At 42.6% G+C, this 122763-nt stretch overlaps 3 protein-coding genes, 1 non-coding gene and 2 pseudogenes across 4 annotated transcripts; 3 read left to right on the forward strand and 3 right to left on the reverse strand.

Moving 5' to 3' along the window:
- Positions 1–24453: 24453 nt before the first annotated feature.
- On the reverse strand, positions 24454–24576 carry LOC124972767 (U6atac minor spliceosomal RNA). The gene has a single exon (XR_007106543.1). It is a non-coding gene; the product is annotated as a U6atac minor spliceosomal RNA (small nuclear RNA).
- A 6725-nt stretch (positions 24577–31301) lies between these two features.
- LOC124971703 (enolase-phosphatase E1-like) lies at positions 31302–35926 on the reverse strand (annotated as a pseudogene).
- A 10484-nt stretch (positions 35927–46410) lies between these two features.
- On the forward strand, positions 46411–60461 carry LOC124972210 (medium-wave-sensitive opsin 1-like). The gene is made up of 6 exons (XM_047536468.1): positions 46411–46530; positions 50626–50922; positions 53811–53979; positions 55084–55249; positions 56981–57220; positions 60346–60461. The coding sequence occupies exons 1-6, from the start codon at positions 46419–46421 to the stop codon at positions 60454–60456; spliced, it is 1095 nt and encodes a 364-aa protein (XP_047392424.1). The 5' UTR covers positions 46411–46418; the 3' UTR covers positions 60457–60461.
- Positions 60462–60876: 415 nt separating this feature from the next.
- Positions 60877–82338, reverse strand: Tex28 (testis expressed 28). The gene is made up of 4 exons (XM_047536083.1): positions 82245–82338; positions 79039–79769; positions 61889–62024; positions 60877–61233 (listed from the first exon to the last, which is right to left on the reverse strand). The coding sequence occupies exons 1-4, from the start codon at positions 82254–82256 to the stop codon at positions 60877–60879; spliced, it is 1236 nt and encodes a 411-aa protein (XP_047392039.1). The 5' UTR covers positions 82257–82338.
- Tktl1 (transketolase like 1) lies at positions 67997–117244 on the forward strand. The gene is made up of 13 exons (XM_047536082.1): positions 67997–68205; positions 93113–93230; positions 95293–95390; positions 97038–97229; positions 97309–97436; positions 98610–98803; positions 104334–104498; positions 109052–109208; positions 111163–111293; positions 113473–113556; positions 115276–115372; positions 115664–115783; positions 116439–117244. The coding sequence occupies exons 2-13, from the start codon at positions 93147–93149 to the stop codon at positions 116609–116611; spliced, it is 1623 nt and encodes a 540-aa protein (XP_047392038.1). The 5' UTR covers positions 67997–68205; positions 93113–93146; the 3' UTR covers positions 116612–117244.
- Positions 75491–76067, forward strand: LOC124972208 (coiled-coil domain-containing protein 90B, mitochondrial-like; annotated as a pseudogene).
- Positions 117245–122763: the final 5519 nt, after the last annotated feature.

Below are 122763 nucleotides of genomic sequence, written 5' to 3' on the forward strand. Positions count from 1 at the left end.
ACCTAAGGAGGCAAACACAGTGCCAACTATGAAAACAAATCAGAGACTTTAAGTTGTCACATCCCAAGCTCAGGTTTACAAACCTCGGAGTTGTTGTCAAGTGAGGTTTGCGGGCGTGTGTGTGTGTGTGTGTGTGTGTGTGTGGAACTGAAGGCACACCAGTGATCAGTCACCTAGCTGCCATGCCACGAATGGGTGATCTAAAGCAATTTACTGTAATCAACTGAACTTCTACTGAATTGTGCTCTTTAAGGTTCTAACATATCCAGGTAAGAAAATAAAACCAAGTATTTCCTAGACTTTCTGACTGGGATTTGCAGTAGAAACCCTGAAAAGCCCACATATGAGCCTATTTCCCTAAATCCCTGTTGGAAATTCCCAAAAGAACCAAATAATACAGACCCTGTCTTTTTATAGGGACTAGCATATTTCAAAAGCCCCAAGAGGTCAGCTTAATCTTGTTATTAACTGAAATTGCTGAGACAGAGATGAAAATTCCAGCCACAAAACCCAAAATTCTCCCCTAGAGTAATAATTGCCAATTAGTGCACTTTTACTACCCAGACTAGAAAAATGCTTCATTTTTACAGCAAAACAAAAATACCTAAAACTTGTGAGAGTCCTACAACATCTAAGCCACTTAACATCACACACCAATAGGTTTGGTACCATGATCACCAACCACCCCCTGATTTTGATCCTATCATCTCACAGTTTGGGGTAATGATCCCGAACACTGGAGACACAACCTGCGGATGGCTTGGCCCAGCCCATTTGTGTTCCTGGAAAAATAACCAGAGGCACACATCTGCCTGACCATGAGTCAGGAATATCAATTTTGTGGTGGAGCCCATTTCTGCTGTGACCAACCCATACCCGAACACATTCACAACAGAAGCAACCGCTACAGAGATATTTCCAGCAAGCGTTTCCCCCTGGGGGGTCCATATTTAGCAATGCCATAAAGGGTCTCCCCTGCGAAAGCAATCTTTTTAGACTCTTTACAATGACCTTAAGTCTTCAGTACAAAACCACAGAAAATATTGCCACTGCCACATAAGTCACCTGAATTTCGGTTTGGGTGACTCAGTCATAACCAAACTAAAAAGAGAATAAACTTTCAGAGACAATCGACAGGAGTCACAGAGATGCAATGAACTTGCCCCATCTGGTACTGGTGATCCTGAGCACTCCAGGGCGACAGAACCCGTTGCATACTATGTCCCACTCCACTTATGTAACTGGAAGATCGCTGGCGAAGGGGGGGTGGAGATGGGAGGGCGCTCATACTCCGAAGCCACAGCACCCCCCAAAGAACCTCTAAGCACCCCGGGGCATGCTCTCACCGAAAAGCCTTAGGTGCTGCCGGACGCACAGTCCCCTACCCACGGTTCTTGATGGGAACTATAACCACCTCTTTATGATGAGTTGTGAGATCCTGGAACACAATGTCTAGTCCTTTTTGGGGGTGGACAATAATTCCCCACCTACTTATTCCTGTTAGATGGGGAAAGGAGCTGGTGGACCGATTCGCTCGCAGTGGGGGCAGAAAGTCATAGAACGGGCGAGAAGGAGGGGGAGGCAAAGCCTGGAGATGGGGGTGAGAGCGCAGGAGCCCTTGTGGCGCACTCTCCCGACGGGAGGTGGACTGCGCACGCGCGCCGATGGGGGGGCCGAGTAACGGGAGAGGGGGCGCGCGAGGGAGGGAGAGGGGAGAGCGCGATCCAGGGAGAGGCCGGGGCCGCGGGCGCGCGACGGCGCCGCGGCCCGAAGCCCCAAGAAGGGCAGGAGCGCGCGCAGCCCCGACAGGCAAAGCCCGAGCGACAGGGGCGCCCGCGACGCCGGGGGCCAGGATGCACGCAGAGGGTGGAGGAAGGGGGCCCTAGGCGAAGGTGGCTCCGGGGAGACCGCGACGAGGACGGTCACCCGTGAGCACGGGTGATGGGCCGAGGAGAGAGCCGCCACCGGCGGGAGGGGGAGGGTAGAGAGGAGGGACGCCATCCGCCAGCCATGTCGCCCGACCCCTCGGGCCCCTCCCGCGCCACGTCCCGCCCCTACCCCCCGCCCCCCGGCAAGGGTCCCCGCCCGCGGCCGCGGCGGTCCCACTCACAGTCTCTCCTCCTCGCCTCCTCCTCCTCCTCCGCTCGGCGCGGCGGCGGCGGCGGCGGCCATTTTCCGGACGGCTTTTACCACAGCCCTCTCTCCGAGAGGAGGGAGCGCGCGCGCCGCCGACGCCGGGACCCCGCACGGACGACGTCGCGCCCCGCCCTCCCGGCCGGCCTGCGCGCTGCTGCACCTGCGCGCTCACGCCCCGCCTCTGGCAGCGCCGCAAGCCTGCCCTCTATTGGCTGGGGTGGCTAATCTGGGGCGGGGTCTCAGCGGCGACGCCCTCAATTGGCGGGAATTCTTGTCCGTTTCGGCCAGGGAAAAGGGGGCGGAACCCTGTCCAGGTGCTGATTGGTTGCCTTCGGCCGTCATTTGGAGAAAAGTGGCGGCTTGGGCTCGGAGGGGCTGGTTTAGTGGGCGGAATTTAAATGTTATGGATTAATGGGCCCTTGCGGATGCTGGGGCAAACGAAGGCCTAGGCTCGCGACGCCTGTTTGCGTTGCCCTACCGAGCTGTTGACTGTGTCCACAAAACGCACCGAGTACGTTGCAATAAGCATTTTACTGCGCCGACATTTTCTTAAAATGATCTTCAATAAACCAGCAAAGTTGCCTGCCCTCGAGCCCGGCGTTGTTCCAAGCAGAGGGACACGGTTTAAGAGGCCTACCCATTGCATTATTTCACTTTAGCCTGCCAGGTGCCAAACTCTCTTAGGGGCGGGGAGTAAATCGACAACAAATCACAGTCCTGGCCTTCGCGGAACTCTGGCGTGGGAAGAGGGTGCATGCCAAGCCCGCGTGAGACTTGTCATTGTTGGATCAGATGTTTTGGTGGAGGTGTGTAGAAAGGGTAGTGGGAGCACAGAGGAAGCAGCGCTTAACTCTGCCTGGAAAATGTAATTTGGGAGCGAGATTCAGTCGTTCATCTTCTTAGAAGAAGTGACTTGCAGTTGACATCCAGGAATTGTTTTAGGACAATATTTTAAAGTATGAGGAAAGTTGTAGCTAATGGGATATTTAGAGCAGGAGTGTTTGTTAAGGCGACCTTACCCTGATACCAATCATCAACCAATCCATCCAATACTTCTGGTGCTAGTTTTATACTTAAGAAGGAACCTTTGGATTCTGATTTGGCCCCAATCCCCCATTTATTTATTTAATACCTGCTATGTGCCAGGCACTGTTCCAGACTCTGAATGCACAGTACTGAACAAGACAGTGAAGTAGACTAAGCATTCAAATATGTAAAATTTTACATAGACAAAAGGGCTTTGAGATAGATAAATGGTGAAAGGAGTACTATTTGGCTATCCACCAGCTTTTGCCTTCATTTCATTCCCCCATATGGATATATGGAGAAAGAATAGTCCAGTCAAGTTCAAAGGCCTAACCTGGCATATTGGGAATATGGGGACCAATGTGGTTGGAGAGTGCCATGAGAACTGGGAGTTTATTCTGAGATGAGAATTCCTTGATATGATTTTGAGTCAGGAGCTGACAACATCAGACCTGTGTTGTAGGTGGAGAGTGGAGAACTGATCATGGTGGGACAAAACTAGGAGCAAGAGGTTGATCAGGACACCTTAGGAACAGTCTAGGGGAGAGAAAGGATGGTGGCTTTAACTACATTGGTAGCAGTAGTGTTCTGAGATTCAAGATATAATTTTGAGGTTGAGCAGAGAGGATTGGATGTAGGGTATAGAGAAAGAGAAAAACAAGGATGATGCCTGAGTTTTGGTCTGGAGCACCTGAGTAAATAGCTTTCATCAAGATGGGGGAAAATACATGAAAAACACAAGTTCAGAAGTCTCTTTTGGTCCTATTAAGCTTAAGGTGCCCCAGCTCTAATGGTGTGAAAGTAGAGATGTCGGAGTAGGTTGTTGGGTGTGTGAGGCTGGACTCTGAAGCTGCAGCTGAAGCAGCCAACACATCAACAAGCTGATCATCCAACTCAAAAAGCTGTAAAAGTATCAGCAGAGGAAAACTGAAGAAAGTTGATGAAAGAAAAATAAAGACAAGCAGAAATTAATGAAACAGAAACAAACGAGAGGATTGAGGAAATCAAAAGCTGGTTCTTTGAGAAGTTGAACAACAAAAGCCAACCCTCCAACAAAATGTATAAAAAGAAAAGAAGCAAGTATATTATATTGGAAATGCAAAGGGGATATAACCATAGAATGGTTATATAACCATAGAATGATAGAGATTTTCTTAAAGTTATTACAGTTATTCTGAATAACTGTATGTCAGTAAATTTGAAAAAAAAAAAAAAAGCAAAATGAGTAAATTCCTACAAAAGTACAGGTTACCAAAACTGACTCAAAAAACAGAATACCCAAATGGACTCCTATGACCTCAAAGAAATTGACTATATATTGAAAAAACCTACCACCTCATGCACAAATACAAGCCCAGAGAACTATACAGATGAGTTCTATCAAATCTTCACTTCCAATCTTGGAAAAGAAAATTTTTTTCCACATTTATTTTTTAGAATAATGTAACTACTATAATGAACCAAGGAAAGTATGACACAGGAAGTGGAAATAAATTTGAAAATTCTAGACAAATAAACTGAATCCAGCAGTATATGATAAAATATCATAACCGAAGTGGGTTTCATTCTAAGAATTCAAGGATGGTTTCGAACTAGAAAATCAAACTACACATGGTGGTGCACGCCTGAAATCCCAGTGACTCCAGAGCCTGAGACAGGAGATTGCAAGCTTGAGGCTAGCCTCAGCAACTTAGCAAAACCCTAGTCAATTTAGAGATTTGAGACCCTCTCTCAAAATAAAAAATAAAAAGAGCTGGGTATGTGACTCAGTGGAAAAGTGCCCCCAGGTTCAATCACCAGTAACATGCCCACACACACAGGCACACACACACATACCCCAAATGCCAAAACCTATCTAAATATTAGACTTTACTGAAATAGATACAAGACCTGGAAAAAAACAGAAGCTACCATATTCCTGGAAGGGAAGAGTCAACACAATAAATCTGTTAATTCTAAAAAGAAAAGAAAAACAAATTTTAAAATTCAAAAATGAAAATGTCATTCTTCATAAATTAATCTGGAAATGGTTTTCCCGATTAAAATCCAAGAGTTTTGTGGATTATAACAAGTTAATTCTAGATTGGGAAAAGTCATATACAAAACTAAAAGCTAGGGCTGGGAATGTAGCTCAGTTGGTAGAGTGCTTGCCTTGCATGCACAAGGCCCTGGGTTCAATCCCCAGCACCAAAAAAGGGGAAAAAAAAACTAGAAGTCAAAAAACTTTTGAAAAGCAATGAAGAAGTGATTCAATCCCTTAGGTTGAATAAAAGGGACTTAATACAGTTTCATGCTTAACATTGAAAATTAGAAAAATATACTATTATTCAAATTATTTACCTGTAGAATTAAAAATGGGCCATTTTAATGGGATTAACATTTTAAAATAGATATCCTTAAAATGGTACTATTGAAGGTAAAAACTAAGGGAAATATAGCATAGATGACAATAAAACAAAAAAAGGATTTTATCAATATGGCAGATAAACCACTAATATCTATTCCATTATCTAAAAATCCCTTACACTGTTGGAAAAAAATGTTTTAGAAGAGTACACCCAAAATGACAAAGGAAAATGAGAACGGTAAAATAGTGCAAAATTTTGGAAGTAATGTCCCAGATGATACCACAAAAAACAGAAATGAAAATTTGCTTCAACCACTTACGGACACAGGTGTGGTGTTGCATGTGTGTAATCGCAGCTACTTAGAAGGCAGAGGCAGGAAGATTACCAGTTCACAGCCAACCTGGTCAACATAGCAAGACCCCATCTTAAAAAAAAAAAAGAATCCAACACTGTGGAACATCTCTAAAGTTGCTTGGGCATTAGGCCCACCCAAAACCAATCTCAGTAATTTCCAAAATATGGAAATCATGTAGATCAGAGTCTCTGTAAACAATGGAATGAAATTAAGAATTAGAAACAAAAGGATGGAAAAAGGAAAACAAGACAAAAACCAATTTCCACTTGGAAGTTTTGAAACAGGTTTCAAAATAACTGGTTAAAGAGGAAACAAAAACTAAAATGATAGATTCTTCAGAAATAACCAATAATGAAATTTCCTACATATCAAAACCTAGGAAATGTGGCCAAAGTGGTCATCTAGAAAATGACCAGTTTAAGTACATTTACAATAGGAAAAAGATAAGTCATGAATTGATTCTGATATATCACACTCACACTCATGAGTGCATACACACATGCAGAGTTTTATTTCTTTGCTCTTAGAAGCTCACTAAAAGAAAAGTGTCAAGGAACAGAAAGGATTAAACCCATTAGAGTGAAGAGACTGATGAGGATGTGAGGTTTTCATCCAGGGACAGATTTCAACAGTTTTTTAGAATGCAGATGGAAATTAGTCAATGAATAAAGTAGGCTTGAAAAATCCAGTTGAAAATATTTGACAAAGGAGCTACAGGGGAGGTAGAGGCCATTCTGCCAGATATAACACCAGAGAGTTAGACTTAGCAGGCATGTGGTAGAAGACAATGAAATTAAACAGAACTACTCATGTGGGGATTAAGTGAAGGTCCCAAGACAGGATGATGGTTCCAGTTAGAACCTCCTGTCCCCCATCAGATAGGTGAACTGGGAGCTGGTACAGGCCTACAGGGAAAACACCTGAAGAAACTGTGGAGAGCTAGGGTTTCCAGCATGGAAGTTGACGACCTCTGAACCATTTCTTTCTCATTCTATCCTGTAGGGGATATGATCTCTGCTCCTCAGCTCCCTGACAGTCATGGCAGGAAAACAGACCTATTTGCCCCATAGCACATTAAATCTACAATAGTTTTCCAGTTCTTTTTTATTAAAAATAAACCCATCACTAAGTAGCATCAGAAACTGGAAGAATGCCTTCAACACAAAAAAAAGAGAATAGATAAACTGAAAAAAAAATGAATTTGGAATCCCAGAAAATGCAGTGTATCTATGAAAAAACCCACATTTTAATTTAGCATATTCAAAAACTTAAGAGACAGCATTGTATCCATAAAACGAAAATACTACTATGTAAAAATAGCAATTGGAGAACAAAAAGAATTCTTGGAAATTAAAATATGATTGTTGTTTGGGGTTCAGTGGTATATCACTTGCCTAGCATGTGCAAAGCCCTAGGTTGGACCCTCCAGTACTGCAAAAAATTAATTATCAAAGTCCAAATTTCAATAGGAATATTGAAATGTAAAACTGAAGAAGTCTCCCAGAAAATAGAGCAAAACAGCAGATACAAACATATGAGAGAAAATACAAAGACTTTGAGGCGTAATCTAGGAAGTCTAGCAAGCAACTAACAGTATTCATGAAAAATATAACCAAAAGCCAAATATACCTGTAATGTCATCTATTCTGGAGGCTGAGGCAGAAGGATCCCAAGTTCCAGGGCAGCCTCAGAAATTTAGTGAGACCCTGTCACAAAATTTTTTAAAAATCGTAAGTGCTATGGATGCAGCTCAGTGATCAAGTGCCCCTGAGTCCAATCCCCAGAGTGGCAAAAAATAAAGATAATGTAAATAAATAGATAAAGCAGAGAAAAAAAAGGAACAGGCATCAGAATAGTACCAGATTTCATAACACTGAATGATGAGAAATAATAGGGCAGCAAGAAACAAACAGAATAATGTTTTCTAAATTCCAATAGAAAATGATTTGCAATATAGATTCCTACACCAGCCAAAATACTCATCAAGTGTGATAATGGAATAAAAATGGTTTTAGATATGTAAGAGCTAAAAAAATTTACCACTCAAATATACTTTCTTAGCAAGCTACTTGAGGATGTTCTGCAGCAAAACAAGAGTGTAAGCCAAGAAGAAGGAAGCTGTGGGATCCACAAGACAATGGATCAAAGCCAGAAGGACAGTGACAGGAAATACCAGGGACGCCAACTGGGCAGAAGGCCTGGTTGGCAATCAGTCCTGGTTGGAGGAGGAGAATAGGAGAGAGGAGTCCAAGTGTCAAAAACAAAACAAGTATATGTGACCTCAACGTGTCAGATGGTGTGTTTGGGAGTTTGAATAAGTCAGATATGATGATGATAAATAGCAGAAGAAAAGAAGGAAAAACAATTAGAAAAATCAGGGGAAAGAACTGTACACAAAAGTTACCATCAAAATAAGAAGCAATGTAAAATATATCATAATATCCCCAATTGATGGTGGGTAAGAAATGAGAATTCATTGGGACCTTGATGGTAGGAAAGTTCTGGGTGAATAAATTAGACTTAAGAGAGGAAGTATAATTTTAGCATTGCTTCTCTTGACCTGGCATTGACAAATATTTGTGTAGACATCATGTGAAGTTTTGGTTTTGCTTTTCAACCATTAGAGTCAACCTATGCACAAAACAGAGCCATAGGTTTATATCGTGGAATAGAGTTAACTGAGCAGGCCTGAGTGTTCTGGACTGCGGTCTTGGGAATCCCTGACACACCTTATGTAGTATTTATACTGTTATCTTTAGTTCTTACATTTAAACAGTGCACTTAAAAGTGTTGTGCCATAAACTTTCAATTTTTTGTTTTCCCTCCCTTCCTTCTGTCCTTCCTTCCTTTTCCTTCTTTCTTTCCTTCTATCTTTCCCTCCTTCCTTCCCTCCCTCTCTCCTTCCTTCTCCCCTCCCCTCTCCTCTCCTCCCCTCCCCTCCCCTCCCCTCTCCTCTCCTCCCCTCCCCTCCCCTCTCCTCTCCTCTCCTCTCCTCTCCTCTTTCTGGTGCTGGGGATTGAACCCAAAGACCCACACATGCTACACAAGCACCTACCATTCAACTGCACACCAAGCCCCTTTTTGTTTTTTGTTTTGAGACAGGGAGGGTCTGGCCTCCAGGCTGACCTCCAGTTTATAATCCTCCTGCCTCAGCCTCCCTAGTAGCTGGGAACACAGGTGCTAACTTTCCATAGTAATGTTATCTTCGATCATTTTGTATCAGTTACACTTTGATTTTACATTGTCAGGATCGATATTTACTTCCCATTCTGATAAAGATGAAAAGGTAATCACCAAGGGAGAGGTAAGGGAGAGTAGAATAAAGGGAACAAAGGCATCATGGAGCTTGAAAGGTCCCCAAATATGCTATCCATTTCCCCTACATAAGTGTGGTGAAACTTGACAATATGATTCTAAGCTTCACAAGCACACATACCAGATCAGCCAAGACATGCTGACAAGGACAAACTTTGCTTTAACTAGATATCACAAAACACTATGAAATGGCTGTGATGAAAAGATTGCAACTTTGGTGCCAAAACAGACAAATGATCAATGGAACCTAATGGAGCCTCAAGGAAAACCAAATACACTGGGGACAGTTCTCCCTCCTGCCTTGTTGGGGAGTGAAGTTATTGTATTCCATCCCCACTTGTTTCCCTGTGAGATTCAGAAAAATCCCAATGTGAATTGGGTGGCTCATGATCTCATTCCACCAGGGGTTTCTGGGAAGCTACAAACATTTGTTCTTCCTGGACAGGGTTAGGTCTGAAGGTGACAGTGAATGGTGGCAGTAGCTCAATCAGCCATCAAGGGTCTCTTTATGAAAATTTTTCTATGGTTAATATCCCCCAGGTGTTTCCTTGTTCACAAGTTATGATTGACAGGGCTTCTGGCCACTTCTGTGAGGTCTAGGGCGATTAAAGAATTCATCAATATCTGTATATCCCAGTTCGTGTTTTTAATTTTGTTTTCTTTTTCCCTTGCTTGAGTTTACTACTGTTTTATCTTTTAGTCTCAAAGAAGTAATTTTGGAATTGATTTATTGTTTTCTCTGTATGCTGACTTGGTACTTTCCTTGTTCTTATCATGACTATTTTCTAGATATTTTGATATTTTGCAACTTTTTGACCTTTTTGACTGGAGTTTTTTAAAATGAGTTCTAAATTGTGAAGGTAGACTTTTACTTGTTTTCTCTTCCATTTTGTCATTAATTTTCTATTCCAAAAATATGTTCTCTATTGTTTCTTTTCTTTCCTTTGAAATTTGTTTGTAACATTTTCTGACTTAATATTTGGTCAGTGGAGCCCAATGTGGTGACACACACCTGTAATCCCAGTGACTTGAGAGGCCGAGGCAGGAGGATCACAAGTTCAAAGCCACCCTCAGCAATTTAACTGGGGATATAACTCAGTGGTAAAGTGCCCCTGGCTTCAATCCCAGGTATCAAAAAGATTTTTTTTGGATCAGTGGCTCTTCCACTGTTCCCTCTTCCATGATGCTAAGCATGATCTGCTCCTTAGGGTGGGTTCCAAATGGTAATCAATTAGACCACCCTGCTGGGTAAAGGAGAGGTGAGAAATGAATTTCTTAAGACTATTTTTAAGGATTTTAAAAAGTCTTTGTTTTTGAGCAGCATTTGGTTCACAGGGAAATTGAAAGGAGGGTACAGAGAATACCCATATACCCAGTGTTCCCCCTGATCTATTTGCCTCCCCCATTATCAATATCTCCTACCAGAGTGGTCCATTTGATATACTTGATGAACCTACATTGACACACTATTATCACCCAGAGTCCATAGTTTTCATTAGGTATCACTTTTAGTGTTGAGCATTCTATGGGTTTAGGCAAATGTATGATACAGAACTATGATTACAGTGCACACAGAATAGTCTTACTGTCTTAAAAGTCCTCTGTGCTCTGCGCATTCATCCCTCACTCCCTTCTAGCCCCTGGAAACCACTGAATTTTAAATTGTCAATGTAGTTTTGACTTTTGCAGAATGTCATACAGTTGAAATCACATAGGCTTTAGTCTTTTTGGACTAAAAAGTGATATGCATTTAAACATCCTCAATGTCATTTCATGGCTTGATAGCTCATTTCTTTTTAGTGCTGAGGAAAATTCCATCAACTGGATATACCACAGTTTATCCACACTCTTGCTTGCTTTAAGTTTTGGCAATTATGGGTAGAGCTACCATGAAAGTCTGTGTAGGTTTCTGTGTGGATGTAAGTTTTCAACTCCTTTGGGTAAATACCAAGGAGTGTAATTGCTAGATGTATAAGAGCATGTTTAGTTTTGTAAGAAATCAACAAACTGTCTTTCAGAGTGGCTGTTCCATTTTGCCTTTTAGTGTTGTCAGTGCTCTGGAGTTGCATCATTCCATTAGGTCCACAGTGTATCATATTGTTTTAATTTACATCTCCTCGACAACACATGACATGGAGCATCTCTTCATATATGTATTTGCCACTTCTATATCTTCTTTGGTTAAATATCTATTAGGATCTTTGGCCCACTCTGTAATTAGGTTGTTTGCTTCTTATTGTTCTGAGTGGTCTTAGTGTATCCTGGAAAGTCTTTTATCAGATACACCTGCTTTTGCACATATTTTCTCCCAGTCCGTGGCTTCTCTTTTCACTCTCTTGACTGCAACTTTCACAGAGCAGACATTTTTTATTTTAGTGAAATTCAGCTTATCAATTCTTTCTTTCATGGATCATACTTTGGTGTTACATCTAAGTCATTGCCAAACATAAGATCATCTAGATTTTTTCCTGTGTTATCTCTTAGAATTTTATAGTTTTATATTTGACACTTAGGTCTGTGAACTCTTTTGAGTTATGGTCCTTGTCTAGATTCATTTTTCTGCATGCAAATGTCCACTTGTTGAAAAGACTTTTTTTCTCCATTGTATTGCTTTTGCTCCTTTGTCAAAGATCAGTAGACTACTTATGTGGGTCTATTTCCAGGTTATTGTGTTCTATGATTTTTTTCGATTTTCTTTTGCCAGCACCACACTGTCTTAGTTACTATAGCTTTATAGTAATTATTGAAATTGGGTAGTATCATTCTTCAACTTTTTCCTTATCCTTCAATATAGTGTTGGCCATTCCTGATTTTTTGTCTTCCCACGTAAACTTCAGAATCTGTCAACAAAATAACTTGCTGCAATTTGGGTTAGGATAGCATTGAATCTATAGAAAAAGTTGGGAAGAACTCTCATCTTAGTAATATTGAGTCTTCCTATCCATGAACATGGAATTTCTCTCCATTTCTTTAGTTCTTCTTTGATTTATTTCATCAGAGTTTTGTAGTTTTCCTCATATAGGTCTTACATACATTTTGTTACATTTATACCTAAATAAGTCTATTTCATGGGGCAGGGCATGCTAACGTAAATGGTACTATGTTTTTTAGTTTTAAATTTCACTTGTTCATTGCTGCTACATGAAAAAGAGATTGATTTTTATAATAACCCTGTATTCTGCAACCTTGCTATAATCACTCATTAGTACCACAAGAGTTTTGTTAATTCTTTTGGATTTTCAATATAATGATCATATCTTCTGTGAACAAAGACAGATTCTTTCTTTCTTTTTTCAGTAAATTATTTCATTTTCTCATCTTATTTCATTAGCGAGGTTTTCCAGTACAATGTTGAAAGTGAGCCATGAGCGAGATCTTCCTTGCCATTGTTCCTGATCTTAGTGGAAAAACTTCTAATTTTCCACCATTAAATATAATATTACTTGTAGGGTTTTGTAGATATCCTTTATTAGTTGAGAAAGTTCCACTCCTATTTCTCATTTATTGAGTTTTTTTTAAATCATGAATGGGTGTTGAATTTTGGTAAATGCATTTTCTGCATATATAGATACTGTGGTTCTTATTTAGAATATTGATTTGATCAGTTTCATTAATTTTCAAATGTTGAATCAGCCTTATATATTTGGGATAAACTCCACTTGGTCACACTGTACATTTATTTTTGTATATTGTTGGATTTTATTTGCTAATATTTTATTGAGGATTTTTGCTTCTACATCATGAGAGATACTGGTTTCCATTTTTCTTTTCTTGTAATGTCTTTATCAGTTTTTTACTTGAAGGTGATGCTGACCTCATAGAATTAGTTAGGAAGTATTTCTTCTGTTTCTATTTTCTGAAAGAAACTATTGAGAATTGGTATAATTTTTTTCCTTAAATGTTGGGTAGAATTCACCAATGGACCTGGTACTTTCTCTTTTGGAAGGTTATTAATTATTGATTCAACTTATTAATAGATATAGGGTCATTCAGGTTGTTTATTTCTTCTTCTGTAAGTTTTAGCATATTGTGTTTCTCAAGGAATGGATCCATTTAATCTAGGTTATCAAATTTGTGGGCATACAGTTGTTCATAGTATTCTTTTATTATCCTTTTAATGTCTACAAGAACTATTGGGATGTCCTCTCATTTCTGATGTTAGTAATTTGTGTCCTCTCTTTTTCCCTTATTTACCTAGAGGCTTACTAGTTTTGTTTATTTTTCCAAAGAATCAACTTTTTGTTTTTATTTTTTCTTTTGATTTCCTACTTTCAATTTCATTGATTTTTTCTTCAATTTTATTGTTTCTTTTCACCTGCTTACTTTGGATTTAATTTGCTCTTCTTTTTCTAGTTTTCCATGGTGGAAGTGTATTCATTTTTAGATATTTTTCCCAAAAGTATGTATTCAATGCTATAAATTTCCCTCTAAGCATTGCTTTCACAAATTAGCAAAAAAAAAGTTGTATTTTTTTTCCTTTGGTACCGGGGATTAAACTCAGGGGCACTCAATCACTGACCCACATCCCCAGCCCTCTTTTGTATTTTATTTAGAGACAGGATCTCACTGAGTTGCTTAATGCCTCTCTTTTGCTTAGGCTGGCTTTGAACTTGTGATCCTCCTGTCTCAGCCTCCTGAGCTGCTAGGATTACAGGCGTGTGCCACTGCAACCGGTCTAAGTTATATTTTCATCTTCATTGAGTCAAAATATTTTTAAACTTCTCTCAAGATTCTTTTGTGGTCCATGTGTTATTCAGAAGAATGTTGTTCAATCTCCAAGTATTTTGAGATTTTCCAGTTATCTTTGTTATTGATTTGTAGTCTAATTCTTTTGTGATCTGAGAGAAGATGCTGTATGAACATATTCTTTTAAAATTGTTAAGGTGTGTTTTATAATCCAGAATATGGTATATCCTGATGAATGTTTCATGTGAGCTTGAGAAGAATTGTATTCTGCTGTCATTAGAGGCAGTAGTGTATAGATGTCAATTATATCCAGTTGATTGATAGTCAACTATCTCCTTTCTGATTTTCTACCTGTTAGATCTGTACATTTCTGATGGAGGGATGTTGAAATCTCCAATTATGACAGTGGGTTCATCTATCTCTCCCTGAAGTTCCATCAGTTTTTGCTGCACATACTTTAACATTCTGTTGTTTGCTTCTGTTAGCCAGCTTTCTGTTGCTGTGATAAAATACCCGAGAAAATCAACTTAGAGAAGGAAAGATTTATTTTGTCTCATGGTTTCAGAGGTTTCAGTTCATGGTTGCTTGGCTCCATTGCTTCTGGACCTGTAGAAAGGCAGAACATCATGGTGAGAAGGGTGTGGTAGATCAAAGCTGCTTACCTCATGGCAGCCAAGAAGCAGAGAGAGTAAGAGAGCAAGTAAGGGGCTGGGACAAAATATACCCTTCAAAATCATCCGCCCAGTGTCCTACTTCCTCCAACTAGGCCCCACCTCCTAAAGTTTCTACTACCTCCCCAAAGCACCACCAGCTGGGGATCAAGCCTTCAACACGTGAACCTTTGGGGGACAGCACAGATCCAAACTATAACAGTGCTTATACATTAAGGATCATTATTTCTTCCCAGAAAATTGTCCTCTTTATCTTTATGTAATGTTCATCTTTATTCCTGATAATTTGTTCTTTGCTTTGAATTCTGCTTTGTTTAAAATTAATGTGGCTACTCCTGCTTTCTTTTGATTATTATTAGCTTGGTGTATCTTTCTCTATCCATTTACTTTATTTTTAAAATTTTAAAAAATATCTTTATTTGTTTATTTATATGTGGTGTTGAGAATTGAACCCATCGCCTCACACATGCCAGGCAAGCACTCCATCACTGAGCTATAACTCCAGAACCTATTTACTTATTTTTGACTGGTACTTTCCACATATACATAAATGTGGGAAGCCGTCCTTATTTAGCAGAATCAGACTAGGTTAAGCCATGGAATGCAGAGGCCTGGCTTCTCGGAACTGCCAGGAAGCATGTGGTGCTGTGTGGGAGTGGTTCCCTGACTCCTTCTGGAATTTTCCCCCTAAGAGAATGGGTCCCTTAACTCACCCTATCCTGTTCATCACAGAAGTTGCTCCTCCTGGTCCTTGCCCCTTTACCTGTACATTATTAAAAAAAGAGAGTTGGGCCAGTTGTTGATGTAAGAAGCCAGAGCTGCTATGGCCAGACCCATCATGCTCCCTCTCATTTAAAAAGAGTATTGACTCTTGTGTGTTTATTGAGTAGATAAGTTTTTTTTGAGTAATAGAAAAACTGCCACCATCCTCCTCCAGCAGTTAACCCTTTCTTCCTCCATGTGGGACGCGACAGAGAGGACCCCGACACATAAAGGTGAAATTCCCTGTGGCATATATATATAACATGACTTTGTCAAATGCATTCCACATTTTCTCCCCTTTCTCATCCCTCCTCCCTCCCTCAGTTATACTTTTTAAGATTTATTTTATTTTTTGAAATACTGGGAATGGAACCCCGGAATGCTTTACCACTAGCTATATCCTCTGCCCTTTTTATTTTGAGATAGGGTCTCACTAAGTTGCCATGTCTGCCCTGGAACTTGTGATCCTCCTGTATGAGTCTCCTGAGCCCCTGGGATTACAGATATGTACCACCATGCCTGTCTTATATATATATATATATATATTTTGGCACTGGGGATTGAAACCCAGGGGCACTTAACCACTGAGGCACATCCCAACCTTTTTATTTATTTTTTTTAATTTAGAGATAGGGTCTCACTAAATTGCTTAGGGCCTTGCTAAATTGCTGTGGCTGGCCTTGAACTTGAGATCCTCCTGCCTCAGCCACCTGAGCTGCTGGGATTAGAGGTGTGCACTGCCTTCCTTATCTGGCTTATACTTCTTTTTTTAAAATTTTAGTAGTTGCCCTGAAGTTTGCATTATACATTTATAATTAATGTAAGCCCACTTTCAAATAACATCATACCGCTTCAAAGGTAGTATACCTTACAATAACAAAACAATCCCAATTCCTTCTTGTTATCCCTTGTATTATTGCTGTTATTCATTTCACTTAAGTATAAGTATGCATAATCAAATACATTGTTACTATTATTATTTTGAACAACTTATCCGCTAGATCAGTTCAAAACAAAATCAAAGTTTTCATTTTACCATCATTTATTTCTTCTTCAATGCTCTTCATTTCTTTTTGTATTTCTAAGTTTTTAACCTATGTCATTTTCATTCTCTCTGAGAACTTCTCTTGACATTTTGTGCTAGGAAGGTCTACTGGCAACAAACTCCCTCAATGTTTGTCTGAGAAAGTCTATCTCTTCTTCACTCTTGAATGATAATTTCATAGGAGTAAAGAATTCTAGGTTGGTGGGGTTTTTCTCTGAACATTTTAATACTTCAGTCCACTCTCTTCTTGCTTATGCTGTTTTTGAGAAGTTGGGTGCAATTATTTCAAAATGGTTCATTCTTCCCTTTCCCTGCCAGAAGAACAAGATGACTTTTCTCTGATATTTAATGTGAGATCCTGGTTGAGCTCCTGGAGGTAAAACTCACAAAAGTGTAAGGGCCCTCATGACTGGCCACACCCTGAAGTTTTTAACTTGTTTCACACCAGTCTTAGATTTGTCTACACTGAGCCTTCAGCAATATACCATATAGACTTCAGGTTCTTTTCTTTTGGCATTGGTTCCCATGGAGATTCTTTTCTGATAAGTTACAATTCTCTTCATCCATCTGTCTTTCCAATTTTGGGACAGTGATTTGCCCCGTGACCTCACTTCTCTATGGGTCTTATGTTCAGATTTTTACTTGTTGCTAGGATGGAGCAGACACTTCCAATGGTCCCTTCCATGTGGAGCTGGACATGAGGAGTGGATCTGAGGACAACCAGGCCCAGAACTGGCCCATCACCAAACTTTCTCTGTAAAGGAAAAAATTAGCATGTTCATCCTTGCCATCTCCCCTCCTCCCCAGCCCTTTCTCCTTTAGCTTTTTGTTCTTAGAATTACTTTCACATCTTACAGAATGTTTTTGGTTTTGGTTTTTGTACTGAGGATTGAACCCAGGGTCTTGTGCATGCTAAGCATGTGCTGTACTACTGATCTATACCCCCAGTGCTAATGGTTTTATTTATACCTCTAAATAGTAATTCAAACCTTTAATACTTGACTGATCAATACCAGGTAATCTGTCTTGATAAAGTCAGGTTACTGAAAGATAAGGAAATCAGCCCACTTAAAATTTCTCCCACTTTTCTCTATCTCTGATTTTATTATAATTGTCCTTTTTGTCTTCACAGTTTCTGACTTTTATGTTCCATTTTGGAATAGCAACTCCTCAGATGGTTGGTTTTCTCATGGTTTTCTATCTACATGCACTTAAGGTTCACTGTCATTGTTTGGACTGCTATCACTCTGGGTGCCTGGGTTTGCTAGACTTTGTCATCAAGTATTTTGACATAGAATCTTTGACTTAGGTCTAGAATGTTCCCTTTCAGATAATCACTTGATTTAGAAATAAAAATGATTCCATGTGAGCCAGTTACTGAAGACACACCTTCAGCCTGCCTACATACCTCATGGACCTGCCATTCCAAGCAAAGGATCATTGGTTTGTCCCTCAGGTGTGGCAGTTAATTAATAACCATCTGAACTCTTCAGAGACCTGTGTGCTCTCAGTGGCTTCCTTTGGTTTGGGTGAACAACATGTAAATTAGCCAAAAAGTAATTTTAGTGTCTCACAAAGTACATTAAATGATATAAAAAGTAAAATTTGACATTCATAAAGAGACCATTTTACCATAAAGAGCTAACTGTAGTGAATCTTTATGAACAGAACAGCATTTCATTCAAGTATGGAAAACACAGTTTACTAGAAAATATATGAAGAAGAGATGGGCAGAAACATAACAGAATCTTATTCTTGGGGCAAAATCAGAGAAGAAAACAAGTTTGCTAAAATTACAACCAAGGCTTTGGCTTTCTAACAATGTGTCACAGTGTATACAATAGGGAATGCATGATTTATAGATCCAATGAAGAATTTACAAAAGTGATAATATCTTACTTTGCAAAGGAAGTTGGAATCAATTCCGCAATTGTCTCAGCCTCAGAGAAACATTCCTGACCTATCGCACCTAAAATGGCAGCTGCCACCACTGCCCCAGTTGCCACCTCTGCTCTGCACCTTGGCTTTGCCTCTCTTTCAGGCACACGAGAAATATGATGAATAGAAAAATTTTCTAAACTTGCAACCCTCCTACTGCCAGTCATTCTAAACTCTGGAACCAGAACAGTCAAAATCTGACAAAGATATTATTTCCTTCACGACACTGGTATCAAAGGTGACAAATGTGCAAGTGTGTTATGGAAATTCAGTCAAGTAACATGAGTGCCAACATCAGGCCAGGCACTTCCAAACACTGGATAGAGCAAGGAACAACATACAGCCATGTTCTTGTGGACCTTCACCTTTTAGTAGAGGAGTCAAAAGCTAACACGCTTCTAGAAATTGTGATATTTGGTAGTGAGAGGTGCTGAAAGAGGCAAAGTCAAGGTGTAGAGCAGTGGTGGCAACTGGGGCAGTGGTGGCAGCTGCCATTTTAGGTGTGATAGGTCAGGAATGCTTCTCTGAGGCTGAGACAATTGAGGAATTGATTCCAGCTTCCTTTGCAAATAATATATTACTGGGAGTTTCCTTCTGGGGAAAACAGTAGGCAATGTCATGAGTGGGTCCTGGGAAGCATGGGTCCCAGCTGCCCATCTAACAAGACTGAGATGAGGACCAAGGGTGCACATATCTGTCTCTCCTATCATACTTTTCTGATACAGCCTGGCTGCTGGCAAGCCTAGGACCTGCAGGCAAACCAGATCCTTCTCCTTGGATCTCCTTTACCTCTCTGCTTTGCTGGAGCTGGGACCTTTAGAACCTTTGTCCTCATCTTTCTAGTTTACCCTTGAGTTTGGCATATTCTCCAGCACCTCCCTGAGAAAGAGTGAGCAGGAGCTAAATTTGGGGGAACTTGCATGTTGACCATGTTTCTATTCTGCCTTTTGATGCCACTGACAATTTGGCTACATATAGAATTGGAAATGATTTTGCTCCAACAAACAGAAGGAATTGCTCCATTAGCTCCTTGTTTAAGTGTTGCCATTGCAGGATGTGTGTGTGTGTGTGTGTGTGTGTGTGTGTGTGTGTGTGTGTATGTGTATGTGTGAGAGAGTTGGTATGTGTCTTCTCAGTACATTACGATGTTTGGTAATCCTAAAGAAAACCTGAGGGCTGGGGTTGTGGTTCAGTGTGGAGCACTTACCTAGCATGTGTAGGCACTGGGTTTGATCCTCAGCACTGCATAAAAATAAATAAATTAAATAAACATATTGTGTCCATATACAAGTAAAAAAATATTTTACAAAATGAAAAGAAAACCTGAAAAAAAAAAACCTGAAAGCAAAAGCAAACCTTTCTGGCTGGGGTGGTCAATTCCTGGAGCTGCTGAGAGACTAATAGAGCTAGCCTTTTACATGTAATCAAGTAGTCCAGGGCCTTACCTCCTCTTTTTGGTCTATGCACCCTAGGACTCAATATCCCTTTGCCTTAGGCATGCCATGACCAGGTGCCAGGCAACTTGGAATCAACCCCAAAGCCATAAACTACCCAAAATTATCCAAACTAGCCAATCCTAAACCCTTTTCCTGCCTGCCCTGCCTTTCCTGTGGAAATCCCAGGAAATGCAGGACCTTTCTCTTGTTCTTCCTGTCTTGTTTCCTGACCACCCTGCTGCTGTTCCTCATGGCTCTGCTGTGGCATACCTCTTGTCTCTAGGATCTAGGAAGATAATCAACTTTGCTCCCCACCAAGTCTCTCCTGTTTCTCATCTTGTTCCACACCTGACTGATGTCTCATAAAGAAATGCTCACTGACTGTGGAGTACACTGTATTCTCTGAAAGCTGTTGAATCTTCCTTTTGTCCTCAGTGCTCTAAAGATCATAATAATGTATGTGCAGAAGATCTGTCTTCCTCATGTGTGACTGTGGGTGGGCTTTTTAATATTGTTGCAGTTCTGGGTCTCAAGCCCAGGACCTCACATATACTAGGCAAGTGCTTTTACCACCTAAATGGGCGGGCTTCCCCCCCATTACTGTGGATTGAACCCAGGGGTGCTCTACCTCTAGCTATGCCACCAACTCTTTTAGTTTTTGAGACAGGGTCTTGCTCAGGTGCCCAGGCTGGCCTCCAACTTGGGATCTTTCTGCCTCAGTCTCCCGAGGAGCCGGGATTATAGGCACGTGCCACTGCTCCTGGCTGTGGTGGGCCTTTGTAACCTGGCAACTCCTGTCCTTCAGTCTGGGGAACTAGTGGGCTCCACTGAGGGAGACCTGGTCAGCTGCGTGCCTGGGGAGTCCACAGTGGTTAATGCCCTGTGGACACTGTCACGCCCACCTGAAGGGCAGGGATGGCTGCAGCGTCCCAGGGCTGAGCAGAGGCAGGGATCCCTGCTTCTGCTCATGCAGGCCACACATGTTCCCAGAGTCACCCTGTTCCAGGTAGATTTCCGTTTGTTTGTTCTTTCCACAATCCCACAGTGCTGGGGATTCGAACCCGGGCCTCCAGCATGAGAGGCAGGCACTCTACAAGGTGCGCTGTGGGCCTGCACTGTCCAGGTAGATTTTCACACCCTCCAGTCGGACCTGGTGCCACACAGTTCGTACATATACCGGTGCCTTGTTTTGCCTTCTCCAGAGAATAGAGTTCCTGGTTTTCGCCAGAATGGAGGCGGCGAGTGGCCCAGAGACACAGGCAGGGAGATCTGCCTGGGACTGAGGGGTTTCAGAGGCCATGGAACGGGCAGTGCCGCTAGTGACGGGAGCGCAGGTCGCCCTGGTACCCAGCACTCCCAGAGCTTAGTGATCAGCTTTCACTCAGTTCTCTACACCTGAGCGCCCCCTCACCCAGCTCCCCTTCTGGGCCCTCAGCGCCCCCTCTGCCAGCTCTGACTTTCTGGGCGCCATTTGCCCACCTCCCAAAACGTGGCTGCTGCTGCCTCCTCCCCTGCCGTCCCCTCTCATGTCCTTTTCCTCCCCAGACTTGCTTTGCCCGGGTGTGGAATTAGAGGCGATGTTCAGTCTGCCATCTCAACCTGGGGTTCACGTCTTGTGCGTTTTCAATCCACGGCAGTTTTATCTCCACCTGAAACCCAAATGTCCTTCCAAGGGTGAATGATAAAGTGTGGCACATCCACGCAAAGGAATTACTACTCCGCAGCAGAAGGGGAGGCACAGCCACACAGCAACGTCCTGGAACAATCCCAAAATAATTGTGCTGACTGAAATAGGCCAGATAGAAAAAGAGTGTCTACTGCATCATTCCATTTATGTGGAAGTCTAGAAATGCAAACTATCTGTGGTGACAGAAAGCAGATCGGGGGTGGCCCAGAGACGGGCCTGTGGAAGCACAATTCTAAAGGCAAGCGTCCATGTAGCCGCTGCTTCGTCTTAGTAATGGAGATACTCTCAAGTGCCTTGTAAAACATTTATAGCTTCGTCCTTCATTTTTAGATTTCTAATCTATGTGAGATTAAGTTTTGCATGTGTACACGTATTGTTTCTTCTCTTTTAAACAGTTGCTTTTTTTTTTTTTGTACTAGAGATTGAACCCAGGGGTGCTCAACCACTGAGCCACATCCCCAGTCCTTTTTACTTCTTATTTATAAACAGTGTTTTAGTCAGCTTTTTCACCACTGTGACTAAAAGAGCTGACCAGAACAAGTTTAGGGGAGGACGAGTTTACGTGGGGCTCATGGTTTCAGAGGGCTCCGTCCATAGACAGCTGGCTCCATTCCTTAGGACTGGAGATGAGTCTGAACATCATGGTGGAAGAGTGTGGTGGAGGGAGCAGCTCACATGATGGTGATCAGAAAGCAGAGAGAGACTCCACTGGCCAGATACAAATATATACCCCAGAGCCAGGACCCCAGCGAACCCCCTCCAGCCACACCCTACCCCACCTTCACTTACCACTCAGTTCATCCCATCAGGGATCAATGCACTGATTGGGTTAGGGCCTCACGGCTCTCACAACACAGTCATTTCTTCTCTGAATCTTTTTTGCATTGTCTCATACATGAGCTTTTGAGGGACACATCCAAACCATAACAGGGTCTCACTGAGTTATTCAGGGCATCTCTGTTTCTGAGGATGGTTTCGATTCGTGACTCTCCTGCCTCCGTCTCCTGAGACACTGGGATTGTAGGCATGTACCATAGCACCTAGTGTAACAGTTGCATTTTTATCTCCATGTGAATGCAGTTGGCCCTGGCACAATTTATTAAAAGGTTCATCCTTTTCATACTTCTTTAAGTGCCACTTCTATCATATATCAAGTGTCCACATAAGCAAGGGACTGTTTCTGGGTTCTCAGTGCAGTCACATTGAGATCTATTTGTCCATATTTGTTCCCAAACCTCACTGTACTAACAACTCCATACCTGGGAAAGCAGTTCTCCCCATTGTTCATAATTTTTTATTCTTGGAGTTATGCATTTCCATATACATTTTAGAATCAGTTTATTACATTATGATTTTGATACATATTTCATTGACTATGTGAATGAATTTGGAAAGTTGACATCTTTACAATATTGAGTCTTAAAATCTGTGGATATGTATATTTCACTTATTTAGGTCTTCCTTGAGAAACATTTTCTGGAGTGTGGGGGTGTTGCTCAGTAATAGAGCTTGTACTTAGCATGTGTGAGATCCCTTGTTCTGTGTTCAATTCCCCAGCACCAAAAAAAAATAAAGAATGAAATAAACAAAGAAAGGAAGAAAGATTTCATTTATAACTTTTCCTTCCTAAAGGACTTACAGATCTTTGTAAATACATTCTTAAGTATTTATGCTTTTAAAATTGCTATTGTAATAGCTAGGGCATAGTGGCAAACACCTATAATCCCAGCAGCTTGGGAGGCTGAGACAGGAGGATCACAAGTTCAAAGCCAGCCTCAGCAAGATAAGTTAAGCACCCCTGGTTCAATTCCTGGTACCAAAAAATAAATAAATAAAACAAAGTTGCTATTGTAGCCAGGTACTGTGGTGCACACCTGTAATCCCAGCTCAGGAGGCTGAGGCAGGAGGATCGAAAGTTGAGCCCAGGGTTGGGGATATAGCTCAGTTGGTAGAGTGCTTGCCTCACAAGCACAAGGCCCTGGGTTCAAATCCCCAGCACCGCAAAAAAAAAAAAAAAAAGTTTGAGGCCAGCCTCAGCAACTTAGAGAGGCCCTAAGCTAAGTTGCAAGACCATGTCTCAAAATTTAAAAATAAAAAGTAAGTTCAAAGCCATCCTCAGCAACTTAGCAGAGCCCTCAGCAACTTAGCAAGTCCCTTTGTCAAAATTTAAAAGAAAAAAAGGGTTGGGGATGTGACTCAGTGGTTAAGAAACCCTGGGTTCAATTCTTTGTTAAAAAATTGCTATTGTTAATTTTTAAAATTTCATTTTGGACTGTTTGTTGTTAGTAGAAATAGAAATTATTTTATATACTGATTTTCTATCCAGCAACTTTGCTAAACTCTCGTGGTAACTGTAGTAATTTGTGTTTAGGTTCTGGCATTTTATAATAGCTATTGAATTGCCTGTGAATAATGACAGTTTTTTTTCCTTTAAAAATTTTCTTTTATTTCTTTTTCTTTCCTTTTAAAAATTTCTTGGGCTGGGGATATAGCTCAGTTGGTAGAGTGCTTTCCCTTGCAAGCATAAGGTCCCCAGCACCACACACAAAAAATTCTTTCTCCCCCTGCCCCCAAGGGCACTGGCCAAGACCAACAGGATGATGTTGAATAAAAGAGGTAATGATAGTGGGCCAAGTTTTCATACTCATGAATGGATGTTGAATTGTAGCCAATGATTTTTGTATACCTATTGTGGTGGTCCACATATTTTTCTTCTTTAATCTATAATGTGGTTAATTGCAGTAAATGATTTTCTGTTGTTAAATGAATTTCACACTCCATATATATGGTTTGATCACCATGTATTATCATTTATATATATTGTTAATATTCTGCTTGGAATTTTGCATCTATACTCATGAGTAAGCTTGGTCTATAATCTTCTTTCTCATTATGTCCTTGGCAGGTGTCGGTTTCAGGTTACATTTGCCTTCTATGAAGAGTGTATCCTCTTTGTGTGTGTGCATGTGGTGATATTGATTGACCCCAAGTCCTTGTATAATGCTAAGCAAGTGCTATACCACTGAGCTACACCCTCAACTTCCCCCAAAAAAGCAATGGTTAGATACTATAAAGTGGTTGGTGATGTCTTAACAATATCCATGTGGTCAGGCTCAGGGTCTCTTCCATTCTTGACAAAATAGAATAACCTTCTCTTCTTTCATACACCCCTTTTTTAATTTTCAGAAAGAGTGTGCATTAAATTGGAACTATTTTTCTTGAATATTTGGTAGATCTTGCTGACGAAGTCATCTAGGTCTAGAGTTTGCTTTGGGGGAATTTATCTGACTACTGATAATAAATATTTTGTGATTATATGACTATTTAGGGTCTCTCTGCTTTTTCTTGAGTCATACTGGTGATTTCTAGGAATTTGTTCATTTCAAGTGCATTTTCAAATGTATTGACATACAGTTTATTTACAATATCCATTATTTTTAAATCTTTACAGCCATTTTCCATTCTGTGCCATTTTCCATTCATAATATGGTTTATCTGCACCTTTTCTCTTGCTTCCCTTGATGAGGTTTGTAAAAGGAATTAGTCCTTCCAGGAAAGCTCCTGACTCCGACAGGGAGTACTACTCTGTCCCCTGCCCTATGCAGCCATCTGCATGAAGGTTTTCCGTTTCTCATCAACCATATCACCATCCTTCTGGCAGCAGTACAGTTTGAAATGAGAATGACAAAAAGATCCTGTCCACAAGAATAGGCAAACTTCATTCCAAACTGAAGAAAAACTTTGAACATAAGTAGAGATTTGTCATGAGAAAAATTGGACTTTCTTGAACTGTGATTTTGATTGAAGCTTACAACCATGTTGCCTCATTATTTCTAATTAAGATTCCCATATCTGGTATTTCCTTTTCTATCTGGGTCAACATGACCCAGGTTTACCCACGCAACTCATAAACACAGCAGATTTTTAGCCCTTGGGAAACTAATGTGCTTTATACCTATTAAAGAAACCATCTACAAGCTGGGCACAGTGACACACACCTGTCATCCCAGGGACTCAGGGGACTGCGGCAGGAGGATCACAAATTTGAGACCAGCCTCAGCAACTTAGCAAACCCTCCCTCAAAAAAGAGCCAAAAAGGACTGGGGATGTAGCTCAGTGGTAAAGAGCCCCTGAGTTCATCTCCAGTAGAAAGAAAGGAAGGAAGAAGAAGGAAGGAAGGAAGGAAGGAATGGAAGGAAGGAAGGACGGAAGGTAGGGAGGGAGGGAGGTGAGTGTGAGGAAGGAAAGGAAACAAACAACGTTTACTTACTCTTCTTTCTTTAAAGTCTGTCCCTGAAAACTTCACCTTAGTCAGCTTTGTCTTTTGTTGGCTGCCTCGCTTGCACTTAGGCACGTGCTCATCATCTCCTTGACTGAGACTGCAACTTCCACAGGTTTGTGGTTTCCCCCCAAGGTCACTGACTTCAGGCTAGCTGCTTTCAGAGGGAGTGCTGGTCTGGGAGTCCCAGAAGTGCACTGTGAGGGTCAAGTCCCCCACCCCCTGTCCCAGAAGGGCTGCTTACTAATGAAGACGTTGGACATTAGTTGTAGCTATAGAGTGGTCTCTTAGTTCTATCTGTCAAAGACTGACAGTCACAATGGTTTCTGGTCCTTTGCTATGTTTGGGTTAGTTCTTCTTGTCTTTCAAGGTCAGAGATTGAAAGTCCTGTTTCTGGGATCATGGCTGTATTCCAATATGCAATCTGACAAGATGCCTTAGCATTTGTCTTCCACTTTAAAACGGGAAGAGTACTGAGGTTGTCGTCTCCCAGATTGAAGTCTTAGAAAAACCTAATTGTGACACTACTGCTTATCTTCTCTGTGTTGCCATCCTGAGGCCAGAATGACTATGCCCAAGGGCCAGTGCTTTCTGCTTGGCCTGCTGAGTAGCCCTTCCCTGTGGACCTTTTGGCTGCAGCTGGAGACTGGCTCTTTGTGCACACTATGGTGTCACCACATAGGGGGACCAGGTTTGTTGATGACTGTGTCCTATAGAACAGATCCACGCAAGCATTTGGGGAAATGGAACAGGATTGCAAGAGAGCCAACCCCAGAACAAAACTCCTAGGGAAGAGTTGGGCTCCTGGAGGGGTGTCTGGGGCACCCGCTACATCTGGAGCTTAGCTGCAGGGGAATAAATCTTGTCCTAGGAGAGAAGCAGTGAGTCATGGGCAGCTCAGCCTATTTAGAGTCTCTAGGAGCCCTGGTCCTAACTACTTTGTCTTTCCTTCTCCCCTTGGAAGAAGGGAGAATCCCAGGAAAACCCACAAATTGGGCTAAGCCCTCAGGATAGCAGAAAAGCTGTGGGTGCCAGCAAAAGGTAGTACCACACACACTGGGGAGCACCCCTCCATCTGTCAGTGTCCCCACCCAAGGGTTCCCAAGCTGATCAATCCCACCAGTGGACATCCATCCAAGACCCCCCAGTCTGGCACAGTCCAGGGGAGGGATTTATGTCCTCAGGGAAAGCCATCTCCGCAACCTCCACCAAGGCAAAGCATTTGGTAAGATTCTTCTTCTGGGTGAGGCTGAGGCTTTTTTTTTTTCTTGGCACACATGTTGGTGCAACTCTAACAATATTAGATGAGTTCCTTTGCAAGATGCTGTTGCCCCACTTCTGAGGAAACGATCAAATGAGGAAACCACAGCCCTCAGAGCCAGCTGAACTGCTACCTTGATTGGTTCCAGGAGGGAAAACATCTTAGAATGTAAGTCCAAACCTCTGATGCTATAAAAGTACTGGCTCCTAAAGAGACATTCACAACTTCAGGAAAAAGAAGTCACAGCTGGGTAGGAAGCCAGGCAGGTTTCCCCAGTGAAGCTTTCACTGCCTGTATTGGGAGCAGGTGGCCACCCCAGTCAGGCACCAGAGGCCCAGGTCACCTGCATAATCTGGTGGGTGGTCCTCCCAGGGCTGGTGGACTTCATCAAGTAGCCTGATTGCTCCGTGACTTCCAGGAATGGGAACCACATGAGAGGCTGCTGCACTCCCTTCTTGGTTGTGGTGGAGTGGGGGAGGCTGGAACCAGTCTTTGAGGTCATTAGGATGGCCTAGAATGGACCAGAAGCAGGGTCAGCGATGGGCCTGCCTAGGCATGCCAACTGTCACATGGCAGCCCCCCAGAGGGATTCAGGCAGAGTGCTGGGCAGGTTGATCAGCCACACCACAGGTCACACCCAAAGACCTGGTCCTGCAGTAGGAGCTCTTCTTGACTGAGAAACTGCGAGATGAAGTTCCTGAGGCAGCTTTACTGATAAGGCTCATGAAACGGAAGAAGAGTGTGCTAAAACACCAACGATAAAACATTTCAATCAACCAGGGTGGAAGAAAGATTACCTTATCTTTCTGTTCCCTCCAAAGAAAATTAATGTTACAAATCATTGTCATAGGAAGATGTGAACAACAAGTACACAGTCGAAGTATAGTGGAAAAAAGACAGTAGAGGTAGGTCAGTAGAAAAGAGAATAACAACAACAACAACAATAGTATTTTGTTGACTTTTGTTATTTTTGTGCCACTTGTCAATTTTTAACACTTGCAGTTTTTTATTTCTTTTCTTTTTCTAATACACAAGTTTGTAACTAATTCTGTATTTTTCTTCTTAAAGATTGACCCCTAACTATATGCGATGTAGATCTGCCCTCATGTATACATAGTAACCTGCTTAAATATTTTAAATAAGTTGAAGAAATTGATTTTGTGGGTACAAAACTATCATGTTTTTTTCTTTTTTTAAATTTTTTTATTCTTTTTAGTTATACATGGCAGTGGAATATATTTGGCAAATTATACAGACATAAAGCATAACTTACTCTATTTAGGATCCCATTCTTGTGGTTGTACATGATGTGGAGTTACCCTGGTGGTGTTTTCATATATGAACATAGGAAGTTATATCCAATTCATTCCACTGTCCTTCCTATTCCCCTCCCCTCCCTTCCCTTTGTTCCCCTTTGTCTAAGGCCAGTGGATTTCTGTTCTTTCCCCTCCCCAAACTCCTTTGTTTAGGTTAGCATCCACATATCAGAGAGAACATTCAATCTTTGGTTTTGGGAGATTGGCTTATTTCACTTCACAGAATATTCTCCAGTTCCATCCATTTACTGGTAAATGCCATTATTTCATTCTTCTAAGTAATATTCCATTGTATATATCTACCACATTTTCTTTATTCATTCATCCATTGAAGGACACTGAGGTTGATTCCACAGCTTGGCTATTATGAGTTGAACTGCTATAAACATTGATGTGGCTGCATCACTGTAATATGCTGTTTTTGTGTGTGTGAATAAAGTTTTATTGGCACACAGTCACATTCATTTGTATATGTATTATCTTTGGGGGTTTTTTTGTTCTAATTAATTGTACATGACAGCAGAATGCATTTAAATTCATTGTAGTATGCTGTTTTTACGTCCTTTGGTTATAGACTGAGGAGTGGGATAGCTGGGTCAAATGGTGGTTCCATTCCAAGTTTTCTAAGGAATCTCCATACTGATTTCCAGAGTGGTTGCACCAATTTTCAGTCCCACCAACAATGTATGACAGTACCTTTCTCTCCACATCCTTGCCAAAATTTATTATTGCTTGTATTCTTGATAATTGCCATTCTGACTGGAGTGAGATGGAATCTCAGTGTAGTTTTAATTTGCATTTCTCTAATTGCAAGAGATATTGAACATTTTTCATATATCTGTTAACCATTCATATTTCTTCTTCTGTGAAGTACTTGTTCAGTTCCTTTACCCATTTATTGATTGGGTTACTTATTTTCTGGTGTTAAGTTTTTTAAGTTCTTTGAATATCCTGGAGATTAATGCTCTATTAGAGGTACAGATGGTAAAGATTGTCTCCCATCTGTAGAATCTTGTTCACATTCTTGATTATTTCTTTTGCTGTGAAAAAGCTTTTTAAGTTTGATACCATCCAATTTCTTGATTCTTGATTTTAAGAAGTCTTATTTAGGAAGTTGGTTCCTAAGCCAACCATGATTGGACAGTTGGGCCTACTTTTTCTCTAGTAAGTGCAGGGTTTCTGGTCTAATGCCTATAGGTCCTTGATCCACGTTGAGTTGAGTTTTGTACAGAACGAGAGATAGGGGTTCAATTTAATTCAATTACATATGGATTTCCAGTTTTTCAGCACCATTTGTTGAAGAGGCTATCTTTTCTTCAATGTACATTCATGGTGCCTTTGTCTAGGAAGACATATTTATGTGACTGTGTCTCTGTGCCTTCTATTCTGTTCCATTGGTCTTCATGTCTGTTTTGGTGCAAATACCATGCTGTTATTTATTTATTTATTTACATGTGGTGCTGAGTTTTGAACCAGGCCTCACACATGCCAGGCAAAATGCTCTACCACTGAGCCACAACTCCAGCCCCACCATGCTGGTTTTGTTACTACAGTTCTGTAGTATAATTTAATGTCTGGTATTGTGATGCTTCCTACTTCACTTTTATTGCTAAAGATTGCTTTGGCTATTCTGGGTCTCTTATTTTTCCAAATGAATTTCATGATTGCGTTTTTTATGTTAAGTAATTTTTAATTTTTTTTATTTTTACAGACTGCATTTTGATCCATTGTACACAAATGGGGTACAACTTTTCATTTCTATGGTTATACACAATGCAGATTCACACTATCATGTAATCATACATATACATAGGGTAATACTGTTTCATTCTACTATCTTTCCTTCCCCAACCCCATCCAGCCCCATTCCTCTACAACCATCCAAAGTTCCTTCATTCTTCTCTCCCCCCCACCCCCTTGTTATGTATCGTCATCCACTTATCAAGAAAACATTCGGCCTTTGGTTTTTTGGGATAGGCCTATTTCACTTAGCATGATATTTTCCAACCTCATCCATTTACCAGCAAATGCCATAATTTTATTCTTCTTTATGGCTGAGTATTATTCCATTGCATATATATACCACAGTTTATTTTTTTTTGAAGAGAATGCTTTTATTAATCACAACATAAAACTGACATGGAATCCTATTAGAATGGAACCAGGATGAATAATACTGTTATAAAATTTACATTTCTTATATTCAGGGGGAAAATATTATATATTAGGGACTCTTGTTGGTGTTATGAACTAATTTCAGCAAAACTTTATTTTAAAAAAATACTAAATAGCAATTAATATACATTCTTAAACTGTGCTAAGATAAAGTTAGAAAGACAACTGGTAACAATGAGCAGAATTAGAATATGTCTTGTTAAACATTAAGAACCATATTTTATATCAGCATACCTTTTTATTGATAAGCAAGTTCTGGCTGTGGGAGACATTGATAAGTTTCTTCTTAATTAACAAATATTTGACTGATCAAGAACTCAAGTGAGTTTTCTTTCCTAATTTTGCTCTTTTGGAGAAGAAACAAATACCTTATCTTTTGTACCAAAGGAGGCAAATATGAAATACAGCTGTTGTAAAGCTTCTAACTCACCATTAAACAAGGGTAATGAATTATTAGAAGTATTTCCAGTATTTAAAATAATAGGCCTCTGAATAATTTTCAAAATTAAGTTTAAAATAATAGGCCTCTGAATAATTTTCAAAAGTAAGTTCTTATTTTGGTATAGGATTTGATAATCATAACACAATTTGATCTGTATTTTCTTCTATCAACTACACTTTGCCCTCAATAAGGGTTAGTGTTATGATCTCAAACTATTTCTAAGTATAAAGCATCTTTAAATTAGTTTTGTTTTCCTGAAGACTTTTCTCACTTATGTGCCTATGAAAATTACGAGCATACACATACATATACTTGCATACATACATATGTATATATAAGTAAGTTACTTTACCATTAGAATAAAACTAGACACAAGGGAGACAACTCTGAGGAACAGTTGGTCTTCTATGTAGAAATCTTCCTTTATGCTGAGGAAGGCAGGTATAGTTCACTGAAGGATGCGATGAGGCTGTAGTAAATTTTCTCATTGTCTATTAATCCTACATTGCCAGGTCTCACCACCACAGCTACCATCACATCTGATTACTCACTGCATTGGCCTCTAAAGTAACATCTGTTAGAAACAAGATGTTGTTGGTTAAGCATTCAATGCTGTTTGCAATCTTTCTATAACTCTCACTCTCCACTTTGTGTCCAATCTTGGTATCAATCTTGGTATTAATAAAAACTCAAGAATATTTTCCTCTGAAGAATGCCCAATAATAGTTTCTGAGCCTCTACACTTCCAGAATAGATATATACCTTCAGCCCAGCTTCTCTCCACTTCCTGACTGCTAGAACTGACATCTTTAAGAACTCTGCTTTCATGTGCCCATCTGTGAATGCTGCCCTCCACATGTGACCCTGCACTTGTTTGAACTCTGTGGTCTTTGGGTCCAGACATCTGCCAGCACACATTATCTACTGTGGGTCGTCTATCCCCTTCCCAGATGCTGCAGGATTTGGAACAACCCCATCCAGGTGGGCATCTTCTTCAACCTGTTTCCTCAAGATTGACATCCTGCTGGTACTCCTCCTCTTCCCAATGTGTCTGCAGATACTCTAACATTTCTTTGATGTAAGGAAATAAAATGTCCTTCAATATCTAACAAGATCACAGGGACTTCAGTATACCACAGTTTCTTTATCTGTTCATCAATTGAAGGGCATCTCGATTGGTTCCACAATCTAGCTATTGTGAATTGAACAGCTATGAACATTGATGTGGTTGCATCACTGTAACAATGCTGATTTTAAGCCCTTTGGGTATAATCCGAGGAGTGGGATAGCTGGGTCAAACGGTGGGTCCATTCCAAGTTTTCTGAGGAATCTCCATAATGCTTTCCAGAGTGGCTGCACCAATTTGCAACTCCAACAGCAATGTATGAGTGTGCCTTTTCCCCCACATCCACGCCAACACTTATTATTGCTTGTGTTCTTGATAGTAGCCATTCTAATTGGAGTTAGATGAAATCTTAGGGTGACTTTAATTTTCATTTCTCTAATTACTAGGGACGATAAGCACTTTTTCATATATTTTTGATCACTTGTATCCATGATTGCTTTTTCTATTTCTACAAAGAACATCATTAGGATCTTAATAGGCATTGCATTAAATCTGGGTAGCACTTTTGGTAGTATGGCCATTTGGACAATATTAAGAACATATATCCAAGATCATGGGTGATCTTTCCATCTTCTAAAGTCTTCTTCAATTTCTTTCTTTAGTGTTCTGTAGTTTTCATTATAGAGGTCTTTCACCTCTTTTGTTAGACTGAATTCCAAATGTTTTATTTTTTTGAGGCAATTATAAAGAAGATAGTTTTCCTGATTTCTCTATCATTGGTGTATAGAAATGCAATTGATTTATTGGTGTTGATTTTATACCCTGCTGTTTTCCTGAATTTGTTTATGAGTTCTAGGAGCTTTCTAGTAGAATTTTTTAAGTCTTCTAAATATAAAATTCTGTTATCAGCAAATAGGGATAGTTTGGCTTCTTCTTTTCCTATTCATATCCCTTTAATTTCTTTGGTCTGGTTGGGGTTTCAAGGACAATGTTAAATAGAAGTGGTAAAAGAGGGCATCCCTGCCTTGTTCCAGGTTTTAGAGGGAATGCTTTCAATTTTTCTCCATTTAGAATGATGTTGGCCTTGGATTTAACATGTATAGCTTTTACAACATGGGGGTATGTTCCTACTATCCTTAGTTTTTCTAGTGTTTTGAGCATGAACGAATGCTGAATTTTGTCAAATGCTTTTTCTGCATCTATTGAGATAATCATGTGATTCTTTAAGTCTATTGATGTGGTGAATTACATATATTGATTTCCATATGTTGAACTAAACTTGCATCCATGAGATGAACCCCACTTTATCATGGTGTGCTATCTTTTTGATATGATTTTGTATTCATTTTGCCAGTATTTTGAGAATTTTTGTGTCAATATTCATCAGGGATATTGGTCTGAAGTCATATTTTTTTCAGTGCACAAAAGTAATTTCTTTCTTTCTTTCTTTTTTTTTTTGTGGTGCTGGGAATCGAACTCAGGGACTTGTGCTTGCAACACAAGCAATCTACCAATTGAGCTATCTCCCCAGCCCCACAAAAGTAATTTCTAAAATAATGTAATTTCTAAATCTTTAAAAGGGAAAATAAAAAATATTCAATAAAATCATAGAATTTTGGTTATCACAATCTAATAAGTAAAAGTAAAATATTTGTAAACAACCATCTAAAACCAACTAGGCTATTAATAAAAGTCTAAATGGTGGTTCTTTCTTCTAAATACATCCTTTCTCTAAACAAATGGAAACATTGGATTTTTTTTCTTCCATTGCCAAAATGTGCCTGCTTGCTAAGTCACAGGATAAGACACAGTTGGAAATGTATGTTGTTATCAGCCCAAATTAAACTGTTATAAAGAAGCTTCAGGAATCTCTAGTATGTCAAAGCTTCTCACAAATATTTAAAGAGTTTTAGCAACACAGCAGAGACAAATGTGGAAGTGGCATGCAAACAGGAAATCCCCTAGGATCACCCGGCCCCTTCCACCTCACTGGGGCCAATAGATGAGCGTGAACAGTTGGGGGATTCCATGATTTCCCATGAGTCACATTAAGCTCCAAAATGGGTGGCTTTGGGTTGCAAAGGTCTTGCTCATTGTATTCATGTTGGAATGACACAACCCCTCACTTTTTGTGATCCAAATTTTTGGGCCCTACTTATCAAGTTGTGGCACTGGTTGGACTTCACTTGGTAAAATAAAGCCAAAAAAATAATCTAAAACTCCAAGTTCCTTCATTACTTTTTTGGGTGTGGTGCTGGCAATAGAACCCAGGACCTGCACATGCTAGGCAAGTGATCTACTACTGAGCTGCACCCCGAGGCCCCCTGTTTTACTTTTCATGTAAAAGATAGTTCTACATCTTCTCCCCAATTATAAGTCACAGTACTATATATAATGCAGAGTACATTTTGGTTTTTGCAAGATTTGAGATATATTATTAATTTCTTACAAGAAACTTTAAAAAATGGAACTTCCTAAACAAGATTCTTATAGTTCATGTATGTTACCATTTTTACACTAAATAGTTAAGGTCACAAGTTGAACTAAATCAAGTTATGATAATTAATGTCTTTATTTGAAAAGTCCAACCTTTTCAACTTCCAACAATAGCAGTGATTTCTGTAGCCCTACAAAGTTATTCCCCTTTGTTAAGTGAGCAAAATTTTAAAGTATCATATTTCTCTGTCAAATCTTGATTCATCAACTGTGTGATGCAATTGTTCTTCATTGCCAACCTACTATAATTTGAATAATAAACTGAGGTAATTAGTGAGAACTATTTACTTGGTTAATCTCTAAAAGAATGAAAATCCTTAGAGCCAGAACATGCAAAAGTATGGTTACTTTTCCCTTATGTATTCTTATCTATGTATACACACATGGATCCTTATTAACCCTCAATTAAAATCCAGAAAATCCCACGTTCTTTCAGTGAACCTCCCCTCCTTCTCTCCAGGGCCTATTGTGAGTCAGCATAGAATGAATTGAACACAAGTTTGCCATGTTCATATATGAACACATGACCAGTGTAACTCCACATCATTTACAACCACAAGAATGGGAAGTTATATTCCATGTATGTATGATATGTCAAAATACATTCTACTGTCATGCAGAACTAAAAGAACAAATAAAAAATTTTGAAAATCACTGTACATAAACATTGTGCTATGCCTGATTTTTAAAATTTACTTTAAAACCTGAAGTCTTAAAGAATTAAATAATAGCACTATCCAAACATCTTTTAATATGACTGTATATAAGTATATATTTACATCAATACACATAAAGTTGTATTAAGTCAATAAATGTTTAAAAATTTTGGATATAATAGGCCTGGGTGCACATAAGGAGTTTAAGTCACCAATATCTTTTTTGATATCAGGGGATTGAACACAGGGGCACTTAACCACTGAGGCACATCCCCAGCCTTTTTTTAAATATTTTATTTTGAGACAGAATCTTGCTGGGTTGCTTAGGACCTTGCTAAGTTGCTGAGACTGGCTTTGAACTCATCATCCTCCTGCCTCAGCCTCTCAGTTGCTGGGATTTCAGGTGTGCACCACCACGCCTGGCTACCAATACCTTTTTAACACCAGGTATTCAACACAGAGCTAGAGGTTTTTTCTCACCCTGTCAGGAACTCACAATCTCCAATTCTGTTAGTGGAGGTACTTTCAGCTGTCTCCAGGTTGGTTATTTTACAGCTGTGGCCAGTAACAAGACAATGAGCAATTAAACAAAACAGAGCAAAGTTTCTCTGTGGAGGAGCTAAAATTCCTCCTGGTTATCATGCTACTCTCCCCCTGTGGGTTGTTAGTAAATATTGTGACTCTGATTACACTGTCAAAGCCATGGATGTTTCTTTCTCTAGAGCACCTGGCACCTGTGCAACTGACCAGTCTTCTTTGGCAACTCTTTGATACTGGCCTTCTCCAAGATTGGTCCTCAAATGATTAACAATGCTGACAAAGGTGTTCATGCTACCATTTTTGGTGGACAGCTGCTTGGGAGCACCAAGGTCTGCTCCTTCACCCTGGTTTGGGCAACCCACTGGATGGTGCAATGAATAAAGGGGATGTCAGGAACAATGGTCAGAATGCTCCATAGATATTAAAAATGACTCAGGGGGGCCAAAGCTGGCCTGTACATTTATTAAAATATCCTTAATATGGATATATTTTGATTAAAAAGGAACAAAGTACTGATATATACTAGAATTGGGTAAATGTCAAAAACATTATACCATATGTGAAAGAAGCCAGACACAAATTCAAATTCACAAAGTCAATATTGTATGATTTCTTTTCTATGAAGTTTCCAAAAAGGGTAAATTCACAGATACAAGAAGCAGAGTAGGACTTTCCAGGAACTGGAGGGAGTAGGAATGGGGGGCCATTGTTCTATTTGGGATAATGAAAATGTTCTGGAACTAAACAATGCTGATGGTTGCACAATATTGTAAAGATACTAAATGCCACAGAATTGTACATTTTAAGATAGCTAATTTTATGTCATGTGAATTTCACTTCAATAAAAACATTTACAATATGTTTCGGTAATTACATAACTTCTTGGGATGAATTTTTAAATGCTTACATTTTTATGCAAGAGCTAGCACAAGCACTCTCAGCACAATGACTTTTTTTTAATCTTCTGAACGACTTTATACAGTATACCAACATTTAAATCTCCTTGTCTGCAAATATCTTTAGTGACACCACAAAATGGACAGATCATCATGCCCAAGGTAGCTGGAAACAAATGGTCCAACAGGACAGGGTCATGGCCTGGTCACAGCCTGGCCACTGCATTCATACCAAAGTTTATCAAGTGGTGTGAACATGAACACCTACACTTGAGAAGTGGCAGTGCCACTATCACAGACCCACACTTTTACTCTATCAGAGACCCCAGTGCCAACTGTGTGACACCTTCTTTCTGTGCTGTGAGTTTTCTCTTAGACATGAAGATGGACAAAGCATTTCTCACCCGATGGAGTAGACTGTCTCCAAACGTGGCTCCCACAATTGCTCCCATTTGACATGTCTTTTTGCAATATGACTTGGTGCTCTTCCCAAGAGATAGAGTCTAGTTCCTATAGTTTTGAATCAAGCTGGCCCTGTGACTTCTTTTGAGTAATAGACTGTGACAAAAGTGTACTGGGTGACTTTCAGGCCCCATGCCATAGAAAGTTTGAGAGGCCACATGGAGCAAGAAGCCATGGAGAATATGGACTAGCTAAGAGCCAACACCACTGCTGGACATGGGAATGGGGCCATGGTGAGTGTCTCAGCCTTGGGAAACTCCCAGTTGAATGAAGTCACTTGAGTGACCACAACCAATATTATGTGAAACAGAAGAACTACCTATCAAAGCCCAGTCAACATATTGACCCATGAGAAAAACAAATTGTTATTTTAAGCCCTAAGGTTTGGGGGCACTTTCTATGCAGCACTACACTTGAGATCCTGAGAGTATACGCTAAACTCCTGCAAACGGCTTTCAAAACCTGGCAGACTCAGCTTGTGGAGGACCTAAAGCTCAAATTCCTGTGACAAATCCTATCCAGAAGTGGAGGACTTCCTGAAGTTGAATGCTGGCCCAAGATCAGTGGAATAAGACATAATTACAGAGGACTTCCAGGGAACAAGTGAAACCAATGAGGGAAAACCAGCTGTTATTACCTGTCGTGGAATATTTTTTTGGCATTGTTCCCAGTGTTCTAATAGTCACACAGTAAAAACTTCTGTCCTTGAGCTTTGCTTCTCCATTTAATGGGTTAGAACTGTGCAGAGTGGATGATGCTTCTCCATTTAACGGGTTAGAACTGTGCAGAGTGGATGAGGCAGCGCTCTGACATCTAAGACCATGTTAGATATACAAGACGCCACGTAGGGGCCACAAGGGGTGCTTCTATCATAATTTAGAAAATGCTCAAGAAAATCTGAAGGCACTTGTAGAATGAACGGGTTACGCTTCCAAAAACTGCAGTTGTCTTTTTTTAAAAAACAATTTTAGTTGTAGATGGACACAATACCTTTATTTTTTGTTCGTTTTTTACATGGTACTGAGAATTGAACCCAGTGCTCACATGAGCACTCTACCACTGAGCTACAACCCCAGCCCTGCAGTTGTCTTTTAATAGAGGGTTTTAGGCTGAGAACATATTAATTGTGACTTTTATTCATTTGAATTTTGCTGCATTTATTGCTAACCTCAGGTGGAGTGTTAAAATAAGTCTGTGGGGAACTTGCCAATGGGAGTTGGCTCGGTTCATCCCTGAGCATGTGCCGCCAAGAGGTTATTTGTATCAGTCAATCCCAGCCTGTGCTCTTTCTTCCCAAACTACAATTGGATATATCAAATTTTGTAATTACAATGTGACCAGAAATGTCACTTGTAAAGGTAGAGCTGAAATGATTAGATTTCAGACACCCAGACTTACAGAGAAAGTATGAAACTTGAGGGAGGTGTCTGTCTCCCAGAAGCAAAGGTGGTAAAAAGCATTTCCAGAACAATGGGAACAACAACAACAAAAGGTGTGACAGATATAGAAAATAAAATAACAGATAAGGAAATATACACAAAAATAGATATAGGAAATACAACAAAAACACTCTGGTCCCTGAACTACAGGAAATTGCTACTGTTCAGATAAGTGTGCCTTGGGTTCCGTTCTGATTTCCTTCCCTAACAGTGCAAAACAACTAAAGGGAATCATTTATTGTACTTATAAGTCTTGTTGATCATTTTAATTGCATATACAGCATAAATCAAGCTTTTGCCTGATTTTCACTGTGAGAGTTAAATATTTTTTAAAAAAATTAAGCAGCCCACAAATTGATTAATAGAAAAATGAAGAGACTGGCCTGGCAGCAGTTCTTGTAGTCGCAGCTACTTGGGAAACTGAGGCAGGAGCACCACTTGAGCCCAGGAGTTCAGGGTCAGCCTGGGCAACATAGCGAGATTCCCAACTCAAAAAACAAAAACAAACAACAATTAAAAACTCAATAATATGAATGTACTATTGCAACTGAATTGTACTCTAAATAAAAAAATTTTTAATCATAGATAGACACAATACCTTTATTTTATTTATTTTATTTTTACGTGGTGCTGAGGATCAAACCCAGTGCCTCCCACATGCTAGGCAAGTGCTCTACCACTGAGCTACAACCGTAGCTCCAGAATTGTTCTCTTTTTTAAGATGGTATACTTTATGTTATGCATATTTCACAACTTTTTTTTTTAAGACTAAAAAAGATTTTAGGATTAGGGCAGGAAAGGAAGGCAACGAAAACACGAGTTCCCTCAGTTTCACTGAAGGCATGAAAAACACAACAACGATTAACAACCCCTCCCAAATGTACAACCTTCACGAAACCAGGAACCAGAGACAACTGACAAACTCAAAGCCATGGGGTGAGGGGCAGAGAGGAAAGCAGAAGACTATGATTGCAAGCCACCAGGGTGTGGCAAGACAGCGGGGAGGTATAAAGGGTCCCAGCAATCCCCGGGACGCACCCAACAGAATCTAGCCCTTCTGGACACTGCTTGACACTGCATAGGAACATCTGAAGGCAGATCCCAGCAAGAGCAGCACTGCAGTAGGCAGCGATCCCACAGGGAGAGAAAAGGCGCAAAAAGCGAAAGCGGCTGTGAGCTGCCGCGCATCAAGCTCTGGATGCGCGAGCCGCGCGGTACCGCCAGAAGAGGGCGGCCAAGAGCCGAAGAAGCGGCAAACCACCCGCGCCCTTCCCGGATCCCCAAGGGTCCCTTTACTAATGGCTGGCAGCTAGGAAACCGAATGCGTTCAAACAACAATAAAAACAAAAGCAAACAAAAGTCAAGTACTGCATTTGTACAAAGAAATAAACACACATGCAAGGCAAAGGTCTCAGCAGCAGCAGAAGCTCACCGGAATGGTTTTAAATGTTTTTTAAGGTTTTGAATGAGACATTTTTACAGACTGTATCTGAATCCATTCCTGTTGTGAATTCTTTTTGATGTTCGATTTGTCACCAGGTTGGCCAGTGAGAATCCCTTTACGCTGATTTTCGTGTCCTTTTTCCGTTTGCCCACCAGTTTCTAAACAACAGAGATGCTCAGAGCACACCTTGTACTTCTATTGATAGACCGTTCTAGGAAATATGAATCTAATACAGCAATCTATAAAAGCATATTTTAAAAAGTGTGTATTGAACTTTCCAATTAATATGCCCTATTACACCTCCTTCTTACACTGAAGATCAGGGAATGTAAAGCTAACTTCATATTTTTCTTTGTCCTGCAATAAGAACCCAGTTCAAACATAATAGCACCATGAAAAGAGAAGCCTGGGATAGATAGATATGGAAGGAGCTAGGTGTACCTACGTGGGTAGTCCCAGTTACTCCAGAGGCTGACACAGGAGGATCACTGATTTGAGGCAACTTAGTGTCTTGTCCCAAAATTTAAACAATAAATAAAATAGGCTAGGGATGTAGCTCACTGGTAGATACCCCTGGGTTCAATCCCCAGTACCATGGGATGGTGGGGGTGGGAGAAGAAAAGAAAAAAAGAAAACACAGATCTGTGGCAGTACAGACCAAGACAGTAGGCTCAGAATTGGAGGTACAGGGTAAGTCAACCCACCTACTTGCTCCTAGCTAAGTCCCCATCTGGGTCTCCTGGGATGGGTTATCCCAAGCCTGGGTAGTTCAGAAAATGTGATTTCCAGGCCTAACCCAACATCAAGCTCAAAGCCAAATACAGTATGTGGTGGGTCTGTTTGGAGTTTGGCAAACACATAGCCCACACTTTTTGATTTTATATTCATCCAATGGTGACAATGAGGACAGTTGTTCTTGGAATATGAAAGTGCCACTGTTTTACACCCATAGTTTCCCTCATCAGAGGCCATGGTGCCAACGGCGTGACAAATTCTTATTTCTTAAGCTCTTCCAGATGTGAGGATCAACAGCCTTTCCTGCTTGACTGTTTCCCAAAGCAGTTTTTACCATTTTAATTTCACTGTGCAGGAGCACATGCTAACCATGGGCAGGGATGCAGCACTGAAAACATTTAATTGGGGCAAAATACACACACACATGTATATTCACGTTTGTGCAAACTATTACCACCATCCATCCCCAGAACATCTTCATCACGCCAAATTGAAACTCTGCACCCATGAAACACTAACCCTGCATTATTCTCCCTTTCCCTAGCTGCTGGCATCCATCCTTCTTTGTGTCTCTATGAATTTGACTATTCAAGGGACATATTAAATGGAATCCTATACTGTTTGTCCTTTTATGATTTGCTTTGGAAAATGTATCTTTTTGAAGGCTCTTTATAAATTAAACACTAAATAGTTTAATTACGGTGGAAATTCTGTACAATCTAAGGTTTGACTTGGAATTAGGTTATAAATACGGATCATATTTGGAATAAAACACTTTTTTTCAAGTTAAAGAAGAAAAATCAATTTAAAAGCTGGACACTTGGGCTGGGGTTGTGGCTCAGTGGTAGAGTGCTTGCCTCACATATGTGAGACACTGGGTTCAATTCTCAGCACCACATATAAATCAATAAATAAAATAAAGGCACATCAACAACTAAAAATATATATATTTTTTTAAAAAACTGGACACTTCCTTTTCCTGGGAGGATTGCAAGTTCAAGGCCTGAGCAACTTAGCGAGACTCTGTCTTGGAATAAAAAATAAACAAGGCCAGAATGTAGTTCAGTGGTACAATACCCTTGGGTTCAATCCCTAGTACCACAGGGGGAAAAAACCCAATGCAGTAGCATGTACCTGTCATCCCAGCTACTTGGGAGGCTGGGGCCAGCCTGGGAACCATAACAAGACCCCATCTCAAAAGAAATCAGTTTAAAAATACAAGAAAAAAGAAATAAGAAGGAAGACAAAACAACAAAAGTCTGAAACAGGTTTTCCTGGACTAACATTTCATAATATTGTAAACTAATAATACTCTGTATGTCTTCTCCATGGTGATAATGTGGCTGCTACAGCAAGCAGAATTTTCACTCATTCACATTTTGGCGATCTATACCCAAACTTTCTAGCAACTGCTGGTTGATTCATGTCGTAATAAGTACCTCTCAGAATGAGCCCAAAAGGTCTGAGAACTGGAGGATATGGTATAAAAACGACACATCCAGGCTCGAAATCAATTTAAACTTTGGTGTAAGTCAGAAATGGAATAGAATTATGTACCATTATAATGCAAGGAGGAAACATCAGCAGGTTTGGAGAACCCAACAGCTGCAGGGGTGAGGGTAATCCAACTGCTATGTTTTTGAGGTGAGCAATTCAGGACACAGTGGGACATTCACAGAAATGGTGAAAAAGTCTGACTCTGGTCTTTTGAATTTATACATAGTGCATGTTTACAGATCTCTGAGGAACTTAAGGCAGAGACCTTTTCCAACAAAGTAGGGAATCCAGAAACTAAATGGGAATCATAGTCATACTTAACCACATAAGAATTAAAATTGAATGGATGCAAGTCTATTCCAAATGTAAAGTCAAAGGCAATGAAGGACCCTTGAGGACATGATTCTCAGTGAAAGAAACCAGGCACCAAAGGACAAATGCTGCGTGATTCTACTTGTAGGAGGTCCTTAGAGTAAGCAAATTCTTACAAAGCAGAAGGGTGGTTGCCAGGGGCTGAGGTGAGGAGTGAGTCTGTTCTTAATGGGTGCGCAGTTCAGTTTTTCATGACAAAATGAGGTCTAGAAATGGACGGTGGTGATGGCTGCATGTCAGCAGGAACTGTATGCTTAGAAATGGCAAAATAGTCAATTTTATGTTATGCGTGTTTTATGACAATTTTTTAAATATCAAAGGCAAATGGTCAATGGATTCCTTGTCCTCTAGCTGTACCAGTCACTGGTTGTTAATGACAAAGCCCCTGATCTACTGGATGGAGCTGAGAGCTGAATGAAGGTGACATGAAGCCCCCAAAACTCGTAATCAGCTCTCTGTCACGGAGTCACTTGGGAGTAGTCAGATTAGAGACAAGTCCGTCATCTAATCTTCCAGCCCAGCCAGGGCCCCAGCTGGCAGCAAGAGTGGGAGCTGCTGGGCTGAAGCGGAGCAGAGGGTGCTGCCAGCCTCGTTCATTCTCTTTCCCCATTGCCGTCTGGCTCCTCTTCACCCACCCCTTGCTCTTCATCTCCCTCTCCATGGCCCTCTTTTTGTTTATCCACCCTTTCACAAGAACATAGGACACCCAGTGAGCTTTCTCTGGGGCTGGGGAGTACACATGCCCTCACAGATGCCAGGGGACTTTTTAGGACAATAATCTGCTTTAGGCTAAATCAGGACTTGATCTTCTGTTAGCCCTAATCATCAATTAGCACCCCACTGTGCAGGGCCAGGGAAGGTCCAGAACTCACTGCCTCTGCCCATCTCCACTCTCCTCCCTGCATCTTGAGTTAGATGCATATCTGCCCAAAGCCATCAGTGGGACTGTGCTGAGCTCATTCATTAGCATAATACTGGACAAGGACAGGAAGGGCAAGTGGAAGGCTAGCTCTAGGGCTCAAGTGGGGCTAGAGGCTTCCCCCAGAGACTCTGCTCCTTCTCTGCTGGACCGCTGCTTAGGTGGCATTTCATCTTCACAAAGGGTTTCCAAACAACATGGCAGTCCTGGATGTTCATGGCTAGAGTGGAAAGTCAGTTTGAGAGATCCCAGGTGCAGCACAGCCAAAGCCTATAAAACTGTGGTCCAGAGAGGTAGTGACAGAGCAGGAGCTGTGAGGCTGGGATTTTCAGGAAAGGCTTCCTACAGGGGGAACTTGGTTGTGCCTGAAGGATCACACAGTTGAAAGATCGAAAGAGAAAGACATTTGATGTTACTGAGTTTACTCCCTGAGTTGTACTGCCATTACCACTATTAGTCTCTAATCCAACTACTCCTTAGTGATGCCATGAGAGAGAGCTTATTAGGAGTTCTGGGGGCTGCTTATCACCCTTATTCAGCTCTAGCTCTGTCCAGCAGGCCAGGAGTTTGGCCATTAACAGCTGCAGGACAAGGAACCATTTGCCCATTTGCCTTTGACATTTGCAAAGCTGTGATAAAATACGTAACCATTTCCAAGTGCACTGTCAGTGATGTTGAGCACATTCACAGTGTTGTGCAACCACGACCACCATCCACCTCCAAAACTCATTCATCTTGCAAAACTGAAACTCTGCACCCATTAAACACAACTCTTCCCAGTGCCTGGCAATCACTATTCTACTTGTTATCAGCGTGGTTACTCTTGGGATCTCCTAGAAGTGGAATCATACAGTATTTGTCCTTTTGTGACTGGCTTCTTTCACTGAGTATAATGTCCTCAAGGGACATCCATGTTGTAGCATGTGTCAGAATTGCCTTCCTTTTAAAAACTGGATAATATTTCATCATAAGAATAAATCTTGTTTTGCTTGTCTATTTATCCATTAGTGGACACTTGCATTATGCCCTTCTCTTGGCTATGGTGACTAACACTGCTGTGAACATGGCAGTGCAAGGATTTCTTGGGGATCACATTATAATTCCATGTTTATTTTTTTGAGGAGCTGACAAACTGTTTTCCACAGTGGCTAACCATCACAATCTGATTTTAGAACATTTTCATTACTGACTAAAGATTCCCTATACTCATTAAGGAATCATTCCCGATTCCCCTCTTCCCAGGCCCTGGCAATGACTAATCTGTCCTCTGTCTCAATGGATTTGCCTATTCTGGATGTTTTATATGGCAGAATAATTCAATACATGGCCTTTTGTGTTTGGCTTCTTTGGTTTAGTGCAATGTTTCAAGAGTCATCTGCATTGTAGCACAAGTCAATACTTCACTCCTTTTCATAACTGAAGAATATTCCTTTGCATAGATAGATCACATTGTGCTTATTCATTCATTTGTTGATGGATTTGGGGGTTGTTTCTACCTTTTGGCTTCTTGTGAATAGTGCTGCTATGAATACTCATATACGAATTTTTGTGGGACTGGAGTTGTGGCTCAGTGGTAGAGTGCTTGCCTGGCATATGTGAGGCCCTGGGTTTGATTCTCAGCACTGCATGTAAATAAAATAAAAGATCCATTGACAACTAAAGAAAAATATTTTTTTTAAAAAAACAAGTTTTTGTGAGGACATGTTTTCCAGGCTACAGATAAGCCCTGGCAAGGCCACAGCCAGGACTCTTCTATTCTACATAGAATCTCTAACCTGGCTCCTGGCACGTGGCAGGCACTGACTGATTCTAAGAGTCATTCCTGATATGGGTAGCCAAGCTGGGGCTCCACCTGGCTTCAGTCTTTAACCAGGGCTTCCCCTGTGCCAGCAGGAGAAGCTGCTTTGCCAGGAGCCATCACATGGAGCCAGGAGTGCTAAAGAATCATGGCATGGCACTAAGAATAAAGACATGAAGGCCACCAGCCCATGTGTCTTACTGAGTTTAAGGGGCCAACCTAAAGGAGGTGACTTAAGCAGTTGGATTTCAGGACTGAATAAAGGGGAGCTGGTGGAAGCCACAAAAAAGGATGTGCTCCCTAAGTGGGGGCTGTGGAGGAGAAATGGGGGTCCATAGTTGGAAACTGAGATAAAGTTACAGAATCGGGCAACAAGTGAACCCCGCTAAGTGTGGAGCCAGCCTCAGTCAGACTGCTGTGGGTGAAGAGGGATGGCAGAGGTAGTCTGTCTGAAACACTCTGTCAAGGAGGCTGTGGCCAAGGGCAGCCCAAGGAAAGATTGTGAACTAGAACTGGCAGCAGTGGAGCAGGCTGTGGGAACCTTCAGGGGGCTGCAGCAGGGCTGCTGCAAGGGAGAAGGGCCTGTAGCTCACAGGGAGTAAGGGCAAGGGCAGGCAAAAGCAATGCACAGTGGAGCTATTCCCCAAGGCCTTGCAGTCAGAACCTGGGCCCCAACTGGGGGAAGAGTCCCAACTAGACACACTGTACCCATTGGGCATACAGAGATGGCCAGTCCTGCAAGGAGATCCAGTTCCAGGTCCCAGCTTTGAAAGGTCTCCCAGGACTTTCGGGAGAGACAGATGAGAAAGAAAGATTTGGGCTTTGGACTACTTTTCTGTCCATATCCCAGGTTGAAAATCCCACCTTTGGGTCCACCTGCCCTAACAGTAGGTGCTGAATGGTAGAAGGAAACAGAAGACACATAAACATGATCAAGGGCTCCACAGGCACCTCTGCAAGCCCACAGGGGGGTGGGGGTCTGAGTTTAGTGGCCAACAAATCCCTCTGAGCTGCCCTTGCGGGCTGGTCTTAGGAGCAGAGAAGAGGGGTGGGAGGAGGAGGTCTAAGTCCTCGGCCCAATTAAGAGATCAGATGGTGAAGGGTTTGGGAGCTTTTAAGGTGAGGAGGCCTGGGCTGATCCCATAGGCTGGTATAAAGCGCCATGACCCCCAGGCAGTACACAGGGCTGGCAGGCATCAGTGACAGGGCTTTCCACAGCCATGGCCCAGCGGTGGGACCCCCAAAGGCTTGCAGGTGGGCAGCCACAAGACAGCCATGAAGACAGCACCCAGTCGAGCATCTTCACCTATACCAACAGCAACGCCACCAGAGGTGAGCGAGAGGTGCTATGGAGGCTTGGCCATCAGGCAAGGGTGGCTGCACTGGGGGCCTCCATCCACCCTCCTGACCCCAGGGAATCTCTCTTCTGTACACCCCACCATCTCCCTTAGCTTTCACAATGACATGAATGGGGGGGTGCTTTCACAATATAAAATGACACCATACTATGGAATATGCATTTTCAAACACCGCACAGGCTGCCCTAAGCCTGTAAGAATCCATGTCCACTGAAGGATTCATGAACTCTTTCTTTATGGTCTCTAGTCATTGTCTACACTGCTGGTGGGCTTTCATTACATAAAACTCTCTGGCAGCTGCCCCCACCTGGGAAGGGACTGGTTTTGCATCTCTGAAGCTACAAGGAGGCTGGAGGACTGGCCTGGAGTAATACACTGACTCAACAACCTGTGGGAGAAGCTGGGGGAGGCAACTGCAGAGAGCGAGTAACTTCAAGAACCTTAAGTTTGAAAGAGACTGTTTTGCAGTCATCTTGTCCAATTCTGTGTGTAGGGAGCACAGCGTTTCGGTGCTCACTTCTGGGGAGAAGTGGCTGGTGCCCAGGGCAAGCTTTCCATTTTGAACAGTCCCAGTACACAGAGGCAAAGTCCAACAAAAAGCTGAAAAATCTTATTAGAGCAGCCCAAGTTCTGCCCTTGTTACTTGCTCAGGCAAAAAGCTTTGTATGTGGGCTCTTCAAAGCACTGAAGAGTCTAGTGACACCATCATCCCCAGGCACCCATCTCCAGGGCCATCCTCAAAATCTCACCTGTCTTGAGTCAGAAATATCCCACTACAGGGTTGCCAAGTGTTGATTAGCAAAAGGGTTCTTGAGCCAGACTGACTCAGTTTCCTGCAGTTCACCTCTAAAAACAGTCATGTTTCTGAACTTTCCCTCACTTCAGACCTTGCTGATGGCTTCCTCATGATGTGTTTGCTCCTCTGAACTCATTCACGATCATTTTCCTGTGAATTGGTAGGAAGGTCTGACTAGAGGCAGGTTGGTATGTTGATGTGTTTTGGCAAACTGACTTTATGAGGAGGGACACTCATTCTGGGGGTGTGAGGGGTTGCTGGAACTCAGTTCTCAGACCCAGCAAACCATCGGAGATGCCACACGTGCTGACTCCTAATCTTCACTGACTAGCTGGACTACATCAATAAAGGGAAATACGCCCCAATTTCTACTCTTGGACCCCTTAGGAGTAAATACTGGATTCTTTCCTTTTATTTCTCCATTCCCAAAATAATGACTTGGTTCATCAGTGGAGGCCAGTGAGTTTTACATCTGTGTCCCCTTTATCTTCCACTAAGAATTCAGTTCTTCAAGGATTAGAGTGGAATATCATGTGACTACTCATTTGCTCTATTTCACAACACACACACATACACACACATATACACGCACCTCAAAATAGTGATACCAATGTTACTACCAATAATATAATTACCAAAAACCTAGCATTTGTATGGGTCTTTTGATCCTTAGGGTGTATGGCACTAGGTCATGTGGTCACTGATGCAATTTCAGTCTTATTAGAATAGTCCCTCTCTATCTGATTATATTACTGACTGTATAGGCATTTAGGTTCATTTATTTTGTTTTTGATAATCAGGGGTTGCCTTCTAAATTTTAATTTTGTTTTATACTATGTAATACAAGTTTCCAAAGTAAAATCTAGGTAGATTTGAAGAGGTACATCTTCCCTGCCCCATCCCCAACAGATTCCCTTCCTCTCTGTATTTCTCTATTTCTTTTTCTTTCTTTTTTTCCCCATAGTACTGGGATAGAAACCAGGCCTAGGGCATGCTCTGCAAGCACTAGCCACTGAGTGATATCCCCGGGCCCTCCTGTATTTCTTAGAATTACTTTGCTTGGATGTTGACTCTTGATACTCTTCTTTTGCTCATTTCTTCATGAAATCAGTTCCAGAACTTTCAGGAGAGAGAAGCAACCAAGACACCCACTCTGATGGCTCCTGTCCCCTCCCCCTTCCCCACTGATGCTCAGACCTCGTCCTCCTTTGCCCTTCTTGTATCTGCTCTGCTCAGCTTGGACTCCATCGGTTGTCTGGGAAGGTCCCTGGTTGCCTTGTTTTGAGGGGCTGTAGCACCTAGACTGTTCCAGTCCCTTCACTTGTCTACAAACTGGAGTGTCCCAAACACCTTCTGGTTTCAGCTGCTCTTCTCCAATTAATATGCTCTACTTTCTGGGGAAGATCTGTTGGCTATTTGGGGGTTCTGTTCTTGAGTGTATTGGCAGCCTCATTGCTTTGCTTTGTCCTTTTGACAGAAACTGAGACCACACAGTTCTGTTGTCAGTGGTGTGTTGCACTGCTCATGTAGGGGGTTTTGGGGATTCCTGTACAGGGTTTCTAGGAGCTCCTTGTATGAGGAACCACTGGGACACTTGCACAGACGGAAGCAGTGGCATCATGGGGTCCAGTTGTGCTGCGGGTGAAATTTGCCCTAGCTAGGAGAGCCCTGCTTTTCTTAAATTATTTTGGGTTGGGTTTTTGCAATACACAACTAAAGAATGCTAATAAGTACAGGGAGCTCTTCACAGATGCTTTCCTAGATGCTATGAGGCTTTATCACATGGCAGTACAGACTGAGGCTTGCAACCCCTCAAAGTATTCTGCCAACAGTGATGGTGGCAAAAAAAAGTTATTAAAATAAAGAAATTATAGAGCCTCTGTAGTATAATAAAGATGAGTTACTCTCCTTTTATTCTGTCTGAGTTTGTTAGGGCTGCTATAACAGTACCACCATCTGAGTGGTTTAAACAACAGAAATGTGTTGTCTCTCAGTTCTGGCGGCCAGAAGTCTGAAATCAAGGTATTTGCAGGGTTGGTTCCTACTGGTGGTTCTAAGGGAGAATCTGTTCCATGCCTCTCCCCTAGTTTCTGGTGGTTTCTGGCAATCTGTGGCATTCCTTGGCTTGTGGAAGCATCACCCCAATTTCTGCCTTAATTTTCACATGGCCTTCTCTTTGTGTGTTCAGATTTCCCCCTTTATGTAAATCCAGTCCTACAGGGTTAGGGTTTGCATTAATGACCTCATTTCAACATGCTCACTTCTATAAAGACCCCATCTCCAAATAAGGTCACATTCTAAGGTGCTGGAAGTTACAACTCCAACACATGAATTTGAAGGGGACACAATTCAATTCATAACACATTCACTTATTCATTCTCTGAGCACCTGTGTTGTGTTACAAGGACATGATGTGTATGATGAATGACTCACAGTCTTCAGTGAGGAAGATAAGACTTGTACACTGGTGTCAGTACAGTCTGCTATAAGAAATGACCAAAGGCTACATGACTTTTAAACAACAAAGACTTATCCCTCACAGTTCTAGAGGCTATATGTCAAGGTGCCAGCCTGGTTGGGTTCTGGTGAGGGCCCTCTTTCTGGTTACAGACTGCTGCCTTCTTGCTGTGTCCTCATTATGTGATCTAATTATCTCCTGAAGGCCTCACCTTCTAATATTATCCTGGGGGGTAGGGTCTAAACATGAATTTGTGGCAACACACACATTCAGACAACAAGAACTGGCCACCCTAATATGTGGTAGAACTTCCCAAGTGGGCCGTTGAGGTGACATTAGCTGAGAAATCTGAAAAGGCTTCTGGAAGGCAAATGTATCCCAGCTGGGTTTACAGAGAACTCTGGGAGCAAAGGTGTGACAACAAAAGGACATGGAGCATGCACTGGAAGCAGCATAAGAGGTGGGATGGGGAGAAAAGGTACAGAATCAGAGAAGCAGGGGTTTGCAACTGTCACTGCAAGCAGTGACTCAACTACTGGAATCTGGAGATCAGTAACTGGCAGAGATGATGAGGAGTTCTGTTCTTTAAGTTTTAGGTGCCAGTGCAGGTAACCATCAGGCAATGGCCTCTAACTTGAGAAACAGGAAGAAGGGGAGCTAGTTTGAGAATAAGCAAAGGCGAGGGTGATGGGCAAGAGGGGTGGGGGCTAAGGAAGAGAGGCTCCAACAGGGGAGGAAAAGTGGAATTAGGGCACCAGTGCAAGTGGGTGATGCTGCTGCCCAGCTCCTCTCTCTATTCTGCCTCCTGCCTCCAGGCCCCTTTGAAGGCCCCAATTACCACATTGCTCCCAGATGGGTGTACCACATCACCAGCACCTGGATGATCATTGTGGTTATCGCATCTGTCTTCACTAATGGGCTTGTGCTGGTGGCCACCATGAAGTTCAAGAAGCTACGCCACCCTCTGAACTGGATCCTGGTGAACTTGGCAATTGCTGACCTAGCAGAAACCGTCATTGCCAGTACCATCAGTGTTGTGAACCAGCTCTACGGCTACTTCGTGCTGGGCCACCCTCTGTGTGTTGTGGAGGGCTACACTGTCTCCGTGTGTGGTAAGCCAGGGAGACCCCACATGGCAACCCTCGAGGTACATCCATAGTGTGTGTGACTTTGAGGTGCAAACGTGAAGGGAGACAGACCCAGGGGAAGCTGGGTCAAGGCCATCACAGGGGTGGGAAGATAGGCTTACAGGGTTCTGGAGGCTGCCATCTGAGCACCCACTTCAAACTCTTTGCTTGAGTCCAACACACCGTGAGTCCCTACTCTTGAGACAGGCTCTGCCTAGGGACAACCAGTTTGGGGCTGTGTGGCTGGCATTGGGAAGAGACAGATCTCGAGCCAGATAATCTCAGAACAGTATGGGAAGTGAGGGTTCTCAGCATCCTGGATAGAACTCCCACCTGAATCACGGATGTATGCCCTTTCATCCTGTCTCTCAAGCCAGACACCTCTGCCTCTTGGTTGCCTGCACAGTGTAAGCTTCCCCTAAGGAAAGACAAAATTCCCATTACAGCTTTGGGGATACCAAGACTAGATCACAGTCCCCTTTCTTCATTCCCATCACTAATATCCTCGTGGGCCATGAATGGCTCAAGTTCACAAGCAGTGGCCAAGAAGTATCAGTGTGCCCAGCTCTGTGCTGGGGAGGGGCCCTATACCAAGATAGTGACCACATGGTACCTGCTTAGTCCTCTTAGAGGAGAAAACAGTAAGGAGAGGGCAGGGAACATTGACAGTGCAGGGAGCAAAGTAACAGCAAGTGTGGTTCTTCTGAGCAGACAAGAAGTGAGCAGGTCCAAGTCTTGGAATCCATGAATGTTATGCTCAGGAGTAGAGACTTTATTTCAGGAAGAGGAGCCTGGAGATGGGGGACCCACCAATGGGCCTCACTGCAACCCCGCTTGCCTAGCCAGGCACCCAACATTCAGAAGCTGCTCCTGCTCTTGCCTCCTGGCCATTCTTCCTGGCCTCCTCCCTGCCCCTGGCCTCACAGTGGCAACTTATGGCTCAGACCCAAGGAGATGCTGGCCCACATGCCAGCATTCTCCCCAGAGAATAGAAGTGAAGTGACTGGGGAAACTCCATCCCTTAGGCCCACTGCTTTCTATGGCAGGTGTGTGCCTTGTTGGCCATGTTTCCCTTCCTAAGGGGCCCCTTGCATCATCTGTCTTTGCTTCTGCCAGGTCCTCCTACTTGCCTTTGCCTTTGCTCATGGTATTTTTGTTGTTGTTTTGTTTGAAATGAGGTCTCCTTGCTATGTTGCCCAGGCTGGTCTCAAACTCCTGGGCTCAAGTGATCCTCACACCTCAGCCTTCTGAGTACCTGGGACTACAGGCACATGCCACCACACCTGGCTCCTCACAGTGTGTTCTTGAGTCACTTCAGTGCACTTTGGTATAAGTTTTAATGTCAAGAACACCCTTGGCCCTCTGGGAAAGTTTGTAAATTCATGAAATTATATCTATAGGATTACAAAATCAGCTCATGATATTGAAAAATAGTTTTAAATATTAAATATTAATTAGTGACAGACTTTCACTAAAGTACAAGTATTAAAAGTATTTATTAAAAGCCTTAGTGAGTCAGGTGCGGTGGCATATGCCTATAATCCCAGCAGCTCAGGAAGCTGAGGCAGGAGGATCATGAGTTCAAAGCCAGCCTCAGCAAAAGCAAGGCACTAAGCAACTCAGTGAGACCCTGTCTCTAAATAAAATACAAAAGAGGGCTGGGGATGTGGCTCAGTGGTAGAGTGCTTGCCTAGTATGCATGAGTTCCCTAGGTTTGATCCCTAGCACTGCCAACAACAACAGAAAAAGCATTAGTGATGCTGTTCTGTACTAAAGTATCAAATAACAGAATCTGACTTGACAACTACTAAACTTGCAGTAAAGAATGTGGGTGATACTTTGAAAAAAATGTCCACCACCACTGTAGAGTGATAGGAAAACATCTGTGACTTCTCTGGATATTGCTAATATTGCCACATTCATAATAGAAGGAAGTGACAAGTGTCTGTTAGAGGAATGAAAGATGTTGCTCTTTCCACCTCAGTTCATGGATCCCTGAATCCTATGTGTAGACCTCTGGGGCAAAGGTAGGAGATGGAAAGCTGTCTCACCTTCCAAATAGGTTGGTTGGTGGGGGGATCTCAGGAGTTCCCAAATTGCCTAAAGGAACTGAAATTGTCAGGAAGGGCACAAGTTACTTAGACACAGCCCACTTCCTTGCTCTTGGTTGGAACAACAGCATCTCAGAGTCATGCTGGTGTGGATGTGGCCATCAGGGGTTCCACTGATGGCATCAGAGGAAGGAAGGACTGGTGGCCAAGAGGGCAAGAAGTACTAACAGGGCCTCTGTTGGTGAAAAATACAGGCCTATCAGCTGCTATGGTTCTTTCTTGTCTCCTCTTTGGTGATGGGGTGTGGAGGTTGAGTAAGCTCCAGAGGTTCTAAGCTCCCAGCCTCAGAATTCCATAACTGGGCTGGCATGAAATGCAGTGGCCAAACTGAGAGCTCAGAGCTCCTGCTCCAGAGGAAAAGCAGTTGACATTAAAAAGAAAGAAGAAAGAAATAAAGAAATAAAGAAAGAAATAAAGAAATAAAGAAAGAAAGAAAGAAGGAAGGAAGGAAGGAAGGAAGGAAGGAAGGAAGGAAGGAAGGAAGAGGAGAGGAGAGGAGGAGAGGAGAGGAGAGGAGAGGAGAGCAAGAAGCTGGGGGAGGAGTGGAATTAAGCTGCTAGAGTCAGTGGGGAGACAAGATGGGAGAAGAAGGCCCCTGAACCCAGGACCTGAAAACACTTTTTGGAGAATTCAATTTGGCAGCTGGGAGGGGAAATGCTTGATTTTTAAAGCTGTCTGCTACTTCAACAAGGAAGCAGCAATGCTAGAGGCTGCTTATCCTTTGCATTGTCTCAAAGTCCTCCTGTCTGCTCTTCCATGTAGGGATCACAGGCCTCTGGTCCCTGGCCATCATTTCCTGGGAGAGGTGGCTAGTGGTCTGCAAACCCTTTGGCAATATGAGATTTGATGCCAAGCTGGCTATTGTGGGCATTGCCTTCTCCTGGATCTGGTCTGCTGTGTGGACAGCCCCACCCATCTTTGGTTGGAGCAGGTAAGGGTGCAAGGGTACCAGGAAGATGCTGGCTTCTTTAGGGCCAAGTGGGAAACATCAGACTTTGTACTTTGGGGGCAAATCAACTTCCTGTGCATAAAGTGAAGGGAAGCACAAGACTATCTCCAGGCTCCTTCAAATGTGCAATACATATGAATCTGAATGGCTACAATATAGAAATGGTCCCCGATGCAGGGCAGGTTTGAATTCCAGGGCTCTTTTGCCAGCTCTGTGCCAGATCCTTCTCACTCATTCCACCTCTCTCCCACCTTCAGAAGCTTCTTAGGATGTAGGTACACCTGGGCCCATAGGTCATCTGTATCCTGACCAGGCTGGATTTTGGGGGGAAGACCCTATTTCATGAGTAAATGACTCAGATATTTGATCAGGAGGGACAGAACACAGCTGACACATTTGCTGTCTTACATGACAATCCTTTTTTTATAAACTATTTTTTAAACATATATTTTTAGTTGTCAATGGATCTTTTTTATTTTATTTATTTATATGTGGGACTGAGTTTTAAACCCAGAGCCTCACACAGGCCAGGCAAATGCTCTACCACTGAGTCACAACTCCAGCCCTCTTACATGACAATCTTAAGAATAAAATCTTGTCATGTTTGGAAGGCTCTTTCTTTGGGAAGTTTCCATCATTCTGGGGAATAGCCAATTGGTAAGTAAGTCCCTTGTTACAGTCATGGCCTAGTTGACCTGAGAAATAAAGATTCAGGTAGTCACAGGAGTTCTTAGATCAGAACAAGAGGGAGCCTTGCACTCCCTTTGAAAAAAGGAGGTGTGATGGGGTGATGAAAATCTTTTGGAACCAGATAAAAGAGAGGGAAGGTGTGAGTCCTAGAAATAAGCAAGGATTTTCAAAATCCTACCCAAGGCTTGTCTTTTGGGGTGCTGAAAATGTAGAAGTGGTGGCTGCACAACCTTGTGAATGTGAAATGCCACTGAATTGTTCATTTCAAAATGGTTAATTTCATGTAATGTAAATTTCACCTCAATTTTAAAAACTACAAGTCAGGAGTGTGCCTGTGCTGGGAGTCCCATGTTGCCCCAGCCTACAACAGGATGGCCCACTGACCCTTCTCTTCAGGTACTGGCCCTATGGCCTGAAGACGTCCTGTGGCCCAGATGTATTCAGTGGCACCTCGTACCCTGGGGTGCAGTCTTACATGATGGTCCTCATGGTCACCTGCTGCATCATCCCACTCAGCATCATCATCCTCTGCTACCTCCAAGTGTGGCTGGCCATCCGAGCAGTAAGTCTCCCATCCTCCCGACCTCAGCTCTAGCTGGCAGGATGTCTGGGTGAAGACAGAGACTCACCTGTGTACTCTCCTGCCTCCAAGCTGCCCTGCTCCCAAACCAGTTCACTGAGAATCTTAAACCATTTTTTAAATCCTCAGATAAGTGGATACTACCCCAATAAGAAAGTGTTAAGACCAGCGATGTGAATTGGGCAGTTCCTTTGGGAGCACATCCAGGGTTCCATTTCAGCCCTGGATCCTTTGTCTTCATAAATGTAGGATGGGAAGGGACTGCCCTGAATCCAGAGCAGAGCTGAGCATTTCCCCTGACCCAGGACAGTTCTCTCATGGAGTGGAGCCACCAGAGCACCCTTATCCCCTTCACGGGGCTGTTGGGGCAGACCAAGGAATAGACTTGAGGGTGCCATCTGCCCCCTAGACCCACTCTCCACCTTCCTGTGTCTGGCCCTTCCCCTTGGGAAGCTGATCCTGTACACAGCCACCACCCCCATCTCACCCCCACTCCAGCTGAACTATCACTAGGGAGCCCCCTTCGGGAAATCAGAGCAAGGGAGGAGATTAAGTTTGGGTCCTGGGGTGCCAAGAGCTCTGTGTTCCCTTGTGGTCTCACCCACACCATAAGTTGTCCTTTTGTCCACCAACTCCCCTATCATTAGCTCCATTTCCATATACCATCTGTTCACTGATGGGACTCTGCCGGGCATAGGTGGCAGAAAGCCCTTCAGGGTGGTGCCTTTCCTTTGTAAAGCTGCTTATGTCCACAATCGGATCAGCAGGTGCTTACAAGCTCTGTCTAGAGGAAGCCATGGACTTGGGATAGGCTCCACTCACCTCAATGCCTTCGGCTGAAGGCTACAATTTGGTCCCCTGGGTTGGTGCTCACATATCAGAACCAATTTAGTTGGTTCCCACAGGTATCCACCCATGGCTTGGGCAGTATTAGCTTGGGGTCAGTGGGGCCCAGCCCTGCTGTCCCAGCCCTCACAATTCCAGCCCTTGCAGGTTTTCTTTCATCTCAACTCAGCTACCTGTCATCAGGCAGTGGTTGACCTTTGTCTGCAGGCTGGCCAATCCTGTTGTAGAAAGCCTGAGAGAATTGCATGTATGACTCTGGCATTGCGACTGGGTACCCTGCTGGCCTCTAGCTTGGCTAGAGCAACCTCAGCTGCTTTCACCTCCCCTACCCCCCATGTCCTATCATGTTAGTTCCTTCATTCTTCAGTGCTGGGGATTAAACCCAGGGTCTCATGCATGCTACACAAGTGCTCTCCCACTGAGCTACATCCTCAGCCCTGGTTCCTTTGTTCTTGACTCTCTAGTGATCCGTTTAGACCCCCCACACACACTCAGACTAGAGCACATTAGGGGACATCTGATAAAGGATCAGGTGAGGCTAAGGAGATCAGCCTCCAGTTCTCTTTTCCAAGCTCCTGCCAAGCTAAATCCAAAGAGCTTCAAAGAGTCATCCTTGGCCAGAACAGTCGCTCAAGGCCTCAGTGTCTGCCCCAGGCAGGACATGCTCTGGCTCAGGGGTGGAAGTTGGCCACCTCCAGCAGGGTTAGGGTAGCAGGTGACCATCTCCTCCCACCCTCATCTCCCTCACCCTAGGTCACCCTCCTCTTGCTTGCCTCCCTGACTATTGCTCAAGCAACAGCAACATGAAGTCCTTTCAAATATAGAACCCCAGGTGACACCCCCACTCACTGTCCCTCTCTCCCCAAGGTGGCAAAGCAGCAGAAAGAATCCGAGTCCACCCAGAAGGCTGAGAAGGAAGTGACGCGCATGGTGGTGGTGATGGTCTTTGCATACTGCCTCTGCTGGGGCCCCTACACCTTCTTTGCATGCTTTGCTACTGCCAACCCTGGCTATGCCTTCCACCCTCTGGTGGCTGCCCTACCAGCCTACTTTGCCAAAAGTGCCACTATCTACAATCCCATTATCTACGTCTTTATGAACAGGCAGGTAAGAAATGCCATAAGTAGATCAAACTCCAAATATACCCCACAGGAACCCAGTAAAGCCTCCCTCCTGGAATCATGTCTCCAGTAACAAGCCCACACAGCATCTGGGGAGCCTGATAATGACCCTCCAGGAAAATAAGCAGGAAAAGGCTAAACATGTGACCCAGCTATAGTCAGTCATTCATCTGGCCATTAGCAGAAGGCTTATGCACATACTCTGGAATCTATTTCTCATCTCAGCCAGAGGGAGATATTTCCCAAAGTGTCTATGTGCTGCAAGCTCTTCCCTCTTGTCGGTCCTATGACAGGGCCATCAAGCTCCAGGGGCTCTCCTGGAATTTAAATGCTCCAGGATTCAGTGAACTCTACATTGACCCTAAGGACACCCTTCTTGGTTTTACAGACTCAATTCTCTTCATTTTTCTACTTTCAAACCCTAACTTCTTGAATTTGTCTTACTATAAGAACAAACAAGGGCTGGGGATATAGCTCAGTCGGTAGAGTGCTTGCCTTGCAAACACAAGGCCCGCAAAAAAAAAAAAAAAAAAAAAAAAAAAAGAACAAACACAGGTTCTTTGCTGTACTGACCAAGAGTTGAAGAACTTCCATGAGTTCATGGGTTAGTTTGGGGGGAACACAGTGTGGTATTGCACATGGTCTTGCCTAATGGCAACCTTTCCTAGATGGCTTTCACAGCACGTTGCACATGACTCATAGATCCTCTTTGTAGGTTACAGGTGACTGCATCATCTTCTGAGTGCAAATCACCTTACTCTTGAATCCATCAAGTACATTTCATTAAGGTACAGCTGTGTTACTTAATAGTAACCAGAAAAATCAGCAGGGTCTTCTCATTTCACCAGACCCAATGTCTGCCTTTCAATCCACTGTTCTTTCCACTTTCATCTTTTGTCCTCTTTTTTTTTTTTTTTTTTTTTTTTTGCAGTTCTGGGGACTAAACTTGGGGCCCTGTGCATACTGAGCCACCCCCAAATCTGCTCTTCTGTCTTACAGCTGCCCTATGGCTCCATCCCCTTCAGCTTGTCCCTGCCTCTACTAAGCCAGATGCAAGGTCTGTGGAGTTCATTAAGCACCCTTTCTCCCTGGTAACTTCTTAATAGTAAATAGGACTGTTTCTGTAGCTGATTCCTGGGAACTCTCTTGTTGGCATGTCATGCCCAGGGAATGAAATTTGATCTCTGGTTCACTTCCTGTCATTCAAGAGGATCTCTTTTTAGGTCTGGTTTCAGTTTTTGGAATCCTAAACTATCTTGCCAAGTACTATCTCTACCTGATTCTTTTTGTTCTGCCTTCCAGAGGTCCCCATCCTAGACAGATGTATGCACATCTGTACCTTGCCAGGCCTCTGAACTTTGCTTTCACCCTTTCCACATTGTGATCCTGTCCTGCTGCATTTTGAGAGAATTTTCTGGAAAAAAGTTCTATAAGGGCATAGAGGTTTTTTCTCTTATTTTCACTGCTGTATCCTCCCTAGACACAGAGTCTGGCACATAGTAGATGCTCAGTAAGTAGATGTTGAATGAATTTGTTAAATGAATACCTCAGCATTCTCTGCCAGCTCTTCAGTTGAGTTCATTCTGCTGATCAGCCTGCTTCTTATTAATTTCAATAATTATGTTTTTTTATTTTTAGAATTTTGATGACAGAGGGAGCTGGAGGTAATCAAGAATAGGGCTGAACTATTTAGGGAGTGTTCTGATCCAGGTTCTCAAAGCACCATGGATAGTTCAGTGATGATATGAGATGTAATTGATAAATTATCACGACCCAGATTTCTTCAGGAGTCAACCAGCAAAGAGAACTACCCTCCTGTTACCAGAAGACTTCCTTGGAGAAGACATGAGGGAGGTGGCTAGACTGCTGTTGACCTAGTCCTTACCTAATCCCAAAATGGATGGGCTAGAAATAAGATCACAATCACATTCATATTCACTAATATGCCTCTAAGTCTCTTGCCAGATATTTTGGAAACCAGTCACCGTATGCATGAACTCCTTAGCTAGAATTGTGTTTGGTCACTGCATGAGTATCTTGGGGCTGCCATAACAAACTACCACAAATTCAATGACTTACAACAATACGAAATAAGTCTCTCACAGATCTGGAGGCCAGAAGTCTACAGTCAAGGTGTTGGCACGGTTGGTTCCTTTTGGAGGTACTGAGGGAGAATCAGCCCTGTACCTCTCTCCTAGCTTGTGGTGTTTGCTGGTAATCCTTGGTGTTCCTTGACTCAAAGATGCATTACTTCAATCTACCTTCATGTTTATGTGGCCTTCTTCCCTCTGTGTCTGTATCGGTATGTCTAAATTTTTCTCTTCTTATAAGAACATCAGCCATGGGATTAGGGTCCATCCAATCCAGTGTGACCCCATCTTAACATGCATCTTAATTACATGTTCAAAGACCCTGTTTCCAAATAAGGACACATTCATAGGTTCCAGTGTTTGAGACCTGAACATATCTTTGTGGGGATGCAATTTTACTCACACAAGTCACCATCACTGCTAAATTAGATAACTCAGATAACCATCAAATGTTCTGGCTTGGCTATCAGGTGCTCCAAGCTCATGTGTTCGGCAGTGCAGGAATGCTCAGAGGTGAAATGATTAGATTATGAGAGCTGCGATCTCATCAATGGATTAATCCATTTGATACATTAATAGTATGAATGTACTACTTGGTGGTAACAGTATGCAGGTGGGCACACTGGGAGCATGCCCTTGGGGATTGTGTCTTTGTACTCAGCTCCTCCTTTTGTTTCTACTTCCTGGCTGCCATAACCTGAGCAGCCTTCCTCTGCCATGCCCTTCCACCATGATGTTCTGCCTCATCTCAGGCCCAGAGTGATGAATTCAGTTGGCCTTGGACTGAACTTCTGAAACTGTCAGCCTAAAATAAATTTTTCTCCTCTAAGTTGTTCTTGTCAGGTATTTTGGTCAAGTGATTAAAACAACCCCATGTACAAGGAATGACTTGAGCCTTCCTCCATCCCTCTGATAGGGTTCTGAGTGGGAGATAGGAAGATGTTAAGCCATCAAGATGACAATGAATATACCACACACTGGCCCTTCCTGCTTTGCTGAATAACACTTTCTGTCCTTCCAGTTTAGAAACTGTATCTTGCAGCTTTTTGGAAAGAAGGTTGATGATACCTCTGAACTCTCCAGCGCCTCCAAAACAGAGGCTTCATCTGTCTCTTCAGTGTCTCCTGCATGAAGTCAGCCTCCTACCTGTCCCACTCACTGTGGCTTTGGCCATGTCTCCCCTTCTCCATCCCTGTGGAATAAATATAATTTCTCTTTGCCAAAACCAACAAAGTCACAGAGGCTGCTACTGCAGTTTGGGGCCACCTGAGCACTGGGTCTTCAGAGGGTGCAAGGAAGATAAAGAGGAGAGCAGCAGTACATCATGGACTTTAATCTTTTCCAAGCCCCATGTCTACAGATGGCATGGAAGTATCATAGCAAAATGGAAGTGCGAGGCAGGTAGGCATCTGCATACATCTCACCAGGGTGGTGGTTATGGTATTAAAAAATGAGAGCTGTAAAGTAGCTGTCTAGGGAGGGCTCACTGGACACCCTGAACTCCCCAAAACAGGTATGAAACTAGCACTCAGGTGGTGGTCCTCCCAGCCCCTTAAGGTCCATCCAACAGAGGCTTGGAGTTCTTAGAGTCCAGTCTCCATTTTGAAGGAACCCATGCCTGCCAGTCTATGGTGGCAATGGTGTGCCACTTCTGCCAGGCAAGGGCCCCAAGCAAAAGCAGCATGAGGGCAGTGAATGTGCGTAGGCGTGAGTGGATCAGAGGCAAGGGGCAGGAGCACACAGTGGAGACAAAGACCAAGAGGGCTGTGACCAGTGTGAGGAGCAGGCTCACAAATCTGAATAAAAACTCCTGGGGACGGCTTCTAAGGTTTGTCATCATCTCCACTTGGGTGACTCGTTGTAGAGTTTCTAGCTTGGATATCCGACTCTTGAAAGTCTCCATGATCTCCTGCAGGCAACAAACAGATGCACACTCACCAGAAATCAGAATGGAACTGTGGTCATTTAATTTGAGTTACTGGGGGTGTGCATCATGTATTGTTGAGTTGAATCTTTTGGGAAGGACCTGGAGAACTTCCAGGACATGCACAACAGAGACAGGGAGCTGCTGTGGTAGGGCCATACTGACTTGGTCATGCTCCCTGTCCACTGTCTCCTGAGCCTGAGGACCTGCTTGGGACAGGGTCAACTAACGACAGCAGTAGGAGCTATGGGTATGGAAGAGAGTAAGGGGTGGTCTGAAGGAGGGGTTCTCAGAAGCTCTCCATGCACCAACATCTTCTGGGGCTTGTCAGGCCCCACTTTGGATCTACAAGTCACAGGCTCCAGGCTAAGGCCAGTGACTGCCCCTAGAGTGAGAACAACATTGCCAAAGCTCCCAAAGCAGCTAGCCTGGATGGCAGGAAATGGAGCTAATTTGAACAAGAAAGGTGGAAGTTACTAGCTTTAAAGCAAAGGTGTGGGTTGCCACTGCACACTCAGGAGGGATACAGCTGGAAGATCCAGCTCTTGCCCTGGTTTGGGGGCATCAGAATGGATTCACTCATCCCTACATCCTTCTCACTGGCCCTTTCTCAAAAGCCTCCCCCCCCTGAGGTTCTCACCCATATTTCCTTGGCTCTCTCATAGGACAGATAGGACATTTTCTCTTCAGTGCAGGCCAGATTCTGTTTGAGTTGGTAAATTGCATCCAGATGCCCCTGAAGGTGATCATTCACCTGTTCTTCAATCGATGCTTGTCTTGGGAACAAGAGAGAAAGTAACACTCCCTCAGTACCTCACTCAAAGCTCATGCCAGCAGGGAGCGCCCTGCACTTAGACTAGACTTGGGTTCCTCCTGCCTCTCACCCTGGGCAATTGGAATTGAAGACAACCTCCTCCCTAGGTCTGCCTGGGAATGCCCCAAATGCACATCAGTCACACGTACACTGATATTCAGATATATCTCGTATATAGTTATTCTTTAGTAACAACTTTACAAAAACTGACATAGACTACAGGTTATAGAAATGAAAAGCTGAACTATCTGTGTATTATACTGAATTCCACAAAGATCCCAGGACCAGCGTTTAGCATTCAGTAGTTGCTCCTTAAAACCATCTTTATTATAGTGCTTGAGTAATCATAAAAGACACATAGTATATCATTCCACTCATATGCAATGTCCAGAAGAGGTCCATCTCCAGAGACAGACAGATGAGTGGTTCCAGGGATTGAGGTGGGGAGGGCAGAGACAATGAAAATGTTGAAAAATTACATATGATGACTGTTAAACAAGTCTGTAAATATACTAAAAACCAATGAATTGTACACTTTAAATGGGTAAAATTTATGGGATGTGAATTATATCTCCATAAAGCTGTTGTTTAAACAAAAACAAGAAATTGGATTGTGTTAATGGTTACACAACTCAGTTAACTTAATAAAAACCATTGAAATGTAGTTAAAATGGCACCTTTTGTGATATGCAAATTATATCACAATAGAGATATTAAAAACACAAACAAAACACCACTACCTATTATGTGTAAGCAAACAGTACTAAAATTGTTATGTATATAAACATATAAGTAATAAAAGTATAAAAACAAAAAATAAGATTCAAAGCAAATGTGGCAAACGTTAAGTTTTAAGAAAGTGGGGGCTCTGATAATGTTATTCTCTATATTTTCCCTGGCCTGAAATATTTCATAATTGAAAAGTTTTTTTGAAGTTTCAGCCAATCACAGACTGAAGAATTTGAAACCATGAATCAGAATAAACCCTTCTCCTTTGAGTTGATTTATCACAGGTATTTTGTCACAGCACCAGAAAGCTGACTGACACAGCCCATTCATTGCTAACAATGTTCCAAGGACTATTCATTCCATTTGTCGCTGCTCCAGGTCCCTGTTGAAAACAGTTGGTCACTGCTCACAGAGGGTGTCAGAAGGGTTTCTACCCTGAAAATAGATTCCTCACTACTGCCTCTCCATTTATAAGAATGATCTGACCAGAAGAACATTCAAATTATTACCTATGGTCAAGCATATATTCGTGAATATATTCTTTATGAATATGAAGTCAATGAATAGGTTCTTCATCAATATATTTATAAGCATATATGAACACATTCCTGATTAAGATGATAATTAACAATATTTTCATAAAGATATTCTCTCAGTCTCCCCTTGTCTGCTCTGCATTTTCCTCTCCTCTGGCAGCAGCATCCTGGCCATAATGCACTGACTCCTCCCTGTGTCTTCCCCTCTGTCCAGCTCCTACTGTCACAGAGATAAATGGACCACTCTGAGAAATGATTTTAGGAACACAGAATGATGACCAGTCAACCAAAGCACCCCCCCCAAACATGACAAAGCTATAAAGACTACCCAGTCCGATACAAATAGTTTCTTTCAAGAGTAGTTTTGATCTCTCTGAGAACTGGCTTTTGGCAAGGTGGGCTAGAACCTAATGGCCTGCAACTTGGTGTTGAGGTCTGAGATGGAGAGCTGGATACAGGAGGGATAGAGTAGCACAGGTAGTTAACTCATCATCCTGAGTACACGTGCAAAGTGAGGGCCTGGGAAGGGCTGGGGATATGGCTCAGTAGCTAAGCTCCCTGGGTTCAATCTGCAGAACAGCAAAATCCCTTGAGAGTCCAGGTGTTTGAAAAAGGTATATTGGTGAACAGTATCAAGTAGAATGAAATAAGGTAAGGAAGGCAGTGTTAACTATTAAGGAGACCATTCAGGAGCTTGGGGCAAGGCATTCCAGTGGGGTGGCAGGGCAGAGGCCAGATGCTGTGGGCTGAAGGTGAAGCAGGAAACTAGGGAGTGTGGACAGGGATTGATACTTCAGAAGTCTCACTGGTAAGAGGGGACCATGTTTATTTGCTGGAAGAGATAATTCAATATAACATGTGGGATGGCAGACACGTGAAAGACAAACTGGACACCGAAAGTCCTCGAGGAGACTTACAGAGATGGAAGGCACAGAGCTGGGCTGGGAACCACTGCTGTGACCTAAGGAGAGAGAAATATTCTGAAGGGAGGTGGTGAAGGCCAATGGAAAACCGCTGGGCCCTATTTTCCCCATGAAGTAGAGATACTGAAGGTATCATAATTTCAAAGTCAGCCTCAGCAACTTAGCAAGACTCTGAGCAACTTAGCGAGACTCTGTTTCAAAATAATTTTTAAAATGCTGAGGATATGGCTCAGTGGCTAAGCCCCCTGGGTTTAATCCCTGGTACCTAAAAATAAATAAATAAAAATAAAAAGAGACTGAATTAAGAGCCACAGGGTCCAGAAGAGAACCTGAGGCCAAGAGGAAACTGGTAGATTGAGAGAAAGTGGTTTAGAGGACTGGTTCTGGGGTCATGTCACCCCAGGTTTAAGACTCTGGCACTTGCTTGGACAAGTTTTTGTGCCTATTCACACTTCAGAGGAGTTGAAAATAACAATCGTAAAGAATATCATTGACTTCTTATGTTTGGGTTAGATAAAATAAATGAGAAAGTACACATAAAGCACTAACATGCTGCCAGGCAAACAGAAATGCTTACTAAGTGGTAGTTGCTGTTGTTGTTCTTATCAAGTGGCAGGGTCAAAGATCTAAATGGGTTAATAAAGACTGAAGAGCAGATAAGACAGGAGAGACATCAGAAGGGTGGATGGGGACTGTGACTAGAAAAGAAGAGGGTGGGATTGAAGATGTCAGAGATAAGGAACACCACAGAGAGCTGGCAAAGTCTTTGCTGTAATTACAGAGCAGTTGACTGAAGTGCAGTGGAGGTCAAGGTCAATTGAATCTGAGAATCCAAAGGGTTAGATGGGGTACTTGTCCCTTCAGGCCTACCCAGCTCTGGACAGTGTATGGAACATTGTTGAAGTGAACCAAACAACTTCCATTTTGCTTTTTGACCCCATTTTGTGAAACTTATAAAAAACATGTTGTTTGCTGTGATAGATCAAAACAAAATGTGTGTGTAGTGTTAAGATAAGTAAAGTGACAAGCGGTGACGCACATAGTGACTATGCAGTCGCTGAGGAAAAACATTTGGCAGTTTGTTTACACCAAATTTACATTAGTTTTAATGGTAAAACTGGTAAAAATATTTACTAGATGAATTTGCAGAATCCAGGACTTGAAAAACAAATTAGGTAATGTGTGAACTTGTTTTGATGTGACTATATAAACTGCAGACTGATCAGGAGTGAGCGGGCACTACTCCACCGACAGAGTCTGTCACTATGTCCCGTTGACAAGTGACAAGATAGTGCTCCCCAGCTCGAGGCCCCTGGTCGCTGCATGCTGTTACTCCGATGACTGATTGCCGTTTGCTGTGAACCGAGCATCAATAAAACCTCATCTGAGGACCAACAACCGGCTACGTGAGTGTTATCTTATTCCTACCCGGTTCCCGATCCAGTACAGGCCGCAAGTGTTGCGACGTGCTTGTAACAGACAGTATCTCTCAGTCAGGTCATGCTGCCTCCAATTACCCCATAAAGAGGTTCCATATTGCCTGGCTGCGGACAAGTTCAGCTATTCAGGATTCTGAGTCCTCCCTCCTCCCTACTGACAGTCTCAGAGGATCTAAGCACCAGACAATGCCTACCAGGCTTCCCTTATGAGATCAGGAATCCCACAGACCAAAACCCCAAACCTTTGAGTTATTCTGAGACAGAATCAGAAGAAAAACTTGGCAGACTGAGGCAAGTCCCCATGTAAATGTCAGATAGGGGAGGAGAAATCAGCAGAAACTGAGAATAAAACCAGGGGAGAGGGTGGGGGGAAGGAAAGATAATGGAATGAATGAGACAAACATCATTACCCTATGTATATGTATGATTACACAGTGTGACTCTACATTGTGTACAACCAAAGAAATGAAAAGTTGTACCCCATTTGTGTACAATGACTCAAAAAAAAAAAATAGAGGATTGTGGTATCACAGAAGCTAGGGAGGAGTAGTGCTTTTGTAAAAAGGACAAATGTCTGTGCAGAAAGATCCTGCCTGTTAAATAAACATTTCTGAAAATTGTGTGGTGTCCTTTTAATGTGGCAGTCTTCCAAGACCTCAGCCACAACAGAGGGGCCAGGGATGCAGTAGGGAGTAGGAGGTAGTGGCTGGAGGTACATGTAGGGCCGAGTGATGGTTTTGTTTCTTTCTCCTTCCTTCTCTTTCTCTCTTGATGATGGACAGTGAGAATTTCAAGATCAAACCCAAGACCCTGGGTTTGAGCCCCCAATCCCCCAGCATGTCTCAAAATAGGGCTGGGGAGGTTAAGTGCCACCAAGTTCAATCCCTGGTACCAAAACAAAACAAAACATACCACTAAACATGAAAGAGCAAGAAAGGATCCTAAATGAAGCCAGAAGAAAAATAAGACTAATTATTTTCAAAGGAGAAACAATTAGAATGGCAGCTGCCTTTTTTTAACAAAAGAAGAAACAATGCAAGTCAGAAGCAGATTTTTTTTCAAAATGCTTATTATTTCAAAGAAATAACTGCCAACCTAGAATTCTATGCCTAGCAAAAACAGGCTTCAGAAATAAAATGGGATGTATGGCATGTCGGAGGTAATAAGGTCACACTGGTGGATATTTAATATTATAGAGTTGTTTTTAAAGATTGGGTGTGATACTTAGGCTATATATTTCTAACAAAAGTTCCATATTTCAGGAACTACTGGAGATATTTACATATCAACTGATAAAGTGTCTGTACTTTATTTCAACACAATAGGGAAGAGAGGAATCAGTTCAGAGAGTAGCTCAGATCTCAGATGAGGCCTCTGAGAGATCCAAAGATGCAGGAGGCTCCCACCGAAGGGAAGCAAAGGCTGGGAAGAACTGGAAGTTCTTATGCCTTCTGACCAACACAAACTAAGTCCAAAACAGAAGCTTAAGCAGATACTTTGAGAAAAATCAGCCCAAGCCTGGACCCTTTAGGCTGAGTACTCTCAGACCTTTCATGAAACCTCTGCTAACCATAGCCTTTTATCTCTGAAGTATGCCTCAAAGTGAATCATACCAGAACATTCCTGGGACAGAGGAGCTAGGATTTGGATGCCCCCAAAGAGCTGATATCCGAAAGGGAAAGAGAAGCACAGAGACCTGGCATATGCACTTCAGGGCATTTTCAATATAATAGACTATGAGAAAACTATAAGTGCCATCATCTATGAATACAGCTAGAAATGCAAAGCAAAATGATATTCTTGCCAATTCAGAACTCAAGCAGTTTCCTTTTTACTTTTTTTTTTTTTTTTGAGACAGGGTCTCACTATATTGCCCAGGCTGGTCTCAAAACTTGTAGGCACATAAAGATATTTTGTTCATCTACAATTTAAAAAAATTTAAAAAAAAAAAACTCAATGTGGGATAGAACTTCCTATTTTTTGTGAATACTAAGTTGCTCTGTCTTGCAAAAGCTAAGTTTGGCCACAGACTTGATGATATTACTTCTGCTTTTGTGGTAAAACTTGTAAAACCTCTGACTAATCTAAAAAATGGGACAAAAAGCACTTGTCATGTAAACCTTCAAACCCCTCCTCCCACTGGGTATAAAGTTCAAAGGATTTCCAAACTAAAGGTCCATTGAATCTTTCAGGCAGTAGCAACTCTGGACCCTGCAACCAATAAACCTGCTTCCTGAAAATTCCATGGGTGTCCAGCCTCTCCTGTCCTACATCATTTGGCGACCCAGACGGGACAGTGGAGGAGAAGACAGCTTTTCTGCCTCTCTCGGCCCCAGGTCCGGCTTCCCTGGGACGCTGGAGGGCAACACTTCTCCTTGGTGTACCACAGGCGACTCTTTGCCTGTAGGTGAGGCAACTCACCCCACATCCTGGAGTGGCCGCCCCAAAGCACCAGGGAACCCATGAGGAGCAGGAACCAGGAATATGGAAGTTAGACCACCACCAGAGTGAAACAGGTAGGACCCAGTCCATTGACGGTGCCCCACCTGACTTCCCCACAGAGGCCTAAGCAGGGGGACGAGAGGCTGGATCAACCTCTGAGTCCTGAGTAACCTCCTCAAGGAGCTGGAGCTGAAAAGAACCCGGGAAGTCCCCCAAGTAGTCTCCATTCAGGGTCAGCGAGCACAGGGGAAACCGGGACTCCTTCTTTGGATTTGGAATTTTTGGAATTGGGGCGATATAGAAATTCTGCTCTGGCCATATCTGTGTGGAAGTGTGTGAATGAGACGGAGCAAAGAAGGGTTCTGACCCAACCAAAGGACCCAAGGGAGTGTGGTGGAGTCCCCAGTTCGTGGTTCCGGGGTGCCTCATACAGTCTGGGGAGGAATTCCACCGACCAACATCTAGGTGGAAGCTCCAGGTTGGGGGCTGATACCTACCACAAGGCTAAGAGGACCCTGAGTCCCCACGAGGAGAACAGCCGGAGATGGTGGAAGGGAGGGTTGTCCTAAGTGTGCGACACCGATGCAGGGTGGAACGTGGGAAGCACAGGAAGGAAACGGAGTCCTTTGAAATGTCTGTTCCAAAACTCTGAGAAGACTTTTAATGGTAACTATGGGGTGAAACTCGCTCCACAAAGGTTTAACACTCTCTGCAAACTACAATGGCCAGCCATTGGTGTGGAATGGCCACCAGAAAGACCTTTAGACAAAACTGTCATTGGTGAGGTCCTTTCAATAGAGTCAGAACCCCTGGACACCCAGTCCAATTCCCTTGTATTGATTGCTGGCAAGAAACTGTACAGAAACAGCCCCCTTGGTGGAGAGCCTGTCTAGGAGGGCAGTCCATGCTGATGATCGTGGAAACTATAATGGCCTGTAAGACCCAACCAAAGGGAACTAAACAGAGAAAAACCTGACAAAGAAAAGACAGAAAGGAAACCAGATTTTCCCCATAAGCCAGAAAAGAACCCACCACCTTACGTGCCACTCCACCTGACATTGCCAAGAACACTGAGGTAACAGGCTGTCCTCTCAGTCCCTTTCACCCCAGAGGCAGCAGATGGTGGCCCCTCCACACCAGCTACTCCTTCCTCCTTGATGTCCTCAGTGCCAGAGGCTTCCCCAGAACCAAAGACTTCTCATCTCCTGAGACCAAGGTGGGAAAACTGTCCCAAGACCAGAGGCATAACACAGATGAGAGTTCTCCAGGTGCCCCTACAAGAGACTAGTGGACCTGCTTATGTTGACCAGGAGGGAAATGGGTGAGGTGCACAATGTATTTTTTTTAAATTAAAAAAAATGTGGTTGTAGATAGACACAATGCCCTTATTTATTTTTTGGTGTGGTGCTGAGAATCAAACCCAGTGCCTCATGTGTGCTAGGCAAGTGCTCTACCACTGAGCCACAGTCACAGCCCAACAATGCATTTTTGTGTGCCAGCCTTTCACCACCATTGATCTCTCTGTTTTTTTTAAAGAATTTCAGCTTTTTTTTTAAGACCATATTTTATTTAGTTTGGTATGTGGTGCTGAAGATCAAACCTTATACAAGCTAGGCAAGTACTCCACCACTGAGCCACAATCCCACCCCATACCATTGATCTTTTAAACTGAAAAAACTCCCTCTTACATGGAGAATCCCTGGGCCATGACTGATCTGATGCAGTCCATTATCCAGACCCACCAGCCCACCTGGGTTGACAGAACACAGACAGGTGAGCTGAGCAGCTTTAAAGTGGCTAGAAGAACACATTCTGGACACACAAGGCAAGCCTATGCCCAGGTCCAGTGCCCCGACACAGACCCAGGGTGGGACCCCAACAAAGAGGGAGACATCTGAAAGATAAAGAGCTATCAAGAGGCCCTCACAGGCAGCCTCAGAGAAGGGGGAAGGAGAGCCCTGAACATGAGCAAGATACCAGTAGTGCTCCAAAAGCCTGATGAACGTTCCAGCCAGTGCTACAAATGACTATGCAAGGCCTTTTGACTCTTCACCCCTTTGATCCTAAAGCACAGATAACCAGTCAATGATCAATGCTGCCTTGGTGAGAAAAGCCCAGAGAGACGTTCGCCAAAAGTTACAAAAACAAGAGGACTTTGCTGAAAAAAGTACCAGTGAGCTGATTGAAGTGGCCACCAGTTTTCATCAACTGAGACCAAGAGGCTCAATGAGAGGCAGACCAAATGATGAAGAATATGGGTCTCCCTTTGGCTGCCCTCACCACAAACCCAGAGGTCCCCCAAGACAAAGCCAAAACAAATATCAAAATTGGGGCCAAATGCAGGGCCAAAGGAAGGTCTGAATGGAAGGACCACCTTATCCAGAAACAAGGCTGAGACTCAGCTGATGTGCCTAATGCCATCTAGAGGACCACTGGAAGGAAGAATGCCCCAAACTAAAGGCCAATTGACCTAGACAAGGCTGTCCTGGGGCTTCAGAAACTCACCAACCATCTTTAGGATGGCACTAGCTTCTGATTTGAGAGCCTTCCCTGCAAAACCATGTGGATGCTGACCTCTGATGTAGATGCACATTGCTCCAACATGTAGATGATCTGTTGCTGGCTGGAGCAACCCAAAATGATGGTATGAAAGGGACACAGCTGCTTCTTGCTCTCCTATGTGAAACTGGCTACAAAGTCTCAAAGAAGAAAGCCCAAATCTGTCAAGAAAAACTCAAATACCTTGGTTTCTATCCTACTCAAAGACAATAAATGGGCCCCAAGAGCTATGGTCTGCTGAATTCTGGCCCCTTCTACCTGCTGCCAGATCTGAGAGTTCCTGTGTGCTGCTAGATTCTGCCAGATATGGATCCCTAACTCTTCAGTTATGGCCAAAACCCCTCTATGAGGCCACAAAGGGAGGAGAACAAGATCCTCTGATGTGGAGGCCAATACAACAAAAGGCCTTCGAGGACATTAGACAAACTCTCACCAGTGCACCTGGACTAGGACACCCTGACCTCCCAAAGCCTTTCCCTCTGTATGTCCATGCATGGTCTGGAATAGCTGTAGGAGTCCTGACTCAAATGCTGGGGACATGGCACCATCCACTGGCCTGTCTAAACAGCTGAACTCTATTGTTCAAGGCTGGCCACCCTGACTATGGACCCTTGCAGCCATGGCCCTTCTGTTGTTAGAGGCTGACGAGCTGACTATGGGACAGGAACTGACACTCTTAACTGGTACTGTTGGAGTACAAAGGACAATATTAGCCGATTAATATGAGGATGATCAAATACCAGGGCATGTCATGTAAAAAGCCACATGTCCACATTGAAGTCTCTAAACCCAGCAACTCTGCTGCCCATCAGGACTGGGCAACCTGATCACAGCTGCATTGAGGTCATAAGGTGTTCTCCAGTAACCTGACAGTGACCTGACAGACCAGCCCCTTAAGGACCCTGATGTGTAGTACTTCACAGATGGAAGCAGTTTCATAGAAGATGAGTACATCTTGCTGGGTTATACACTGGTCACTCAACTCCACCGCTGAGGCAAAGCCTCTGCCTCAGGGAACTTCAGCACAAGAGGCAGAACTTACCACTCTGACCCAAGCACTCTAATTGACAACAGGCTCAAATTATGCCTTCTCCACTCTTCATGTGCATGAGAACTTATGTGAAGAAAGGGAGCTAATTAACTCAGAAGAAAAGACATGAAATATGAACAGAAATTGTTTAATCTTGTAGATGCAGTATGGGCACTCAGGAAACTTGCAGTTATGCATTGCTGGGGCCACAAAAAAGGGAACACTGTGGTTGCTCAGGGCAAGTGAAAATTTGCAGCTTACAGACAGAACAAGATGGTGGAGATTTTCTGATGGCCACATAGTCATCCCTGAGACTCAAGCCCTGCTCTCATCAGACAGCTCCACAGGGGAGCACACACTGGCCAAACGGCCCTTAAGACTGTTCTGAGTCAGCATTTCTACAAACATTTCCTTGGTGATCTAGGAACAGTGCAAAACTTGTGCCCACAACAACCCACACCAGGGGCCAGGGCTTCCACCAGGAATCCAAACTACAGGAGGAGCACCTTTTGAGAAACTGAAAGTAAACTTTACTGAACTACCAGGCTCTTGAGGCTATAAATGTCTTTTGGTTTTTGTTTACTCTTATTCTGGTTAGATGCAAGTCTTTCTAACACTGAAGAAACTCAAGAGGTAGCCAGGATGCTTCTCCAGGAAATTACTCCCAGATTTGACATTTCAATAACCATTGGCTCAGACAATGTGCCAGCTTTTATAGGAGAGGCGATAGGATTATTGGCCAAGAGTTTAAATATCAGAAGTTACACACTGGGCTGGGGATGTAGCTCAGTTGGTAGAGTGCTTGCCTTGCAAGCACAAGGCCCTGGATTAAATCCCTGGCACTACCAAAAAAAAAAAAAGTTACATACTGCCTATAGGCCACAGAGTTCTGGTAAAGTAGAAAGGATGAATAGAACTTCAAAGGCTCAATTAGGTAAGCTGTGTCAGGAAATTCACCTGCATTGGATACACAGTTGGATGAATCTTGCAATAATTACACTGAGTGAAAGAAGCAAAAGACTACTATTTGATTCTGGTTATATGAAGTTCAAGAACAGGCAAAACTAACCTAGAGTGACAGAAACTAGAACATTGGTTGCCTCTCAGGGATGGGCATTGACTGGAAGGAGGCATAAGGGATACTTCTGGGGTGATGGAACATTCTTTATTGGGATCTTAATTGCCCAGGTATATACCTTTGTCAAAACTCATTAACGAACACCTAAACTTAAATGCAATTTCACTATAAAATTACCTCAATTAAAAATTTTAAAAAATAATAAATGGAGAGGTCATGGAACATGGAAGTCTGGGAAGACCGTCTGAAGAGCCTAAGGATGAAGCAATGATGTGAATGTCCTGGGGCTGTCCTACAGAGTACCACAGACTGGGTGGCTTTAACACCAGAAATGGACTCTTTCCAGTTCTGGAGGCCAGATGTGTAGACCAAGGTGCTGGCAGGATGGGTTCCTCCTGGGGGCTGTGAGGGAGAATCTGGCGCAGGCCCCTCCCAGCTTCTGGTTTGCTGGCAATCCTGAGCGTTCCTTTGCTTCCTTCTGCTGCACCCGCCCCCCGAACCCGTCTTCACAGGGCATCCTCCCTCCACATGTGTCTGTGTGCAAATCTCCCCTTCTGATAAGGACACCAGCCATGTCGGATTAGGGACCGCTCCAGTAGGACTGCCTATTAACCAATTACATCTGCAAAAACCCAATCTCCAAATAAGGTCACGCTTGGAGGTAGTGGGGTTGAGGATGCCAACACAAGAATTCGGGGGAAACAGTTCAGCTCGCTGCACTGCACCAGCTCTGTGAAGAGTTGGAGTAGTGTGTCAAAGGGACAGGCAACGGCAAGTTGAAATAGTCAAGAGGTGTCTCATAAAGATGACAAGACCAGTTTGTTGTTATTTAGCAGAGTCTTGAGTGATTTGATGTCATGGCACCACCTGCCCACCAAGTCTGAGGTTAAATCTAGGGAAACAGGAATAAGGTCCAAAACAACATCACCCTCATGGTCAGTTTTCTCCTAGGATCCCTGTATTCATTCAATAAAGATGTTCCCGCAGCCCTCTGTTCCTGCTGATGGGGAGAATCACAGCCTCTGGGACAGGAGGCCCCTGCATTTCTCCATTGCTAGCAAAGCACTAAAACTTATTTTTGCTTCTTTTCACACATACACACACACACACACACACAGAGAGAGAGAGAGAGAGAGAGAGAGAGAGAGAGAGAGAGAGAGAGAGAGAGAGAGAAAGATGTTCCAGTAACCACTGTGCCCCAGTCATTGAATCATCCACTAGGGCTACAAATGTGAAGTAGGAACTTCTGCCTCTTCTGTAAATGGACATTTTCTGAATTCCTCAGACCTTCCTTCCTGACCTTTGGAGACAACTGAGGAGCAAGACCTCTGGTTCCCCCAGGAGTCTGCTCACTGGGCAATGTTCCTGGAGATCTGAAGTGCTTCCTTATTTCCACAAGAAAAGAAGAAAAACCTGGATAAGACCCTTCTACAAAGAATCCTCAAGTCCACAATGCCCATGTGGACACCATTCAATACTCAAAAGTCCACATATTGCCTTTCCCATTCTTTTTTCTCAGCATATAGAGGGTAGAGTTTCAGGGACCTCAAGCAACTCCAGAGGAAGCAGTCATGGTCCTTTTACAGGGTCCAGGAATGCCCCCCCCTCAGGAGAACCCACAAATTCAGACCTCCTGAAGGAGGACACCCAAGAACCACTAGGCCAGCCTCCTCTTACTGCCACTGTGATTGAGACCCTGCACTTTATAGATCAAAGAGAAATCCCTCAATGGTTAATATGTTAAATTTTGTTATATGATTTTTTTAACACAACAAAAATGCATAAAAAGAAGAAAAAAAAAACCTTTGCCCATGAAAATATTAAGGAAAATTGGAAAAGAAGGGAAGTCCTTACAATGAGATAATGCTTCACACCCACTTTCATTAAAAAAAGGAATCAGGGGCTGGAGGTGTAGCTCATCAGGTTCTGGGTTCCCTCCCAGCAGGACAAAAAACAAAACACAAAAAAGGCATGTAAACAAACTGGAAGTCTGTGAATTGCGGGTGGGAAGGTAAAATGGTGCACCTGTTGTGGAAACCAGTCTGGCACTTCCTCTAAACATTGCACCCAAAGTCACCATAGGACCCAGCAACGCCACTCCTGGATATAGATCCCAAAGAACTGGAAACTGTTGTTTCACCAAGTACATGCATATGAGTGTTCATAAGTAGAGCTTCTCACTATAGTCAGAAGGCAAAAACAACCCTAATCTCCATCAACTGATGGACAGATAAACAAAATGTGGTCTACCCACACACTGGAATATTATTCAGCCATAAAAAGTGAAGGTCTAGGGCTGGGGTTGTGGCTCAGTGGTACAGCACTTGCCTAGCATGCATGAGGCACTGGGTTCAATCTTCAGCACCAAATAAATAAAGGCATTATGTCCATTTACAACTACAAATTTTTTTTAAATGAAGGTCTGATGCACGCCACAAAATGGGCAAACCTTGAAAACATCATTCCAACCCACTTTCCGCTTCCTTCTGGCTACCAGACATCTCTGGAACAGGAGGAGTCACTGGGTTTGGTGGCTCCTGCAGTATAGAGGCAGCGGGGGGCCACTGGGTTTCAAGTCCCCATGGGCATTTCTCACTGGCTCATTTCTTGACCACCATGATCAAGGAAGAATATGACAGGAGGTCAGTGGACATAACTCCTTTAGAACAAAGGAAATTAACTTTTAATACCCATGCATTGGTTCAGGACTTGGAAACTCATGGATTTGACAAAGCACAAGTAGAAACAATTTTATCAGCATTAACCACTTTATCAAATGTCAGCCTGGATACTATCTATAAAGAGATGGTCACTCAAGCTCAACAGGAAATAACAGTACAACAGCTAATTGCTCATTTGGATTCCATCAGGAAAGATATGGTCATCCTAGAGAAATGTGAATTTGCAAATCTGAGAGCAGAGAATGAGGAAATGAAAATTGAATTAGACCAGGTTAACAAAAACTAATGAATGAAACCCGTAGAATCAGAGTGGATAATAAATTGGACATCAACCTAGAAAGGAGCAGGGTAATAGATATGTTTACAGATCAAGAGAAGCAACTTATAAAAACAACCACAGAATTTACCAGAAAGAATACTCAAACCAAAAGTGTTATTTCAGACCAGTAATAAAATCGAGACTGAAATTGCTTCCTTAAAAACACTGATGGAGTCAATAAACTTGAGGCAGTTCGTTAACTTACAGCCTCAGCGTTCACTTGTCTTGCAATAGCACTGGGATTTTATAGATTCTGGAACTACTACTAATGATCCTACTATTGATGCTGTTGACACTGTAGAACACTACACCAGGGCAGTTTCTTTGAATATTTTCAGTTGCATCAGAAACTTACTACAAGATTATTCAAAGTATGCATGGACTAAAGAGAAGTATTTTATCTTTATTTTGTATGTCTCTATTTTATTAGGTTGAAAAGCTATCATCCAAAACCTGATTTATTTGAGATAGAAGGGCATTATGTCCTTATTCCTTTGATAGTTCGCAGAAACTGACCTAAAGTTTTCTTGTATTTGCTTGAAGAATTTTGTAAACCAAATAGAATTTTGTTGGTATGTGCTGCAAATTTGAAAAGTATGCCTTAGCCTACATGCTCACTGTACTTAACTCTCCTGATGACTACTGAAATTAAATTTTTATATAAAAGATTATCATAACAAAATGGTTTGGGTTTTGAAAGTGACTCACTATATAGCTGGAGATTATTTTCTTTTTATAATAAAAATAAACAATAATTTTTTTAAAAAAAAGAAAACATCATTCCAGGTGCAAAAGGCCACATATTGCAATGATCTCATTTATATGAAATGTCCAGAAGAGGCAAATCCATACAGACAGAAAACACATTTGTAAGTACCTGGAACTGAAGATAGTGAATGGGGAGTGACCGCATAATGGGCACAAATCCATCCCCCTCCCGATAGCAGGGATGGAACCCAAGGGCACTCGATCACTGAGCCACATCTCTAGCCCTTTTTATATTTTATTTAGAGACAGGGTCTCACGGAGTTGCTTAGGGCCTCACTAAGTTGCTGAGGCTGGCCTTGAACTTGTTTTCCTCCTGCCTCAGCCTCCCAAGTCATTGGGATTACACATGTGCACCACTGTGCCTGACAAATTCTCCTTTTGGGATGATGAAAATTCTACAACTAGATTGAGGTAGTGGTTGTACAACACTGTGGAAGTATTCAGTGCCACTGAATTGCACACTTAAATATGGTTTATGTCATGTGAATTTCTTTTCTTTCAAAAAGAAAGTATGCCTTTGTTATAAATTTGTTTAAAATACTTGCTGCATTGGTCTGATGTAAGTAACGTGAAACCCAGTTGCACACTGCCATCTTGGCCTTAAATAAAATTTACCAGGGCTGGGATTGTGGCTCAGTGGTAGAGCACTTGCCTAGTATGTGTGAGACACTGGGTTCAATTCTCAGCACTGCATACAAATAAACAAAGATTCATCAACAACTAACAAAAATATTTTTTTAAAATTTACCCTCCCTGTGTGGTTGTTTGCAATTAGTCCATTTATTCCTCATCTCACTGACCCAATCATGTCCCACAGCTGCTGACCATGATAGAACCCAATGGTTAATGCCAGAATCATGTAAATATGCCCCCTTGATGCATATTTTTGTTAAACTAGCCAACCCACACCCACTATGGAAGAGCCTAAGGGCTGACACCCATAGACTTGAAGAAAGGCACAGGTCACAGGTTCCCCCTTGTGGCTGCTGGTTGAGCTCCCTGTTACCCCGAGACATTTCTTCCACTTCCTACATTTTGGTTTCACATCCCAACCTAACTTTCCCCACTCTCCTGGAGAGTGCCTATCTTCCCTTAGGGTCATTCTTGACAGAGTTCTTCACTATCAAATTAGAAAGAAACCACAACAATAAAAATTATAATAGCTCCCTTGGAAGAAAACAGATTCAGCTGTGATAAATGTCCCAGGACTTAGGGGTTGAAATCTCAGTTCATGGCACACCAGAAATTTTCCCATCACAGGGGTTTGGGTGGTAGACACACAGGCATGGTCACTGGATGACACTGCATGGAGCTGAACACATATGTCACATGTGTATCTGCTTCCAGTGGGTAAGAGGTTAAGAGTGTACCCAAGCATGAGTCTCACTGAGCTGTGTGATATGGAAACACACGGGGGTGTCTGTAAGTGCCCCTCAGCTCTGTTCTTGCTTGATATAAATCTAACCTTTGGAATGTTACTTCAATGAAGAGGTATTTAAGACTCCCAATATTTTAGATTCTGTTGCTATGTCCTATGAAAATAACCTCCAAAGGAAACCTATAATTCTGACTGATCATCTTACTTGATAATTGGTTGCCCATTATACTCTTTGATTTCCCTTTATGGATTCTTAGGCCATATAAGTGGTAAGATTTCCCTGGGAAAACCAAAGATAATGATTCCCATTTGCCTTTTCTCCCACATATGTGTAGTCACTAAAAGGACTGAGAGTTCTTATTTTTGTGGAAATGCTAAGAATCTTGGCTCACCTAAGTGAATCTCTCCCTCCCTTTCCAGGCTGTTGGAAGGATTAATGTTAATTAACCACAGACTGTGGTGACAGTGACGGGGGAAGCAGCATGGTGCCTCAGAGGGTCAGTAGGAGCCCACAGAAGGGCCCCTCAAGAGGAGTGGAGTAGATCCTTTGAGGTCCCCACTGCCTTTTTTTTAATTGGTGGACTCTAGTTTTATCTTAGAGAAAAATAAAATCGAGCTACTGCACATTGTGGAGAAAGCATGCAGAAGAAGGCATTCATTCTCAGATGGAATGTTCAGTGCTTGACTTTGGGCCCCAGCTCAATCAGGCAGGCACACAGGTGAAGAGATTGGGGCTCACAAGGCAATTCCAGTCCTAAGCAACCTTTCTAGCAGTCAGGGTCAGGGGATGCTGCCTCACTAACTAATGCCACCTGGCTGCCTCCTGCCACTGTAGTCAAGACCACCCAACCCAGTGCTCCACAGAGACCTGGCAGGGACCTCTGAGCTGGAGCCATGGCCAGCAAGGAACAATTAGGTGTGGGACAACAGAAAGAAGACCCTGCACAGACCTATTCTTCCCATCTGCCTGCATCCTGACTCTCCAAGTCCTTGTCCCTGATTCCTTCTTAGACACCCCAAACCAGGCAGGTCCCAATTGTCCCTCACTTGCTTCCAGTCCTCAGAAGCAAGATGGAAGAAGGGGTTCACCTCACCTGCATTTCTCCTCCTGAAGGGATTCCAGTGACACCTGCAGGTCCGTCAGATACCTTTCCTTGAGGCCCTGGTAGGACACCTGAAGGTCAATGTGGAACTTCTTAATTTCTGTCAACTCTTCCTCCACCTTCTGCAATAGTAGCTTTCGTTTCTGGGACACATGCTTTGTCTCTGAGAAATTCCCCTGTTGCAAGTCCAAGAAGTGACTCTCCAGAGTGAAGGATGTGGTGACATCAGGCAGGTTGGAGGACAGACCATCTTCCTCACCCGGCCTGGGGGACTTGGAAACGGAGGCCTTTGCACTGGGCTGCTCGCAGTTGTCCAGGCTGCTTTCCACCTTCAGCACTGAGCCCTTGGACCTACAGTCCTCCTCCAGTTCCTGGAGCTGTTGATGACACTGGCGGAGCCTTCGCTCAATCTGGGCAATGGTGGCAGAGGTGCGCTGATTCACCTTCTCAAAGGCCTGCCGGATATGTGGAGCCTGGTGCCGGTCAGCTTTGGACACTAGCTTGAGGTAGCTCACAGTGTTCTCATCCCGACTAGCCTTCTCCACTTTTAGCTGCTCTGAGAGGTAGAGGATGCGGTGCTTGACACTTTCCTGTAAATTCCGGGAAAGTTCTCCCTCCGAAAGGCTGGAGTGGCCATTGGGACCTTCCTCGCTGGATGACAGAGACCTGCAGGAAGGCACGCTGGAGGGAAGTGTTGCACTAGGGCTCTTGATGTATTCTGCCTGGAGTGGGAAACAGGAAATATCAAATCAGGTTCTCTGTGAGCAACAAATGGAGACTTAGACACATTCTGGCCTCACTCCATAAAAATACTTATGTGAATATACTGATACTGACATAGAAAATTTGTGCACTTGACATGGGCTCAACATAGACTGGGGAGGTCAAGTTCAATTTATGGGTCCCACACCCCTCCTGTTCAGCACTTGACTCCTTCCTTTATAGGTGTACCTTACTATGATCCTCAGATGGGCAGAATCTCCCTTCTATATTTGCCCACTTATGCTTGGGCCTCTTCTATTACCTCTTCCAAGAATTACAAATTGTGTGTCTTGTTTGTAAAGAAATATTCTTGTAATCAGTCCTGGTGGTGCATGACTGTAATCCCAGTGACTCAGGAGGCTAAGACAGGAGGATCACAAGTTTGAGGCCAGCCTGGATAATTTAGCCAGACCCTTAACAACTTAATAAGACCTGATCTCAAATAAAATATAAAAAGGATTGAGGATGTAGTTCAGTGGTAAAACACCGCTGGATTCAAACATCAGCACCAAACAAACAAACAAACAAACAAACAAAAAAACACCCTATTCTTGTAAAGTATGAATAAACTCATTCTCATTAACCCACATTGTTTGCCATATTGCTACTCCCAGGGAGCGAAGCAGAGAGATTTGCATCATAACAGATTCAGTTGTGCATGCAATCACTCATTCTACACATTATTTTCTGAGTGCCTACCATGTGGTACAGAAGCCTGACATGTTTCTTGCTTTTACACAGTTTATAGCCCAGAGTGGAAAATTCTATGACGACACAAAGAATAAGTTTCTCACATTGTGAGTGATAACTTTGTCTTTCAAATAGCTCCCTGTTCAAATCCTGCCTCTATCACTTTGAGACCTTGAGCAAGTTAAGAAACCACTCTGAGGTTCAGTTTTCGCACCTGTAAAATCAAGATGGCAAGAGCATCACTGGTGGAACCCTGTGGCACAGGGCAGTGGAGAGAGTAAGGAGGTGAAGACAGAGCAGGTGGAGCCTCTGTTCTGTTTCTACTTTGAAACTGTGAGCACTTTGTCATCTTAAAATGCTCTCCTGGTGGCAAATAGGAAATGACTATATTGTCCTAGACATCTTGATTCTGTGTATTTTATTATATGTAAGTTATATCTCAATTAAAACATTGTGTGATACCACTACGCACCCAGAAGACTGGAAAAATTCAAACAGACTAACAATGATACATGTTGGCAAGGACATGGAGCATCAGGACCTCTCGATCACTACTGCTGGGAAACTAAACTGGTACAACCCCTGTGGAAAAGCACGTGGTAGTAGCATACAGTGGAAAGAATAGTCCAGGATGGACTGAATGGTCCAGCAATTGCATTTGTAGAGAATTTCGCCTAGAGATGGGTCCACCAATGTTCCCAGTAACCAACCACTACAAACCACCCACCTGCCATCGAGAGCAGAATTGGATCAGTAAACTGTTAAATATTCAGCAATACATTATTACATTACAAAAGAGAAACACAGCCTTAAGAAACGTGAATGAATCTCACAAGCATTCACATTGAACAAAAGAAGTTAAGCAAAAAATTCATCCTACATATTGTTCTGTTTATGTAAAAATTTGAAGAAGAAGCAAAAATAAGTAATATTGTAGGTGGCAAAACTATAAAGAAAATAAATGGATATGAGTACGATAAACATCAGGATGGGGATTTCTACTTAGGGTGGGAGAAGGTAACTGTGAATGGGGTGGCACATGGAGGCTAGGGTTCTTGGCCTATGTAGTAGGTAAGTAGGTGTTCACCTTATCCTTATTGCTCAAAATATATGTTGATATTTTCTGCATCTTTATGCACATATGTCAAATTCTGCAGTTTTAAAAGGTTGTAAATGTTCAATAGATGGATTTAATGGCATATTTGATATGGTTGGAGAGAGTGTTAGTAAATCCTAAAACATAACAAAACAAAGTATCCAGAATGCAGCTAAGAGGCACGAAGAAATATAAAAAACTGGAAAAATAGCCAGGTGCAATAGTGCACACCTATAATCCCAGTGGCTTGGGAGGCTGAGGCAGGAGCATGGAGAATCCAATGCCAGCCTCAGCAATTCAGTGAGACTCTGTCTCAAAATGAAATAAAAAACTAAAAGGGCTGTGGATGTGGCTCAGTGGTTGAGTGCCCCTGGGTTCCACCCCCAGTACTCAAACAAAACAAAAGAAATGGAAAAACAGAAACATGGAAGAAGAGAGTGTGAGAAGGTCTAACAAAAATCTTATCACTATGAAAGAGTAAATGAAGCAGTGACAACATTTGAAGAGCTACTTTCTAAGAACTTTCCTGAACTAATGGAAGACACAAATGCACAAATTTGAGAATTCCAACAAATCCCAAGCAGGAAAAACAGAAACAGATTCATACCTAGACAAAAGATATTAAAAGCAAAGAAATAAAACTGATTACCTTTAAAACCATGACTTTTAGACTGCAAGGTGATTTCTCAATAGCATCAACGAAACCCAGAAGATGCTTGAATATCTTCAATATGCTGAGAGAAAAACTGTTGGAAAGAAAAAAATTAGGTCATATTCAAATAATCAGAATTTAGAATGTCTTCAGACTTTTCAGTAATCGCATGGGGAACTGGGAGACAATGAAGGAATGCCTTTAAAATTCTGAGAGGAAAATTAATTTCCAACCTATAATTCTTAAACCAAACTGCCAACCCATGAGTTCAGAAAAAAAAAATTTGTTTTCAGTGCTGGGGATAAAACTCAGGGCCTCACACATGGTAAACTTGAGCTCTACCATTGAGTCACACCCCCAACTCTAACTGTGAGTTTAGACTACTGACATTTTTGGACATGAAAGAACTCAAATAATTTACTTCTTGTGCATTCTTGTTTCACGGACCTTTTTGTAGAGATAATGCACAAACAAAATTAAGGAAGTAAAGGTGATAACTAGGAAACAGGGGCCTCAAGGAGTGAAAACCATCTCTGGGATGATGGAAGGAAAGTCCAGGCTCATGCCTGGGCAGCAGGCATGGAAAGCAAGTCAAAAAGACACAAGAAGGGACTGGGGTTGTGACTCAGTGGTAGAGCGCTTGCCTAGCATGTGTGAGGCACTGGGTTTGATCCTCAGCAGCACATAAAAATAAATAAATAATATAAAGGCATTGTGTCCATCTACAGCTTTAAAAAAAAAGACCCAAGAAGCTGGGCATGGTGACCCACACCTGTAATCCCAGCAGCTTGGGAGGCTGAGGCAGGAGGAACGAAAGTTCAAAGCCAGCCTCGGCAATGGCAAGGTGCTAAGCAACTCAGTGGGACCCTGTCTCTAAATGAAATACAAAAGAGGGCTGGGGATGTGGCTCAGTGGTCAAGTGCCCCTGAGTTCAATCCCTGGTACCAAAAAAAAAAAAAAAAAAAAAAAAAAAGGACCCAAGAAAGCTCCAAGGAAAGGAACTACTAAAATGCCAGACATCTTTAAACAAATATATGAAATTCAGAGAGTTGGGGGAAGCACTGAACTAGGGATAAGAACAAACAAGCAAAAAGGAGATGGGGATACAAAGGTTGACTCCAAGAAAAACAAGGAGTTGGGAAAGGAAAAGAAATCACAGCAAGTACACAACTGAGTCCAGCTTCCATGGCCGTGGTAATGTAACACGAAGAGATGACCTAACTGGAATCATAATTCACTGTGCTGGAAGAATGGGGGAACAGGAAGTAAGTGTCGGTTGGGGTGGGGGCTGGCGAAAGAGCTACCTCATCTTTTACAGTGAGAAGTCAATCAATAATTCCTAAAATATAAAAAGAGAAAGCAACAGCACTGTTATTTAGAGAACTAGAGGTAAATGACAAAAGAAAGTGCTAAAAGTGTTCAAAGTGGTTGATGCTGGGGAGTGGATGTTGAATGGTTGGAGGACCTGGATTACTATTTTGTAAGAAGTAACTAACTCTTTGAACTTGGGGTCAGCAAACTATCAAAGATCCACTGCCTGTGTTTGTATGGCCTATGAACTAAGAATGATTTTTAGCCTTTTTAAATCATTGAAAAAATCAAATTAGAATGTTTCAAACTAGGTAAAAATTATATGAGATTCAAGCCACATTCTTGCATGTCCCTATTGCCTATGGTTGCTACAACCAGGGCAGAGTTGGGTAGTTACAGAGACCATGTGACCTAAAATACTCACAGGTTCTTTACAGAAAAAGTTTGCTGACCCTGTTTTAAGTTATGTTCATGCACACTATTGACAACTATAAGAACTAAATTTTGTGGGGAGATACCGGGGACTGAACCCAGGGGTGCTTAACCACCAAGCCACATCCCCAGCCCTTTTCAATATTTTATTCAGAGACAGGATCTAGCTGGGTTGCTTAGGGCCTCATCAAGTTGATGAGGCTGGCTTTGAACTTGTGCTCCTCCTGCCTCAGCCTCCAGAGTAACTGGGATTACAGGCATGCACCACCACGTCAGGCTAACCAAAAATTTTTCCAAAGAGCAAGTTTTAAACAGGGAAAATAAAAATTTGTTTATGACTTGCTCTGAGGAGAAGTTTATAGATACAATACAAAAGTTGAAATTGAGAGAAAAAAAATGTTGGTTGAAAAAAAATCGAAGGTAACCACCAATAGAACAGAAAGCAAATACAAAACATCTAAACAAACAAGGGGGAACAGAAATGGAATGCAAAGAAGAGGAAGGAGCCAAGGCATGGTGGCTCACACCTGTAGTCCCAGCTATTTGAGAGTCTGTGGCAGAAGGATCACTTGAGCCCTCGAGTTTGGGGCTAGTCTGGGCAACATAGCAAGATTAAATCAACAAAAACAAAGCAAGCAGCAGGATAAAAGGAAGGAAAGAAGAAACAAAAAGAAGATCAGAGGTTTTGGAGGTCGAGGCACGAGGATCTCAATTTCAAAGCCAGCTTCTGCAATTTAGCAAGGCCCTAAGCAACTTAGCAAGATCCTGTCTCTAAATAAAATACAAAAAAAGGGTTGGGGATGTGGCTCAGTGATTAAGTGCCCCTGAGTTCAATCCCTGGTATGAAAGAAAGAAAGAAAGGAAGGAAGGCAGGAATGAATGAACGAATGAACGAAGGAAGGAGAGAAAGAGAGATATCAGAATAAATATAAAATAAAATATCACTTGACTTGATACCATGTTCTTGAGGAAGTGACTGAATATTATAAATGAGGCAGCCAGTCTTCTACATAACCCATACAGCATGAAACCATAATTAAAAACCCGATGAGAATGACTTATGAATCTTAAAATAACTGATTCTAAAATTTATATGGAAGATAAAATGCAAAAGAGCAGTTAAGAGATTTTTTAAAAATATTAAATAGGATCTTGGGTAAATGGAGTACTTCACAATAATAAGATCCAGACAGAATAAAGAACCAAACATTTAAATAGTATGAAAGTATCCAGGTGTGGTAGCAAACTCCTATAATCTCAGCATTTCAGGAAGCTGAGGCAGGAGGATTCCAAGTTCAAAGCCAGTCTTAGCAAGACCCTGTCTCAAAAATAAAATCTAAAAAGGGCTGGGGATGTGGCTCAGTTGTTAAGCACCCCTGGGCTCAATTCCTGGTACTAATAAATAAATGGCTTATGAATAAAAAACATTTTAAAAACTATGACACTATTAAAAAGACACACTAAAGTATTTTATATACTTTGGGTGGAAAAGACCTTTGTAAGACTCAACCCAAAATATCACAGGAAAAGATTCACGTATTTATTATAACCTTTCAAGTAGAGAGAAAAAAAACCAAAGTTGAAAAGAAGAAACATTTAGGTTTTGGATCAAACACTTGGCTTTTCCTTTAAAATAAAGTATCTCAGATAGATGTATGGTGGCACACAGCTGTTATTCCAGCTACTAGGGAGGCTGAGGTCACAGTATTACAAACTTGAGGCCAGTGTGGGCAATTTAGGGAGACCATTTCCAAAATTTAAAAAACAATAAGAAAATGAAAATGGCTGGGGATGTAGTTCAGTGGTAGAGCGCTTACTTAGCATGCATGCGGCCATGGGTTCCATCCCTAGTACTACAAATAAATACACAAAATAAAATAGAATGTCTCCTTTAATATTAAAAACAGCAAAGGATTGAGGAGAAAAAGACTTGGCATATATGGTACAGATAAAGAGGTAATCAACAAACTATGTAAGGAACTATTACAAGATAGCTAAAAACAATCGGCTATAAAACAGTAAAGGATAATAGCGAGAGTTCAGACAGGATTAATTATAAATGACGATTTATGTTCAGAAAATGTACAACCAAAAGGTGAACAATAATTTGTAAACGAAAGCATTAATTATTATTTTGTCATGTTATAATTGCAAAAATTAAAAAACACTGACAACATCCAGCATTGGTGCGGAGGTGGGGAAAATGTGCACTCACGTACCGCATGTAGTCGGATGAGCAGGGTCAGTTTTTTGTTGCAAAACTAGGCGGCAGCTATTAAAATTTAAAATGTACGTACACTTTAGCACAGTACTGATGGCATTGCGGTGACACTTTGGGGTTTTTGTGAAGGAATCGAGCATTTTTTTTTTTACCTAAAATCCAGCACTCGGACTCCCAAGTACTTGGGGACAGCAGGACGCATGCTAATTAGGGAAGATGGTCTCCAAGTCGGAGGGAATAGCTTTGCCGAGACCCATGGTGTGGTGTCTAGTGAGAGGCTTAGCTTGAGATGTGGTATTTCTGACAGAAAGTGTGCAAATTCCGTAGTGAAGGGAGTTCACTGAAGATGGGCTCTGCGGTCAAGTTACAGACTGGCACTGGGCTAACAGCTACCTCAGCAAAGGGAAGTTCCGTTACAGAAAGTTCTAGAAAGTAAAATGGCTCAGACGTTGAGAAGCCCGCCAGGGGGCTATGCTGAGGGGGAGGGGTGGCCAATCGCAAACTTTGAAATTCCAGCGTGAACTTTTCAATACCGCAGATACATGCGCACAATTACTGCCTCACCAAGGTAACTATTTTCAAGCATGTAAAGCGGCTTCGTCCAGCCACCCACGTGGGAAACATCCGCACCATCTAGTTCCAGAACTCTTTAACCATCCCAAAACAAGATCCTACACCGCCCCCAAAGGGGAACACCTTTGGAATGGAGAACATAAGGAAAGATATGAAGAAATGGAATTATTTTGTAGAATATGGAACATGTAATGACAAATATTCACTATTCGTTGACTTGGGTGTGCGGAAGGAGCGACCCAGCGCGGAAGGATAAGGTCGCGGAGGGAGCGGCCCGCGCAAGGGGACGGGCACTAAGTTAACTGAAGGCGTGCGATCACACCCGGCCCCATTCGTTGGTCTAGCCCCGACGCCATCGCAGCTATGTCTGATGCGGAGCCTGGCCCTGCGATGACCGAGGAGGCCAAGCCCGATGAGAAGACGGTGCAGGTGCTGCGGGACATGGCTAACCGCCTACGGATCCATTCCATCAGGGCCACTTGCGCCTCGAATTCCGGGTAAGGCCCCCTCATCGAAGGCCGCCTCGTGCAGCTTGTCCGCCACTGCGGTGGTGAGGGCCTGAGGAGAAGGGAGCCGTCGGTTGCTTAATGGGCTTTTCGTGAAGATTTCCTCTTGATCGAAGGTGGGGACCGAGAGCCGCCATCTCCAGGTGCCCCGACGCGTGCTTTGGTCCCTGCCTCTGTCTGCCTCGTGGCCAGGGCTCTGAAAGTCCCTAGGGCCACACCCGTTAGTACAGAAGAATCTAGAACTCGTTCGGGCGGGGGGTGTCCCTGGAAAGTTCTGGTTAGCTGTGATTGATTTTTAGCTGCTACTGGGGGCTTCCTCAGTCGGCAGGAGCACTGGTCAAGCGACCCTAACTGCGTGACGGTAAAAGAGAGAAACCTAGGGCTGCAGATACTGCTGTTTGGTACACTGCTTGCGTAGATGTACGAGACCGTTAGTTCAATCCGTAATGTGTCGCCAACCTCCCTAAAGAAAGTTGTTCGCAAGTAAGAAGCGGAGCAGAAATGGGCACCGGGTTTGCTGAGATTTTGTTGGCTTTTTTTTTTTTTTTTTGGCATCAATATTCATAAAGATAGTTGTTCGTTGTAGTTTTCTTTCTTTTTCCTTTTGGTTCTGGGAATTGGACCCAGGGACACTGAACCACTGAGCCCTATCCCCAGCCCTTTTTTGTATTTTATTAGACACAGGGACTCGCTGAGTTGCTCAGGGCCACGCGGTTACTCAGCCTACTTTCAATTTGCGATCCTCCTGCTTCAGCCTCCCGAACCGCCGGACCCGATTACAGGCGTGCGCCACTGCGCCGCGCGTTCGCTGTTTTTGAATTTCTCCCTTTTTTTTTTTCTTTCTTTCTTTTTAAATTTCTCTCTCTCTCTCTCTCTCTGCCCCCACCCCCCTTTTTTTGAAATGAGCTTTTGCTATTTCCCCTATGCTGGCCCCAAACTCCTGGGCCCCAGCGATCACCCTGCCACTCCCAACTAGCCGGGATGCAGGCTCATGCCACTGTGACCACCTAAGGAAGGAGTCTCTAATCATTGTAGAGTAACTTTAGTATCAGGGCAGTGCAGGCTTCATAGAATGACTTTTGAAATGTTCCACCTTTGGTCTGTGGCTATACTACCCTGAATACACGCGATCTCATCCAAAATACTCCACCTCCATTTTTTTTTTTTTTTCTGAAAGAGTTGCAGTACGATTGGTATTCATTTTTCTTTAAAGGTTTGATGCGGTTCATCAGTAAAGCTATAAACTGGAGGGATTTTGTTTGTTGAGAATTCTTGCTTTCGTATGTTTCTTGAGACCACTTTGCTGCCCAGACTGCCATGGAACTCCTGGGGTCCAGCGAGCCTCCTGCCTCAGCCTGCCCACTAGTCATGATTACAGGAATGTGCAGCACTTGGTTTGTTGGAAGTGTTTGGATTGCCTGGTTCAGTGTCCTTACTCATTGTTTATTTGTTTAAACTGTTTCTAGCCATGGTTCAGTTAAGTTCTTTGTTTATAAAAATTATATTGAGTTAATTAACCAACTTGCTGACATACAGTTGCTCACAGTAGTCTTCTGATCATTTTCATTTTCTGTAGCATTGACAGGAACTGGCTGCTCTTTCACTTTCTCAATTTAGTTAATTCTGTCTTTTCTCCTTTTTACTTTTTTACTTAGCTCATTTACCTAAAACTTTTGTTAGTCTTTTCAAGGGACCAACTTTTGAAGTTGGGAGCATATCTCAGTGCCACAGCACTTGCCTAGCATGCTAGAGGCTCTGAGTTTCATTTCCAGAACCACAAAAATAATTTTTTGCTTTATCGATTTTTCTCTAATGTTTTCCTGGTCTCTTTGTTATTTATTTCCATTCTAATCATTCTTTTTCCTTCTGCTACCTTTGGGCTTTGTCATTAGTTCCTTAAGTTGTAAACTTAGGTTGCTGATTGGAAAAAAATTTTAAATGTGCTTACAACTATAAACTTCCTTCTTGGCACTGCTTTTTGCTTAATTTTATGGGTTTTATGCTTTTGTTTTCATTTTCTGCTTTTCCTTGTGATTTCCTTTTTGACTCCTATTGTGCAATGGTGAGTTATTGAATTTGTTGTATGGTTCAGTTTTTATTTCTGTTGTGGTCAGACAAGATAATATACTGATTTTTTAAAAAATCTGGCTCTGAGCCAGGAATGGTTGTGTACACCTGTAATACCAACAGTTTGAGACACTAAGGCTGGAGGATTGCAAGTTCAAAGCCAGTCTCAGCAATTTAGTGAGGCCCTGAATCAAATATAAAAAGGGCTGGGGATGTGGCTCTGTGGTTAAGAGGCTCTAGGTTCAATGCCCAGTACCAAAAATAAATAAATTAATTTAATTTTTTAAAATCTGTACCTGAAACATGGGCTATGACATTAAAAGGACAATGTGGACCAGGAATGATCACTTGAACCCAGGAGTTCATGATCAACCTGGGCAACATAGCATAGTGACAACCTTTTTTTTAAAAAAGGACATGATTCCCTTTAAGATCCACATGTTTCCAAGGTTGTTTTGTTTTCCTTTGGTTTTTTGGTGGTGCTGCTGCAGATCAAACCTAGAACTACAACTTAACTACACCCCCAGCCCATTTTTTTATTTTGTTCTTTAAACTTTCAAAACTAATAACAACATTACATTTTCTCAAGGGATTTCTAATAGCTTATAAACATAAACCATTCATTTAGGAAACATTTATAAGGCAAGAGGCTTAAGTCCCCATTTTCTATATTGAAACGTTTTTTAAAAAAAAATTTTGTTGGTGGACCTTTATTTTACACATTTATTTATATGCTGAGAATCGAACGAGGCAAGTGCTACCCCACTGAGCCACAACCCCAGCCCTTGTGAAACTTTTAAACAGCAGATTATTAATATGAATGACCTGGGCCCAAAATCTTATTTTTCTGACTGTTGGAGAAGGGCTGCAGGGAGTACAGGTTTTCAATTTATTTATTTACCTATTTGTCTTTTTTTTGTACTGAGATTAAACCCAAGACCTTGCACATGCTAGGCAAGTATTCTACCACTGAGCTACATCCTTAGCCATTTTTAATTTAATTTAATTTGGGGGAGGAGGTACCAGGGATTGAACTCAGGGGCACTCAACCACTGAGTCACATCCCCAGTCCTGTTGTTTTGTATTTTATTTACAGACAGGGTCTCACTGAGTTGCTTAGCATGTTGCCGTTGCTGGCAAGGCTGACTTAGAGCTTGCAGTCCTCCTGCCTCAGCCTCCCAAGCTGCTGGGATTACAGGCATGAGGCACCACATCTGGCTCCTTTTTTGTATATTTTGAGACAGTGTCTCACTAAGTTGCCCAGGCTGGCCTGGAACTTGGCAGTCCTCCTTCTTCAGCCTCCCTAATGTCTGGGATTACAGGCATGTACCACCACTCCTGGCTCCTTTTTATTAACACAAATTAATTGTACATATTAAAGGGTTCATTGTGATATTTCCACATGTGCATAGAGGACACACTGATCAAATCCAGCCTCTCCTTATTCATCCTCCCACAAATATCCTTCCCAACTTCTATTAATAACTATTTTACATTGGGGTCTTTTTCTGTGTGTGGTGCTGGGGCCTGAACTCAGGACCTTGCACATGCTGGCAAGTAGACAGGTGCTCTATCTCTGAGCTACATCCCCATCCCTCTACTTTATTTTTTTAGCTTCCACATAAGAGAGGGAACACATAGTACTTGTCTTTGTATGTCTGGCTTATTTCAGGTAACACAATGTTCTTCAGTTCCATCTATTTTGCTGCAAATGATGGGCTTTCATTCTTTTTTTATTTTTTGGCAGGTGCTGGAAATCAAACCCAGGGCCTCTTCCCATGTGAGACAAACACTTTAACACAGCTCTACTCCCAGCCCAGATTTCATTCTTTTATGACTGAATAATATTCCATTCCCTATCTATATCACATTTTCTTATTCCATTCATCTGTTGTTGCGCACCTGGACTGATTATATATCTTGGCTATTGTGAACAGTGCTGCAGTAAACATGGGCATGCAGTTATCTCTTGGTGTGTTGATTTTATTTACCTTTGGATCTACACCCAGAAATGGGATAGCTAGATCATAAGGTAGATCTATTTTTACCCTTTTTAAAGAACCTCCGTAGCAACTGTACTAATTTACATTCCAGCCAACAGTGTGAGAGTTCCTTATTCTCCACATACTCATCAGTTTTTTTTTTATAATAGCCATTGAGGTGAGATGGTATGTCGTTGTAGTTTGTTTTTGTGGTTCTAGGGATTAAACTGAGGACCTCACACAGGCTAGGTAAGGACTGTATTGCAGATCTACATCCCAAGCCCTCATTGGAGTTTTGATTTGCAGTTCCCTGAAAGCTAATGATATTAAACGTTTTTTCATATATTTGTTGACTATTTCTATTTTTTCTTTTGAGAAGTAACTGTTTGGATCGTTTTCTCATTTTTAATTAAAATTGATTTTTTGTTAAGTTTTTTGATTTCCTTACATTTTCTGGATAAAAATCCTCTGTAAGAAATAGTTGGCAAATGTTTTCAGGGAGAAGCTTTTGTTCTTTGTCCTATCTCCCTGTCCCCTTTTATTTTTATTTAGTTATTTTATTTTATTTTATTTTGGTACTGGGGATTGAACATGGGGGTGCTTAACCACTGAGCCACATTCCCCGCCCATTTTGTTTTGTTTTGTTTTGGGGGGGTTACTGGGAATTGAACCCCAGGGTGCTTAACCATTGAGCCACAACTGTAGCCTATTTATATATATATATATATATATATATATATATATTTTTTTTTTGAGGCAGGGTCTAAGTTGCCTAGGCCTTGCTAATTTGCTGAGGCTGGCTTTGAACTTGTGATCCTCCTGCCTCAGCCTTCCGAGCCACTGGGATTACAGGTATGTGCCATTGTGCCAGGCTTCCTTTCCCCCTTTAAACTAAAAACAGGTACCAGGCTTGGTGGTACATGTGGGTAATCCAAGGACTCAGGAGGCTGAAACGTGAGGATTGCAAGTTCAAGGTCAGCTGCAGCAATTCTGTGAGGCCCTAGGCAACTTAGTGATACCCTGTCTCAAAATAAAATTTTTTTTAAAAATTTTTTTACTTGTTGATAGACCTTTATTTTATTCATTTATTTATATGTAGTGCTGAGAATCAAACTCAGTGCCTAACACATGCTAGGCAAGTATTCTACCACTGAGCACAACCCCAGCCCTCAAAATAAAAATTAAAAAAAAAAAGGATTGAGGATGTAGATCAGTGGTAAAGCACTCCTGTGTTCAATTCCCAGTTTAAACATATAAATAAATTTAAAACTGTCGACTTAGGTGTAGGCTACTAAGAGCAACATTATTTCAGCATTGAGGAAGAGCCCAATTACTTAATCATGAGAAATTTTCCAATCTTTCACCATTCACTTCCAATAACATGTTCATTTTAGGTAGTAGAAAGGGATCCGCATGACATTTTTGATTAGTGATGTTCCTGAAATTTCCTCAGCATGTCATAGTACCACAGATGAAATCACACAAGTGAAATGATGCTCAGGTTGGAGTCAAAAGATGAACTTGCTCCGTGTGCACGTGTTCCCTATAGAAGGGAGCTAGCCTCAGAGCATTGTGCTGTGTGCAAGGAGAGGTCATGAGGTTGCTGGGCTGCAGAGTGGCCTTTAGCCATGAGTTGGGAAGCCACGGCCCTGCCTCCCTTGGACTGGGGTAAATGACTCTGCTACTTCTGATCTGTGGAGATCATATGTTGAAAGGCAGCTTTGTGCACTGTCACATGCCTGTGAGAAGTGACTTGTGTTTTCTGCCTTTCAGCCACCCCACATCTTGCAGCAGTGCTGCCGAGATCATGTCTGTGCTATTCTTCCACACGATGAGATATAAGCAGTCAGATCCAGAGAACCCAGACAACGACCGATTCATCCTCTCAAAGGTATGCTGGCAGGGGAGCCTGGGCCTGCTCTGATGCTTGCTTTCTAACAAGTTTTGGTCACCATGTGGCAATAGGCCTGAAATGGGTCCTATTTATCATTTTGGTTCTTTCTATACATCATATTATCCTGCCACCTGAGAGTGGCTCTGGTCTCTGTCATACCCAAAAAGTGAAGCCCTGAGGAAGTGGGTTTGCTTGCCTCACTCTTCACAGCCAGGAGAAAGCATAATTGGTCTGTGTGTTGAGCTCAGGTTTGGTGCATAACATGGTAGGTCATTAACTCCAAGGGCATGCAAGGCAGTCTGGACCAGAGCTTGTTAAAGGAGGCAGGAACCATAGAGAGGAAGACAAAGCTGGAGACATGATCAGAAGAAACTTCAGTGACAAAGTTCCACTAGATGAGAAATACAAAACTGAAAGGGAATCTGGGGCACAAAGCATATGGTAAATTCCAGGTAAGGACAGAAGGTCCCAGAGAGCAGTGGAGAATGGGAAACAAAGGAAAGAGATCTGAGAATGACAAGTACTATTCATTTATTCATGGTAGTGATGAACATGGCACTGGTCTCTGAATGAAGCTGAGACATGTGGACAGAGGGGACAAACAAGAAACAAACCTAGAAATACAGAGGTAGCAAGTGCCAAGGTCCTGAGGTAGACATGTGCCCATTGTGCTCAGGGGACAGCAAGAAAGTTAAGGTGCCTGGAGTGGCAAGAAGGCGAGTAGGAGGTGAGGGGGCTGAAGTAGGCAAGCTGGTGTAAGAACTTGGGCTGTTAGCAGAGATGTGTTAACCTGGATTAAGTGTTTGTTGAGTTTTGTTGTTGGTTGTTTTTGGTTCTGGGGATTGAACTCAGGGGCACTTTACCACTAAGTCACATCCCCAGCCTTTTTTATTTCTGAGGCAGTTCTTAAATTCCTTAGGATCTCAGCCTCCAAAGTTGCTTGGATTACAAGTGTGTGCCACCATACCCAGCCTGGCTTGGTTTTTTAAAATGTTTTTTTAGTCAGTGGACCTTTATTGTATTTATTTATTTATATGTGGTGCTGAGAATTGAACCCAGTGCCTCACACATGCGAGGCAAGTGGTTTGCCACTGAGCCACACTCCAGCCCCTGGCTTAAGTTTAAATAGACTCCTGCTATTGTCTGGGTTGAGAACGTCTGTGGGGGAAGCAGGGAGGCCACTGCAGTGACAGAGGCAAGCAATGTTGGTAGTCAGGCTGAGATGGTAGCAGCAGAAGCTACTAAATCAATTCAGAATATCTGGAAGCCCAGGAGTAGGGCATATCCCACCAGAGCAGCGACCCTTTTTCATGGGTCACTTTGTCTCCATGGCACAGTGATTACTCGCTGCATGCAAACTGGATGTGAACAGACATGGCAGAATGGTAGTGGAAAGTGATCTGTTTCTAGTATTGGCACTTCTAGATGACCACTTCTAGGATCACAGTTGACCTGAGTTTTACAAACCAGGGAACTCACAAACTTTAGTGTTTGGGATTTCTGTTTAAGAACCCATATTTTCTTAAAGATTGCACATCTGGTTTGTGCATGGCTGGAAAAAAGACCTTGTGAAGATGCCTTATATTTTCTTCTACTTTGTAGTTAGGCTCCCTCCTGTATGTTCCTGAAGCTCCAGTCATCCTCCTCATGCTAAATTCTGTGGTTACCTGAACTTGGCATCTTTTATTTTTTAAATATTTTTTTAGTTGTAGATGGATGCAATATCTTTTTTATTTATTTGTTTTTATGTAGTGCTGAGGAGCAAACCCAGTGCCTTACACATGATATGCAAGTGCTCTTACCACTGAGCCACACAACCCCAGCCCTGAGCATGGCATCTTTATCACCCAGTTTCCAGCCAAAACTGGGCGGGGCCTAACCCATTGTCCTCTTATGACATTGATCTGAAACTTAGGGTGCATGTGGGTGTGTCAGAGAGGAATTCACCTAGCCTGGCATGATGGTCAACTGGAGTGACTTGCACTCAGCACTGGAAATCTGCCTGACATTCTTGTCCTGCAGCTGGTCCTAGGTTCATTGGGTCCCTTTTCTCTTGCAGAGACTGTCCTTTGTTGATGTGGCAACAGGATGGCTTGGGCAAGGACTGGGGGCTGCATGTGGGATGGCATATACTGGCAAGTATTTCGACCAGGCCAGGTAAGACACTTACCCAAATTCACTCCACTGCCCCATCCTCTCACTTTGGCTTTACAGTTCATTAGTTTGGGTAGATAGATGGTTTTGAAAGCTCCTGTTACCAAGTGTCAAAGCAGCAAAGAAATCAGGTTTCTGGAAACTGTCCTACCCTCCCTGCTAAGGGTCTAAGTGGTAACTGCAGTGTAAACACCACTGTATCAGAACACAGATCTTTTCTAAGTGACAGCTTTGTTTTCCATCTCTGGTGATCTCTGTAGATTGAACTCATGCACCAGTTTGCCTTTGTATCAGGTCCCTAAATGTTCATAACAAAGGATGTTTTTCTGGGTTGGTTCCCCCTTTTCAAAGACAAGAAAATCAGTCTCTTTCTTGTGAGATTGCTGTTTCTGACGTGGGAGCAAGACAATGGTGATGTGTGCCTGGTCCAGGTCCAGGAGTACTCACTGTCCTCTGCTGCATGTAGCAGGCCTGAGTCCAGAACCCTCGGGTTCCATTTCTCCAGGATGGGGAGCTTCTGTCTCTTTGGGAAAATAGCTGCCTAGCTCCTTGGGATGGGGAAGAACCCTAAAAGACCAGTCCTCATTCCAGCCCATGGCGACTCTGGAAGTACTTCATTGTGTATCCTCCAGTCCTTAGGCAATCACTCTGCTCCATTTCCTGTAGGTCTGAAATTTTTCATTTGTGTCTGCTTCTCTTTGTTCTTACCCTGGAGTGAGTGCCTTTATTTTAAAACTTAAAACATTTTAGTGAGATCTGAGGTACATCCTTAGCCATTTTTTCAAATTTTGAGACAGGGTCTTGCTACATTTATTAGGGCCTCACTAAGGTCTTGAGGCTGGCCTCAAACTTTAGATCCTCCTGCCTCAGCCTCTGAGTTGCTAGGATTACAGGCATGCATCAGCACACCCAGAGGAATGTTTGGATTCTTACAATTATTTTAAATAAATTGTAATATCAGAAAGAGAAGGTAGTGGTGCCAGGCATGGTGGCATATGCCTATAATCCCAGTGGCTTGGGAGGCTGAGGCAGGAGGATTTTGAGCTCAAAGCCAACTTGAGCAATTTAGCAAGGCCCTAAGCAACTTAGTGAGACCCTGTCTGTATATAAAATATTAAAAAGGACTAGAGATGTGACTCGGTGGTTAAATGCCCCTGGGTTCAATCCCTGGGTCCAAAAAAAAAAAAAGAAAAGAAAAGAAAGGGAGGGAGGGAGAGAGAGAAAGGAAGGAGGGAAGGAAGAAAAGAAATAGAAGATAGTGGTGCTTAAAAATGGAACTTGCCAAGAAATGTGTAAATGTTGTTTGGGAATCTCAGGGAGCTGCTTTCTTCCCATTCCCCTCTTGCCATTTTGCTTTCTGATTTAGAGAGTTAACAGAAGCAGCTAAAAATGGCCTCAGAGCTGGAATGAAAAAGCTCACCAAAGGTGACGCCCATCTCATGAGGCCAAAGCATTTAGAACTTCCTTTCCTCGGCTGCTGAGCTTGGTCAGAATTGGTAAGGAGAATATAGGCTTATGGACCTGATGATCTGAAGTGGCTTCTCCAGTCTGGTCCAGTCTGTTCCTTTGTCCCACTCCCTGCAATGCATTTTCTCGAGTGGTCCAGGTAAGCCCCCAGCAGGGTCCTAAACTTTTCTTGGCTTGTTCCAGCTACCGTGTGTTCTGCCTCCTGGGAGATGGCGAGTCCTCTGAAGGCTCTGTCTGGGAGGCATTGGCCTTTGCTTCCTACTACAGTCTGGACAATCTTGTGGTGATCTTTGATGTGAACCGCCTGGGACATGGTGGCACCTTGCCCCTTGAGCACTGCATAGAGGTCTATCAGAAGCGCTGCGAAGCCTTTGGGTAACCATACCTTTTCTTGTTTTACCTTCTTTCTGTCCTGCTCCCCTTCTTCCTTATAACCTGGTATCCTTGTTGACAGGTGGAATACTTACGTGGTAGATGGTCGTGATGTGGAGGCACTGTGCCAGGTGTTCTGGCAAGCAGCTCAAGTGAAAAGCAAGCCCACTGCTGTGGTTGCCAAGACCTTCAAGGGCCGGGGCATGCCAAGTAAGTGTGTCTGTCCTGCTTGTGTGTGTTCAGAACATCTGTTTGCACAGCAGAAGGATGCTTTAAGCATCTGGTCAAAGAGATGCCTTTTCTTTAGTGAACAGTGGTAACACCTGTAACATGTGTTCAAGACTCTTCTCTCTTGCACTCTCTAGATAACTGTCCAGTTAGGGCAGGAGAGGAAGGCCAGTGAAAGTGATTTTTCTGCCTGTGTGAGGGAGTGACTAGGAGAACAGTTGATTAATTGGAGGACTAATGGGAAATGATCTCCACTGTTTACACATACACACTTGGAGAGGCCCAGACCATCTGGAAAAAAATAAGGACCTGGTAAAGTATCGCCTCTAGAAATGGCAGCTGTGGAACTAGGACTGGGGGAGAAAGGAGTTTTGAAAGAATAAGTCATTTCACATTTCTAGGCTGTCTGAAATTGTTCAAGTTTAGATTCCTGGTTTCTTTAAAAAATAATATAGGCATTTTAAAATTATTCTATAACTCTTCCCCCCAAATATTATCTTACTCTGGCTCCCCAACCCCCGTGCAGTAAATAACTTTACCAATGTGTCCCTGGCAGAACCCTGGGTGCTGTCCTTGACTCTCCCTCTCCCTTATGTTGCCCCCCCCATATATATGATTCCTTAGAGTATATTGCAGATGTGTTCCCCCTCCCCATCTCAAGTACCATGATTGTTGCCAAGCCCCCATCATCTCTTCTAAACTGCAGCAACATCTGAAAGGGTCCATCCACTTCCAGCTTGCTTCCATCCAAGCCAGTCTCCACATTGCTACCACAGCGGTCTTTCTGAGACATGACTGATCATTTACTTACCCTCATCCAAACCCTTCAATGGTTTCCCAGCTTGCTTTGTATAAAATTCAAACTCCTTATACCCATCAACCTTACACTCCAGAATCTACCCTTCCTGTCTTTTCAACTTCATCTCCTGCATTCTTCTCTCCATTTACCAAATAGGGGCCAGTAGCTCCCTTTAAAGTCACATGGCCTTTGTTCAGGCTGATCTTTCTGACTGCAATACCATCCCAGGCCCTCTATACCAGGTTCTTAATCATGGGAGTCCTAGATTTAACATTTTTTATCAGATTGTATTTCAAATGATGATTTAGTAGATACTCACTAAATATTTGTAATGGCTGGCTTTTGTTTTGTTGCAGATGTTGAAGATGCAGAAAGTTGGTATGGAAAACCAATGCCAAAAGAAAGAGCAGATGCAATTATCAAATTAATTGAGAGCCAGATACAGACCAACAGGAGTCTTGTACCACAACCCCCTATTGAGGATTCACCTCAAATCAACATCATGGATATAAAAATGACTTGTCCACCTGCTTATGAAGTTGGCGACGTGGTAGGCAAAAACATGGATGGTTGACTAAGTCATGCATATCAACATGCTTTGTTCTCTGACTTTCTTCCTAAACATGCAAGATTCTTGATTTATTTTAATATCAGTGGATAAACCAATTGTTAATGTAATATTTACTTAATGGTTATAATCAGTAAAGATGGGTTTATTCTTTTTTTATTCTTCACTTTTACACTTTTAGGTCTGATTTTCATACTGACCAATTGCTATTCATTACCTCCTGGTGCTATGTGACTTTTTATTGCTTTCTTAGTTCAGTTTGTGCCCTGACAGTCCAACCCTGCACAAAACTATCATGATTCTGTGTCTGCCTAAGAATGATGGCATAGGTGGGCCAATCTTTTGAACTTAACTCTGGGTTACACAAGGAAGCAGTCCGAATTATCAAAAAACAATTCTTCAAAAAGTAATCAGGTTATGCATGAAACCCCGAACATAAAGCCTTTTAGTCTTGGGGTTTGGGGTTTGTTTTTTGTTTTTTTGTTTTTGTGTGTGTGTGTGTGTGTGTGTGTGTTTGAGAGAAGGCCTTTCTATGCTGCCCTGTCTGGCCTCAGACTTCTGGGTTTGAGTGGTCCTCCTGCCTGAAGAGCTGAACTGTAGTTGTATACCACCTTGCCCAGTGGTTTTTTGTTATTTTTACATTCTCCCCTGTGATGTACTACAGCAGACCTGGAAAATGTGGGGTCTTTAATACAGAAGAAATAAGGCAGCAGGCCTGGGAGGAAGGAAGTATTTTTCGACTCTTCTTTAATTGCACAAAGTTTGAGTATTGGTTGTGTTTTCTTAACCTGACAATATAGATTAAAACCAGATGAATTAACCACTTGAGAAATTAGGGAACAAATTAAAAAACTGAAGGGTACTTTGGCAATGTCTTAACACTTCAGCTGTTCCCACCCTTCAAACTAGCTGTGCAACTTATACGAATTTATCCTATGAAAATACATATCTGTGAATATGCAGATCCGTCTATTGGAAGAAATGTTGATTGCAGTGTGGGTTCTGATGCCAGAATTGGAAACAACCCAGCAAGAGAGGCTGAGCTTGCCCAAATTATTGCTAAAATTTTTTGAATGAAAAGCAGCATATAGTATAATTTTATTTCTGTGTGGAAGATCTTTAAAGGAATTAACATATTATTTAAAATAGGATATAGAAAGTGTATTTAGAGGAGTGACACCAAATTGTTATGTGTTTATCTGAAAGATGGGATTATAGGGACTTAGTTTTTTTAAAAGAACTTATAAATAGGAAAAATTTATTAGGAAAACAAGCTAGTTTGTCAGAAATCAGTGAATTAAAAAACAATCTACATTAATGTCCTAATCTAAAATTGGACCTTTGAATTACAAACAAGCTATTATTAGCTAGCCTCCTCAATGAGCTAAAAACTATAAATATACAAAATTTAGTCTTTGGAGAAAGGAAATAAACAGATTCAGAGAACATGTAAAGAATTAATAAGGAAGCGATACAGCCCCAATGTAACTGGATGAAAACATGTTTAAAGGAATGGGGATTATATTTTAGGAGTTCATGAAATATCAAAAGTTGACTAAAAGACATATAAAAAACATAAATTGTTCAGTAATCATGGGGAAAAAAACTTGAGTAAATTGTTCAAGAACAAAGCCTCAGAAGCATCATGTTCACTAAATTTCAAGGGTAACTTATTTTTAACCTTCAAAGAATAGGTGATTCCTTATCTGTTTCAAACCTTTCCAAACTTGAAGACTGAAGAATCATCCCAATTCATTTATGAAGCCAAAATGTAATAAAACTAGCCCAAAGAAAACTATAGACCAATCATGAATATCAATGCAAAAAAATCTAAGTAAAACATTAACCAATCTTAACTCCATTAGTACATTAAAAGAAGTTTCTGACAGCCTGCACAAAACTTAGCAAGACTGTCTCAGATTCAAATTTTTAAAAAGGGCAAGTATGTGAGTTTGCAGTGGCCAGTACCTATAGTCCCAGCACTTGAGAGGTTAAAATAGCAGGGTCCCCAGTTTATAACAAATGTGAATAACTTTCAAATCATTGAGCCCAAGAGTCCAAGACCATCCTGGGCAACATAGAATCCATCTCAAAAAAAATTATATGAATCAGTGAAGTTAAAATTAATAACTCAGGCCATTTAGCAATATTAGGAAACAATTCAAATGCTTATTGACTTAGGATGAGAATATGTCCAAATAAACCCATTGTAAGTTGAAAATATCATGAGTTGAAAATGCATTTAGGGCTGGGGTTGTGGCTCAGTGGCAGAGTGCTTGCCTAGCATGTGGAGGCACTGGGTTTGATTCTCAGCACCACATATAAATAAAACAAATAAATAAAGGTCCATCAACAACTAAAAAATATTTTTTTTTGGGTGCTGGGGATTGAACCCAGGACCTTGTGCTTGCGAGGCAGGCAGGCACTCTACCAACTGAGCTATGCCCCCAGCCCCACTAAAAAATATTTTAAAAAAGAACAATGCATTTTCAAAAAAAAAGAAAATGCATTCAATACACCAAAACTAGCAAACAACACAGTTCAACAATACAATACACTATAGAGTGTCAGTTGTTCAATCTCACAGTTTCATGGCTGATGATGAGCTGTGTGACTCGCTGCTACTTAGCATCACAAGAGGGTATTATACTATACATAATTAGCTTGGGAAAAGATCAAAATTGAACATTTGAAGTACAGTTTATAACAAATGTGAATAACTTTCAAACCTTTGAAAAGTCCCAAAATTGAAGTTAAGAGTCAGGGACTGTATGTATAACTCAGTGATGTATTATTAGGTCAAAGGAAGAAGGAAAAAACCTACTCATTTTTATATGTATTAAAGAAAAACAATTCATAAAATTTCAACATTCAATCCTGTTTGAAAAAATTGCGTAGGGCTATATTGCTCTTCGGTAGAGTGCAAGATTAGATTCAATTCTAGATATAAATATTGTAAATCTGGAGCCCCTTTTGTACCTAAAGGTAAAACATTCTTAATAATTTTGCAAAGAAATTTAGCTCCACTCTGGAAATGTGAGTCTTTGCAGTTAAATGAAATAATAAAAGAATCAGTACCAACAAGGAGAAGGCGAGAAAACCCAAAAGAACCAGAAATGGTTAAAATTAAGAACAAAGACCAGTAAGAGAGCTTGTAGCAAAACTAACATACAAAATTCAATTCCTTTCTTACCTTAATTATAACTAGTAATTAGATATGATGGCAAGAAGACAATCCCTTTGATAATAGTAAAATGGCTACAAATAAACTTAAATATCTGTTTTCACATGGTTATATAACTAGAAGCCTAAAAGAAGATCATGTGCCTTTGTAAGAAATGCCCACCATGTATTTGTGCTTAGACTACTTCTGAAAAGATCCCTCATGCAAGCCTTATTGCCATTTACATCTGGGAAGGGGAACCAGGTAGCTGGGGGACAGGAAAAAAAGGAATAGAGCCTCTTCATTTGATATCTTGTTATAGCTTTGCTTTTGAAATTTTATAGTGTGTGCACACATTGCCTTTTTTGTGGTTCTGGGGCTCTAACCCAGGGCCTCAGACATGCTGGGCAAGTGCTCTACTGAGCTACATCCACAGCACCACATTTTCTGTTTTAAAAATATTTTTAAGAAAATGTGTCTTAGAGTGCTTGGATGAGTGAATGAAGACAGAAGAGGTAAACCTTACTTTGTAAAAGAGCTTTATTGAGATATAATTCATATACTATATATTTGATCTGCTTAAAGTGTATAATTCAGGCTGGGGGTAGATCTAAGTGGTAGAGCATGTGTTTAGCATGTGTGAGACCCTGGGTTCAGTGCCCAGCATGAAAAAATAAAGTTCACAATTCAGTGTTTTTTTTAGCATACTGACATAATTGTGTAACCATCACTAAAGTCAACCTTAAAACATTTCAATCATCAAAAAAACAAACCCCATGCCCCTTCTACCCCTAGTTCCTGGAAAGCACTAATCAATTTTATGTCTCTCTGAATTTGCCTTTTCTGGACATTTCATATAAATGGAATCATATATGATATGATTTTCTGTGTTCTCTTCCACTTAGCACAATGTTTTTGAAGTTCATTTATGCTGCAGTACTTCATTTCTTTTTATGACTGAATAATATTCCATTTATAGATATACCACATGTTGTTTATTCATTTATCCTTTGATAGATATTTGGTTGTTTCTACCTTTTGGGTATTGGGAATAATGTTTCTTTGGACATTTGTGTACAAGTTTTTATATAGGTTTACATTTTATCTTGAGAATATACCTAGGAGTAGAATTGCTAAGTCATATGGAAATGCTGCACTTAACAGTTTGAGGACCCAGGTGCTGTAATCTCAGCAACTTGGGAGGCTGAGGCAGGAGCATCACAAGTTCAAAGCCAGCCTCAACAAATTAGCAAGACCCTACACAACTTAGCAAGACTGTGTCTCCAAAAAAAAAAGGGGGGGTTGGGAATATGGCTCAGCAGTTAAAGCCCCTCTGGGTTCCATCCCTAGTGCAAAAAAGAAAAGAAAACAACAACACACACACACACACACACACACACACAGTTTAAGGGATTGCCAAGCCTTGTTTTGCTTTTTGGTTTTTGGTTTGGCTTGGTCGTACTAGGGATTGAGTGCTTTACCCCTGAGCACCCCTCCAGCCCTTTTTTAATTTTTTATTTTGATACAGGACCTTGATAAGTTGCAGAGGCTGGCCTCAAACTTGTGAACTTCCTACCTCAGCCTCTCAAGAGTCCCTGGGATTAGGGGCATATGCCACTGTGCCTGGCTCCTTGCTTGTTTGTTTGTGGTGGGGGGGTTGTTTGAAAAGTTTTGCCTTATTTTTTGATTGAAAATGTCCATATTATAAAGATACCAATTCTCCCCTAAATTAATTTATAAATTAAGTTCAATCTCAAACTGTATCCTAATGGAATTCTTTATTAGTGGTGTCAGGATTCTAAAGTTGTCTATTTTATAGTTTGCAATTAGTTTTATCAGTTTTATAATTAAAAAGCAACAAAGGCATTCACATTTTGGAAAATGAATTTAAAATTTTTAATGAATATCTGAATGGGACAATAAATTTAGTTAAGGCAAATATTTCAAATAAAATGCCATCTGTGAATTTTAAGACAGTAAATCAATTAATGTAGCAATGTTAATTGACAAATGCAATGAAAACTACCCTGTCAGAAATCTCTCTGTTCAGTTGTGGAGTATTTTCCTATGTGGCAAGTGGGGTTTAAGCATATGTGAACTAAAAAGAGCACAATTCAGGAAAAAGGTGGGTACCACATCAGCAATGTATGAGATATATTTTTGAGAAATTGGTGTTTAGTGAGCCAAGTCTGGTTTTAAGATTGGCTGCAGTCCATGTTTATGATGCTAAAGATTATTGTTGAATCATAAATTTAACTTCTTCATCAAGATGACGATTTCTAATTCTACAAAATTGTGCCTGCCCTCTAAGTGCATTCCAAGAAACCATGCAACTTAACTTTCTTCTAGGTGGCTACTCGGAAAGCATGCGGTTTGGCTCTTGCTAAGCTGGGCCATGCAAACAACAGAGTCGTTGTACTGGATGGTGACACCAAGAACTCCACCTTCTCTGAGATATTCAAGAAAGAGCACCCTGAGCGATTCATTGAGTGTTTTATTGCTGAGCAAAACATGGTAAGTGTGTTGTACCAGTCTCTTGGACCTTCTCATTGACCATCAGTGGCCTACTGGACACAGGAGGTCCACCCTACATTACTGTTTTTCTTTCCATTTATAAAAGCTACAGACTGGAGACAAAGTCTTCAAGGAAATAAGGGGCAAGTAGCCAGATATAGTCAAGAGAAATGGCCTCCAGGTCTGCTAAGAAGGGCAGGGTAAACTGCCCAGCACCCTCTGGACACCCTGTCCAGGTAGGCAGACATTAGAGGTCAAGCACTCCAGGTCTAAAGCATCTTGAGCTCTCTAGTATATTTTTCTGTCCAGGCTAGCCCAATAACTAGGCAATCCTCCAGCCACTTAGAGGCAAATAAATTGAGGTGCCAACAAGAATGTGATTCCTCTCTCCCCACTGGGGCACAGGGCCTAATAAAGTCATGCAGAGGTTATACTAAGTTCAGCCTCAAGAATACCCAATAATTGGAGCTGGTACCTTAGGTAAAGCTGTTCTGCTTATGTGTGCCTGTCTCTGCCCAGAGTGACACTATGCAGCAAGTCCTGTGTATACACACCCCTCTTGAGAGAGGGAGGAGTTAATACGAGACAACCCTTTGAACTCTAAAACCATATGCCACTATAGAGGATGACAAGCATCTCCTGTCTTTATGTTACAGAAGCCAAAACCAGCCCTCAGTAGTACAGTGATTTTTTATTTTCTAACCAGCAAACCATGGGCCAGCAGCTCTCAGGTGAACATCACAGATGCTTTATTTGGAATGAGTAGTATTTATAACTTTTTAAGAATTAGTTGCTGCTGGGCACAGTAGTGCATGCCTGTAATCCCAGCAGCTTGGGAGGCTGAGGCAGAAGGATCACAAGTTCAAAGCCAGCCTCAGCAACTTGGCAAGACCCTAAGCACCTCAGTGAGACCCTGTCTCTAAATAAAAAATAAAAAAGGGTTGTGGATGTGGCTCAGTGGACAAGTGTCCCTGGGCTCAATCCCTGGTATGAAGAAAAAAGGGGGGGTTGCCAGCATTTAAAAATCAGAATATTTTTATATAGACTCTAACTCTCCAGAGTCTCTTGAAAAATGGAAAGAACTGCCACCATGGGCTGGTGTGCCCTCCTGATGCCAGTTGGCTGGAGCCAAGCAGTAGTCCAGGCACTTAGAGTCAGCTTTTCGTGGACTCCATGCTTTTTTGGCCCACTCATTCCTTTTATGGTCATTCTTTGCCCCACTGGTGCCGGAGTTCCCAGTTCAGTAAAGAAGGTCATCACAATTGTAAGAATATGTATATTTGTTCATGGGTTTCATTAGGTTGTTCTCATTTTGAATGAAAAAAATGTGGTCCTTAATTTTCTGTGTTGAACCTCTTGTCAAAAAGATTGCTCCCTGCCTCATTGATTCCTTCAATTAATGACTGTGCTCTGTGCCTAATGATACGATCTCATAGTTCGGAGAAAACAGTAAAGAGGAGGCTGGCAGGTGGTATTTAGTGCCATGCTGTGGTTATGGTAAGAGTGATGGGGTGATCAGGGACAGCCTCTCAGAGAGGTGACATTTCAAGCTGATACTCAGGTGACAAGGAATCACCAATGTGGGGGTGGCGTTCTCAGCACAGGGTCTGGCTAGATGTGAGGCAGGCCATAGTCTGCGATAATTGGGGAACAGAGGGAAATGTGAGCATAGAAGGAAATTGTCTCAAAAAGGTCTCCAGGGACCAAACCAGAGGGTCTTGCTAGCCACTTTCAGCATCCCTAGTAGTACTCTTGCAGTTTTCTGAGAAGTTGCAGGAGAGCTTAAGCAGAAAAGGGACAGGGTATGTTTTTTAAGACTCTGCAACATGGTGGAGGGGTTGCTGGAGCTAAGGGTGGGGAAAGAGCTGGAATGTGGCTATGCAGTAGCTGTGGTCCACATTGGAGAGAAGTGGACTCGTGACTTTGACCTGGCAGGAGACAGCAGCATGCAAGGGGCCAGGTGTCCCCCACCCGAGTTCCTAGGGGAGAGTGGTATCACCTCTTGAGATGGACAAGACTGGAGGAGGGTACAGGAGCTCTGTTTGGGCCCTGGAGGTGGGGGTAGACAGTGGTATCTTCAAACATGTTTGCTCTCCAGCACTGAATGCATTTTCCTAAGCTACATATCTCTCTGTTGAGTTTTAAAGTTAACATCTGATTTTTTTTTTTTTTTTTTTTTTTTTGGTACCAGGGATGCGTAACCACTGAACCACATACCCAGCCCTTTTTACATTTTATTTTGATACAGGGCCTTGCTAAGTTACTTAGGGCCTCTCTAAAATATTGAGGCTGGCTTTGAACTTGTGGTCCTCCTGCCTTAGCCTCTTGAGCTGGTGGGATTACAGGCATGCACCACTGTGCCCACCCTGAATTTTTTTCACAATACCTTTGTTTTATTTATTTTTATGTGGTGCTGAAGATCGAATCCAGTGCCTCACATATGCGAGGCAAAGTGTGCACCACGGAGCTACAAACCCAATCCCCTGAATTTTTTTTGAGACAGGGTTTCACTAAGCTACACTTGAATTCCTGGGCTCAAGTGATTTTCCTGCCTTGGCCTCCCAACTAGATCAGACTACAGGCATATACCACTGTCTTTGGCCTAATATCTGAATTTTTAAATCACAAATTAAATAGTTGAAAATAATATGCAATTGCCTATTTATTAAAAGTTATGATAATTCAATAGTGAAGTCATCCAGTTAAAGGTTACTCCAAGATACTTTTCTTTATCAGAAATTAAATCACTTTTTCTACTTGAATTATAATTTCCATTCCTTTTCACCAATATTTTTATTCAAGCCTTTTATTGATCATCTTATTCTCTGCAACAAAAATATAGATTGATAGTCTTTTAAAACTTTTCTTCTGTGAATAGGCCTCTGAGCATTAGATTTTTTTCTTCTGGATTGACATATGGTTGTCACTATTTGTTAATATATCAGTGAATAAATATAATTGAATGAGATTAGATTTAGAAGAAATTCTATTTCTTCTTTTTCATTTTTATGATGTAAATGCTAAGAAACCTTATTCACATAAACAAGTAGATGAGAGTGAACATTTTGTTGTAGAAATGTCATTCAGTTCCTTCCTCATTACAAGCCAAAAATCACATAATGATCTTCCATTTAAAGTTGTTTGTAGCCAGGCACAGTGTTACACAACTGTAATCCCAACTACCCTGGGAATCTGAGACAGGAGGGTCACCAGTCCAGTTCAAGGCCAGTCTGGACCCTGGTCTCAAAAGAGTTGTTTGTAAAAATTATTTGTAGAGTTGATAGTTCCATTGGGTTCTCTTACTGTTTTGTTAAAAGAACTGAGAACCACCTGACTTGTGAAAGGATTTGTCATCTGATCACTTACATTCTTCACTTTACTAGTGATTTACTACCAGTATGATTGTTTCAGAGTATCCTTTTAAATTCAGTTTGGAGGTTTTATACTCCAAAAGTTGCTCTCTGTAAGATTAAAGTGGGTGAGAACATCCTTTTGGGAGTGAGGTTGCTGGTAGGTGATTGTTAGGGATACACTAGAAAAGGAGGCCACCAGCCCTTTCTTTGGCAGATGAGTGTTGAACCCAGTTGATACAACGATCTTGCCTTTGAAACCAGACAAAGCCACATCTTCCTTGGTACATCCTTATTTACTCCTGAAGATGTTCATATTCCCCTTTGAAGTCTGCTGGGGTACATGAACTTGGAGTTCCAGAGACAGGAAGGGATCGTGATATCAATTGGGGGTTGTTGAAATGTGCATATCAGAGTAGCAAGAGGTGTGCAGTGTTCAGTGAAGCAGCAGGACTGGTCCCACTACAACTTCACAGAAACCTCCAGCAGAACATGCCTTGAGAAAAGAGGGGTGACTTACTGTGCCAAATGCTTCAGAAAGGTCAAGTGAGATGCCAGCTGAGGTCAGGAGACCACTCATATTTGGCAGCCTTGAGGTCACTTATGGGGCTGGCAACCTAGAAGAAGTAGTGTGGAGAAAATGGAAGATGAAAAGGTGGGAAAAATAACTGTAGATGACTTTCTGAGAAGTTTTTTGTGACGTGCATAGATGTAGGACAATCGCTGGAGGGAGGATGAGGCAGAATAGGAGAGGTGATGGAAGGTACTGGCATGTATTGACTGGCAACAAGATGATCCGAGAGAAAGGGAGAAACTGAGTTGAGGTTGGGGGGATCGTTGCATGATTGGAGACGCTTGAGAATGCAAGAAAAGAATGGGATCTAGGTTAACCAGTAGGCAGGCTGTCAGGGTGGGGCAGGACCATGGCCTTGGGTAAGCCAGATGGGAGTGGGGCAGATGTGGAAACACTTCATCTCTTCACTTCTCATTCTTCAGGAGGTACAAGGTAAGGGCCCCATCTGAGCATGAAAGGCAGGGAACCAGGGTACAAAAGGTTTGAGAAAACAGAACAGACAGGAAACATTCTAGGATTGTAACGCAATCTTGTATGTGCATAATGGGAGTTGACATGGGGACTTTGCAATCTAAACTGGTTGGGAGAAGGGTTCAGAGACATTCTAATTCATGTTCTTTGTATTGCAGGTGAGCGTGGCACTGGGCTGTGCCACCCGTGGTCGGACCATTGCTTTTGCTAGCACCTTTGCTGCCTTTTTGACACGAGCATTTGATCAGATCCGTATGGGAGCCATCGCTCAAATCAACATCAACCTTATTGGTTCCCATTGTGGGGTGTCTGTTGGTATGACTTCTGAATGAAATTATCTTGATAGCTTTCTTTCTCCTTTTCAGAGAAATATTAGCATGCAACTGCTTAAATCTTGGATTCTGTTATGACTCCCTGGAGTTTGACTCTTCAGGACTTATTTGTTTTGTTTTGTTTTTGGTACTAGGAATTAAACCCAGAGACATTTTGCCACTGAGCTACATCCCTAGCCCTTTTTATTTTTATTTTGAGACAGAGTCTCACTGAGTTACTCAGGTTGTCCTCCAATTTGTGATCCTTCTGCCTAAGCCTCCTGAGTAACTAGAATGACAAGCATGTGCCACCAGGCCCAACTCAGGACTTCTTTTTATAAAGCTCTATTGTGCTTTAAATTCTTCAAATACAGGTAACCTTTGAGGTGAATCTCTTGGGGTTACTGTGAAGTGCCCATTGTCAGTCATTGAGAAATAATTATCCTGAGGCTTCTTGCATGTCTTACTGTGTATGAATAGGGACAGCACAGAGTCCCAGAATTCTTTTCTGCCCTTTGCCTGGTCACCATCTTTACTAGGATGAGAAATGTGGACAGAGGGAAGAGAGGATTCTGACTGGCTGGACACCCGCTCAGATGGAAGCGGGATGGGATCACCACAATGCCTTTGTGCTTAAGGAACAAAATGCAGAGAAATACACTGGTGGAAACTCCATTCCTGGAGCAATAACCTGTCATGGAGGACCAGAAGGGCACAGTAGGAAACAGGGAAGCCCACAAGAGGGTTGAAATAAGGGTTGGAGTTAGCAGTAGGGTAGAAAAACCAAGGGTGAATCTGAGAGAGCCTAGAAAAACAAGCAAATGTTGCTGACAGATGGAGGGGTCTGCAGCTGTATGAAAAGCAGAAAGGAGTCTGTAGGAGTATCTCACTTGGGTAAGAAGTCATGTTCGTGAATGGTGGAAATGGTGGAAAGATGAGTCACCTGACCTGCATAGTGGGACAGGTAAAACGTAACTGCTTACATTTGCTGCTCTAAGGCTGACGAAGCACACTAGGGAACCATCTAAAGTGACTCCCTAGGCTAGTTTGATTGGATTCAGAAGGCTCTGGATAGAACTAGGAGTCACAGCTGGGTGGGTGGGTGGCTGCAGGCATAGATGCTTGTCCAGGGAGGGAGCAGAGAGGCAGAGCTGCTGAGGCACAGCAGCAATGCAAGGTGGGCAGGGCTTGAGGCCTGGGAAGAAAGTCCCAGAGTCTTTGCCCAGGCCTGGGTTCAGTGTAAGTTTGAAAATCGAGTCAGCTGCAGGGAGAAGTGGCTCTAAGTCCAACCCAGAGAGGATCTGGACTTCTGGGGTTAGACAGTTGTCCTGGCAAGGCAGTGTGCACAGTGACGTCCTCTTCCTTGCTGGGATGAGCTAGACTGACCCTATGTACATTGCAGTTTCTCTTTCAACAGTGTTTCTGACCAGAAACTGTTCCCAAATACACTCTAAGGCACAGTTAGTTATATTAGACCCCAGGGTGTCCCAAAGGTGTGTTATGTTCAACTACTTGGAAGGCCTAGAGACATGAGTTAGATACTCCAATCCCAAAAACCCAATGTCTTAAGGGGGCAAAAACTGAAGGGACCCTCCTAAGGAGAAGAGGACATTATTAGAGATTCACACCAATTCAGGCCACCAGAACTCAGGGAAGAGAGCATCAAGTCAACTTGGACAGTAGTAGTATCAAGTGACAGGTCAGTTCCTTGATCTGAAAGGTCAGTTGAGAGCCTAACCCAGCTGATTCAGCAAGATCTCAAGGGAGACAGACAGCAGAAGTTCAACATAAATTATAATGAGTTACAGTGACATCAAAGTTGGACCATTTTGGGGGACTCTGCTGCTGTTTGGGGCACCTGTGGCAATAAGAATTGTTGCTTCTTGAGATTGGGTAAGCAAGCAAAGGGTAGCTTACTGGAGGTGTTGTGCTCATATATTGGGCTATGGTTTTCTCAGGTGAAGATGGCCCCTCCCAGATGGCCCTGGAGGATCTGGCCATGTTCCGAGCAGTTCCCAACTGCACTATTTTCTATCCAAGTGATGCTGTCTCCACAGAGCATGCTATTTATTTAGCAGCCAATACCAAGGTACGTTTAAGGGGATACTGGTTCAGATAGAAAATGCTTCAAGGCTTTGCTCCAAGTTTGGTACTGATTGGATTTACCCCTTTTTAGCATAGAAGTGTACTCATAGAAAAGTTGGTGATAGGACTCTTTTTAAAATATGATCTTTGCAACAACAGGTAATTATGTGTACAAACGGTTATAACAGAATCAAATGCTATGAAAGGGGCTGGGCTGTGGCTCAGTGGTAAGTGCTTGCCTGACCCATGTGAGGGGAGGCACTGGTTTCCATCCTCAGCACCGCATAAAAATGAATAAATAAAATAAAGGTATCCATCTATAACTAAAATAAAAAATGATACAAAAGGATGCTGAACAGAGCCTGTCTGCCTCTCTGTCAGGGCTAAGGGCAAGAAATGGGGAAGAGGTTTAACAAGGCATGCTTATGAAGTCATAGGAGTGGGCTCCAGGTGGCGTCCCAAACTGCAAAGTGTTCACCCACCAGTGGAGCTGCCACCCTGAGGCCATTGCTAGGCCGATGGGACTTAAGATACACCTAGCTGGGTGCAGTGGTGCACGCCTGTAGTTCCAGCTACTCAGGAGGTTGGGGTGAAAGGATCCCTTGAGCCCAGGAATTTTGAGACCAGCCTAGGGAACAGAGCAAGACCCTGACTCAAAACAAAAACAAGGCACACCCCAGTTGCCACAGCCAGGGATAAGAAGCCACTGCTTCTGCCACCACTGCCTCTTGAAATCCAGAAAATTAGAGAGTGAACAATAGGTACTAGTGCAGACAAACCGCAGGATGCCCAGCTCTGGCTCACTATTAGAAACAGCTCAGAAAGCCTCACGTGCTCCCTCTGGGAGGTCTTGTGATGGTCAGAGTCAAATTCCTGTCTAGACCCTAGCTGCAAGGGAGCTTAGGGAACATAATGTCAGTATTTTTCCAACCTCTCCATGATGTTTAGCAGACTCCCTCAGCACTCCTGGCTCTATACTTCACCTAAGCCCCTGAACAGGTAACATGGGCACACTTAGGGCATAGTACATGAATTTCCTCTCTTAACATTCACAACACATATGCATAGACAGACTTTCTATGATTTTTTCGAAGTGGGCTCATATTGTACACATTATTCTGGACTTACTTGTTTACTTACTTGTTTGGGGTTGGGGGTTTTTTGTTGTTTGGTTGGTTGGTTGATTTTCTTGGTGCTGAGATGGAACCCAGGGCTGTGCACGTGCTAGGCAAGTGCTCTACCACTGAGCTACACCCTCAGCCCCTACTTAGTATATATCTTGGATACTGTTTTATGATTTCTTACATGTTATCTGATTCCATTTCTAGAAAGTTCACAAGAGGCAAAACAAGACTGTGATGGGAATCAGAGTAGAGGTTGCCTCTCAGGGTGAGGGAAATGATTGGAGGGAGGCATGAGAGAACTCTGAGCTGGTGGACATGCTGGGTGCTAGTTACATGGTGTGTGCCCTTTGCCAAGGTTCAAGGGGTGCCACACTTAACGTATGTGCATTTTTCTTTAAGTTATATCTCAAGACACACAGGGTAAAGTCGCTTTATAACATGAATGAATAGAAGCAGCGTTTCCTGGCTTATGTGTTAGTTTATAATGCATCATTTACATATGTATGTAAGTTAACAAATACTCTAACTAGACATTTGAGTATTTGTTTATGCTCCTAAATGTTTATGTGTGCAAATTGATAATAAAACTATTTACACATTTCATTGGGAAACAGGTGTCGTTTTACATTCAGATATTTAAGGTCTTTCTAATGATGAAGCATCACAAGTTATATTGTGGCAAAACAATTTTTAACATTGTGTTCATAGTCAACATGAGTCAGTGCCCTTGCCCTGAGTTTATGTTCAGTGGAGACAGAACAAGTCCATGAGAATTTTGGAAATCTTTTCTAAGTTAATAAAAGGGACAGCTTGGAAAGCTTGTCACTAAGAGCATCTGTCAGGGTCCCACTTGGGCTGTTGCCTGGCACATAGCACAATCCAGATGTGTGACTTGTTCACTGGTGGTTGTAGATGTTTTTTCCTTGCTCCAAAACATATACTTGATTGTTAGTACAGACAACGGCTCAGTCTTTCTCTTTCCCACTTCCTGATGGTTTATTAGTTGGGAATTTATAGTTTGATCTTATAAACTGTTTCTGGTTCACATTTATGCCCTAGGGAATGTGTTACATTCGAACCAGCCGGCCAGAAACTGCAGTTATTTACAGTCCTCAAGAAACCTTTAAAATTGGACAGGCTAAGGTAAGGCTCAAGTTCTGTAGTGTTGTCCAGTAGTGTGTTTGTGTAAAGAAAACTGTTAAAACCTTGCTGTAGGTATCCCCACATTATAAGAATATGTTCTTCTTTGTTCGTGCTTTTAAAAAGTCGCTTGTGAACTTTGCCTAATTTTCCTTAGAAAGGAGCATTCTAACAATTTAGTTTGACCTTCACTGTTCTCTTTTCCAAATGTAGTCTTTTTGTTGAACTCTGAAAGTAGTAACAACTGGAAGGTACTGAGTGTGTTGACTATAATTTATCACAACCTCAAGTTAAACAAAATAAGAAAAGCCAGTTCAAATGAGTAATATATCTGCTAGGTTCAGATTTTACAGATCTAAGACCAGGTAGAAAAGAGAACGCAGACCATCTTACCAATGGAGATTCTTTGGCCCTGAGGTTTACTTTGTGCATGAACTGTCACTTTATCTGTAGGCCTGATTTATAAAGGTTGACATTGCTGGGCACTTCCTATCTGTAGTGTTTGCATAAAATCCCTGGGAAGCTCACATTATCAGCCCTTACTGTAGATGAGGATCAGAGAAGGGAAGCAAGTTACTCAAGTCTTCATGGTTCCTGAGCACCAAGACCAGGATTCAGGCCCAGGCAGTGAGCCCAACCTCTCTGGGTCTGGCCACCAGACTGTCCACTTCCTGCTGGGCCTACCTATCCAAGCTGCATATAGGGAAAATCAGAAAAGACTGTGGAGAAAGTTTGTGACTACTTACCACCTACAGAGCCAGGCTTATGGATATTTTGGCATGTTACCTTCCTGCCTTCTTAGACTTATGTATATATTTTACACAATTGAGATCATACTTTAATAGAATACAAAATTTAAAATGGCATTGATATCTCTTCTTAATCATGTGAGGCATGTGTAGCCACTGTGGAAGGAACAACAGAAATACCCAACTTGATTTCAAAAGGCTGGGCTGCCCTAGAATTGGTAGCTGCTAGTATTCAGAACAACTGTTTCTTGACTTTGAATGACTGTAGTACTACAATAAAGCAGTTATTTCCAGAACAGTCCACCACGTGCCATTAAGTTCCTGGAAAATACCACTGAGTGGAAACAGTGCAATGTTCTACTCAGTGTTAACTACCAGTTCTGCCATACATGTGATTTTTGTGGGAGGAAGGTGTTTTGACATTCATATGGTTTGAAGGAACTTTCTTATATCTCTTGTCTTTTTTTTTTTTTTCCCTAAAATTTTCTTAGTCCTGAGAAAAAGAAGTAAATTTCCTAATGGTAAAAGGATGTAAATTTAAAGTGTGTGTGTGTGTATGTGAGAACATGGTATGGGTAATTAAACGGCTGGGTTTTGCAAAGTGAACATAGATATGTATATACGTATGTATGTATGTGATTCAGTGTTGAGTTTTTTTGCAGTGCTGGTGATTAAGCCCAGGGCCTGTGCATGCTAGGCCATTAAAGGGTCATTTTGTTTATGCATTATATAAGAACTTAATAATCATGTATTATAAAGCAAGAGAAGATGAATTTATAAAACAAATATAAAAGTAATCTAGCAAGAAGAGTATGTCAGGAATTTAAATGCATCTGATTCGACCTTTTTCTGGTGAATTATTAAGGAGTGAAATTGTTCACTTTGGGGAACAGCAGTGTAGCAGAGTGCCCTCCAATTTGAGATGTTCTCTCAATGTAGTAACCAGTCCTTTGTTTTGTTGGAACTATACCAGGTTGTCCGCCAGAGTGTTAATGACAAAGTCACAGTTATTGGAGCTGGAATTACTCTGCATGAAGCCTTAGTGGCTGCTGATGATCTTTCTAAACAAGGTCAGTTGGTTGTGTCTGAACACTGAAGTTCAATCTGGGAAGAGGTAGTACTTGACCTGCCTCATGTACCCCAACTGGTTTCTTTATTTTTATGCCTGCATGTTCTTTTTTAGTTGTAGATGAACACAATACCTTTATTTTTATTTATTTATTTTTATGTGGTGCTGAGGATGGAACCCAGTGCCTCACATGTGCCAGGCAAGTGCTCTACCACTGAGCCACAGCCCAGCCCCCGTTTAGTCTTTATTCTAAGTCTGCTTCTTATACCAAGCTGGTATTGCTGTTTTTCAGATATTTCTATCCGTGTCATCGATCTCTTTACCATTAAACCCCTGGATGTTGCCACCATCATTTCCAATGCAAGAGCCACAGGCAGCCGGATTATCACAGTGGAGGATCACTACCCAGAAGGTGTGTGTAGGCATCATGAATGGGTTTGAAAGTTTATTTTGGCAAGAAGTGTTTTTGTTTCCTTGATTGATATGCTATGCTCTTGGGCATCAGTGCCCACCTATGACTCACTCAAAGATAACACTTTTTTTTTTTTTACAGTTCTGGGATTGAACCCAAGGCCTCATACATACTAGGCCTGCATTCTATCACTGAGTTATATCCCCAGTCCCCAACATACCTTTATTATTGTTCTTTGCAAGTGTATTAATGTAGGGGTCTTCTCACCCACCTAGACTGGTTCCCTGAGGGTATGGTAATACTCATATGCACTTGTGTGTCACCAGCACACTGTCCAGTCAAGGTGGGTTGGTGGCAACACAGAGGAGTGGCTAACTCAGTACTGGACAGGGAACAGTCATAGAAAGCTTTATTTAGAGTTTCTTTTGAGTTTTGAATGATTAGTGGTTCACTCACTGCCCCCCAAAATAGTACCTTGCAAGCAAAGAACAAAGCAAATGCAGGAAAAGTGTGTGTGATAGGGAGAGAGTACTGCGAATCAATTCCTAGGTTTCCCCTGGGAACCAGTCAGTTCAAAGGTCTCTGTATTTTGTGGCCTTAAGGTTTACTAGCTTAAAAGATGCAGAAAAGTTCCCAATGTCCCTTGCCTCCCCAGGTGGCATTGGGGAAGCTGTCTGTGCAGCTGTCTCCATGGAGCCTGACATCATGGTTCATCAGCTGGCAGTGATGGGAGTGCCTCGGAGCGGGAGACCCAGTGAGCTGCTGGATATGTTTGGAATCAGTGCCAGGCACATCATCGTGGCCGTGAAATGCATGTTGATTAACTAAAATAACTGTTGACTCTGGTCTTAAAAGACTAGCCTCTGTACCTTATATTCAGTCTTGTTCTAAAACCATCATTTAACTCTTGACCTTTGTGCTCCTTAAAGCCAGCTAACACCTTTCTTCATTCCTAACTCACAAATCCCAGTTAACTACTTTCCTTTTTAACCATGACTACATATACAAATGTGCTCCTTTACATATACAAATGTGCTCCTTTTTGAATCTTTAAAGTGGATTATAAATTTTAAGTGACAAGAAATAACTAACAAAACAACCATCTGATGTTAAATATCCTGGTAAGACCACACATAAGTGGGTGGGGACCAATGTAGAAGTGACAGTATCTTAAACGTATTTCCCTCATAAGTGAAGAAAATTGCATTGAATTGTAGACTTCTGTAACCCTGATTTCACGTACTGCTATTCCCAGTTTGAGATTGCATGTGCTGCCTTCTTACCTGCAGTTTCCTGGGTAATGTGTGACTTCAGCTGCACCAGAGTTTCCTCTGCTGTTTGCCTTCATCTCCCCACCACAATTCAGAGGCTGTTGAGCAGCAGCCAAAGCTGTTAGGATGTCCTGTGCTGCTTGTGGTGACTGTTCTGTGAAGACATGAGGGCACAGCTAGACGTAGTCCCCACACCATTGTTCAAGTCATTGTTAATAAAGCATTTCAAAAGCAGCTGTTTTATTCTGTTTGTGCCTGCCATGAGATTTGGTTTCTCCTTGATCCAGTCCTAAATAAGAGAGGAGCTTCTGTCTAAAGCAGATGGAGAAAGTCCTGGCCCCAAGCGTAAACATGGAAAAGGATAACAGGCTAGCCTGCAGACTCCTCACTAGAGAACCATGTTTGGCCTGAAAATTCACCTGAGCCAACTCTCCCACCAGCTGGAAAACAAGAAAGATACCAGCCAGATGAAGATGGGCCTGAGCTTCAAAATCATACCAGATATGTCTGGTATGTCACATTCTTTATTTTCATTACCCTCATTAAGTGGTCATCAGGGGTTTTGGGAGTCATGACCATTGTGCCTAAAGAATTGTTTTAGCATGAGCTTTAGAGGCTAGCCTGGGAGTTGGAGTCCTCAGGGCCTACTGATTTTATTCCTGCCCTTCTGTACCCCTGAGCTGGTTTCCTGGCCTGCAAAGTGAGTGTAGTTATTCTATTCATGTCATAAGATTTCAGTATTATTTTGTAAAGATAACAGATGATAGAAGATGATTGTAGAAAATTGAGAAAATGCAAATAATCAAATTCTTTATATCTTGCCATAGCAGGGTAATCATTGTTTCTCATGCTCCATGCAGTGTATTCATTTAAAGTGTACAGTTCAGTGCACAGCCACAGCAAGTTAATTCTAAAACATTTCATTGCCCCCTCCAAAGAAACACTGTGCACTTTATTACTCTCCATGTAGTGGACATGGTTGTCCATGCCTGTAATCCCAGCAGCTTGGGAGGCTGAGGCAGAAGGATCACAAGTTCAAAGCCAGCCTCAGCAACTTAGTGAGGCCCTAAGCAACTTAGCAAGACCCTGTCTCAAAAAAAAAAAAAAAAAAGGACTGGAGATGTGGCTCAGTGGTTAAGCACCCTTCAGTTCAATCCCCAGTATTAAAAAAAAATGAAAAACAGTTTGGGCTGGGGATATGGCTCAGTGGTAAAGCTTTCCTAGAAAGCATGAGGCCCTGGGTTCTGCTTCCAGCACCACAAAAAGTCTCCATGTACCCTTCCAGTTCCTGGCAACCACTGATTTACTGTTTATGAATTTACCAATTTTGGATATTTCGTAAGAATGGAGTCTTACAGTATGATGGTTTTTGTGTCTGGTTTCTTTCACTAAGCATAGTTCACTTCAAGTTCATTCATGTAGCCAATGTCAAAACTTTATTCATTTTTATAGCCATATAATAATCTGTTCTATGGTACACCACATTTTTTCCATTCATCAGTTGATGGACATTTGGGTGGTTCCATTTTCATTGTGAATAGTGCTTTTGTGAACATTCACATATACAAGTTGGTGTGTAGATTTGTATTTTCACTTTAGGTAAGTATATGACTATGAGTGGAATTGCTGGGTTGTATACTAATTGCCCTTTTGAGTGTCTGGTGTGTGTTTAGTTTTTGTGAGCAGTAAATGAAACAATGACTGGAAAGTACTGAGTGATCTATAAAGCATTACATAATACAAGCCATTATTAAAAAGAAATGTACCAGCCAGATAAAGATGGCAGTGTAAGGGTTAGGGATGTAACTCAGTAGTAGAGCACTTGCCTTGCATGTGAGAAGCTCTGGGTTTAGTCCATAGCACCACAAAAAAGATGACACTATAAAGCAAACCATTATTAATATAAGCAGAGTACAATATGGGTGGCCATGCTTGCTTATATTCAGGTGTAAAATGTCAGATTTGGTGATATCCTTAATAGAAATGGTGCACTTGTGTGCACTCTGGCAGCAAAAGGAACAACAAATATCCACAAAGTGCAACTCCAAAAGGAAAAAATGCCAAAAGTCTTGACTCAGGTTCCTAGAGGGGCAGAAAAGGGTAGACAGTAATACTGCTAGGTATGGTGGTGCACGCCTCTAATCCCAGTTGCTTTGGAGGCTGAGGCAGGAAGCTGGCAAGTTTGAGGCTAGCCTTGGCAACTTAGCCAGGCCCTGTCAAAATTTTTAAAGAAGTGCTGGGAGTGACATTGGCCAAATTATATTGTTAATTGTGTACATGTACACGTAACCACAAATACCACCATTCTGTACAACTATAATGCATCAACAAAAAAATAAGGAAAAAAGGATTGTAGGTTAAAAAAAATTGTAAAGGGTCAGGATATAGCTCAGTGGAGGAGTGTCCCTGGGTTCCATCCCCAGAATCAAAAGTTCTGGGGGGTGCTCTGGAGCTGTGATCACACACAGTCCCACCACCAGCACGGCCTGACTGTAGCTTCTGATGGCCAAGGTATTATATTCAGGTGATGGGGAGCAAGCACAGTAAACTTGGAGTGCTGAAGTAGGTTTGAATGATCTTTGATTATTCAGGATCCTGGTAGTGAAGACTCTCAAACACTCCCTGAATGGATGCCATGCACAGGGAGGCTGAGGCAGGAGGCTTGCAAGCTTGATGGCTACCTGGACAACTTAGTGAGACCCTTTCTCAAAAAGGGCTGAGGATGTAACTCAGTGGTACAGTACCCCTGGGTCCAGTCACCAGTACCAGTACCAAATGTGTGTGGGATTTACATATATAAATACTTTATGTAACTAATTTATATAAACACATAATTATATATGTAAGTCATGTACGTATATAATTGTAAAATAGGCTTTTTAAACATTTTATATATATATAAAATTATATATATATATATATATATATATATATATATATATAATACATTTTTAAAAGATGCAGGGCACCTTTGGGGCCAGCCTGCGCCTTCGGAATGTCTACTTGCTGCTCTAATGCTGTCCCGCGGAGAAGCAACCCACCAGAGACTGGTGTCAGCAACCTGACTTTAATCCCCAGATCTGTTGCTTGTTGGCAACAGGGCTCTACTAACCTTTTTTTACTCTGTTTTTTCATGTGTAAAAGGAGATAACCTTGATATCTACTTCTGGGCTGTGGTCAGGATTTTACATTGCCAAGGAAATGTCCACATTTAGGCCCGCCCTACCCACTGGATGGTTCCTACTTCCTAGCCACGCCCTAAGTTCTCTCCAGATCCCACCTGTCCTACACCATCAGCTCGTCCCCACGCCCATTGCCAGGGATTGACTGTATTGGGGCGGGCGGCAACTCCGACCCTCCTTTCCTGTCCATTTCCAGCCCTCCTCTAAAACCCTTGCTTCTGGCCTGCCGCTCCATCCCCCGAATCGCCTATTCTCTGCAGGGACTCCCTCTACCCACCATTTGACTCTGGCGCTGGTACCTCGCGCCCGCCTGCCCTGCGCCGGCCGTTCCTGCCCTCCGGCAACCTAACCAATCCATGTACGTCATTGGCTTTTGTCCCGTCATTCACTCAGCCACAACCAATCAACATCACTTGCACCACAAGGAACGCACGCTAAAGGACGCCAGACTTAACATTGAGCGGGTAGGCTGGGCTGGAAACACTCCTCCCCTCTCTCTCAGTGCACCTAACCGCGGGGTTGAGCGGTGGCGAAGGGTGGAGGGAAGACTTAGAGCAAAGGGAAAACTGGAAGACGGCTATGCAAGCCCACAAGGGCCTTGGCACACGCCTGTACTGTCAGCAGCTGCGGAGGCCAAGGCAGGAGGATCACTAGTTCAAACCCAGCCTCAGCAACTCGGGGAGACCCTGTCTCTAATAAAATACACAAAAGGGCTGGGGTCGTGGCTTGATGGTTAAGAACCCTTGGGTACAACCGCAGGTACCAAAAATAACTACACATGGGCACGTGGGGGGGCCTGCCTGGACTCCTAAAGGGCGATTAAGCCATAGAGAGCAGCAAGTTAGACCTCCAAAATAAGGCTGCAGACTTCAGTTCTACCACCACTGCTCGGGCACCACAAACAGCACCCAGAGGTGCCCTGACTTACCAAGGGAAATCATGGCAGGTTCCATCTGCCTGGTCAGTGATACCTTTCTCATACAGGTCCAGGTTTGGATGAGAAAAGCTGCAGCTTTGGGATTCAGGTCACATGACAAGATCCCACATTTGATTCCCAATCTGGATGAGGAATACAAGAGGCCTAGTCAGGTCAGACCCCAAGTGTGAGTCTAATGGCAACATGGGGTACTTCTGCAAGGTCTAAAAAGCAAAGAGTGTGCCCTTCAAGCCTCGTACCCAGGAAAAGCTATCACAGACCTTTACAGGAAAAGAACACCAGTCTACCAATTCGGGAGGTCAAGGCACTTCTATTGGTAAGGGATGCTCAGAGAGATCTGCCCTCAACCATTGCCCACGTTTTCAGAGGAGAAAGGTGACAAGGCTGGAAAGTCAACACGTTGGCATTCTGTAAACCACACACTTAACTTTGGGTTTGATGGTTGGGATTGTCAGTCCTGCAGGAACAAGGAGGAACAGGGTTTTGAGGGCTGTGCAGAGAGCCTCTTAACTGTAACTTGAGCTGAGATTCAAGGAACCCAAGCTGGGGGCGGTGGCACATGCTCGTAATCCCAGCAACAGGGGAGGGTGAGGCAAGAGGCTCACAAAGTTCAAGGACAGCCTCAACAATTTAGCAGCAAAATAAGGAAAATAAAAAAGGGCTGGGGAGGTAGCTCAGTGGTAAAGCGCCCCTGGGTTCAATCCGCAGTGCCAAAAAAAAAGGAGGAACCCCAGCTCATCCTCTCTTGACGACACACAGTCTAGTACACATAGAGGAATCATCCCACACCACAGTCCTCATAGCCATCGTGACCACCATGAGAGGAGCAGCAGGGACTCGAGGTCCCCAGGCACTAGTGTCAGGTGGCACATCATCCCAATCAACCAAAGACTTGTGCCTCACTTCCCCTAGGAAAATGAACACCCAGCCCTGCGCTCCAGCCCAAAGGCACAACCACACCCATCCCCCAACTCCAGGATTGTAGGCCTGTCTTCTGGGGACATTGCCAGGACCAATTCTGCACCATCAGGCGCCAGTCGGACAAAAACAATGACAACGACAAAAACCATCCAACTACCTCAAGAGAGAGGGTTTAGAATAAGGGTCACTTGCTCAAGGATTGGAGGGCAGGAAGTGCAAGCAGGGGCACAGAAGTAACACAGTTGACAAAGGAAGGAGCCACTGCCTCTAGAGTGAAGGGGAAAGAAGGACTTTGGGGTGGTTGTGAGCCGAGGAGCCAGAACAAGGCATTGAAGACCCAGGGCTCAGATCTGTGAGCAGAAGCTGCAGCAATTTTTCAGGGAAGAAGGGGGCAACGTCATCAGCTAGGAGGGAGGACAGGGCGGGAAAACATTTCCGTGGCGTCATCTTCCAGTTCACTCATTCTCTCTTCAGTAGCATTTTTTCCATCCATCACTTGGGATTTTTATTTCAATCAGTATGGTTGCTTTGGTTTGTTGGGTTTTCTTCCTTTATGTTTCAGTTTCTAAAAGTTCTGCTGGGTGTAATGGCACATGCCTGTAATCCCAGAGAGCTGGGGGGCCGAGGCAGGAGGAAGCAGGTTCAAGGACAGCCTCAGCATCTTAGTGA

This window comes from Sciurus carolinensis, chromosome X (genome assembly GCF_902686445.1).
Source record: "Sciurus carolinensis chromosome X, mSciCar1.2, whole genome shotgun sequence".
Taxonomy (NCBI): Eukaryota; Metazoa; Chordata; class Mammalia; order Rodentia; family Sciuridae; genus Sciurus; species Sciurus carolinensis.

What these genes read in the sequence shown, in the direction of transcription:
- LOC124972210 (XM_047536468.1), top strand. Translation starts at nt 46,419, where the DNA reads ATGGCCCAGCGGTGGGACCCCCAAAGGCTTGCAGGTGGGCAGCCACAA. An exon ending in CAACAGCAACGCCACCAGAG is followed by an intron (nt 46,531 to 50,625) that starts GTGAGCGAGAGG and finishes TCCTGCCTCCAG; the next exon opens with GCCCCTTTGAAGGCCCCAAT. An exon ending in CCCATCTTTGGTTGGAGCAG is followed by an intron (nt 53,980 to 55,083) that starts GTAAGGGTGCAA and finishes CCTTCTCTTCAG; the next exon opens with GTACTGGCCCTATGGCCTGA.
- Tex28 (XM_047536083.1), bottom strand. An exon ending in CTTCAGGAGGAGAAATGCAG is followed by an intron (nt 62,025 to 79,038) that starts GTGAGGTGAACC and finishes CTTGTTCCCAAG; the next exon opens with ACAAGCATCGATTGAAGAAC. An exon ending in AGAGAGCCAAGGAAATATGG is followed by an intron (nt 61,234 to 61,888) that starts GTGAGAACCTCA and finishes TGTTGCCTGCAG; the next exon opens with GAGATCATGGAGACTTTCAA.
- Tktl1 (XM_047536082.1), top strand. Translation starts at nt 93,147, where the DNA reads ATGTCTGTGCTATTCTTCCACACGATGAGATATAAGCAGTCAGATCCA. An exon ending in ACCGATTCATCCTCTCAAAG is followed by an intron (nt 93,231 to 95,292) that starts GTATGCTGGCAG and finishes TTTCTCTTGCAG; the next exon opens with AGACTGTCCTTTGTTGATGT. An exon ending in AAGCGCTGCGAAGCCTTTGG is followed by an intron (nt 97,230 to 97,308) that starts GTAACCATACCT and finishes CCTTGTTGACAG; the next exon opens with GTGGAATACTTACGTGGTAG.